This window comes from Gopherus evgoodei, chromosome 16, assembly GCF_007399415.2.
Source record: "Gopherus evgoodei ecotype Sinaloan lineage chromosome 16, rGopEvg1_v1.p, whole genome shotgun sequence".
NCBI classification, from domain to species: Eukaryota; Metazoa; Chordata; order Testudines; family Testudinidae; genus Gopherus; species Gopherus evgoodei.
In genome coordinates this window covers 11212570-11356748 of record NC_044337.1, presented here as the reverse complement: position 1 = coordinate 11356748, position 144179 = coordinate 11212570, and the positions used below count along the sequence as shown (strand labels likewise).

The window sequence follows — 144179 nt, the reverse complement described above, 5'->3', positions numbered from 1 at the left end:
CCACCCTGGCTCTCAGTCATGCAGTCTAAGCAACAGATGATCTTCTCATTGATGCTCACGTAGCTCCAAGTTTTCAGTGTTAGCGAGGCCTTTACTTTTGTGGGTACAGAACTGAGGGTATGAATAATGGCAAGTACAATTTGAAACTTGCCAGGCTTGTGTCTGCAACGTAGTTTACATCTTTGTTCAAAACCCGTCGAATCTAGGATTTAAAAATCTACCAGCAAATCAGGGACTTAAAAATCAAACCCACTTACATTGTTGCAAATAAACGCAAACCCAACATTTTGCCCATGGTTATTTGCAGCTGCAAAAACTTGAGGCTGCTTTTTGAAAATCAGGCCTGTAATATTAGACAGCTCAGCCCCTTACTACTAGTGGGGAATCCTAAATTGCCAAGACACAAGGAGTCTGGAAATCTGACGCTGTTTATTCCAACCCCACTCCTTCTTATGACAATGAAGAGTCAATGTGCAGAAGCCATAAGCATCCCAGAAGCACTGTGCAGCCATACCCACGTTTTGTGTTGCGGTCTCATCAGATCTCAAATAATAAACAAGACTGAATTCATACAGTACTTGAAGGGGAGAGATCAAAGGGGAAAAATAACAAGTTTCACATAGAGCAGTGTTGGGTATGCAGTAGGAGGGGAGTGCTTTCCTTTGAACCAAACCTCAGCATGGTGTCAAGAGGAACTGTGCTGCCAGAGCTGCCTTTTTTGGACAAGATGTGAAACCAAGATCCTGGCCATTTGAAGTCAGTAAAGAGCCCATGGCACTTTTTTTCAAGAGTCGGATTGTCATTCCCCGTCTCCTGGCAACATCCCAACTAATTATATTCCGCCTCCCTCACTGCCCCATACAGCTTCAAATGAGCCCAACATACTCGTTCCCTTCTCTTTCTAAACCACAGCCTAGCGTTGTTGTTCACTGTTAAGCATCTGTTGTGTCCCACCCCAGAGATGATTTCATTTCAGTGGTAGGCGGGATGAACTTTACATATTCCTTCCTGCCAACCAGGGGGTTTTGTGGGGCATAATTAGTCACCGTTTGCAATGCGCTTTGAAATCCTCAGATGGAAGGGCTCTACTGAAATGCCGAACCATATGATGCTTTCGTATAACATGCGGCAACTGAAATCAAGCAGTCACGCCATCCAAACGCTCACGAATTTCCCAGTTATCTGCTTGGCGCGGCTCCATCTGTCTCTTTCTCTTTTGATTCGCCAGCCTGTGAGAGGTCTGCGCTTTTGCAGACAGCCTGGAGGTGGCGGGTGGGGGTGGCGGGGAAGATGAAGAACTTCGTGATATATTGAGTATATAAAACAGTATATTATACACTGAGTGATGTAACAGTAAGAGAGCTAAGTGAATGCCACTGCCTTGTGATTTACTGCTTGTAAATGCCTTCTCCTCTTCTGAAATGCTCTTAATTTAATAGACAAACATCCTAGGATAAAGGCTCACCAGAAACGCGACTGATGGGATAAACACCGAGAGATTAAAGACCTGCGGGGCGAATGTATAATTCCGTTATTAAAATCCTGAAGTGTTCTCTTAAAATTAGACCCTAGCAAGAGACGAGGCATGGAAAACCTATGCTTAAAAGTGGAGCTGCTTTTGTACTGAGCATTTCAGCATCATTTGCTAAACAAAGTGAAACAGAATAACAATGCCAAGCTGGGTCTTCCACTTGATTTTCCTCCCGCTGTCCCTAACTATCAAAGAGGCGTCAAAGAAACCTACCTATTAGCTGCCTGTTCAGAACAATTTCTAAAGGAAGCCGGGAAGCCATCAATGCCAGATTTTCTATGGCCTCCTAATTGCACCTCATACAGCGGAGCTGCTGTTAGGCCCATGCGGCAGTTGCATTTGCGCAGGGCATCCCATGTCATCAGTTCTCAGTGCAAGAAGGAGCCCATCCTGCAGTGCATTGTTTGGTATGATTAATTATTTGTATTACGGTAGCACCTAGATGCTCCAGCCAAGACGTAGGCCCAATTGGGCTGACTCCCATCTGCACATATACCCAATACCTATCCCAAAGATCATACAGTCGAAACAGGTAAGAAAGCCAATAAGTGGAAGAAAGGAGATATCACTACCCCCATTGTGCACTGGGGAAACTGAGGCACAGAGATCCCAATTCAGCAGTTGATCCCAATTCAGCAAAGCACTTAAGCCCAGGTTCAGTTTTAATCAGGTGCTTATGTTCCATTGACCTGTGTTACACAGGAGGTCAGACTAGACGATCCTGGCCTTAAGATCGATGAAAAACTTTGCTGAATTGGGGCCAGAGAGATGAAGTGGCTTACCTAAGGTCACATAAGAACCATGAAGGAGCTGGGAATTAAAACCAGATCCCGAATCCCAGGCCAGTGCCTTAACCACAACCCCATCCATCATCTGACGAGCACCTAAATGACAGACTGTGGTGGGTGATTGCCCTCTGCTGCTACTGCTGAGTCCTCTCTTTTGAATGCTGTCTCTGTGCTGGATGTGGATTTTTAAATGAACATGGCAAAACTGGCCACTCTTTTACTTTTCTTGAACTGGGGAGGGTCTAATTTGGGAGAAAGAGAGAGAGAGAAGGAAAGAAAATTCAAAATACACCTCTACTCCTATATAACTCTGTCGTTGGGAGCCAAAAAATCTTACCGTATTATAGGTGAAACCACATTATATCGAACTTGCTTTGATCCACCGGAGTGTGCAGTCCCACCCACCCCCAGAGCACTGCTTTACCGCTTATATCCGAATTCATGTTATATTGGGTCGCGTTATATTGGGGTAGAGGTGTAATGACTGAGAATTTAAGGAGAAGGAATGAGACAGAAAAGCAGGAGGGACTGGGGCTCCTTAATAAGCAGTCACCTTGGTGGGACAATGGGCTGGCTCTGCAGTCCCCAAGGATGTTCTCAGCCTGGCAGCAGGGCATGCAGATTCTGGATAGCAAAATGAAAGGATAAAGAGACAATACAGCTATTTGCTTGAATGTCAGACATTCTAGCTACTTATATTAATATTACCTACTATGTATCTGAATGATGTGGCTAAATAATTGATGAAGTCTCAGTTGCTAGCTGTTCTGAATCCTATAGTTAAGTAGTTTTAGGATTGCATTAAGGGCTAGTAGCCCTGGGTACTATATTAAGTAGTTTCTAAGTTATTTTGGTAGCTGGCAGTTCTGAAGACTACAGTTAAGCTTTAAGCTTTTCCTTGCATGGGAAACGTTGGCATATTTCTGAAATAGACATTGTGGGCCAGTTTCTGATACCATTTGTTTCTCCTGTTAAAGTTTGTCCATATGGGGATATTGACTGGAACAACTATTCTGGAATAGCTCCCACTTCCGGGCCTTCTTATTTCTAGTGGATTTAGCAGAACCAGAAAAAGGCACTCTGATTCCAGAATAAGAGTGCACACATGGAGGGCTCTCCTGGAATAGTTAATCCACTTTAAATTCACACTCTCCCTTATTCCAGAATAACTTCCCCATGTAGACGTGTCTTGAAAATTGCCTTACTCCAGCACCAATTCCACAGAAGTCAACAAGACTCTCTGTGGGATAAGGTAGGGTAAGTAAGGTATATGACTCTGACCCTGCTTGGATCACCTGATGTAGAACTGCTTCCTTTTGCCTCTAGGAGCACTCTTTCTCCTTCTCCTGTGTGTGCTTAGAGGATACCAGGAGATCCTGAGTAGACACAGCAGTAAACTGTGCCTGAACTCAGTCCAGTGTAGAATCAGGCCCCAGATTTCCATGGCTGCACTTGGATGGATAAATTGAAGAGCACCCCCACCAGAAAACTAATTCCATTTAACAATCCTCAATAGCAAATTAACCAAAACCCAGCTGATTCTGACAGACACAGTTAACAGTCACGTATTAGTCACGTATCACTGACATAGATGTTAGACTTCCATAAATAGGTTTTTAATGATCAAATATTACTTAATGTACTCTGAATATCACATTAAATAGAAATTAAATGCACAGTTTAGTGTATCATCTCTTCGCAGGGCTCAAAAGCATCTTTCTCCAGTGTATAAACATTAGCAATACAGCCATTGTTCAGCAGAATTCTACAGCCACCTGATGTTGGAGCCTTGGGCCGTTGGGTATGTTGTCCTAATCAAAAAGATAGTCATTTGCTGTCAATCTCTCCCATTACACCAGGGTATTTTGGCAGAGAATTCCTGGGCATATTTTGGAGGCAGTGTACCCTAGTAGATAGAACAATGGACTAGGAGTCCATTGGACTTGGGAGCCTCTGACCTTGGGCAAATCATCTCAGATCTGTTTCCTTCACACTCTTTGACCTGTCTAGTTAATTTGCAAGCTATCCAGTACAGGGACTGTCTTACTGTGTGTTTGTGCAGCACCTAGCACTATGGGCCTTGGTCTCAGCTGGGGCCTCTTGATGTTATTAGAATATGAATAATAGTGTGTTTTTTTCTAACTTTATAGGTAAGTAAATGCCACTAATATGACTTTGGACTTATAGACTGCGTTTCATCCATGATTCCAAAGCACTTTATAAATATTAAATTGTTATTAAGGTCAGAAGACAATGGCACTCATCTATTATTAATTACAATAGCAGCTAGAGGTCTCAACCAAGTTCAGGTCCCAAGACATATACATAGTAGGAGTCAACACCTGCTCTGAGCTTAGAGTCTAAACAGACACGACGGAGGACAGAATTAGTATTCTCTCCATCTTCTGGATGGGGATCTGAAGAACAGAGAGATTAAGTGAGGTCACACAAAAAGTCTGCAGCAGAGTTGGGAATTGAACCCCCAAGTCTTGGTCTACATGCACAGATTTTAAGGCCAGAAGGCACCATTATAAGTATCTACTTTGACCTCCTGCACAACCCAGGCCACAGGATTTAACCCAATAATTTCTGTGCCATCCTTTAGACTTCTGGTCTAATGCCTTCATCACCAAAACATCAGGACCTGTCTATTCAGAGTCATAGCTGCTGCTTCCTTGTCTCACAGATATATGGTTTCACTACTTTTACTCATGTTAGCACTTCAGAACAACACAATAATGAGAATCATTAACAAAGCTTGACAAGGAAGAGAACCCAGTTCAGCTGTCTGTTACCACACTGTTTGCACAGGCAGCAGCGAAGAAAAATAATCTTCTTTTAACTTGTAAACTGAACAAATTTGACCTGGAGTCACTGAAAGATAATCTTTAAACCTCACAAGACCATTACAAGAAACACTCTCTCTTCTGTATAATAACATGTTAGTTAATATTTAGCACTTGTAGAGTTCTTTACAGTTGGAAAGCATGGTAATAATATTAGTAAGATCATTTAGTTTTGTAGTATTTCCATTCATGATGTTACATTCTCCTGGGTAACTGTACCCATTTTACATTTAGGTAAACTGAGGAACTACTATAGTTATCCCGAAGTGCTATAATTTTGACAAGGCCTGGGAGCCAAAGTGCCAGTAAGAGTCTGTATTCCCATGAGGTTTCCAGCTCCATTCTTCAAGCCCAAGTGGCTTGGATGACCATTTGCATTGCTGGATGCTCTTGCAGACCCAAATTCTGAGCCATTGAAAGCTCACACAAATGCTTAGTGGTCAGTTTCTAGGAGCTTTCTGTTCTAAAGTCCCATGGTATTTTCCCAGCTGGATTTTCAGGGTCCAAGCTGGTGGAACAACTCAATAGAAATACCCCCCAGGTGCAATTAGCAAGGAATTCTCCTCTGGGGTAATGTTTATAACCAGAAAGCAAGAAAAATCATACACCATGAAACTCCTCCAGCTTGTGTGTCACCTTTAACCCAAAGCACCCTAAGGTATGGCTCATGACAGTACTCAAAGGCATTCTCCCTTCCCTGGCTCTCAGAGAGCCAATTTACTGTCCTTCCTCTGTTCAAGGAAAGGGAGGGGGAGGTTAACCCCTTATTCAGTGGGGACAAAAGAATTCCACTTACCTCCCGTCACTGATAGTCCCCACAACCCATTATCTAGTCCAGGGGTTCTCAGACTTTTGTACTGGTGACCCTTTTCACAGCAAGCCTCTGAATGCGATGCCCCCCTTATACATTAAAAAACACTTTTTAATATATTTAACATAGTTATAAATGCTGGAGGCAAAACGGGATTTGGGATGGAGGCTGACAGCTCATGACTCCCCCATATAATAATCTCCCAACCCCCTGAGGGATCCTGGTCCCCAGTTTGAAAACCCCTGTGTTAGGTACTATAAACACATACAAAACAGAAGCTGGTCCTTGTCTTTAAAAAGACTGCTGCTCTCTCATTGACTTTGAGGGATGTTGGACATGTCATGTTAGGACCTGATTTTCCAGAGGTGTTGAGCAACTGCAGCTCCCATCGACTGCAGTTAGGATTTTGGGAGTCTGGTTTTCAGACTCAAGAGCTTTGTGCCTTGATTTCCTAAAATTTGAACATTGATGGTTGATTTAAAAAAAAAATCGCGACTGCAACGTCACAGCTGTAAGAACTCGGCAATCTCCCTCCAAAAGTGCAATGATTAACTTTGAAAATGGGAGAGACTCTGCCTCTCACATCTTCATTATTCTGTAGTTTGTCCCTTCATGCTGACTCGCACTCCTTCACCAACGGCCATAAATACAGTCTGTCGTTTTTATGATTATTGGTGGTTAGAGCTGATGAATATTGATACACTGCAACTGTGCAGTAGATATTAAATACATTAGCCAGTCCTCCACCCTCTCCCAGCCCCACCCGTTAATGCTTCATCCAATATGAATCAATATTAGTTTAATAATTAACATATTTAAACATTTTTATGTATATTTCATGATGAGACGATCTATGTTTATTTTATGAAGATAAAATATTTAATTCCCAGGGAATTTTACTGTGCTGCCATCACAGCATCAGATGGGCCCTTTGCTCTCTGCCTGACAGAGCAGTTCTCTGTCTCCTCTAGGCAAAGCAGAAGCTCCAGAGCTTTCGGCTGTACATACAAAAGCCCAGTCTACGTGCTTCTGAGATGCAGTTGGCTTGGAATGGAGGGCTGACAGTAGTTTCATCACTTAGGAAGGGGTCCAAGCATTTGTGGTTTGGACGCAAAAGGACTGGGTCTGACCCAGAAAGAATGGTAAAAGGTTCGTTTTCAAAATAAATTCAAAAGTACAAGTTTGAGCGCTGCACCTAATCTTCCCTTCAGATGCAGGTGTGTAACTCCCATTGAAAACAATGGGCCTGATTCTCCATTACTCTGTCCCTATGCTTGGGGCAGAGGTGGAGTGTGTGGGGGTGTAAATTAGAATATGGGTCCTCAGGCTGCATGTTATGAACAGATATGCGGCTGTGATCACCCTGCTCTCCCTGTATTGCTAAATGAGAAAGGGGATACTAGGTAGTTCCCAGCTTGATAAGAGAGGATTCCTGGAGAAGTCCTGGTATGGAAATGCAGGTCTCAATGTGAAAAGGTGGAAAACCACTGAGTTAGAGCAACCTCATGGTCGCTCTGATTTACGCTTTACATTCCCTAGTCCCCTGTGCCCCCTGAGAAGCACAGAATAGCCATAATGTAACGTGCTCTGTACACACCGTGACATGCCCCCAAACATTGGTGGCTGTTAAGGGGGCTGGTGGACAGTCTTTGCAGCAGATGCACACTGCAAAGTATCTTTTATCAGGGGACTGCTTCCATTCACTTTAAGGAACCTTTAGACTGCCAGAATGGCACAGAGGGGCCTTCGTGTAACTGAGAATCGACTCTAAAATACATGCATCCAAGGAAATGATTGGGCCTTAAAGTCAGCTCCAGTAGTTTGGCCCAATTCCAATTTGAACAATTACATCCTGCTTCCCTCATTTCCCCTGCAGTTGGAGACAGCACTCTTCTTCGTGTTCTCTCCAAAACCGATGTGCAGCGTTGTTGTGGACTGTTAAACACAAAGTGTGTTTTGCCCTATGGTGGCATTAAGGGATTCCATTCTTATGTGTACTGGGGCGTGCTATAGGAATATCAGTGAGCAAGTTCAACGGTAGAAACTTTGGGCCGGATCCAACCCCCACTGAAGTAATTGAAAAGATGCTTATTGATTTCAATGGCCTTTAGGTCAGGCTGTTTATGTCTTGACAAGCCCCTAACTGAGGTGCACACAAACTATTATTCCTCAAGCTGGACTAAAGAAGTGAATTATGTCAATACCACAATGGTACAACTAAATGCCTGTGCAGATAACCGTGCTTCCTCGGAGATGTCTTGATGAGATCCTGGATGGATTTCTGTTTCATTTAGGGCCTGAACCAAAAGCCATTAAAGAAAATGGAAAGACTCCCTGTCACTTCAGCACACTTTGAATCAGGCACTTAATGCACGAAGGGTTACATGCAGTCTTGTGCAGAGAGTCATGACTGCATACGGATCTAGTTAAGCCCCCAAATCTGAGACTAAAGTAACACTCTGGGACAAAGAGTGACAGGACGTTCCAGGCTAGCAGCCACCAAGAGAGATTGCTGAGATTAAACGACCAGTGACAGCAGCAGAGACGGGAGAAGGGAGAAAAATGCTCTCTCTGTGTGTATATACATACCCCTGATTTCTAGCAGAGCAGTAGGAGCCTGTATGTTTATATTCCAAACCCGAAGCCCTTATGAGCTCTAAATCTCAACCCTAGGCCAGGAGCGCAAAGTCCGATCAGACATGGAAGTCGCTCTCTCCAAGCGGAGCAAGAAGACAATGAAATTCAGATGGAAGCTCAGTTTGCACCACAGGTGGAATCCCGGTGTGTACGTAGGGGTCTGTATTGCAGTCTGCTCTCTTAATGGCATACTGGGTGGTATGCTTCAGTGAGACCAGCAAAATGACATTGCGAGACTGCGTGTCACAAACCCACGCTGATTGTTGTCTGGCAACCGCAGCTAGTTCTGAAAGCGTGTTGTTCCACGTGCCTTTAATAACGTACCAAGGCTTTGCATGGAGGCTGTGCTCCATTCACTGTAATACAACGCTGTATGCCAATGCAGCAGTCCTGGTGTTATGAAGATGCATCTCAGAGTCTGTGGCAATGAAGTGGCTAATGGGGCTATATGAAGGTGCTTGCTGCGTGGTGCTGGGGATGCATTCGTTGTTGCTCTCTTAAAGCCATCAGTCCAAACTCTAGATTATACCCCACCTGCACACTTCACAAACCCTGCACTCTCTAGCGGACTGTGCCCCAACCACACCCTCTCTTCTCAATGCCACACGCACACAAACCCTTTGCACCCTCCATCCTCCACATGCTTCCAGAGCATTACACCCTTTCACAACTGCTCTACTCATTTTTGCTCCTTGTACTCCTGGTGCTTGGGCTGATGCTAAACTCCAGATGTAGCTTGTAGCCCTACAACTGTGTGCCATCCGGACACTGAAGGAGCTGTGGCATGTGCTCCAATAAGCACAAGGGGTCCCAGCTGAGAAGTTCAACATGCCTAGTTTCTATCGATCATAGTGGCCTGCAATGACTGATATCCTGATCCATCCCTCTATAAATCTCTTCTGAAAACGGCCAGTGCACGTAGGAATGCGAAGGCACCCCTGCTCTCATTGTGTTGACAGTAAACTGTGGTGCATTGGTGCAATGAAAAGGTATTGCACAAAAATGGGCATATTCTTTTACCCCTATGGGAACCCAATTCAGTGTAAACCACTCCACAGTCCCCCTCTCCCAAAGCCAGGGGAAGGCTGAGCAACGTGTCACAACACAGTTTCACTTTTGTTGCATTCTGATCAATCTTTGACTCAGCCATGTTTCTGACAGGTGTACACTCACATTCCTTGACCCTTTATATGTGAGATTATTGTTCATGCCAGCGTTTGGAGAGGAGATTTTATTCACATGCAAAGAAAAATCTTCACCCCAAAAATGCTGATCTGGATACCTATGAGATTATCCTTGTGGGGTTAGCAGTGAGGGGTGGGGAGGAGACAGAGAGTGTTATAGCAAGCTTTGAGATGTTTGATGTCGTCTGTAAAGTGCCAGCTCCTGGAGGCATGTGATTACATGAGAATCTCCTCTTTCAATCAAAAGCTTCTACTGCCTTCCAGATGCAGAGAAAAGATGGAAAACATGAACCCTAAAGGTCTAAATGCTAGAAGGTAAAAAGAACTTCACATATGTTTTATAAACCTCATGATTTCTAAGCCAATCTCATGATTTTTGGAGTTGCTCTTTGAATACTTTGGAATTGGGAATAGTGCAATAGAAAGTCCCCTTGCTTTAGGGACACTTAGCCCCATCCTCTGGGAATAGAGAATGTCTGTCCCTAAAGTCCACTCCCTCAAACCCTCCATGGCTTCTTCAAGCACCCCTCTTTATAGAGAATAGATCACCCAATTAGGGAACAGAAACAATACCATGTGACTTAGGTGACCAGTCAGCTCAAATGCTGACTACTTGCTATCTACAGTTGTGAGAAGCCCAGTGGCACACAGAGACCCTTACACATCCCCTCAAGGAAGGATCAGCCTGGGGTTAGGGCTTTAGCCTAGAACATAGTAGGGTTCAATTCTCTTCACTACAATAAAATGCTTGTGTGATGTTGGGCAGGTCACTTAGCCTCTGTGTTGCTCATCTGTAAAATGGGAATAATTCTTCCATTCCTCACAGGGTGTTCTGAGGCTAAATATGTTTGAGGACTGTAAAGCTCATTGAGGCCTAGTTGCTATATGAGAAATGATTCTTATTGTGCCCTGTGCATGTACACACAAACACCAGCTTCATGCCTAGTCATATATTTATAGCTCCCATCATACACGCATACAAATATATACAAAGCCATACACCTACACATGTACATTCCTCCAAAAACACACTCCTACACACACAGGCCCATGCCTATAGGCATTCAAACATATAGTGAAACAAACAGAGATGCACAGGCGCATCTATACGCATCCACAGAGGCAGTCATGTATTCACTGACCTATACACGCACAAATACACCTGCAGTCATCGACACTGACACAAACACACAAGGGACCAAAGACACAAACAGCTGTGAACATTGTTGCACAATAGAATCCCTACTTAAAACCTCATTCACATACGCACACCCACAATCTCACTCCTGGATTTTTGTGCGCTTTGGGTGGCAAGTTGATCGCATTCCATGGCTTTACCCAGACCCTTTCAGTGAGGTTTTAGGTGCTTCTGTGCAGGCTTCAATCAGTTCAGAAAAAGAAATACTGTGGAAATACCTGGCTGCCTCGGTGAGTCAGACAAGAGGGCAGACTCCTGCAGGGAGAGGAGGAATCAAGGCTTTAGAAAGGGAACGAGATGTAAAACCATACTGGATGCACAGGAAGAGAATAAAGTATCCCAGCTGATCACATGGGAAGGACATGTCGATTTCATATGAAGGCACAAAGAAGCCCCACAGCCTCAAACATATTGCTCCGTAACATATCAGTTCCCATGCACCCAGCCTCAAAAGGTGCTATTGAGCTATTTTGGGCAGAATTAGAATAATCTTCATCCTTCAAAAGGTCGTCTCCAATTTCAACATCTCCTTTTGCACTATTCCAGGATGGAAACTGATCAGGATGCTTTGCTAATCAGCAGAGTAACTTATGCCCCATGATGAAACTGGGGCCTAGAGGGTTAAGATGTGACTCTGTAAGAGGAATGTGGGTGGTCGTCTGGAACCAATAGAAACCACTTGCATCATTTTAAAACAGCATATACCCTGGGACTAGATGGTTCAATGAGGTAAGCCTAGGTAAATCTGTTACCACAGCTGTGCAGTGGCCTACATGAAATAAACCCGGTGGCTTTAGTAAAAGTCCTGGAGGACAGGTGTCCACAACAAGAGCAGGTTGTAATTTTTTTTTTCTGCAGAAATATCAATGTTTTGTCAAAAAGCCAAAAAACACTCCCCCCCACCCCTTTTTCTGTTGCTGAAAACTGAAAAATTTTGGCCAAAACCCAAAAGCATTTCATTTTCCAGGTTTTCAGTTGTCTGATGAAAAGTGAGCATTTGAAAGGAATGCAGACCCTTGTTTTCAAAACTGTTCATGCAGTCAAAAACCTATTTTTTTCACTGAAAAAGATCTAGATGGAAATTTTTCAATCAGCTGTTTCCACAATCACACAACACCCCAGCACCACTAGTGGGCCCACAATCACACAACACCCCAGCACCACTAGTGGGCCCACAATCACACAACACCCCAGCACCGCTAGTGGACCCACAATTGCACAACTGCCCAACTCCACTAGTGGGCCCACAGTCACACAACACCCTAACACCATAGTGGGCCCACAATCACACAACGCCCCAGCACCACTAGTGGGCTCACAATCACACAACTCCCCAACACCACTAGTGGGCTTGCTTGTTGCCATCATCCACTCAGAGGTGAAAAATGGAATGGACCATTGATATCAAACAAACTCCCGACCTCAGATGTGATCCTGCCAAGCCAGGCTGAGAGGCACGTGCAGGGAATGATGTGGTGTGCTTTGTAGCAGCTCTATGCCTACTGGGATGCCAGGCTGGCAGCTTCCAGCAGCACAAAACACATAGTGGGAAAAACATTGAGCAGGAATAAAAGGGTTTATTTGTTGAAGGGGAAGCATGTTTTTGTTGACTCAACCTTCATTAAACGGTTCTCATTACTGCCGCAGTGTGAGCTGCTGGCACGAAACGCAGCTCTCTCACTAAAACCTAGTGCCATCTGGAAACGAAAGAGAGGTGGGGAACCAAGACTGAGGGCATGCGAAAGACACCACTGCCTGGGTTTACCTTTGCACGCACACCTCGTCCCATCGGATCCTGACTCAATCTGAAAAGGAAAAGGAGAAGCTGTGCTGGGAGGTGCCAGGAGACCCTGTGGCTGAGCTATAAATCTCAGTCAGAAGGGAAGATTTATGCTCATGGCTTGGAAATGATGCCTGTAGCATTCACCGGCACAATACAGACATAGGCACAGATACATTCCCGTCCTGTGAAAACACAGGCTAAGCAGGAGCTGTGATACCCAGGAAAGGTGTAGTCCTGGGGAAGAGCCGAATTACTTTCGTGACTTTCCAAAGCCATTAGGAAGACAAACCAGGGGCTTATGTATTAAATTTATCCCCAATTTGCATTTTGATTGGCTAACGGGCCACACACGTTCCATAGTAATGTATTGATCTGTCAAAGACATCTGACAGTTTCCAACAACTGCTGAAATGGCTTTTAAAACAGACCTGTGAGAGCTGGGGAGAAAGCCTGCCTGATGAGTGAGTTCTTTCATCTGCTAAAAGCTCTCCAAGCCCACAAGCCTGGGGGTGACTTTAAATAGAGTCAATGGAGAAATATCTTCAAGAGGGGTATGATGAAACCCTCCAACAGTCTTTCTCTCTCCCCCTCCACATGTTCACTCTTTCTCTCTCTTCCTCCTACAGAGGCCCAATCCTGTTCAGGGCTAAGTGTCTTCCATGCCTGTTAGAATCAATGATAGATGAAGGGCACCCAGCCTCTCAAAGGATGGAGCTTCTGGCTGGTCTTGCACCCAGGATGTTCTCTGTTTTAGGGCTTGTCTACATCAGAAAGTTGCAGCGCTGGTGAGGGAGTTACAGCGCTGCAACTTTGAAGGTGTACACATCTGCAGGGCATCACCAGCACTGCAACTCCCTGTTTGCAGCGCTGGCCGTACTCCCGTTTTGTCTCGGGTGTAGAGGATCCAGCGCTGGTGATCCAGCGCTGGTAATCCAATGTAAACACTTACCAGCGCTTTTCTTGACCTCCGTGGAAGGAGGAAGCCTCTGGTAATCAAGCTGGTCTCCTTTCCCGGTTTGCTCTCGCGTTCCCGGAACCCCGAGCAAGCAGGTCTCCTTCCCTGCGGTTTGCTGGGTGGCTCCGGGAACGCGAGAGCAAACCGCGGCGAAGCGGGTCTCCTTTCCCGGTTTGCTCTCTCGTTCCCGGAACCCCGAGCAAGCAGGTCTCCTTCCCTGCGGTTTGCAGGGGCTCCGGGAACGCGAGAGCAAACCGCGGCGAAGCGGGTCTCCTTTCCCGGTTTGCTCTCGCGTTCCCGGAACCCCGAGCAAGCAGGTCTCCTTCCCTGCGGTTTGCTGGGTGGCTCCGGGAACGCGAGAGCAAACCGCGGCGAAGCTGGTCTCCTTTGCCGGTTTGCTCTCTCGTTCCCGGAACCCCGAGCAAGCAGGTCTCCTTCCCTGCGGTTTGCTGGGTGGCTCCGGGAACGCGAGAGCAAACCGGGAAAGGAGACCAGCTTCGCCGCGGTTTGCTCTCCCGTTCCCCGAGCAAGCAGGTCTCCTTCCCTGCGGTTTGCAGGGGGTTCGGGAACGCGAGAGCAAACCTCGGCGAAGCGGGTCTCCTTTCCCGGTTTGCTCTCTCGTTCCCCGAACCCCGAGCAAGCTGGTCTCCTTCCCTGCGGTTTGCAGAGGGGTTCGGGGAACGCGAGAGCAAACCGCGGCGAAGCTGGTCTCCTTTCCCGGTTTGCTCTCCCGTTCCCCGAACCCCCCCTTGAAGCCGCCCAACAGCGCTGCAGTGTGGCCACATCTAACACCACTTGCAGCGCTGGTTGCTGTAAGTGTGGCCACTCTGCAGCGCTGGCCCTATACAGCTGTACTAATACAGCTGTAACTACCAACGCTGCAAAATTTTAGATGTAGACATGGCCTCAAAGACATTGGCTCTCAGCATTGCTTTTCATCCTGAGCCCTGTGGGCTAAAGGCAGATAATTCAGGGGCTTCCACAAGAAGCCAGGAGGGGGAAATGTTGATTCCTGGAGAGCCAATTCTCAGAGGCTCTTCTTGCAAGCTCAGCCAGAGCATAGCTGGCATCAAGCCGCTCTGAAACACCTGCTGAGGACGTTCAATGAAACAAGTGCTCCTGTCCCTCCAGTGAAACCCATCAGTGTTGCCTCTATAGCCAGAGCAATGCTATCATGGGAGAGCCTGAGGCAGAGGGCCTGCGATGGGGCATTCTGGAATCAGGAACAACTCGCAGGGGACCAGAAAACAGCTCTAAGGAGCTGAACGCAGATCTTCTGCCCTGTGAACATTTTTGAAAGTGCAATTTTTTTTTCTCATCCTGAGTCCAGATGGGAAAAAATCTCAAAAAATCAGATAAAATATTATAAAAGAAATGATTTGGGTCAACTGAAACATTTTGTGTTAATGCTGACCATTTTTTAATTCGAATTCACTGACTTTTCAAAACTTTTCAAAACTTTTCAAAACTGTTGTTTCAAAGTAGAATTTTTTTTGTTTTTTTTTGTTTGTTTTTTATTGTTTGGAAAAGACTGAAATGGAATGTTTCCAAATTTTTGAAGCTTTCTTTCCACAAATTTTTTGAGCCAAGAAATTTGTTGAAACTGACTCTTTCTCGTGAAGTTTTGGTTTTCAGTAACCAGCATTTTTCGATGACAAAACATTTTGGGGGTGAAAAAAATCCCACCCAGATCTATCGGCTCATCCCTGAGGAGAACTCAGCACGATGCTGCAAAAAGGGAATTTTAAGCTACCATTACACTCCTCTGTTCCTAGTGCAGAGATTTAAAGATCTCTTCGCTCGCTCTCACACACAAACGTTTTATTTGTAACATGAGTTAGCCAAGCTTAGGGTAGCTCCTTGTGGATCACCTCCATGACCTCCCCAGAATCCTGGGTCAGCCCTGTGCAAAGTGACATAATAATGATGGATGGGAATCATTTACACTTTGGGGGAGGGGCGAGAGCAAAAGAGGCCTGCCCCAAACTGCACCGACCTGCTCCTTTTTCCAGAGCAGCCTGCACATTCACAACCCGAGAGCATTTTTCTCTCTGCCCTCCAGCTTCGCTCTGACACCAGACTGACTCTCATACGTCTGACCTCACAGATCGTCCACAATGTGCTTACCAACCCACTCCTCGTTCCAGAAAAACACACTGATGCTGTGTCTGCACAGGAGAAGCGAACGATGCCTAAAGCAACCAAGGAGACGGCACCAGATTGACACAAACTGTTCAGTGTGCGCAAAGGCTACACTCACTGTGTTGTGAACCCTGATCTCTTTACCCAGCTTCTACCAGGGCTCTTCTAAGTTTCCTTGTGGGTACCTTTCACTTGGTTCATAGCACAGCTCCTAGAAACAGTGGATTCTGGGAGATTTCAAAATGCCACTGGGACACGGGCTGGGACAGTAGTAGGAGGAGTAAAACACATCGGCCCTAAGCCACTTCAGGCTGGAGCAGTTTGGCCTGACTCAAGATTTAGCTCTGCTAGACACCATTGCATTAGATTTGCTCTCAGCAAACATACTGAAGGGGAGCACTTCTGTGTGTGTTACAAGCTTGCTAAGGGAAGAAAAAGAAACTGGTTGCAGCATGGTAAAAATTCTCTAGTGTAGACCAGGCCCTTAGTGAGTTACCCTATCCACTAGCTTCTCCTCACTTCTTGATTAACCCCCACATGCCTGGCTTTACTGACTGTCTGTCCTTCTATCCACCAGTCAACCCTGCAAGCATCTTCTGCTCACCATGTTGCTCATGGTGGCACTTTTTGACTCACCCCTCCTTGTGTTCTTTACCTGCTTGCTATAAGCGCATTAGTGACTAGATCATATATTTAATCTTTGCATAACTACATCCAATTTTATCTTATGGTGAGGAAAGGGTACAAGATCTTTTGAATGCCACTTTTCCTCCTTCCCCAGGCTTTTCCCAAGGAGGATCTCCCTTTGACCTCAGCTAATCAGGAGGACCAGTGCAATGATTAGGGAAAGATGCCTAGGAGCAAAGTTCAAGCTGTTTTTGCCTTGTCTTCTTGCCTCTGACAGTTCATGCACAGTATTTAACAGCAAACAGTTATTAATTTTCCATCTCTGCTGGTTGGTGGTGTGGGTGGCTCATTGGCCTGAGGGCTGGGAGAAGTTTTCAGCTTTGGTTTAAATCTTTTTAATGGATTGCACAAGCCTAGCGCAAGCAGCATCTCTTGGCAGGTCAAAATGTTGCAGAAGAGAAGAAGAAGGAGAGGAGGAAGAGGATGGAATGAGAGTATGATGTGACTGCCATGCACAGCTCTGCAATTATAACTGGATGGTGCTTTTTCTCCTCAGTAACGGTCATTGGTAGCACTTGGTGTCACGCTGCCCTGGGCTCTGGGAATCCGCAAATCTGTTTGCTGCGGCCCCCAGGATCAAATCCCATCAAGTCCCCAGTTTATAAACGGCATGTCAGATTTGTAACATGAGCACTGATTGCAAATCTGCAGACATTTCCATGTAGCCCAAGGCCAAGATTTTTAATTTAAAAAACCTTCCCGTGCAAAGGCTCTTCAGATATTCCGGCCAACGCAATTTGTTTAAAAATTCAATAAGGCAATTTTCATGGAGCAGGAAAAAGGAGCAGGGCTGGTGTCTGAACATCCCATCAGGAGGAGGAAGCCAGGCTCACATCTTTTACACCCATTTGAATCTAGTTATGTTACTGCTTCTTTCCAGCTCCTACTACCCCTAGCCGAACCCAAACACAGTGAGCCTGGTTCTCACTTACATCAAAACTCCTTTATGCTGTTTTGGCAGTGTAAAGGGAGCCTACTGGGGCAGAAATGACCCCGGGTGAATATTCCCTGCCTCGGGAGCCACCACGGCTAGCGTACAGCTGGTGTATGGACTCCATGACAGACTTACTCCTCAACTCCACCATGGTTGGGTATGTGTCAGGGTAGGCAGAGGGCAAGACAGGGGAAAGTAGGGGGTCTTGCCAGAGTGCTGTGGCTATTCTCCATTTCCTTGGGACCACAAGGAGGCTTATGGGAAGCAGAGGAAAAGTTAGAGCACCCCTAAGGCTGCTCTAACTTACACCATGGGTGAATACAAAGGTGCTTTACATGGTATTGGAGACTGTGACTCTAAGGGCTGAGCATCCCAGACAGAGAGTCTGGGCAGAGCAGGCTGAAGCAGCTCTTATTGTTTTGCACAGCCAGTTGGAATGGGACACAGAATAAAGCATATTTTTTGCAACTACCTCAGGTGATGCGTGATCACTGAACACAACAGTTTAAAGCCACCTCTGTCCCACTCTCTGTTCCTGTTCCAGCTACAGAGTGGGAATCAAAGCCTCTGACTGTTGGCATTAGACACTATCCTGTTGTTAAGCAACACGGCACAACAGACAGGCCATGTCTGGGTAACCCTGGTGCATTAGAATGCCACAAACGGCATTAGGATGGAGCCAACCCCAATGAAAATTCCTAACTCCCGGAAGCCACAGGGAGCTGAGTGAGGAGGAGAATGGAAAGGGGCAGCTTCTCTTTCTGGGCTCTTTGCTTGGAGTTCCCACACTGCAACCTGCTCACAGAAACGAGGCTGGCGCACAGGATCCTCCCTGCACTGTGTATCTGAGGCTCTGGTCTGTTAGCAAGGGAGGCTGAAGGACTCTGATTCTGCCACTAACCAGACTGATAAAACAAGCACCACGAGGATGAGAGCCTTTCTAGTTGGAGAGGTGAGGTGGGGTTTTAAGCAAGGTAATTATACCCAGCTAGACAGGCTGTTTGCAAAGATGTTTAAAGTCTCCAGCAAGGCTCTGTGCAGACAAGGTGCTCCAGCTGCAGCCAGGATCAAATGAACCCCACAATCCATGGGACCCCCCACTCCTAATCTCCCATTGCGGGCCCTGTTTCCCTACCTGCATGGCTCATAGCTGCTTCTGCAGGCTTCACCCTTGTGTCCTTCTTCTTGTAGGGGTTTCACCTCTATGCCCGTGGTTGATGGGCCCTGGGATATGCACCTTGCTGCCGATGGAGTTGAGCCACCTGACCCCCCCCGCCCCTTCTTCTATTTACACCCCTGCAGCTCCCTGTCCCCCTCATATCTTTCTGACAACTCGGCTGAATCTGGGGTGCCTGAATTTCAGAGGGGCTATTCCTCCTGCCTTCCCTCTGCTTGAGGCCTTGAGGCCGGGACTGCAGCCTGGCCAATACCTCTGCCCTGTCTGTAATACCATCTTCATCCTGATGCTGTTCAAATGAGGATGGCTGTTTATGTATCATGTTCCTGTGCTAATCCTTTAATTGCCAGAGCAGTGCCTGAAGCACAGGAGTGGGCAGTGCCTTTATAAACATTATTGTTATTTATCTACTTGACCCCCATACAAAACCTCAAGAAAGGAATATGCCCCCTCCCCCCCAGCTGCCTGCACCTGCCAGAGAAGGGCAGTCCCTATGCCTGCACAGGAGCTCTCATCTTTCAGTGCTAGAAAAGAGAAATTTAATTAGAATTGCATTCAGGAGGTTTTCAATTTTTCCTACCAATTAGTGTTTCATTAAGGCTGGTGAATTGGATTTGCCAGAGAGAGAGAGCGCGCGCCCTTTAGAAGGGTATTATTTTAAGATGTGGGGGTGGGGTGGGAGGGTTGCATGTTGTAAACTGCAGATGACATCCGGTGGTAACTGAGCTTATTAATTAATTACCAATCATTAGGCTGGCCTGTAACTTGGCAGGATCATGAGGGGAAGGGCGCTGAGGAGCATTTGCCCATCTCTTTTGAGCATCTTTGTGGGAGCCCACCAGTAGCTGAACTGGGAAGTGTCAGGAAGGGTGTGAAGTCTCCATTTTAGGCTGGCAGTGCTCTGTCTGAAGGCGTTCCTTGCCCCCCTTTTGCCATACAGCCAGGAGAGGGCAGACAGGCTGCTGACAATCCAAACCGTGTTATGGAGAAGAAAGGCTGAGCTTGTGCTTAAGGTACTGGCCTGGCACGTGCAGGAGACTGGGCTCAGTTCCCAGTTATACCATAGACTTCATATGTGACTTTGGGCTAGTCACTTAGTGGATCCCATGCCTCAGTTTCCCATTTATAGAATCATAGAATGTCAGGGTTGGAAGGGATCTCAGAAGGTCATCTAGTCCCACCCCCTGCTCAAAGCAGGACCAATCCCCAGACAGATTTTTGCCCCAGATCCCTAAATGGCCCCCTTAAGGATTGAACTTACAACCCTGGGTTTAGCAGGCCAATGCTCAAACCACTGAGCTCTCCCTAGTAGCAACAGTGTTGGGCTATGTAGTTTGTAAATGCCCCAGGGCAGGGACTCTCTCTTACTGTGTGTGCCCAGGGTCTGGCACGCTGGGGCCTCCAGGCTCTGCTGTAATAGATGTAATAATACATGCCCACTCCCAGAGGGATTCTGGGTAAAGCATTGAGCACTGTCAGTGTGGATCCCTGTGGAGCACCGTTTACTCCACAGTTCATCCTGTTGGTATAACTATCACCATCATTATGCTGGATGGAGGAGGAGCTGCCTGGGGTTTGGGAACTGGCTGGCAGAAATGACCCTGGTGCATCATATCCTCAGCTCTGGCTTAGGGAAGGGTTAACCTCTGCCTTTCAGCTTGCATTGTCTTTTATTTTATTTTGCTACTGATTCTCCCCTCTGTCCCTCTGCTCCCAGCACCGCTTTGTCTCTGCCTTCATTACTCTCAAGGTCACCATTGATCAGCTTCCGAGTGCTTTACAGCTGCAGCCTTGGACAGGCAGAAAGAGAAATTGATTGCAGTCAATTCAGCAGCAGATTGAACTGTATTGACTTGGCCTCTATTCATGCAGACAAGGAGCTTTGCTACCTTTTAATTACCATGGCTATCTTTCTTGGTATCAATGGGCCCGCTAGGCGAATGCAAGCAAGGATCCACTGGCCCTGTCGCAATGGATTTCGGTCTATGGCGCTCTTCCTGCCACATGGCATTGGAGGAGATGTTTTGTTTTGCTGGGGTGTGAATCCCACAGTGGGGATATCTTCTCCCAACTGCAGATGATTCGCTGGACGGTCTGGCTGTTGCTGCGTTTTCAACCTTCTTGACATGTTCAATGAGCAGTGTTATTTGGCAGAGTAGGCAGGGCCGCCCGGGGCGTGGGGGGGCAAGAGGGGCAATTTGCCCCAGGCCCCGGGTCCTGCAGGGACCCCCACAAGAATATATTATTCTATAGTATTGCAACTTTTTTTTATGGAAGGGGCCCCCGAAACTGCTTTGCTCCAGCCCCCCTGAATCCTCTGGGTGGCCCTGAGAGTAGGTGTGGCCCATCTGCAAGGGAGTGGCTTTGTACTTTGCAGAAGAAATGGAGATCACAGGGGAAGGAGGTCAGCAGCAGCAGCAGCTTTCCTCTGCACCAGAGATGTTGGGAAGGAGAAACAGAGGACCTATAAGCTGGAAGGTACCCTGTCAGCAACATTTCTCTCTCTCTCTCTCTCTCTCTCTCTCTCACACACACACACACACACACACACCCCACCTTTGTGTTTGTGCACATAGAGGAAGGGCACGCTGCTGCAGACTTTCTCAAACAGCTGCATGAGCCAATCTGCTGTCTAGGGCAAATCATGAAATCTCTGCTTAGAGAGGTAGATGTTCTGTGGTTAAGGTTTAGGAATGGAAACCAGGGGAGAATGGGCCAAATTCTGCTTTGTGAGCACACTGTAAATCGGGATTAAGCCAACTGACTTTAGTGGAGCTGGTTTGGGCTTCACACGCTGGACTCTGCTTCTGGCCTTGCCCACAGACCCACTGGCCAAGTCAAAGTGCCTGTTACTACTGTAGGAAAGTTCATTTAGCACTTGTGACACCCTGAAGAACGAAGTCCTCCCTTCATCTACAGACCTGCTATCCGCAGCACCAGGAGCAGAGTCTCCAGGCCCATTCGGACCTTGGCGTCTCTGCTGAGACATCTCATCGTAATGCTAATAAGGGCCAAACATCATGCCGGGTTTGTGTGTTAGATGCTCAGCGACTGGGAAGTTGACTGAAACCAGCCACATAGGCCACTGCCGGATAGTAACAATCTGTGAATCACTTGTGCCCTTGGAGTTGGATTGGTGAGCTACAGGTTGTGTTCCAGGGTCCATTCATTTAATCTGGCATTTCCCTGGGCATGCAGCAAGGTGTGATCTGGGTGTCAGCTGTTTCAGATGGCAATAGGCAAGAGGATGTATATTTTTAGTAACCTACAATGGGCAGAAATCCCTTTGTTTGGGTATAATTTTTGCAGCATGTCCAGACGCTAAGGACATGGATGCAAAAGACATGTAGATATATTTCTACCCCTACTGTCATGGATTCAAACCGGTAACCTAATAGCTAAATCATCCCATGTCTATCATCAAACTCCTCAGCTGTCCTGTTGGCTTAGCATTGTTCTCCTGGATCCCCTTCTGAGGAGGTGGGAGTGTTTCCTGGATTTCTCACCGACCATTGCAAAGCACAAGTAGCTTGAGCACAGGGCACAGAGGTATAACGTGAAGGCCCCTTCTCTTGCCCTTGCAAAGAGACACTTCCTCTTTTCGCAGCATCCCAGAGGGGAGAGATGAATTCCAGCACTTTACTATTCCAGGGGAGACAATGAGCTGCCATAATCTCCCCCCAGTTTCTAGCTGTTAAAATGAATTCTTCCCACATTAGTAAGGCTCCCTGAGGCCTTGCGAGAACAGGTGCTCACTTGACCCAAGTGTCACCTCCATCTAATATATCGCATCAGCCCCAGGGGAAAAAATGCAGCCGCAGCTTCTTCCCAACCCCCACCCTCCACCCCAGAAGAGGCCTGGCTCAGTGCAACTGCAAGAGGAGAGCTGTGTGCTGTCTTTGAGAAGAAGAAGAACAAAAAGCACACCGTCCTGCTCCTGGAGGGAGCGAGGATTTGTCTCTCACACCACTCAGTCATCTTGGCTGGTTTCCTGCCTCCAGTGATGGATACTTCTTCAGAGGGCAGAAAAAACTACCATGATGCACTGAATTGTGCAGTGCAATTTATGGAGGCAAGAGGGTGCATGGAGAAATACTTTTCTGCCCTGGGGGGCAATCAGTTGAAATCCTGCCAGAGCTTGTTCTGTGATTCCTCTGATCTTATCATGCAGAGCTATCAGGGCTGGTTTTGGTTCCAATGCTGGGAAATCCCCAGGTGATAAACCCCTTTCTTGGCACTGGGAGAGGCATTGGAGGGAAGCAGGAATCTTCTTTCTTTTAGGAGACACCTTTGCTCTGAGAAAATCCCCAATTCACTAGGGCTCAACAGACCCTAGTGACTGGGAAGAGAGATCAAGCTGTTACCCCTGCAATGGGTCTGTGTGAGGACAGGTCTGAAGCGAGACAACTCAGCTAAGGAAGACCAGGCCTAACCACAGCAGAATATCTCTAACTAATGTCAGTAGAAAAGCCCTTTAACTGGGTTCTTGTGGGGCAGAACCTGCAGCCTCCTCTCAGGAAAATCATGCTGGTGGTTAGTTTGAGTAAAAACGAAGGGCTTGAGTAAAAAGGAAGGACCCTCTGTGCATGGAGAGGGGTCCCTGCAGGATTACTCCTTCCCTGACAAAGCTCTTCAGGTTGGGGTATCCCCTTGTGCGCAGGGGTTGGGCAGACCGAGAGAGGAGTGGGTGCATTCTCCCCTCATCAGCCCCATAGCATTCAGGGCAGGAGTATAAACAACCAAGACCTGTGTTACATTTCCATAGCGCTCTCTCCTCAGCCATGACAACTGCCAGCAATGGAAGTACTGCAAATGCATCTGCTTCGGCCCTATGCTAGCTCTGAGTGAGCACCAAAGGTCCATAGCTGGCACGGAGGGCCAGAGCCTCTGTATAGATGGCCTTAGACTCCATCAGCTGAGGTCTGGGTGGGGCAAAGGGGGTAGACCCAAAGCAGAGAGAGACATCAGGACAAACCCTGTCACCCATGAAGGAACAATTGAGGAAAACTTCACAAAGAGAACTTGGTGGAGTTTCCCTTCCCTTTAGCCAGAAGGGAATAATAGGACTGGAGGATGAGGCACACCCTACTTGAATAAGGTGACTATATCCTTGCCACAAACCATGTTATAGTGATTGTGCGGAGGTGAGCCCAAGCCATAGAGTTTGGATTCTGATCTGTCAGCTAGTTGGGGCAGGAACTATCTTTTTTTGTTCTGTGTTTGTGCAGCACCTACACAGTGGGGGCCTGGTCCATGACTAGGATTTGTGTGAGCTACAGTAATACAAATAACTGTTGTTGATGATGATAATCATCAATCATCCTCATCATCAATTAATTTGAATACACCATACTTAAGGGGCATATGAGTACAGTGTTCTGGTTCTGGTCCAAAACCCAGTTCTGTGTCCTAACTGCTTGATCTGATTAGCATGGCATTTAATTCATACAGGCGCCTGAACACGGCTGGTGCATCCAAACGATCCACAACATGGGTTGATTCCACATTTCACGGCATGTTTACAACAAAGCCAAAAGGTGTATTTATTTATTATGATGGACAAGAAAGCAACATAGAGAGGTGACTGTATAATGACTAATGCCTGGTGGATAATGCAAACAAATTCCTGTGAACGTTTGTTTGACTTTCTAATTTAATTAGCTCTTTTTGTGTTCACTTTATGACGGTCTGAATTTGAGCAATCAATGGCTTAGGGAAAAAGTCTCACAGTTACGTGAGGTCTCACAGGAACCAGTTTTTGAAGTCACAATTGCAAATATTTGTCCTAGGAGCATTGGAACAGGGATTCAGTAGGGAAGCCGAATTGATATTGAGCCATGTGACTTAACTGACCAATCACAACAAAGCAATGTAGGATAAAACTGTGAATGTTTACAACCAGTGGTTAGAGGGATTAAAAATCTGAAAATATATTTGTTTGATTAACTTGAATAATGAAGAAATCTGAGGAAATTGGAATCTGCTCACAGAATATTCCACCCTGAGAAAAAGAGGTTAAATTTGCTGGAAATTCTTCATTGAGCTCTAAGAATACCAAAGTTAAACAAACATGTAATAAAAATATAAGATGACTGGAGAAAAAGTATAGGTATCTATACAAATAAACAAGAGTCATTCACTTATCTGGAGTAGTTTGGTGACAAATGCAGATAGAGAGCATGTACACTGATGCTTTAGGGAAAGCTGAGGCTCCAATCTCGCTGGGTGATTTTTGGCCATTTGTTGTGCTGTGCCTCAGTTTCCCCATATGGAAACTGCAGATAATAGCTTAGACTCAGTAGTGTAGACACAGCCTGTGTCAGCATAGCTAGGCTGGCGTAGATGCAGCGTACACATAGGGTATGTCTACATTAGAAATGCTACAAAGACACAGCTGGGAGGGCTGCTGCTGCACCACTGTAGCGCTGTAGTGTAGACACTACAGCGACAGAAGGGGCTCTTCCATCGCTCTGGTAAATCCACCTCTCTGAGAGGCTGTAACTGAGCGACATAAGTTTTGCCACCATAAGAGGTAATGTAGACGTGGCCTTAGTCACACAGGGCGTGACATTTTTCACACCTCTGAAGGAAGTAGGTAAGCCGAGCTAACTTTATATTGTAGTGCAGTCAGGACTGAATGACCCTTTCTGCCAGCATAAGAACATCACCTCCCTGAACATTAGCTATGCTGACAGAAGGCCTCTTCTGTTAGCATAGCTGTGTCTATACTGGGGGTTTTGTCGATGTAGCTAAGTTGGTCAAAGATGTGGGGGGGTTTTCATGCACCTGACTGATGTAGCTAGGCTAGTGTATATTTTAAGTGTAGACCAGGCTGTATAGCATTGTAAAGCATATTGAGAGCCAGCAATGTTCTTATGACTCTCATCCCTCTGCTGTTACCAAGGCTGTGTCTATACTAGAGGTAATTCAATGGCCCAGCTACAGCACTGCAGCTGGGATGCTGTAGCACCATAGTGTAGACACTTTCTACATCACCGGAAGGTTTTTTTCTGTTGCTGCAGTTAATTCACCTCTCTGAGAAGGTGCTACTAGATCAACAGAAGACTTCTTCCATCTATCTATTGGTGTCTACACTGAGGATCAGGTCAGCTTAACTACTTTGCTCAAGGGTGTGAATTTTTCAGACCCCGGAGCAACATAGGTAGGTGGACCTACATTTTAATGTGTGGACCTGGCTGAAGGCATTAGCAGCAATTGAACGGGGTACCTCTCTCTAAAAACATGATCCTCTACTGTTCATGCTAAAAGGTGACGCCCCCCTTCTGGCAGCTGTAACAGACTCACTGATCTCTCATTCAGCCAAGCCTCACACAGTGGCAATCTGGGTTACGCTATGGAAGTGCTAAGCATTAGTGTTATTTATTTCCCTTCCTACCATAAGCAATTAAACACAGACTATCATTCTATCCATAAACAGCAACAGCCCGAGGAGAGTGGGAAGGACAGGCACAGAGAAGAGGCACTTTATCTTTGACACATGCTCACAGGCAGAGGGGTGAAGGTCAATGGCTAGACATTGTATTGCACTGATTAAAATGTTGACAACCGTACATTAGATTTTATGAAATTACCAATTGATCTGTGATTGCAGGGTCCAATCAATGCTCTGAAAATATACGGTGCAGAAAACCAGACAGGGCTAGGTTATCCTTTTGCATCTAGCTCTGTGTACGACGGGGCTGAGACAAGATTCATCTCAATCTTCCCCTTCACTCCTAGGGGGGAAGTAATCTGCCACTGGCCCTCTTGCCTATTGTCTGTTAGACTACCCTGTCTTTTTGTGGTCTGTTTAGACTGGAAGTTCTTTGAGGCAAGAAGCATGAATATAAAGCCATGTGCACATCTATGGTGCTATACAAATAGTAGAGCCCCAGTTGAATTAGGGATCAGCTGGTAACTTCATCCACAAAAAAGAACATTTGGCAATATTTTAATCTATCCAAGGTCTCTGGAACCCGCTAATGAAATACAGCCACCTCTGTTGCGGAACTTGGCAGCTGCTCAACGGACCAATAGAACTGTACACATCTGTATTTAAAAAGGGAAGGATAACATCTGTAAATAAGACTTCAGGGGGAATGTAGAGAGGCCAAATGCAAATAACCTGAGATAGAATTTGACTAAGGAACTCTGGCAACCATGCAAAGTGCCAGCCAATCTTTAATGAGTACAAAAGGACAGAAGAGCTCAAGGCAGGTGGAGAGGGGAAGATATCTCACTGACACCACGAGGGGCATTGGTTTAATAGCAATTCAGAGTGTTGCCAACTCTATCTTATCACGGGTCTCATGATAGTTCATATTTTTCTTAATGCCCCAACTCCTGGAATCCTGTTATTACCTGGAAATCTCTTTTTTTTTTTTTAAGCGTGAGTTTCTAGGCTTCGTAACTGTGGAGAAAAACTTGAAACTGTGATTTGAAAGCACACTAAAGGCTCCAAAAACAGAAAGCAACTCCAAAGGAAGCAGCAAACATATTTCTGTTTTCCTTTTAAAAGCCTTTACACTTTAAGAAAACCAAAAGTCAAGCTGCAGAAAATGATTTCAATGAGCACCTTTGTGGACAGAAGGGTCTGTGGGACAATAATGTTTTTATCTCTGTTGGTGAGTCTTTGGGCTGCTCTAAATGTGTGTATTAATAAAAAGCCGTTCGTGGCTTCACAATATGCGCATTCTCACAGGATTACTGTATTCAATGACTGCGTTAAATGGCCAGGGAAGCCGTGATATATCTTCTTTTATTAGCTCTGCCTACACAGTGGGCCACATCTTTAGCTGGCATGAACTGGCCAAGCTGCCCAGACTCAAATGGAGCTTAGCCTGTTTCATGCCTGCTGAGAGGACTCATGGACTTTAAGGCCGGAAGGGACCATCAGGACCATCCAGTTTGACCTCTACTTTGCAGGCCACAGAACCTCACCCACTCACTCCTACAGAAGGTTCATCAACTCTGTTTGAGTTACTGAAGTCCGCAAATCTTGATTTAAATACTTCAAGTTACATAGAATCCACCATTTACTGTAGTTCAAACTAGCAAGTGACCCGTGCCCCATGTTGCAGAGGAAGGGTCTCTTCCAATCTGACCAGGGGGAAAATTACTTCCTGACCCAAAATATGGTGATCAGTTAGACACTCAGCATGTGGGCCAGACCCACCAGACAGAAACCTGGGGAAAAATTCTCCATAGTAACTCAGAGCCCTCCTTGTCTAGTGTCCTATCACCAGCTACTAGCAGTTGCGAATGGGCCATAGACCATTGTAGGAAAGCCCCTCATATAGTCTTAAAACAAGTTAGGCTTTGTGCCCCCGCCGCTCCCCTTGGAGCACTACCTCATACTGATGACATTCCCCAGTCTCACACTGTTCAGGTCTGATTTCAGACTTGCAAACAGAAGGAAATTTAGAGTAAACAAAGAACCTTTGGGACCAGATTTTCAAAATGAAGGGGTCTGTAGAGGAGATTTGCATTTGCAGGCTGGGGCACCCACATTAGTGCACCTGCGATGGGCCTGTGGGCACAAGTGAAGTATTTACAGAACCAGCCAATCAGATTTCCACATATACCATTCGTTTTACATGGGACATATTTTGCAGGCACCAAAAGGATACTTAAGAATCAATAGAACATAAGAACGGCCACACTGGGTCAGACCTATGGTCCATCTAGCCCAGTATCCCGTCTTCCGACCGTGTTCGGTACCAGAAGCTTCAGACGGAATGAACAGAGCAGTGCAATTATTGAGTGATCCATCCCCTGTCTTTCAGACATAGCTTCTGGCAGTCAGTGTTTTAGGGACACCCGGAGCTTGGGGTTGCATCCCTGACCACTTTGGCTAATAGCTATTGATGGACCTATCCTCCATGAACTTATCTAACTCTTTTTTGAACCCATTTATACCTTTGGCCTTCACAACTTCCCCTGGCAATGAGTTCCACAGGTTGACTGTGCATTTGTGAAGAAGTATTTCCTTATGTTTCTCTTAAACCTGTTGGCAAATAATTTCATTCACCCCTGCTAGACCAATCTATTACTCCAGTAACACACAATCTAGGAGAAAGGAAGTGCCTGTGTTTGTCCCAGAGGGATTTTGAAGCTACTCTAAAGGTCAAATTATGAGGTCCTTACTCAGGGCCAGATTCTGCCTGGGTCTCATGCTGGTACTCATGCTGGTACATGCCTGGGTCTCATGCTGCCTGGGTCTCATGCTACAGCACACCTTGCACAGCTGACAAAAGGATCAGGTAGAATTGCACTCTCTGGGCTGAGCAGAGCACAGAGGTAACATTGTCCCTATTGCCCAGGGGACTGATACGGTCCCAAAGGGTGCATAGAAAAGAGGAGCACGTAGGATGGAACCAGCACAGAGGGTAGAAGAAGTGGGCACTCCGTGAAGTGGCGTATCAGTGGGCACGCTCCTTCTATGTGTCTAAAAGCTACTGGAGGAATTCTGCTTTCCAGGGGCAGAGTACCGCCTGGTGGTCCCACTGAGGCGCTGCACCTCCACACTGCCCCTTACCATGGGCTGTGCCTAAAAGATATGACATAATTATTAGTCAGGCAAATTCCCATTGGCCGCCACAATGGAACTATATGAGGCTTGAGTAAAAAACAGAGGTGGCTGGGAATTTTTGGTGAACCATTTTTTCACTGGAAAATGCTGATTGGCCAAAACCTGAACTTTTCATGGGAAATGAGTGGTTTCAACAAATTTTTTGACTCAAAAATTTTCTTTGGAAGAAAAAAAGTTTTGAAAGTGTTTTGACATTTTCCTATTTTCAGGTTCGAACCAACTTTTTCTTTTGAAATGTAAACTAATTATATATATATATTTTAAAATTAAAAGTAGTCAGAAAAAAAATGAAATATTCTGAAATGAAACATTTCAATTGACCTGAACTATTTCTTTGTGGGTGAAAATTTGAGATTTTGACGGATTCAGGACAGAAGAATTTTCACCGGAATGGGAAAAATGGTTCCTGATAAGCTCTAGTGAAAAACAACAAAAGATCTCAAGAGTTTGACTTCTTGGAGAAACCTGCAACTCCATTTCACCCAATAATGAGGTCCTGACTCTGTTTGCAATTGCCTTGACTTGACTCAAGCAAGATTCCCACTGAAGCCATCAAGTCTGAAAACTGAATAAGAACCTAAGAATGTTTCCAAAGTGTTGGGATCTCTATTACGTTACAGTCTCGGGAGAGTCACCTAATCAGAGTGACTATCTTGAGGGATTACACTATTGAACAGTCAAGAATCTGGTTTCATTTATTTTATGATCTATGTTACAGTACCATGTAGAAGCCCCAGTAAGGATAAAAGTCCCATTGTGCAAGGTGTTGTAAACACATTTAAAATAAAGAGCTGAAAATCTTAGTATATGAAGAGAGGAATGAGGTGGATATAACAAATGAATTGCGGGAGGATACAATACCAGTGAAGCAATCATGATTAGTTTAATAAGCAGCAGTCTCATGCCTGCTGTCTAGCCATTGTTAAGTATTCTGTAGGCTTAAGTGAGTTTTTATTTTTATGACAATTGTCTTGACGGAGCATATTGTATACAGTGAATATTATCTGATTGGGGAATCCATGCTTTTGATGGATCATTCTCAGATTCCTTTCTTATTAGAGATATTTCTCAGTTTAGACTATAAGTGGGGGGAAAGTTTATTCTTAATAGTAGGAAACAGATAGATTAGCCTGTGTGGGGAATAAATCTCTTCTCAGTCTAAGGGCTCATTTGCAAAAATTTCAGACCAGGGTGTGTTTGGGGGATTTTCCCCCCGTTTCTTTTAATGTATGAATCATCTGAAAACAGAACTTTATACAAAAATGCTGACCGTAATAGCGGGACTGCCCAGTTTTCCTTAGAGGCTAGGGAAATCTTTGGTACACACATTTTACTGTAGATTCTGTTGGAATTCATGGCATGAAATTGTCAGTTCTGAGGCAAGATAGGGAGAAGCAGGAAAGGAAGGATGGTCTAGTGCAAGGGTAGGCAACCTATGGCACGGGGTGCCAAAGGCAGCACATGAGCTGATTTTCAGTGGCACTCACACTTCCTGGGTCCTGGCCACCGGTCCAGGGGGCTCTGCATTTTAATATAATTTTAAATGCAGCTTCTTAAACATTTTAAAAACCTTATTTACTTTACATACAACAATAGTTTAGTTATATATTATAGACATGGTAAGAGACCTAAAAACATTAAAATATATTACTGGCATGCAAAACCTTAAATTAGAGGGAATAAATGAACAGTCGGCACACCAATTATGAAAGGTTTTCGACCCTTGGTCTAGTGGTTCAGTTCCCTGCTCTGACATATAAGTGACTCAGTTTCCCCTAGTGCAAAACAGTGATAATAGTACTGTCTTACATTGCAGTGATGTTATGAGGATAAAAGTATTAAAAGACTGTGAGGTGCTCAGATACAATGGGGGCACTATATGCACCATAAATAGATCCAGTCCCTCCTACACAGGATCCAAATCTCCTATGTGGTGAATGTAATAGTAAGTGGTTGTTGCCGTTGCATCCTCCCGGTTCTGCCAATTATAGGATTTTGAAATTGACACAAGATACTCCAGCCAGACATCAATTTCATGGTGTTCTCCACAGCTGTGGAATTGGGGAATTATCAGATCTTAGCTATGTGCATTTATGAATGGGAGGAATTTAATCATCTGCTGGGATAAGAGTCAAGCAGGTACCTAAAACAATGATTTAGGCACAAACCCATTTCCCTCATTATATACATTCATTAATACATAAGTAAAAATATATGAATGTAGTAATGCATTATTCATTATTATTCTTGGTGTTTGTAGTGTGTGTATCACTGTAATATTTGTGGTGCTGTAAATAGCTTTTCTCAAAATACAAACATCTAATCTTCCCTTGTAGCTGGAGAATGTTTAGTTTAGTGGTTGCAGCACCAGACTGAGACATCCTGATTTTACTCCTGGCTCTGCCACTGACTGGCTGTGTGACTTTGTATAAATCACTTGACCAGCCTGTGCCTCGGTTTCCCTACCTGTAAAATGAGGCTAGCAACATTATCTCTCAGGAGTGTGGTGAGGCTAAATTAATGTTTCTAAAGTGCCTTCGGCTGCTCAGATATAATGTGCAATAGCATGCAGCAGTACAGTACATACACACACGTCTTAATACATGAGATTACAACCTGCATACTAGCATCCTGGGAAGGACTGAACATATCTGATCTTCAGATCCCTGCCTCATACCCCAGCCAAGTAAGCTGTTATAAAAACACACACTCCTTACCCTATGTTGTTGCTTTATGCAACTGTGTCTAGTTGTTCTTGTGACAGCATTTTAACACAGGATAAAGCAAGAATCTCAAGATGCTGATTTATATCACAAGAGCCATGAGGAGGAAGACCTGATTCACTGTTATCGTACTACACTCTCCACTATTTTCTTGCATGGCTGCAGTGATCCCTTGGTCCTGTATATGGACCTGAGCAAGGCCCACTGAAATCAATAGGAGTCTCTCCTCTGAGTGAGTGGGAACTTAATACAGTCGTGCATATGGAACCTTGGGTCTCTTCAGCTTGAAAGATACTGTATAGAAATGTGAGATTTACTTTTAACTAGTATTATATTTCCTTCATTCACATATCCCATTCTGAGAAAGACAGAGCTCAATGGAAATCCTACAGCATATAGGCATATCCACCCACGGCAGTCCACTGAAATGAATGTCTAGTATAAGAATAAACCCTATCAAAAGACTAAACACACTACAATGAGCCTTCTGTGCAGCAGCACAACTTTCCTGTGCAGCTGAGAAGAGAATAAAACCCACTAGAGGAAAATAGAGACTCATTAAAAAGAGTTATAACAAATCAGTTATCAGGCGTTTAAAGAATAAACCTGTTAGAATAAACCTGTTAAATAAATCTGCAGCAAAGCTAATTAGGTCAGTGTAATACCAGCACAATGGCTTCCCTTTCTTCAGTGAATCCTTAATGATGGCATAAGCCTGTTAAAGGAATACACTGAGTATACAATAAGCCAGGTATTTAGAAGAGCACGTCTGTTAGTTCATTCTCTGAATTTGATCTAGCTTAAAATTGCTACAATTTAGTGAAGAATGTCCTCTTGATGCAAAATATCTATGGAAAAAATCAAACTAATCTGTCATGCCATTTATGAAAAATGAAATCAAGGATGCACCCCCCAGCAATTATTTATGTAGGACCTATAAAGTGTGATTTTTCCCCCCTGCTCCAGAACCAAACTCCAGATTAACCATCCAAATCTATTCTCAGAACTTTAATGACTGATAATTCTTTTCTTTGCTTCTGCACCAATGGTCCAGCAATACTGACACATAGATGAACACGATTTGCTGAGGAAGAGTCAACCTGGATTTTGTAAAGGGAAATTATGCCTCACCAATCCATTAAAATTCTTTGAGGAGGTCAACATACATGTGGACATGGGTGGTCCAGTGGATATAGTGTATTTGGACTTTCAGAAAGCCTGTGACAAGGTCCCTCGCCAAAGGCTCTTAAGCAAAGTAAGCTGAGATAGGATAAGAGGGAAGGTGCTCTCATGGATCAGTAACTGGTTAGGAGTTAGAAAACAAAGGAGTCACTTTTCAGAATTGAGAGGTAAATAGCGATGTTTCCCAGAGGTCTGTACTGGGATCCGTGCTGTTCAACATATTCAGAAATGATCTGGAAAAAAGGGGTAAAACAGTGAGGTGGGAAAATTTGCGGATGATAGAAAATTGCTCAAGATAGTTAAGTCCAAAGCAAACTGTACAGAGTTACAAAGGGATCTTACAAAACTGGGGTAACTGGGTAACAAAATAACAGTTGAAATTCAATGTTGAGAAATGCAAAGTAATGCACATTGGAATACATAATCCCAACTATATATACAACATGATGGAGGTTTAAACTAGCTGTTACCATTCAAGAAAGATCTTGGAATCATTGTGGGTAGTTCTCTGAACACTTCTTCTCAATATACAGTGACAGTCAAAAAAGCTAACAAGGTTAGGAACCATTAGGAAAGTGATAGATAATCAAACAGAAAATATCACAATGTCACTATATAAATCCATGGTATGCCCACATCTTGAACACCGTGTGCAGTTATGGTCTCCCTGTCTCAAAAAGGATATATTATAATTGGAAAAGGTATGGAGAAGGGCAACAAAAATGATTAAGGGTATGGAACATCTTCTATATGAAGAGAGATTAAAAAAAGACTGGGACTTTTCAGCTTGGAAAAGAGACGACTAAGGGGGGATATGACAGAGGTCTATAAAACCGTGACTGGTATGGAGAAAGTATATAAGGCAGTGTTATTTACTCCTTTACATAACACAAAAACAAGGGGTCACCCAATGAAACTAATAGACAACAGGTTTAAAACAAACAAAAGGTAGTACTCCTTCATACAGTGCAAGTCAACCTGTGGAACTCATTGCCAGGGGATGTTGTGAAGGCCAAAGGTATAATGATGTTCAAGAAAGAATTAGATAAGTTCATTGAGGATAGGTCCATCAACGGCTATTAGCCAAGATGATCAGGAGTGCAACCCAATGCTCTGAGTGTCCCTGTCTTCTGACTGCAAGAAGCTGAGTGTGTGTGACAGGAGATGGATCACTCGATGATTGAATGTTCTGTTCATTCCCTTTGAAGCATTTGGCATTGGCCTGTCTCAGAATACAGGACACTGGGCTAGATGGACCATTGGTCTGACCCAGTATGGCCATTCTTATGTTCTTAAGCTAGGAAATAATTATAATAATTGCTTTGCACCAGTATAGTGTCTTTTGTTAGAGCATGTATAAAGAAGGGTGGTTTTGAGATTACGACATTGCACTGAAACTTAGTTCTGTTCCTGGCTCTGACACAGACTTCCTATGAGACCTTGGGCAAGTCATTTAATCTCTCTGTAACTTAGTTCTTCACCTGTAACATGAAGATAATAATACTCCTTTCTGCCTTTGTCTATTTAGATTTCAAGCTAGGACAGGCACTGCTTCTTACCACAATATACGGAGCACCTAGAACAGCAGGATCTTGGTCTCAATTGGGTGTTTAGTTGCTACTGTTATGTAAGTAACAATAATAGCAACAGTATCCCTGAGCAGCAGGTCAGTTTTATTACTTTTATTTTACATATGATGAAAAATGGAAACAGAGTGACCTACCTGGGGTCACATGGCAATCTAGAAGCAGAGCCAAGGTTAGAGTTCAGATCTCCTAGCTCTCTGCCCTGTACTCTAGCTACTAGAGCACGCTGGCACCAGAGCTGTGCTGGCTTATTCTCCTCCAGAAATGCAGCAGAAGTTAAATGCGAGGCACCTGGGGGGAAGGATCTGAAATGGCAGGGAAAAGGAAGACATGTTTCTTTTCCCATTTCCGGAGAAGGTGTTGAAGAAAAGGGTGAAAACAAGAATTGAAAACTACATAAAGAAGCATTTGACAGCAGCAACCTTTTAAAGTTGCCTCCAGTGTATGTGTGCATAGCTGCTGCCAAGCTCTGTCAGTTCCAAAGATTGAACACAAGGTGTGAGTCTGGCACAGAAGCAACAGAATATTGAAAATGACAGTGCTCTGTGAAATAGCTATGGCTTGGCTTGGAAGCCTCTATGGAGAACAGGCCCAAGCTGTCCTGGCAGCAAAGAGATACAAGGATAGAGGAGGGGGGATAGGAAATGAAGACTGACAGAGCCCTGGAAATGAAAGTACTGTCCAGGGTCCCACCCACTTATCACAGAACTGAGCAGCTGAGCAAGGGAAAATGGCAGCCCTGGGTAGCAGGAGAGAAGGAAACAGGTAGGCAATGTTAAATCGCTATTATCATCTGCATTACTACAACACCTAGGTGCGCCTGCTAAGCTCAAGGCCCCATTGCCGTCGGAGCTGTGCAAGCACACTGTGTGAGACAGGTTGTGGCATTCTGGGGGTTCACCTGGACCAGTAAGGGGATCTGTCACTGCCTGCCCAGTAACCCTGGGTGTGTCTCTGCTGTGCAAATTTGGCTGAAAGCCCTGCCACCAGCAGCCAGCTCACAGCACAGTGGCCTAACCCTGGCTTCCACTTGCCTGGTTACTCCTTGCAGGGGGACACTCACAACCCTTTCAGTCCAGAATCTCCCCAAACCCGTTTCCCCTGCAGCATCCAGTCCCCCTTGCTAGGTACTGAGAGAAGTGATTCTGTGTGCTGCTCCACAGAGAGAGCCCCCCAGCCTGCTAGCTGTACCTGAAGACTTCCCCCTTCAGTTTAACACACAGCACTGAGCTGGCTTTGTAATTAATCAAGGATGAGATTATTAACAAAGCACAGAGGTGAAAGTGATAACAAGTGAGAAGGGAAGACACAGGCTTGGTTACAAGTGAAACAAAACAAACCAAGCTTTCCAGTGACTAAAACTTAACTTCAGCAAGTTACAATCTTTGTCTAAGCAGTTTTCTCACCTACAGTCAGTGACAGCTACTCTTGGTTTTAAGGCCAAGAGGATCCACTTTTCATAAACTCAAAGGGCTCTGCTCCCCATTTGTCCCCTTAAGTGCTGAATGCTGAAATGGCTTTCTGCTTCTACTTACATTTCCCAAAGTCTGTTGTCTCTGTTTCAAGACCCAAGAAGCCTTCCTGGGGATGAAGGTTCCGGTCCCCATGGTGATCTTTAAACTGTCTTCCCCCTACTTCTTTAGCTTGATGGCTTTGTTTACCTTATATGCAGATGTACTTTTCATTGTCCTCTGAGGTATCACCTGTCTCATTTACATTGGAGACACAGAAAAAACAGCAGGACAACATTCCTTTATTGAGGACAGACTTGGCTTAGACACTGCTTGCAAAACTCCTTTTCAGACCATATATCCAGCACACATCTGTAATTCTTTATGCCTCACCCGTACATATATCATGCAATAATATTAATGACCAGCAAATTACTGGTTTCCATATGATACCTTACATGACACCTTTTAGACATAGATTATGACAACAGAGGGTTGGGGCACTGAGAATGTCTGGTATTATGTGTTATGGCTAATGTGAATCTCTGGGTCACACAGGTCCTTGACACAATAGGTTTGCAATCAAAACAGATGAGACAGAATTACGACCCCTTTTGGGGGAACTAAGGCATAGAGCGATTAAGTGACTTTCCCAAGGTCACATAGGAATTCTGTGGTGGAGCTAGTTACTGACCCTAGATCTCCCGAGTGCCAGTCCACACCAGGTCACCTCTCCTCTCTAAGCATGAAGGCATTTAAATCATAAGAGATAGTTGTAAAAATATTTGCTGATTATTATTTTTTCTGACTGAAAAAAAGGGACAGTTTTGAATGAAAAGTATCACCATTTTTTCCCTGTTTATCATCAGCTATAGAACTGGCCAGGAAGGTTTTGCAATGAAAAACAGAATAGTTTTATCTGACAAATATTCTTTTTTTTTTTAAATGGCCATCTCTAAATCATATCGAACTTGAAAATAACAATAATTAGCCCTCTTATAATACTTTCAATCCCAGGGTCTCAAAGTGCTTTGAAAACTTAAATCAAGGCTCACAGCACCCTTGGAAGGTAGATAAGTACTATAACCTCAATTTTTAGAGAGGGGCAAACTGAGGCATTGGGTCACCTTCAGCATTCCATCCCTATTGAGCAAAACATTTAAACTTATGAGAGGCAGCATGACCAGTGGCTGGTACAATGGCTGGGGACTCAGTGGTCCTGTGTACTATTCCAAATTTTGCCACTGACTTTGGGAAAGTTGTTTGACCTTCCCATGCCTCTGTTTCCCCGCCTACCCTTTACATTGTAAGATCTTTGGGATATATGTGGTCTACGTAGCTGTACAGCACCTAGCATAATGGGACCCGGGTCTCTAGAAACTACTGAAATAGAAATAATAATACTGTGCTCAGGTCCTACTGACTTCAAGTGCTTTTCAGAATAGGGACCAGGGAGACTAACTGAATGGTCCAAGGTGACATAGTGAATCAGTGGCAGAACCAGAACACAGAAATTCTGACTCTTCTCCTACTTTAGCCACTACTATCTAAAACAATATGTTTGTATACAGCTATTTGTAAATCTCTAGGCAAAGACCTTTCAACACAGTTCCTAAACATTGATGGCATTTATTTTTTTTTAATATTAGATGAAAATCGCCATCGTATGAGTGGAGTCGAGGAGCCCAGGGAATGTGGCTACTGTTCACTAACAATAATCTGACTTCTCAGGGTGCTGGTATATGTTAGATATTGACCTTGTGACTCACAAGATACCTGAGGCAAAGTGAGGTTATCTCAGAGGAACAGGAAGCTCTGAAATGTGTTATTCCTTAGTTGTATCATTTCTCCCCCAGATAAATAGGGGAAGTGTTATTTCCCCCCCCATCTCTTTCTCTTTTCGACCCTTCCCCAGTGTATTGGTTTGTGGGAGGGTAACGGTGTTGGTTGGTTCTTGCCTGAGCTGTCGTCATTCAAAAATTTCACAGACCACAACTCTGGTTTTGTAAAATCTTCAGAGTTAATTGAGTCCTGGTGTGAGACACTGAACTGACTTCCCTGGATACTTGGATCCTCTATCCCCATGAAATGAAATTCACTCCTGTGAAGTGGACCAGCAGAAGATCTAAGGACCACTTCAATGCTTGTGCTGCCTCTATGTACAGAGGTGAAATGCACCATTGAGTACAGCGCAGGCATCAGGACCTCCCCACCACACACAAACACACACACCCCAATCCACCAATGTACCTTGACCTTGTGATTCCATCTTACTGGGACTGGGAATGAAAAACCCAGCAAGGATGTTTGGTTTTGGGACTTTGACACCCAGCCACTAGAATTCCACCAACTGACTGACATAGGTCAAAAAGACAGCCACCGAAAGGCCCACTGCCGACCACAAGTCACCTGTGACCTGGCTCAGAATGAACCTAGAAATGAGATACCATGGGTCAATGATAATCCACGTTCCCTGCAAATGACTTAAGGGCAGATCTAACTCTCACTGGTTTCAGTGAGATATGGATCAGGCTCTTAATTGCTGTGTGCCTCAGTTCCCTTTGTGTAAGGTGGGGGAAATAATACTTCCTTTCTTCTACTATTTGTCTTGTCTAACTACCTGAACACGCTTTGGGTTAGGCACCGTCTCTTACTCTGTGTATGTACAGTGCCTTGCACAATGGGGGCCCAGTTATGGTTATATTCTCTACGTGCAACTGTAATAACGAATAATAAGATTAATCACAATTTAAAGGGGCCTTTTAACATCTCCTCAGCTCACAGAACAAAGGAAACATTGTGGGCCAGATCCTGAACTGATGTAAACCAATGTAATTCTTTGAAGTCAATGCAGCTACACCAATTTATACCCGTTGAGGATCCAGCCCAACATAATTAGATTAGATTGCTGCCACTTTAAATTGTGTGAAGCTGCACTTTAAGTGGAATGAAAGTTCCCTGAAATGTGTCAAAACAACCAGGGTTTTCACTCCACTTTATTGTAACCATCGTGTCACGACAACTGAGTTCATAACTGGGTTTCCCAATATACATACATGGTACAAGATGCACCAGTAACCAGCAAAGCCTTTCTGAGGGCCGTCAGATCAGTTTAAGTTTGAGACAGAAAAAGCAGTTCAGAAAAAAATGTTATGATCCTTCCTTCGATCCACCACCCGAACTCAACCCCTTCCTAGCACTGAACTGGCTCCAATCCCCATTTTTTTTTAAGGCTCTGTGATTTTCAGATGGCTTTATTTCTTTTTCACACACCTTCGAACTTCTGGTTTCCAGCCAGGATCAGCAGTAGAAATGCTAGAAATCTGATAAGAAAGCCTTTTCTCAAAAGGTTTATATCCCAGTTCTGCAAATCTAAGAGGGTCAAGTACCTCAGCTGTAGCAGATAAAATGTGAGCGCTTACTCAAACTGAAGTTGAGTTTTGAATCTCTGGAGCTTCACCCATTGCTAGTGTGACTATGATGGGGCCTGCGCTTATTGGCAGATTTGCTCGCCTTACAGTTTCATCCTGTGGGTCGGGAAACAGTCCAGAGACCTTCTTCTCTGGTAGAAGCCACAGTCCAGGTCAATTCCTCCTGTGTTTGATCAGGAGTTGGGAGGTTTGGGGGGAACCCAGGCCCACCCTCTACTCTGAATTCCAGCCCAGGGCCCTGTGGACTGCAGCTGTCTAGAGTGCCTCCTGGTACAGTTGCTCGACAGCTACAACTCCCTGGGCTACTTCCCCATGGGCTCCTCCCAACACCTTCTTTGTCCTCAGTACTGGACCTTCCTCCTGATATCTGATAACACATGTACTCCTCAGTCCTCTAGCAGTGTGCCTACTCACTCTCAGCTTCTTGCACGCCTCTTGCTCCCAGTTCCTCACACACACTTCCTCTCCTCTGGCTCCCCTTGGCCTGACTGGAGTGAGCCCTTTTAAAGCAACAGAGGAGCCTTAATTAGAGAGAAGTGCTTAACAACCTCACCTGACTCTTAGCAGGTTAATTGGAGTCAGGTGTTCTCATTAGCCTGGAGCAGTCCCTGCTCTGGTCACTCAGGAAACAGAAAACTGCTTATCCAGTGGCCAGTATATCTCCCTTCTACTACTCCGCTGTTCCCAACTGGCCTGGGTCTATCACACTATCTAGAAAGGGAATCCATTCTCAATATCATAAGGATATTAAATTTAGGAATAGTGCAAGGCTGAATGAAACCCAGTGCAAGAGTTCAGCATCACCCATCTGGCTTTGCAAATGGCAATGAACTCAAATGCATTTATAAGCAATGGTTTATGATCAACAAATAAATACGGCTAGTCCTAAAGAGACGGACATCCCTGCAGTGAACACCTCATGCCATCTAACTAAGATCAACACTTAGTGCAGTATTGTTTGCAGAGGAGAAACAGGAAAAAATATTTCACAAGAGACCGAGAGGGCACCAGAATATCAACACAGCATTCACAAAGCACATTTAATCCATTTTTAGCCTGTAATAAACAATGAGAGCTGCAAAACTTTGACAATAATACATTCTGCATCCTCAAAGAGGGAGACACAAGAGGATATATAGAAAAAAATACGATTTCATGATAGCAACTAGTAGAACTCAGGGATAGGTCTGATTTTATTCAATAACCCATGGGACTCTGAAGTGAGCTTTTGCTGTAGAATCTCAAATACAAATAAAGTATCTATAGTTTATTGTGGGCATATGTGGCTCCTTTCAAGTTTTAAAAGGGAACTTATAGTACACAATGGAATCCCATCTGCCAATCTTCCTTCGTCAGCTGTTTTGTGAACAATCTGGAGGCTTTTTCTGCTGCATGGATCATCTCTGTTTCATACTGTGTCCTTATAAACTTCTAATGCAAAGAACATGGTATATTTTGTTCCACTATTTTTCTTTTGCTCACTTCCTGTGAACAAAAAAACTGTTACATTGTGTGCATTGTGCATTCATATGCCCATTGTGCTCCTGTTGATTAACTGGTTTCCATTTTCTCCATGGGGAGAGAGAGATGTGCCTTCAATAGGTTTTCTCTACCACAGAAGCAATAGATCTACTAACTATTCACTTGCCCTCTGCTATGCCCTGTTGTGCATATTTTAATATTATTCCTAAAAGCAGACTAGGAGCACATCCAAATACAACTCTGCAGACACTGACACCAAAAGAGATTAGACAGACAAACATTTCGGGACCTCAGAAATAAGGTCTGCGGTGGAAAATTCTGGGCCTAATGGAGCTAGGCTGCTTTACCCCAGGTGGGAATCTGGCCCTTGTTCATTGCACAGAGAAGGCAAGAAGCTGAAATATCCAAGACTAAAGAGAAGAGACCATTGAAAAGAAGTTGTTACTGGAGTAAAATAATTTTGCTTCTAAAAACCACATTCAGAAACCTTCTCTTCGACATATAAGAACAGACACATAGCTAAATATGCTGTAACCTGCTTAGGTTTCCAACGCAGCAGATTAAAGCAGTGGTCTATGCACGGTGTGTCCATTCAGATGGGCAAAGCTCATTGCTCACAACACAGCTGCAAGAGAACATGTGAATACCCAATGCACCAAGTAATCCTCTTGTGATACAGACACAGTGGAGGCTTTTTTGCGGGGATGGGGTGGCGTTTGGTCAACATTTTGGGGAAGGCTATTTGTGGTGGGGAAAGGCTGGGCAAATCCTACTGCTTCTCTGTGTTTGCCTGTGCTTGGCTCCTAGGTTATCCTTAGGGTATCACAGGTAACTAGCATTTCATGCAGCATTGGCATTCTGAGTTTATTTATTCTGCATCTTTGGAAGAGGGATGGTAACTTGTAGAGAATGCTGGTGTGATGCAGGGCCGCTCAGAGGATTCAGGGTAACTGTAGTTTTTGGCGGCTGGGGGACCTCGCCGCCGAATTGCCGCTGAAGACCCGGCACTTCAGCGGTGGGTCCCAGGGCAGAAGGACACCCTCCTGCCGCTGAATTGCCACCAAAGACCCAGAGGGGAAGAAGCTCTGGGGGCCAGGGCCCCGTGAGAGTTTTTCAGAACCCCCAGAGCGAGTGAAGAACCCCGCTCCAGGGATCCCGAAAAACCCTTGTGGGGGCCCCTGCGGGACCTGGGGCAAATTGCCCCACTTGCCCCCCTCTCTGGGTGGCCCTGGTGTGATGGGTGGAGGTGTAGACTCATCTGGGTTCTGTGAGACCTTTGAATGTTTGGGATTTGGATCCTGGAAGGCCATCCCGGCTCACTTCACTGTTTTCCATCAGCTTTTTCACCCTTTCAGGCCAACAGGGCCAGAGAATACTGAGTAGGAGTTTCCCAGCAGGTGCCTCCTAGGCCAAAGGCCATTACAGTCCATAGATGGGTAATACCCCCTTTCATACTTGCATTGTCTGAAACAGCAACTCCCAAATGATTATTGGTGGTGGGGAGATGCACTTGGTGCCCTCTCTTAATTTACAACAACTGAGTATTAAACAGAAGGAGCCACCTTAGATTGCAAGTAAATGCCAACAGGAGCAATCAAAGAACATAGTAGTAACTTCATCAGGTGCTTTAGTTTATTTTTTAAATAATTGCTTTGTAGACATGCAGCTTGTTTAGGGTCCTGGCCCTGAGGCTCTTAGTCCCTGTGAGTAGTCACTCACCTCTACCAGTTGTCCCACTGACACAAGTAAGGCTAATTTCATGAGTGGTGCCGCTCCCTGTGGCAGAAGCAGGGGATGGCTAGAGAACTTTTGTCTTGCAGTGAAACAATCATTGGGAAAAGTAAAACTCTGGGGCATGGGCTCAGTGTAAATGTGATAAAACTAAGCCTCAAACCTACCAGGCCAGCCTGGAGTTTAACCAAACAGCTTTTAATTCTGCTGAGGGAAGATTTGCAGAAGATTTAGCTTAAGACAATGCATTGTAGCCTTTGGAGGTAGAGGGTGGGGGAGCGAAGGCTTATAGGACAGCCTGTCCTTGCAGGCTGTGGGAGGGCATGGGGTGGATAACAGCACCACTGTTCTAGGGGAGGGATAGCTCAGTGGTTTGGCCTTAGCGCTGCCCCCCCTCCCCAAACCCAGGGTTGTGAGCTCAATCCTTGAGGGGGCCATTTAGGGAACTGGGGTAAAAAGGTATCTGGGATTGGTCCTGCTTTGAGCAGGGGGTTGGACTAGATACCTCCTGAGGTCCCTTCTAACCCTGATATTCTATGATTCCCCATGTCCCTAGCAGAGGCATCTGATTGTTGCTCTTGCTGCCAGGGCAAGATGAGCTGAACCTCACCAGGGACAAGAATTATTAATGGCTATTTGCAACCTTCGCTGCTCAGTCCATGTGTATGCGGTGCCCTCCCTTGGAACCAGATCGCCTTGACCTCACGGCTGACCCCCTCTTTTCTTTGTGGGGTGGGGTGGGGAAGAAGGGGATAAATCGCACAACTGCAGCTGCCTCTTGCTGTCCAGAGACCCAGGAAGGAAGAAGGAAGAGGGAGGAAGGGAGAGTTCCCCACACCCCCAGCTCCAGCCTTTGGACCTTAGCCCATCTTGGGAGGTTGGCCATGAAAGCAGACGCGCCTGAAGACATCAGGTTTGCAGCTCGGGCTGCCGGCTGCCTCCTGATGCTGCTGGGCGCTTCAGACCTTTTCCTAGCACAGCAAAGCTCCATCCTCAGCAGGCTGCTAGTGCCTCCCGCTGCCCGGGGAGGCAGGGCAGAGCTGGAGAAGCATCAGCCGCCGAGGCTGGCTGGGTCACCGAACGCAAGCGGGAGCTTTCCGGCCGGGGGAGCCGGGTTCAGACGGATGCTGGCGGAGCAGGAGGACGACCGGCTGCGGAACGGACCACGGTCCCCAGCGGGGCCGATCGGCGGCCTCTCTCCAGCCGGGCTCTGGACGCCGGAGGGCTGAGCAAGGGGGACGTGCCCCCTGCGGAACTCTCCTGGGTGCTGAACAGGGTCCCCGGGTCTCCGCAGAGATGCAAAGCGCCCCGAGGAGCCGGGGGACGGGCCGAGGCTCCCCGCCTCCAGCGGGGGATATGGGGCTTGCTGGCCACCCGGCCGAGTCACTGCTCCCAGCCCTGCCGATGTGGGATACAGCCCTGCCGCCCACCCTGCCCTCTGCTGCCTTCCCGTCACCCAAAGGAGGAGAACGCAGAGAGCATCGAGCGGCCTGCAATCGCTGCAGGGACTCGAGATACACACACTTTTCTGGGGGCATTGCCCTGCACCCCCCCACACCCCGCAGTGCTCTGGGGGCATTGCCCTGCACCCCCCCCACACCCTGCAGTGTTCTGGGGGCATTGCCCTGCACCCCCCCCCACACACCCTGCAGTGCTCTGAGGGCATTGCCTTGCACCCCCCCCCACACACACATCCCGCAGTGCTCTGGGGGCATTGCCCTGCAACTCCCCCCCCCCACACACACACACCCCGCAGTGCTCTGGGGGCATTGCCCTGCACCCCCCCCACGCCCTGCAGTGTTCTGGGGGCATTGCCCTGCACCCCCCCCCACACACCCTGCAGTGCTCTGAGGGCATTGCCTTGCACCCCCCACACACACAACCCGCAGTGCTCTGGGGGCATTGCCCTGCAACTCCCCCCCCCCCACACACACACAACCCGCAGTGCTCTGGGGGCATTGCCCTGCACCCCCCCCACACCCTGCAGTGTTCTGGGGGCATTGCCCTGCACCCCCCCACACACACCCTGCAGTGCTCTGAGGGCATTGCCTTGCACCCCCCACACACACATCCCGCAGTGCTCTGGGGGCATTGCCCTGCAACTCCCCCCCCCCCCACACACACAACCCGCAGTGCTCTGGGGGCATTGCCCTGCAACTCCCCCCCAACACACATCCCGCAGTGCTCTGGGGGCATTGCCCTGCCCCCCCCATACACACACACCCGGCAGTGCTCTGAGGCATTGCCCTGCACCCCCCACCCCCCATACACACACACACACCCCGCAGTGCTCTGGGGGCATTGCCCTGCAAACACCCCCCCATACACACACACATCCCGCAGTGCTCTGGGGGCATTGCCCTGCACCCCCCCCCATACACACACACATCCCGCAGTGCTCTGGGGGCATTGCCCTGCACCCCCCCCCATACACACACACCCCGCAGTGCTCTGGGGGCATTGCCCTGCACCCCCCCATACATACACACACCCCGCAGTGCTCTGGGGGCATTGCCCTGCACCCCCCCCCCACACACATCCCGCAGTGCTCTGGGGGCATTGCCCTGCAATTCGCCCCCACACACACAACCCGCAGTTCTCTGGGGGCATTGCCCTGCAACTCCCCCCCCCACATCCCGCAGTGCTCTGGGGGCATTGCCCTGCCCCCCCCCACCACACACACCCGGCAGTGCTCTGAGGCATTGCCCTGCACCCCCCACCCCCCATACACACACACACACCCCGCAGTGCTCTGGGGGCATTGCCCTGCAAACACCCCCCCATACACACACACATCCCGCAGTGCTCTGGGGGCATTGCCCTGCACCCCCCCCCATACACACACACCCCGCAGTGCTCTGGGGGCATTGCCCTGCAAACACCCCCCCATACACACACACACACACATCCCGCAGTGTTCTGGGGGCATTGCCCTGCATCCCCCCCCCATACACACACATCCCTCATTGCTCTGGGGGCATTGCCCTGCAAACACCCCCCCCTTACCCCCCCGGCCCATTCAGTCTGTGCTCAGGACCAGGCTGCACTCCCCCTGCCCCAAAGGTGTTTGCAGGAAGGACTTTAAATGTGAATCGCATCAAATCACCCGTGCAGCGAGCGCCCGCGATCCCCAGCTGCTCTGCTCTGCGCGCCAGCTCCTTCCTGAAGCATCAGCTCGCAATAAAATAAAATGCAATGACCAGGGAGGGGAACTTTCGTTAGAAATCCCCCCCTGCTCCCTTCTCTCCCCCGTGCCCCCCCACCCCAAATTCAACGCAAGCCCGGTCCCACCCACGGCTGGCCCTGGCCCGTAGCGATCCCCTGCCCACCCCACAACCGCTGCCCCAGCTCCAGTCTGACCCGCCTTTCACACGTCCCGGGCTCCCTCCGCCCAGCTCCTCCGAGCCAGCCCCTCCCCTCGCGCCCCCCCTCAGCCCCCGCCCCCATTAGGTACAAAACACTTTTTTAGAATAAAATCTCCGGGTTTAGGCTCCGCCCTGTTTCTCCCCCCCCCATTCATTTTATCCAGGCTGCTCCAAGCCCCGCCCCTCCCTGGAAGCCCCGCCTCCCGCTTCTCTCCTACAGCCCTTTGCATGTTCATTTCCAGCCCCCTCTCCATTCTCCCCGCTGCCTCGGCTGCTCCTTCCCCGATGGCTACAGACTGATCGGCAGAGGAGAGGGGAGGGGAGAAAAACGGAGGAAGGAACAGACCAAAAGAAAAGAAAGCAAAGAAAGAGAAGGAGAGAGAAGGATTTGCCTCTGCCCTTAATGCCTGCGATCTGGACCCAGGGAAGGGATTTTCTGTCTGAGCATGAAAAGTCCTGCTAGAGCCCCAGTATTCCCACGCCTGCATGATCAGCACAGCACCCAGTATGCCAGCTGGCCACAGAAGGGAGCCCACCACTTCCCGTCGAGCCCAATAAACCCCACCGGCGATCAGCTCTCGGCCAAAGAGGAACAGTAACCTCAGGTAAGGGGAGGGTTTCGTTTCATCTGCATCGAATCCCCTCAGCCCCTTGCCCTGGTGCGCAGCTTTTGAACTGCGTTTCATGCCTTCGTCGTGATCCCTTCTTACTGTAATGTCATTTTCTAGGGTGTCCTATTGAATCCCTTCCCCCCTCGGAGTCAGTGCCGTTGAAAGCACACACACACACACACACACACTTTGCCTGGCAGTCTCTTTCCCCTTCTCCCTCCCTCTTGGGTTTGCATGAAGTTAATGTGCTGTTTCAATGCAGAAGTCCTGTAATCTAATTAGCTTCTGGTGTGTGTGTGTGTGTGTGTGTGTGTGTGTGTGTGTGTGTGTGTGTGTGTGTGTGTGTGTGTGTGTGTAAGGAACACGTTTGTGGCTGTCCGGACATTTTCACGCATAGGGGGTGGGAGCTGCTTCATGCAATGGGATCACGTAGCTAGGACAAGGTACATTTTTAAAATGCACGGGAGGAAGGGTACAGCCTTCGGCTAGAGCAGGAGGTGGGAGTGAAAATCTAGCGCTCTGTCTGGATTGCAGAATATTGATACATCTCGGGAAAACGTCCCCAAAGAGATGGTGTCATCTCCACTTAATCCACTGCTCCATTTGTGCAAGTGACAAGCAAACCCTGTAGAAGGGAGACGTCTGCAGCTTTAAATCCCACACCGGGCTGATTGCTTCTACCCCGAATGGGAACTGGACGAAACTGAAATACAGCAAGGAAGTAAGGGGAGTTGGGTGGAGGTGGGACATCTTTATGTGCCCGGGGAGAGGACCATAGATCTGGGGGGGGGGGTTGTAACCCCCCCCTTCTCTCCCCAGAGCTGGTGATTTTTTTATGTATTGATGAGCCGCTCAGTTATGAAGGCTGCTTGCAATGCTGCCTGGTAAAGGAGCATAAGTTCGCTTTTCCCAGTCCATAGGAGATTTGGGGAGGTCAGGTGAGAGAGCACTTCCACACCATTGCATCATCATCGCCGACAGGTCCAACACAGATTCCATTTTTTGGAGGAGCCAGGAGAAGTCTGGGGGTGTGGGAGGTGTCCCTCGATAAAATACGGGGTGGGGGGTGGGGGTGGGGAAGAGGTGCAGGAGCCCTGGAGAGGGGAAAACAAACTGCAGACAAAATGCTGCCTAGCTTCATGGATGAATGTAGACTTGGGATTGGCATCTGGAGTCGATGCTCTCGATAGGACAGTAAGATTGCTCGTGTTAGCCTGGCTTTCCCTCTGGGTTTATAATAATAATTCGTTAATGGGAGTTAAGCTGCTTTTGGGAGAGTTGCAGAGAAGTGTATGTTGTGTGTGTGTGTATGTGTGTGTGTGGGGGGGGGCTGGCAGGTGGAGAGAAAATAATCAAGATTTTGGCACAAGAAAGGTGCAGTTATTTTTGGTTTAAATATGAATCCTAGTTTCTAGTGATTCTCTCTCTCTCACCCCCCACCACACCTCACGTAACTTGGTCTATTTCCCTCCCCCCTTCTTGTACACAAGCCACACACCATCTTGGACGCACACAACTCCCCACCCCATGCACATGCACACAATCTTGGTCTCTCTCTCTCTCACACACACACACACAATTTTGGACTAACAATCTCCCACCCCCATTCTTGGTCTCCCGCACCCATCTACACACACACCACTGTCACTGTGTTGCCATTCTCACTGTTAGTGCAAATCAAATCTCCAGGCAGGTTTGGTGTCCCCCCCCCACTGCTCCTCTTTGCACATCTTTAGGTAAGCAACTCACTTGGAAAGCACAGTGTTCTGCTTTGGATTATCTTCCGGGCATTGATTTCGGGGTTGTCTGCTTCCACAGCCCATTGCCACTCAGCCGAAAATGCTTTGCAGGATTTGTTGTGTTTTACTGCTCTTTGCATGGCCCCAGGACTCAGTGATTACTTCACCCCAGCAAAGGCAGACAGGGTTCCCAGGAGAGGGAACCATCCTGCACCCTACAGACTTTGAGCTTGAGACTGTCTGGGGTGGCTCGCAGAAATCAGACCTGCCCTGTTAGTTGTGTATTTCACTGTGTGTGTGTGTGTGTGTGTGTTCCTCCACAGGACACACACAGTTTTCCAAGGTCCCCCTTTACTCTAGTTCTGCCTATCGGGGTCAGAGCAAAACCCTCCTGTCCTTGCAGCACAATCCCTCACCAATAGGCCTTTGCTTTGCTGCCCCCCCTCCCCCCCCCCCCCCGGTTCAAGGATGAACACACTGGTATGGTGCTTGAGGGGAAGATGATGTCACTGGTTTAAGATGCACTAACCACCGCCACCTCTCCTCCCTCCTCTCTCTTCGAAGGGCCTAGTTAGGAGATTGTGTAATCTCCCTAAGGGCTGGAATCTAATGAGGCCAGCTGACTGTCCTGGTAAAACTTCTGATTTGAGGGACACATTGAGAGGGTACTGCTACTTCTAAAAGCTGGTTCCAAGAGGGATTGTGGAAGGTTTATCCATGATCTCCCCTCCTGCCTGGCTCCCCCACCATGTTTAATACCTTGGAAGTGTGTATAGGGCTAAATAGAATAGAGATGGCATTCTGCTTCTGGTGAGTGTTAGGTGGAACTGAGCATGACCATTGAGGGTTACTACTGAGATGGTCTTTATAACACAAATCTTGTTGTCCTCACTCAGTCGAAACTCCCATTGCCTTCCCCAAAAACATGGCTTGAGGAAGCTCTGAAAAAATTTGGTTCAGAGAAAAAACGGTGCATGTTGTTGTGTCTCTCTGCCGTACTGAGACATCAGTTTGAATTTCCAGATGTGACCCAGACATGTACACTCATATAGTCACATATGATTCAAAGGCATGAAAAAAATCAGATTTGGGGTTGCGAAAATCAAAACTTCTAGATTTATGTCAAATATCAGCAAATAAATGTAAAAAGAAACCCTGAAGGGACAGGAGGGTAAATAAATAACTAACCCAACAAGTAAACAAATGCAAGTCCCTAGATAAGAAATTACAGCAGCTGAACAATGTTCCGGTCGGGAGGAGGCATGCAGCAACGTACGTGTGTGATATCTAATGTCCTTTGTGTGTGTTTGTGTGTATGTGAGAAACAAATGCATATACAATTTAAAACCATTCTGGTAACACCGATATTTGCTAGCTCAGAGTCCGTGCACTAATATCTTCATTTACACAGGGAATCAGTGTCACAGGATCGAATTGTGACTCCCAGAAGGGGGCGCTCTGACTCCATTTCAGTTGTGGGAATGCTTTGCAAAGCAGGAGATCAGCTGGCTTCACAGCAGCTAGGTTCCAGGTCAGGTAGACATACAGTGTTTGCCTAGAATAGGTTTGGTGAGATGCATGCAGACCTGCACGCACTGCCCTTCTCGGTGTTGTTTTCAGTCCTCACACAGTTGCAGCCAGTAGCTAATAATAATGGCAGGTAATAATAATAAATAATGACATATACACTATCTTTAGTCTGAAAGGATCCCAGGTGCACTAACAGTCTCTGGACCAAACCCTTTGTTGGTGTAAATCAGCAGCCCTCAGCTGAAATCAATGAGGTTATGATGACGATCCAGCCCTGTGCATAAAGGAATCCCTTACCCAGTGCTGAAATGCAGCCACTTCTGGGATGGAGGCCAACAGCTAATCTGGGCCAGAAACACTACAGCTTTTAAGAGGGAGAGTGAAAAAAAATAGCTTCTCACATTGAAAGGGCAGAGATGAAGTTAGGGATATGGAATATAATCACCCATAGTTGGGAATGGCCAGGCTTGCTTAACAGCTCTTCTCTTGCAAAATAGGGGTGGGATCTTAATTAGATTAAGCAGTAAGGACCTTGTGTCAGATCATCCCAGACCATGCAGAGGCTCCTGGGCATTCAGAAGTTGAGCTGGTTTTCTCTTTGGAGGGGGGAAGATCATGGTATGAAGGTCCTGTCTGGGAGTGGTTCATGGGGCATAATCTGGTCCATTGGTTTTATTTATCATCTGAAAGATGGCTTCTCCCATGAGCACCATATCTATGCACTGATTGGTTCAGAGTTGACTCAGAGAAAAGAGCCCTTCCTACTGAGTTACACTTGCCACTTCCTGCAGTGCCCTGAGTTTTCTGTGGAGGTTTCCGATATGGCTATTTATGGGCCCAGCATTGCTTTGTTTATGAGATCTGAGAAGAACGCAGCTCTGTCTGGCATGGTTGCAGGTTGTAACTTTGGTGGTGGGGACCCTTGAGTTCCCCTGTTGAGACTGAATCTAGGTTATGTTTTGCCCTTGTGTGCGGAGTTAGAGTGAGTTAATCTGATTACTTCAGTTTGGCATATGAGAGAGAGAAATAGTCGTTGACATCATCTTTAGACATGACAATCTGGGCTCTTCCTTTTAATCCAGGAAGAGAGTCAATGTAATTAGAAAAAAGAATGAACGAAGGGCCTGATTCAGTGCCCACTGAAGTCAGGGGAAGGACTCCCATTGACTTCAGTGTGCAGTGGATCAGAGTCTAAGAGAGGACGGGATCATCTGTGACATGTTTCTGTGAGCGGCGGCTGGAGCTACAGACTGGGGTCTCCTTGCTACTTGTGTGGAGGGGTTTTAATACAACCTATCTACCCTTTGCACCTTCCCTTTGCCATAAACAGCTTTTTGTGTGGTCATGAAGCAAGCGATGGAGCAGAAATCTCCTGAAGCACAACCAAAGGAGGGAAGGGTCCTTCTTTATTTGTTCAAATGGAGCACCTGCTGTAGGCAGAACTTAGTGTTGTCTATCAAGTGTAGCGGGCAGGCGATGGGGCTTAGACGTGGAACAGTGTTATTGAGGGGTCTGAACAAAGTTGAGTGAGGATGCCAGGTCAATGTCCACAGCACAACTGTGTTGATTGGGCGATGTTGACTAGAGCATTGCTCCAGTCTGATAGCATGCAAAATGGAGCCCTGGCAGGTGTTGATTCTAAGGCCCCTGTTGACAGGGTTGGCTCCATTGGCTTCAAAGAAACAACTCAGTTAAGAGCTGTTGGATGTGACCCTGTGACAGTAATGGGAGCAGCAGTTGATGCTGCCTTCAGGGTCCCGTCCAGAGCAGCTCTGACTGCTGGTCTCCAGACAGTGACTGGTTAGATGGGGTTCATGCTGTGTGCTCTTGTTCAGACGTGTGTCATTGTTGCACACTGTTTATACTGGTGAGATAAATACTTTACAGAGTACAGAAGCCCAGACATTAAGAGGACTTCCGACTGCTAGACAAACGCTGGGAGCTGTTGTCTGGACAGGCTCCAGTGTTGGGCACTGGTTACTGAGGCACTAACGCTAATAGTGACCCTCATGTATCGATGCAGTACCTTTCATCTCAGAGGGTCGCAGAATGCTCGACAAATCACGTCACCCATCCCTGGATTATTGTGAAGCCAACCTGGGGTGAAACATAGCAACTGTTTAGAAGCTACCCAACAGCCCAAGGGCAGAAATAAAAGAGGGTTCTGTGCCTAAATGAAACTCTAGAAATACACGAGAGCAATTTCATCCAGCTCTTTTTGTTTAAAAGGGAAACATAATATCGGAGCGGAGAAAGAATTCATGACATTGTTCATACTCATATGCTGACCTGCACTCTCCTGCTGCGATGCTTAGTCTCTAGCAATCATGCTTTGCAGAGAGCCTGGGGCATGTCACGCAGCTTGCATAAAAACAGCAGATCTTATCAGCACTCTGCCAACTCCACTTTGAAATCAGGCGGGGTGAGAGCAGCACTGGCCATTCGGTAACAACATCTGATGCTGTCACTGAGAGTTTGTGATGTGTTTGGTGTGGCTCCGAGGACAGAGTGTCACCTTTTGCATGCTGTTTCACCTGAACTAGTACAAGCGGAAGCCTTGTAGGTCTGACAAGTATTAGTACTGGTTGCACTTTTATAACTCGGCCCAGTACCGCGAAGAGTTGTAGCACAGAGAATATACCGTAAGGGGCTAGAATCTCAGCTGGTGCCAATAGAGCCACTGGCCAGGGCCAGCCTTAGGAGCAGGCCGTTACGATGGCCACTCAGGAAATCCCTGGTTTTGGTTGGAGTGAGGGTTATGCCTGACAGGTCAGTTCTATTTATTTATTGCATCTTTTGGTTGGGTGGGGGTGGGGTACTGAAAACTCTTTCTGCTCCCTGGATGATAAAAACTCTAGTGTTGGCCCAGCCAGGGGAGCGCTGCCAACTTGCATCAGCTGACGATCTGTCCCTTAAGGTTCTCTTTGGACCGAGTATCACTCTGCCCCCTCATTCTGGAGTCTACAATTCTGTAGGACCTTAATGATTCTGGCTGCAGCTATGTGTAAGCCCAAGTGATGTCATTGAGATGTCTATGGACCCCCACTGGGACCGCAGGTGAGGTTGATAGACATACCACTGACAGCAGGTACTGACATCCGCAGCCATTTGTCCCTGCACACGGTGGGTGCTAATCATGGTGGGGAGGCTGGGTTTTAAAAACCTTGCCCTTAAATGTGCTGGCATTACAAGTGCAGCCCGTGTGCTTCAATCACACTTGCGGAGGGACAGAAGAACAAACCAAGGTAGCTCGTAGAGTAGTTCAGAGTCAGGGCTAGAAAGGGGTAAGGAACGGAAACTAGTCAAAGAAGTAGGCAAACAGATGAATTGTGATGCAGGTTGAGTCTTGAGACTGCAGGGCAGGTATGGACACTGGGAGAAGCAGGTGTGAAGGATGCCACCATCGGACAGTTGCGATTTGCAGTGGGAAGGCTGTGAATGCAGGAATTGCAACATCATTATCAACACATGACTTCTCTTTAGAGCATGTAACCACGGTGGGAAAGTAAGGGAAACATCAGAAGCAAGCGAGATTCTTATGTGGAATGTAGAAAGAGGTGCTGAAGTTGTGTAGAAATTCCATTGATTCTTTGCATCAGTCTGTACTGTGAGAGACTTGTAAATATTGAGGGGGGGCACTTTTTTGCTGGCAATTGTGGGGTAACACCAGCAGAAGCTGAAGTTTACATGAAGAACCCTGAGGCAATGAAGGGCAGTAGCTTGCAACAATTGCATAGTGATCATGGTAAAATTGCAAAAAGAAATAAAATATGAAATCACGGCAATGCTGCCGAGTGTGTATAATGTATCCTTCAGAGCACAGCTTTCCTGGAGCTGCTGGCATGGATTCATATCCTGCCTCAGATTTGCTTAAACAAATATATATATATATATATCCTGTTGGCTTCACTGTTTCTCAGCACAGAAACCGTGATAATATGTGGCCCTGGGTGTGCATCTTGCTAAAGACAGCCTAGGAAATTACAGAGTGATGAGTTACACCCAAGTTCCAGGCAAACCGACTGAGGATATTTTTAAAGGAGAAAATAACCCAGCACTTGGATAAGTCATAAGGGTTTGGGTCTAACTAGCACCTCTTGTTAAAGGGTAAATGAGGCCTCTCAACCCAATTAGAAAATTGTGACAATGTTCATAAAATAGTGGATAAAAAGGGACCTGGTGATTATAATTTATCTGATTTCCTCTCAGTCTCACATGTCTTTTGAAAAGGTCCCTCTTTAGAGAAGTTAATCCCTCCTGTGAATTAAAAGGTAGCCAAGTACTATGAATTAAGAAGTCACCGTGAAGAGCTGCTGCTCAGAGGGATGGAAGTTAATAATGGGGAAACCCATTGGTCGATATTGGATCAGCATTGCTTACTACTTTTGTTTGTGATTTGGAGGAGGATGTGAGTAGCAAGTGGGTGATGATGGAAAAGGCTAGTTAAAAGCAAGGACATTACCGGGCAATTTAAGAAGAATCTGATCAAACCAAAGGATTAATATGACATTTTACTTGGAGGAATATAAAATTAATGGACTTTAGGGAAAATAACCTTAACTTGCAGAATCCTCTGAGGAAAAAATATTTATGTCCTAGCTTAAAGAGAGCCCCTTAAATTAAGGCACTGAAACTCCATAGACCCTGATTCGGCAAAGTACTTATGCATCTGCTTGAATCTGTCCCCATGCATCAAAGCTCACCTTTAGGGATGTACTAAAGTCCCACTGACTTGAGTAGGTGCTTCAGTGCTTTCCTGAACGGGGACCCCAGGGCTCACTAAAGGTGCAGTCCTGCAGACAGATCCATCAAGGCAGACTCCTCACACCTATGCACAGCCCAATAGACTTCACAAGAAGCTGACTGCAGGGTCAAGGCCCAAAGACAGTCCCCATGCCCTAGCATGTTCTAGGTTCAGTGTGAACCCTGTGTAATAATAATAAATAATATATGGAGATATACTGATCTCATAGAATTGGAAGGGACCCCAAAAGGTCACGGAGTCCAGCCCCCTGCCTTCACTAGCAGGACCAAGTACTGATTTTGCCTCAGATCTCTAAGTGGCCCCCTCAAGGCTTGAACTCACAAGCCCTGGGTTTAGCAGGCTAATGCTCAAACCACTGAAGTTTAGTATCTTTGGTTGTTCCAAAATCCAGGTCAGGAAGGGTGACAGGAAATTCCCAATGGCATTATAAAGACCTACATATGCTCACTGATAGAATCAATGGAGATGGATGGCAGCTGATAGAAGGATACTTGAGGCATTAAAAGGAAGGGTAGAAAATAACAGAAAATACATTATAACTGAATGATACTAATGCATTTTCAAACTGCTTTACAAATATTAACCAATTTAAAAGGAGAGGGGCTGAAAAGAATGGGTTATTTAGTCTGGAAGAAGAATGGCATTGAGGTACATGATATACAGTTATTTGAAGGACACAGGAGAAAGCAATCAGAAATATTTGTACTCTGTGATGCGACAAGAATTAGGGGATATATATCCAAGAGCACAACATTTAAAACAAATGAAAAGGAAATATATTTTTTCGCTGAATAGTCAAGCTAAATATTGCTCTGCTGCAGGGGGTCATTGTGTGTGGCTGGATTTGAAATGTAAAGATTGGGTTGTGGCAATTTGCAACTCTGCTATCGAAGAGAATGAGGATCAAATCTCATGTTTCAGAGCATGAACTGATCATCTTCTGGGGTTAGGAAGGAATTTCTCTCTCTACATAGAGCCTTCCACAGCTGGTAAGGGACTTGATACTGCTCCCACTGAAGTCAAAGGGAGATTAGGAATTGACATCTCTGAGTAAAGGGTCATCTCTGAGCATTATAGGATGGTTTCAGTCACTGAAACAGGCAGGATACCAGGCCACATGGACCAGCAGTCTGATCTGATGTGACCACTCCCATGTTACTATGTGAGACTCGCTCATTGACTTCAATAGGGATTGGAGCAGGTCCTAAAATGGGAGCTCCTAAGTAACTGTAGTGAGCCTGAGCTGCAAATCTCAAATCCACGGTATCATTATTATTATTATTTTTATCATGATAAGGGCCACAAGTGCGGGCACAGTACATACACATGCTGCTGGACACGGTACATACACATAGAAACATACAGCCCCTGCCATGATGAGGTTACAACCTAAACAGACAAGACAGGCAAAGAATAGGGGAAAGGGTCTGCCACCACCCTTCTTTTACAAACGAGGGACGGAAGTGAGAGAGAGCTCAAGGGCTCAATCAAACTCCCTTTAAAGTTCACTAAAAATCTTTCCACTGACTTGAATGGGTGTTGGATCTGGCTGCATGGGACAGGTTTTCTAAAGAGTGTTCAGCACATTGGGGTGTCAATGTGGGAATGACACGGTTCTTGAAAATCTGTCCCTGAGATCTCTAAAAGAGTGAGCTCTATGTGACTTGCCCAAGGTCACAGAGGCTGTCAGTGGCAGAGCCAGATCTCCAGACTCTCAGGGTAGAGTCTTAAAAAGACTCTCCTTCCTTTCCTCAGAGCCGAAATTCAGGGGATTCTTTGGATCTGGGATTTCGGATTGGGCCCACCACTACTTACAGATGCCTCTATATATAGCGATTCTGCCTTTGTCATTGCAACTCTTTTAAGGCAAGTGCGGATGATTACACTGCAAAGGTGGCACCACACATCGGGTGTATAAAAAAGATACATAGACATGCAATCAGCTGTAGAGACAGTGACAGCAGTAAGGGAGCCAGAGAAGAAGGCAGGGTAACTTTTCAGAGCAGGTGGAAAGGATGAAAGGGAAGCAGCTGCAAAGAACGCATGAACTCTAGATGGAATAATCAGCCGACAGGAGATATGCGATCTGGGGGATCTGACAGGTAGAACATGGAGTTCATTGGCAAGGCAGGTGTAAATGCTGAGATAAGCTGCCGTTTAGGGGTGAGTGACTACTCAGCTTATAGGATAGGAAATAAGGGGGAGATGCGATGGGCAGGTGCAAAACCCACGATAAGGTATTATGTAGGTTTGAATGATTGCTGTGTTTATAGAGGTTTGCATGGAAAGGGGAGGGTGGAGGGGAGGTGCGAACAGGGAAAGCTTTCCTCATGCAAAATTAATAGGAGAGATTCAGGCAAGAAAGTAATCATTGGATAGATTGGCCTCTACCTACATTCCAGGAAGCTTGTTTGCAGATGATGGAGGCTGAGGGTGGAAGGGAGTGAGGATTTACAGACTGGGACTGCAAGAATGGGAATCTGTGCAATTCTGCGTTGTTGTTTTCCTTGAAGGATTTGTACAAATGTAGTAACTGCAGACTGAGGGGCCAGATCCAGATTTCAATCACATGGATGGTAAAGCGGGAATAACTCCATAGGCTTCAGTGACATTATTGGGGACTCACCCCCATACAAATGAAATCAGAAGTTTGCCCTTTGTCTTGGTGACTGGGAGGTTTAAAGGCTGATGGCGCCTTAGAGGAAAGCATAACTTCTTTGTTGGATACCACTCTAGTAAGCCTAACTGAAGTATAGGAAGGGTGCAAGGGAGGGATTCATTCCTCACCCTAACTGCTGATCAGCTAATGCCCTGAAGCATGAGGCTTGATGGCCCTTAAACATGTAGGTGAGGGATCCTTACTGTGAAATGACTCTTACCTTGGTCATGACTAGAGACCAAACCCTGGCACTCCAGAGCTAAGAGCTCCTGCTGCTGCTAAAGGATTAAGGCTCAGGTCCTTAAATATATTTAGGTGCCTAACTCTCCTCGCTGGGAACCATAGCAGGCTCATGTTCTTTGTGGATCAGGCACAGCGGAGGAGGCCGAGCCCACTGAATGGTGGGTAACATTTGTAAATGCTATTTTTACCCATATGCTAGACTTATCCATAGGTGTCCAGCCCTTCGTTTGGAATACTGTTTAACCCAGCCATGTCTGATTGCTGAAAGCAGGGAGGCACTGACCCTCTTTGCTTCATATCAAACCCATTCAGCCATCCCAGGTTCCGGTTTTTTACTTGAATCCCAATATTCTTGGCCTCTTGTGCTATTGAGAAGAGGGCAGGACAAAAGAGGGGAAGAAAGAGACAGACTCCAGTGGAAACATTGAGGGGGAAAAGGAAACAGAGACTGGAGCAGAACAAGAAAGGAATTTGGAAGGAAAAAGAAGGAGCAGAGATAGGAAACAAGGGACAAATTCTAATGACAAACGCCTTCGAATTTGAATTCCAGCTCACTTTTATCGTGGTTTTCCTATCCCTCAGAGAAGGCACTGGCACAGGTAGATTTTTTTTTTTCAAATTGACTCACTCTTGTATAATAAATGTAGGTTTAAATTATAGGGGAGAATAGGTTCAGGAACTCAACAGCCCAACAGATTCACAGAGCTTCAGTCTCCCTGCAATTCCCCATGCCTGGCAATGAGTTTTTACAGGCTGTTATTATTATTATTATTATTATCTGTTTTATCATAGTGCCTAGCAACCCCACCTAAGATGGGGGCACCAGAATGCTAGGCCTTGTACAAACAGACAGTGAGAGACAGTCCCTGCCCAGAGTTGCTTATACCCTAAATAGACAAGACAGACAACAGGTGGGAGAGGGAACAGAAACATAGCAGAGAGGAAGTGATTTGACCAAGGTCACACAGCAGGTCAGTGGCAGAGTCAGGTAAAGAGTACTTGTTTTTTCTGACTCCCAGGCTAGTGCCCTCTCCACTGAATCACAGGTTAATTATATGCACTTTCTATCATCCTTCACTCCTCTCTTTCCTGCACTTTTTCTCCATTCATCCGTATCACTGTCTGTCCCCCTCCTCGCTCCTTTTCATCCTGTTTTCCACTCCCGCTTTCCTCTCGTCACTCTCTCCTCCTTTAGATGCTCATTAGTGGTCTAGCATGTGTTAATAATGAGCCTTAGCCAGCACCATCTAAGATGCGTCAAGGAACGGGCCATGGTGGGTAGAGTGGGAGAGAGGGAGGGGATGGAAGAGGAGAAGGAAACTGATTTGTGGGTGGCTCTGAACTTATTTCAGTGTCTGGCCCTGGATTCCAGCTGAGGCTCTGTGGTAAGATACAGGACCCCATCATATACGCAGAAGCTGCTACAGCACAGCACCCTGCATCACAATGGAAGCATCTGAATCCAAATGGAATAAGAAAGGAACAGATTTTGGACTTTGGCTGTGGCTGGAAAGCTGGAGGGATTTATCTCCTGGGGGCAGCCAGCCCACAAAGGGGAAGCAAAGGTTCAAATGAAGCATGAGGGTATGCAGGACATTTTTTTTTATGAGGTGGGAGAGGGGAAAGCAGAGCCTATATTATCTATGCAGTGAAAAGATCTAGAACTTGGCTACAATGTGTGTCTGGGATTTTAGTTATCTGTGTGGGTTTCTGCATGGGGACTTCTTCCAATCCTAGAATAAAATCAGACGTGAGTGTGAATATTCAATCAGACACAGGGGTTACAGTGCTCTCTGCTCACTGGGTTTTGCATGCTGGCAGAGATTAGACTACCATCTGGGCAGCACAATGGACATCAAAGGATAAGTACCTGAATCCAAGACACTGCTCTAATTCCTCCTGACTTTCTGAAGTTCTGCAAAATTACTTTTTTGTTATTATTTGGCTAATAGATTGATGTGGACAAAAGGACAAGAATGTTGCGATGAGGCACATCTGTGGGACAGACAGGCAAAAGAGCTGGCGGATTAAGATATTTTTGTTGCTGTTAGCGACCTGTAGAAGTGAGCTGTAAAAATATCCGATATGATGTAGGAAGGCTGGAGGCAAGCACCTGCTTTAGTGCTAAGAGTGCTGGGAAAAAGATGTTGCCTAGACTGTCAATTCAGTTTCCCAAACAAGGGAGGAGGAAGCTGGTAGGTGTATGTCAGGAGGAGGCTGCACACCTACATGATGAGCTGCCTGTGACAGAGCAGATACAACTTTTAGTTAATGTTTTCACCTCTTAGCTCATAGCGCTGCTTTTGGAATACTCTGTAAATGGCCTTGTAATGTGATAGACAACTTTTGGCCTTGTCCGTGGATATAACTGCTCCAAAGCACCCCTCTTTTCTTCGGGTAGCCTCACAAGACACCTTTATGTACACATGAGAGAAGGTGATGGCAGAATACGGGTTCTGAATTTGATTCACCCCATCGTGAGAGAATTTTCTTTTAATGTTATGCCAGAGCTGTGACCGGAGAGGAAGAAAGTTTTCTCCTCTCCTGCAGTCCCCATCATGTCTCTGCCAGCATGGCTGTCCTGGCTGGTAGACAGTCTAGCCAAAGTGGAAATCTCGCCCTCTGTGGAGGAATTTTCTAGCTACTTTGACCACACTTGGACTTTGCCCACTGACTTCAGAGGAGCAGATTTTGGCTGGGGTCAGGCAGCTGAAGAAGCAAATGTGATGTCTTCTCTGGGTCGGTTTCAAGCTGACTCATTCAGTGAGACACCAGAAAAATCAGGGACATGCCAAAGTATGATTTCCACCTCTACCCATTGGTGCTGGTAACATCTAGCAGAGGTCTATTTCGTGCATTATTGGTGAAGGATGCCAGCAGGACAAAGCACCCGTTTAACCCACTGGTCAATGTATTATGTGTTCTCTTTGGTGCCCAATCCACAGAGGATACAAGTCTGTCAGAACCCCCACTACAGCCCCTTGTTAGTTGTAGGGCTTATATGCTATTGAGATTCCCTGTTCAATGCCCTGGTGTGTCAACCAAAAGGTTGTCCCTCACACCAGCATTTCGCAAGCCAATGCTCCAGGACCCATTTTTAGATTCTGATAGTTTAGCAAATTACTCTCAAACGTTCTGCGGAGGCAGTAGCCTTTGCATTATCAAGAGTCCTAGGCCTTCCCTGACCTCCTTTTCGATCAGGGCATGGTACAGAGAATCCGCCAGCCTTCTTGGTCAATGATAAAAGAGTCAGCATGGATACTTGACCTTTCCCCATCGCCAGGAGGAAATCATTGGTAGTCTTTTTATATTCTCTGTGGATCGGGCACAGAAGGGAATCCATGAAACACTGGACTGGAAGGCAGCTTTTCATTCCTCTGTCAATGCATGAGATCAGCATCTCAGTAAATAATAAATGGTATCAGCTGAGGTCTATTTTCCCCAACAACTTGTTTTCATTCTTGAATAACTAAAATATATATATATATATATTCAAACTTGCCAGGATTATCCCCCCTTAGGCCTGAGACTAAGCATGCAAAACTCCAGCCGAAAAGGAGAATTTTTCAGAAAGTTACAAACCTGGGGAAACGTTGGCCTACAATGGAAGTCTCAATGTAACCTTAACAGTGGTAGGGTTTAGTATCAGCAAAAATACCAGGCCATCTGGAGCAGTGGAAGACCAAATGGAGAGGGATGGGGGAGAGAATCTGCATGCCAAGGTGGAGTTTAAGCATATGTGTGGGGTAATTTATTTTGGAAATAGACATGATTGGCCAGAAGGCTCTGCCTCTCTCAATACACAGAGGCTGCAACCCAAAAGTACCAAAATGTTAAAGGGTGTATGTCATCCATTGTAAAGGGTAAGCAAGTGCCTCGGGTTTTCCCTGGCTTTCCCAGCCAATCCATCCTTCCTGGGTAGCAAAGTAGAGGTACAGATGTCTGTTCTGGGTGCCATGGAAACCTAGGGTTGCCAGGTGTCCGAGTGAGTGAAGGTGGGGAGAGCGAGAGATGCGGGGGGAAAGGGGGAGAAGTGAGCACAGGTGGGGCCTCGGAGGGGGGCGGGGTAAGGGTGTTTGGTTTTGAGCAAGTAGAAAGTTGGCAACCCTATGTAAATACCTCCTTGCCAAAGACTAGGATGCTAAGAGCCTCAAGGTAAGAGGCAGCCCTTACAACCTCTTTGGCCCTCCTGGTACTGTATGATGTGCAGTGGGGAGGAGGAGTGCGGCCATGGAAACCTCCTTTGCTCTGCATAGCCAAGCCCCTCCACGTCTCAATACCAATGCCTCGCTTGCCTTTCCCACCCCAGAGATCTCTGTGCCCGATCACGGCTGTCTCCTGTGTGCTGTGGGAAGAAGGGATGCTCTGTGTCCTCTCTCCCCTCTAGTGCATCCACGCAGTGCCATGCACAATTTAGCCCTTCATGTCGCATTCGTGCCCTTTCTTTGTATACATTGTGCTATACACTTTCATTTAAAATGGAGTCCCTGTTCACACACAATTCAAGCCCTGCACACAGATGCTGGCAGCCCGATAGCACATAAATATCAGTCCCGAGACCCCGGTGCCCTCAATCTATTATCGAATCACAGTGAACACACAGAAACTCTTGGAGATATTTTCCTCCATGAAGGCAAAGAATCAATACAGTTTTCTTGTTACCGCCTCTGTTCTGAGCTGTTGCTCTCTTTCACTTATGCCTCTCTACTGCACTTGTTTTCAGCCCCATACTTCCCTCCACCCTACACAGACAGGACGGTCTAAATTCACATGTATCTGCACTGCAGGCAAACAATCATGACACAGAGATTAAACAAAGCCATCATTTGTGATAAAGACACCGGGTAAAAGTTTTAAAAGAAACTAAGTCCTATTGAAAGTCGATGGGATTTAAGATCCTAAATCACGTAGGCTTCTGACAATGTTACCCACACATTTTCACACGGCCTGTGAAAATGAATATGAATACTGAATGGTCAAGCATACTTTACCCTAGACAAAGGCTACTGAGGATATGATACACGCCCAAGGAGCTTACGATTAGGATGGATTCGAAAATGGAATTTCCTTTCCGCAGGAAATTCTGCCATTTAGCCAAAAATTCATTCCAAGTTAGGACAATAGTTTTACATTTCCCACAGAACAAAAATTCTGAAAATGAAAATTCTTGACTCGGGACTACAGAAATGTTTCATTTAGATAATGTCAAAACACTATAATAGTATCAAATCATGTATAAATATAATGTAATATTAATATTTTAATATGATACGAAAGTCCAAATGAAATGTTTTGACATTATCAAAACAACAGAAAGACTAAATATTTTGTTTTGATATTTTTTCCTCAGAGAAAATTTCGCTGAAATTGACACATTTCAATTTTGAGGACAATGCATTTTCAAACAGAAAACCTCTCACTATTTCTTTTTTACCAGCTTTGCTTACAGTCTATCTAAACAGACAAGCAACACAGCACAGACAATAAAATCCCAGAGCAGAGCAGTTTCAAGGCCTGGTCCTTGTGCTGTGTCAGGGTTGGGTGCAGCCTCAGCATTGAGTCCATATTCCAGGAGTCAGCTGCACAGTGATCTCCCGCCTCTGGGCAGCCAGTGGCCGGTGCCCCTCACTACCATACTGGAGCCTCCACATTTATTTGACAAATAAAATGTGCAGAATTTTAAACTATTGTGCATAGATTTTTTTGGGGGGCGGGAGTTGCAGAATTTTTACTTTTTTTGGCGCAGAATGCCCTCAGGAGTAGAAAAGTAACAGATACATATTTTTCTAGTAATGAAGTAATCCTCTGCTGGTCTTGGGTTAATTCAAACTTTTGATTTAATTTAGAATGAAGTTTAATACAATATTTCACTGTATTCTTGCACTTAGATCTAAACCAAGCCCACTGATTTTAATAACCTTAATGCCAGACTCTACAGCACTAGAAGCAGTAATTTAGGCAGTGCAGACCAGTGGCTAGAGCAGAAACCTGGCAATCAAGATTCCTGGGCTTCTTTTCCATAATCTGCCACTGGATTTGTGTTACTTTGGGCAAGTGGTTAAGGACAATTTTTTCAAACCTGGGTGCCTAAGGCAAGGCCCTTCTGTCAGTATGTAGGCACTAAATAAGTGGCCTGAATTTCAGAGGTTCTGAAAATTTGGAGCTCCCAGGGAAGCCAATATTGTGGACTTGATTCACCCTCATCAGCCTTTACTCCCTCCAGTGGGATTATTCCCGTGAGTAAGGGTTCACCAATGAAAAAGGGCTCCACATTGCATCCCACTGTGTTTCTGTTTCTTCATCTGTAAAATGGGAATAACTGATATATATACACACACATATTATACTTGTTTGGCTTCTATCGCTGTGCTATCTAGCACCTCACAATCTTTAATGCATTTATCCTCCCAGCACCCTGGGAAGTAGAGCAGACTATTATCCCCATTTGACATAAAGGGGACTGAGGCACAGAGAGGCTATGTGACTTAGGCAAGATCACATTGGAAATCTGTGGCAGAGCACGGAACTGAATCCAACTCTCTGGGGGCCTAGTATGGTTCCCTATTTACTAGATCACCTATCCTACACACCTCCTTACCCACCTGTTGTGATGCTTGATGTACAAGACATCATGACTCTTGCAAGCATCATATTCAACACTGATCAGTTGCCAAGGGAAACATTAAACACGTGCCAATGAACCTCACTAGCCTAGTCTCCATGATCTGAAATACTTCTGTGTTCTTTCTGCAAAGGGCTCAATCGAAGACCGGCTAAAGCTCCTCAGCTTGTTTCCAGTACCCTGACAGGAATGTTGCACGCAGGGAAAAGGCAGTGGCTGGCAGAGCCCATGAGTCTAAATTCATATGAAGACTTTATAGCCAGTGCAAATTATTCAGTCATTCCATGTAATAGCACAGGCAGATCAGCCCTGGGCCAGAATTCACATCAGCCAACAGTCCAGACTCCTTTGCCCCACCCCTCCACATCTATCTCTGGGTTCATTTGCATTTTCCAGTGTGTATAGTGACAGAACCTGATGTCCTTAGGAAGTGCTGAGTTAAACGAGGCTTTTCATCCCAGCAGCCCGGCCTGTCATTATCCAAGCAGCAGGAGCTCTACCTGGAGAAGTGATGGGCTGTGGATTTCAACCCTTTGTGCTCCTTGACCCACAGCTGAGAAGAGAGGAAAGATCCTGGTGATTGCTTAGCTAGGTAGCCCACCTGGAAGGTGGAGCTGAGTGCTGGGAGATCAGGAAGCTCTTGTATTTAAAGGGATCATCGATTTATTCCAAACCCTTGGGATGCTAATATTAGTGTTGTCATGGTAAAGTCCCTAACCGCTCTGGAGCAGGGACCATGTCTGTGTGTCTGTGCAGTAATGAACACTAGGACAATAGAAATGTCACTATGAATATCAGGCTAAAGACAATGTTTTCAGTTTTCATATTGTTCATTTTGGAGCAGAGAGTCAATTCTCACTGTTGGGTGCAATAACAGGTCTGTTTTCCCTCTTCCCACACCACTCCCCATTGGCCTGAGTGGTTGCGATAGAATGGTGTGCAAAAAGACAGAGTATTTTTCTTCTGAGAATATCTGGATCAAGCATGACAGTGGGAGCCAAAACCTCTTGAGCTCTAATCTGGGGTGTAACATAGTTTCTGTGTGACCTTGGGCAGATCACTTAAACACACTCTCTGCCTCAGTTTCCCCAGTTGAAAGTGAAATAATGATATAGAGTTTTAGCTAGCTCATGGTATATGGCTAATAGAGTTGGGCAGGAACTAGATTTTCCATGTGGTGGAAAATTCCAGAATTTTTTTTTTCATTTGAAAATGGAACTAAAGAAAAAAAACCCTAAAAAACAAAACAAACAAACAAAAAAACCCGCTGAAATTTCCACCGAAAGAAAATTCTGAAAAAACAAACAAACATTTTGTATTGCTCATAACATTTTGCTTCAGTAAAACTGAAATGTTTCATTCTGATTTTGACTTTTTAAGATGTTTATATTATGTAATATAAAATTTAAAACTTTGAAACCAAAAGTCATTTTGAAACAGCAAATTGAAACTATTGGGTCTGGCATACAATACCCTAGGAGCGGAGATACTTGGGTTTATTAATGCAGATCTTGATTTGAACCAAAAGCATGGCCTTGCATTCACATTTGCTATAAAAGCGATGAATGCCAGATGTACAGAAAAAGATACTGGCCAATTACCTTCCCTTGGGGCGTAGGCACATCACAATGGATTTCTCCAATGAGGCTCCAGCTATGCTTTACACTCTAGCATATTTATACCTTTTTCACATTAGAGCAACCATCCAATCAATTATTAAGCATTGTGTCTTGCATAACTTCAGTTTACATAACTTTTGCTGTCCAAGCTATTTTCATGTTACCTCACTCCGCACCAAGACCTTCCTTGCTTTCAGTATGGTGACTTTTTGTCAGCACCTTTTGTGTATTTATTGTACCGATTAACTTTCTCTTATCTGTGCCATTTAACACAGCACAAAACATCACCTTCCTCCCACATAACAGATTAATTTAGCAAGCAATGCTCATGCTAAGCAAATAATAGGCTGAAAGCAGTTAGGTTAGCATAAATATTACCCTGGTATGTCCAGACTCATTCACTATACATGACCCACACTTCCGGTATTTCCAACAAAACATTCCTTTCTTTCTTTCTTTCTTTCTTCCTTCCTTTCTACTGGAATTTTGTCAAAATTCACGTTTCTGTGAAACATTTTTGCATTTGACAAATTGGCATTTTGTCAGGAAAAAAAAAGTTTAATCAGAAAATGTCCACACAGCAGCAGTAAGGAGGCTAAGTTAATTTTGGAAGAGCAGCATGAAGGAAAGATAATGTAATGGACAGAGCACTGGACTGGAACTCAGGTGACCTAGTTCAATTTCTGGCTCAGTCACTGGATCCCTGTGTGACCTTGGACAAGTCACTATGGGGATGTCTGCACTAGAAATGCTGCGGCAACTGCACCACTGTACAGTTGTAGTGTAGAAGCTACAGTGATGGAAGGGGTTCTTCTGTCACTGCAGTAAATTCATCCCTTTGAGAGGCAGTAGCTAAATTGACTGAAAAATTCTTCCATCAACCTAGTGGTATCTATACCGGGGCTTAGATGTGTGTCTCTTCCGGTGTGAATTTGTGCCACCTCTGAGTGACATAGGTTGATCTAAGGGATCTACACTACCCACCGGATCGATGGGCAGCAATCGATCCAGCGAGGACCGATTTATCACATCTAGTCTAGACGAGATAAATCGACCCCCAAGCGCTTTCCCCGTCGACTCCTGTACTCCACTGCCACGAGAGGCACAAGCAGAGTCGATGGGGGAGTGGCAGCAGTTGACTCACCGAGGTGAAGACACCACAGTAAATCGATCTAAGTAAGTCGACTTCAGCTACATTATTCATATAGCTGAAATTGTGTAACTTAGATTGATCCCCTCCCCCGCTGTGTAGACCAGGGCTAAGTTTTATGTATAGACCAAGCCTTGCTCTCTCTGTGTCTCAGTTCCCCATCTGTAAAATGGGTAGAGAACTACTTCTTTACCTCATAGGGATGTTGTGAGGATAAAATCCATTAATGTTTGTGAGACAGATACTCTGGTGATGTGCGGGCACATAAGTGCCTAGATGGATGCTAAAAAATCCTATGTAAATACTAGCTCTTATTATTTTGGTGTAACCTAACTTATCATGAAACTATGGAGGGCAGGACTAGATAATATTTGGGTAATATTTTAGATAATAATTTTACATTATTAATAATAATTTCAGGTTCAGGACAATGTTTTACTGAAAACCATCTAGGCCATACTTTTGTGAGGCTCAGAAAAGTTTGGTTAACTTAGTCTTATTATTATCTATTTTCATTTTGTCCCTGCCACTTCACTCCCGGCTCTCTCTGGCACCAGAAACAGAAGAGCCAAAATACTGGATGCAAGGTTGTTGTCAGAGTGTTTCCAACCCAGATGGAAGCAGGATGTACCGCTGGTCTTGCAGGAGGTCTATTCCCATGTGGTTGCCAGCGTTGCAGAGCTAACTGGCTAAGTAGTGCAACTGCTGGGACTTATCTGAATGGAACTTCTGAGACCTTTGAGGTTCACCTCTTGCTACCTGGAACAGATGTGTGTGCTTGGTGTTAATCTCCCTTTCCAGAATATAAGTAATTAGTGTCTCCTGGGCTATCACATTTGTAACTATTGTGCACATTCAGAAATTCATGGCAACAGCTGGGCTGCACCTTCCATCCTTTTACAGAAGAACCTAAGAGTTATGAACACCTGGGGAATGAAGGTTATTCGCAACTCTGAACAAAATGTTATGGTTGTTCTTTCCAAAGTTTACAACTGAACATGGACTTCATGGAGCTTCGAAACTTACTATGCAGAAGAAAAATGCTGCTTTCCCTGTTTTACTAGTTTACATTTAACACATTGCTGTACTGTATTTGCTTTTTTTTTTTTGGTGTCTCTGTTGCTGCCTGCTGTGTACTTCTGGTTCCAAACGAGGTGTGTGGTTAACTCATCAGTTCATAACTCTGGAGTTCATAACTCGGAGGTTCTACTGTACTCCAAATACACTGATCCCCTATCATTTGAGATATAGGGACATCGGATACTTACCTAGGGTGTAGGATAAAGAGTTGAGCAACTCCAGTTGCATCCAGTTGAGGGCAGTGGCATGCATATATACCAATCATTATACTGAGGGTGTGATCCTGCAAGGGGTGGCTTAAAGTTAAGTGTGGGCTTAACCTGTTTGCTGAATTGGGGCCAGAGTGTTTAACCCCATTCAGGATGTAGTCCTAATGTCTCCTATGACCATCTCCTTTGTTAATTTATCAGCATCCTGTGGCAAGTTGTGATTGCTGCAGCACAGAAGTATTTCAGACACAAATAGCATTTGTTATTCCCTTCCCTCTGGTAAAGTGCAGCAGGCAAAACACCTCGCTCAGCCTGTCAAGAACCACATGTGGGACACAAGGAAAAATAATTGGTGCATGAAGCTAAAAGAGATACAGGACTCATTTCTTTACTGCAAACAATGTATGCTGTAATTTCTCTTTCTTGAGGCTGCATTTCTGATGGCAATAGTCTACAACAAGGAGCAGGAGGGAACACTGGGTATGTGTGAAGGATCTCTCCAATTTATCAAATATAAGGGATAAATTGGAGGTGAAGAAGTTAGAACAAGGGCCTTGGTGGTATTCCAAAGAAGGTGTTTGAGCTGGTAATTGGGAGTCAGGATCTCTGGATTCTTGTTTCTCCTCTTCAACTGTCATCTTTGGCAAGTCAATGTCCCTCTGCAAAATAGGGATAATAATAGTTTTGTTATCTGTAAAATCTATCACCCGTATCTATCTCACATGGTATCTGAATACCTTACAACCATTATCTTCAGAGCGGTCAAGCACACACCTGTTTTTTCACAATTTTATTTCAGAAACAAACGCGGATCACGGTGGTTAGGTACCTCACTTGAGACATTGAGAGCTTCCATTTATGTTTACAATGCAATTCCAACTCCTTGGATCAAAGCTTCTGTCTTATGGCAGCAGAAGTACAGAATATAATGAGCAAACATGCAGCTATCGGTCATGATGAAATTAAATGTGAATTCAAACATTAAATGGTAACTTCCATTTAACACAATGAATTGGCCTCTTTTTGCTACAAAACCTCAGAGTTCTCAAAGAAAGAGAATTACAAGGCAGGGGACAAATTTTAAACATTCAGGCCTGAATTCTCATCTACACGAAGACCACTTTACATCACTCTGGCAGTGCAAAGGGACCGTAATTTGGATGTAAATTTACACCAACTTAAAGGAAAGTTTACATTAGCAAAATGGTGTGATGGAACTTTACTGTAACTGAGAAGTGGGCCCTCAACATGCTGTCCATACCGTGTTGACTGTTCATCTTAACTCTGATCAGTATCTCACTCACCTTCCATTCAGATTCTTTAAGGACCATTATTCTGGCGCACTGTGCATGTTCACATTGGCTATATGAATTTATAAGGGTCTGGTACCAGGCCGCTGTGCCAGGATGTTCTCAACTGAATACGTCTGCCATATGATAAACAGGGATCATCGGTTCTTTGTGTTAAGTATTATTGTGCTAGTTATTATTAAGTATTTCTATTACAGCAGTGCCTAGAGAGCCCAACTGACTGCAGGGCTGTATTTTGCTAAGTGAAGTAGAAACATACAGCAAGAGACAGTCCCTGCCCCAAAGAGATTACAGTCTAAAAAGGCCAGGCAGATAAACCACAAGGCCATTGCCATCCTTCATTCTAAGGCATTAGTGTTGCGCCAGGTGTTATTTTTGGATAGATTCGGACCCAAGGATTATAAATCTGGGGACGTCCCTCCCCTCTTCTGACCCCCACCCAATCTCTGCAAAGTCTCTGAGATGGTTCCAGGATTGGGGCAGCTCCAGAATGCCATATTACACATTAATTTGAGACTTGAGGTTGTTAGCAGTTAGATTTAATAGACCTCGCAATATTGTCTTAAACACAAAATAATCCCACTTAGTAGGTTTTTATGGCTTCCGCGGGGACCAGCCCTGTAGTGCGTATTAATGTTTAATGCCAAGCAACATCTTTTCAGCAGCTATGGGGAGAAAAGACACTAATAAAAAATTTAACTTGATTGTGATATAATTGTCTAGACTGGTGGTGAAAGTCATGTTATTTCTTCTTCCTTTACCCAACTTCTGCTCTTTGCTCAGAACACTTTTTCTTCCAGTGTACTTCCAGAACCCAGGTTTGCCCACATCTTCCTACTGTCTGGGAGGGATCTGGTCCCCATGTTGATTAAGGTCTGGCAAGTGATGACTGTTTGGATGAAGATCTGTATGCAGGGTTAGGAATCACTCAAGCTCTTTTCATCATTACCCCAAGCCCAACTTCAACAAACATGGTGGAGGGCAGATAATCATTCTCTGTGTGTTCCTATCTTTGGTCTTGGGTGAACAGAGACAACCAAAATACTGTGCAATGCCACATCGGAGAGAGTAGATGGCTGATGTGACTGAGGAGTATTACAGCCATTCCACCTAGCATTCCACAATGGACATGAACTGGACACGGGATTGGAGGTCAAGTATCACTTCACACTTTAATACAAAAAGCCCATCCTCCCAGCCTGGTAGGAATTCAGTAGAAAGAAGAGGGCTTAAAGAACTGATCCAAGGAGGTTGACAAATGAGGTAGTTACTGGAGGATTCAATAACCAAACAACAGGCATAGATAGGTCTGTGTGTGCACTACAGCTGATCATTAGTGGAGACTAATTCTGATGCTTATCTAATGGAGGAGGGTGAACTTATAACTTTTCATTTTGTGGTGGAAGCGTATCATTTGTGCTCAGAATCTGAGAAACAGAGGTGTGGCCTGAACAGATGACTAGAAGCTAAGCACTCTATCCTGAGTTCTAATCCTGACTCTGAACCCAGGATCAGAAGATATCTAAGAACATATGAGTTCTCCTCATCCAGCCTCAGACATTAACTCCCGCTATGGCACCAGGCAAATCATTCCTGTCTTTAGTCTTACTATTAATTACTATTGTGTGCAGAGCCCAAAGCAGCCCTCAGGGTCAGGGCGCGTTATGCCTGGTGCTGTTGAAACATCTCAGAAGCCATAATCCCTGCCTCAGAGCACTTACAAATAATTAAGCAAAAGAAGGAGGCGATTATGTTTGAAAACAAAACAAAACAAAACAATATTTTGCCATTTTTATTGAAATTTTGAAAAAAAATAATTTGAAATGGAAAAATATGAATTTGAAATTTTCAGCCAGCTCTGTTTACATTCTGGGAAGAGACGAGAGAAAGAAGGAAGACAGGAGAGAGGAAGAAAGGGGAACCTAGGTTACAAGGATAACCTCCTGAGCTATGGTACAAAGTGGTACAGAGTACGTCCTGTTGGGGCTGTTTTATTATTTCCATCTTTATTTTAATCACTTCCTACATTCTGTTTATTAATTTGTCTCATTTTTGTCTATTTATTTTAACCTCTGCCTATTTCTGTTGTTTTTTTCCTGTTAAACATCAGCCTGTAGTGTTTCCGTGATATTTTATTTAAACTCCTTTTTTCATTTTGATATACATTGGTGTAGCTGCCTACCCAACGACTGTACCCAACTGCTCTCGGTTCTTCTCCCTACTCCTACCTTTGTTTCTCTATCTGCCTTGATTTCCTCATGCTCCCCTACCTGACAGGAGCATCCTGAGCTGCCTGGAAAGGATTTGGAAGATTGCACATGTTGAGAACAGCTATGATATTCAGAGAATCATAGACTATCCGGGCTGGAAGGTACCTCAGGAGGTATCTAGTCCAACCCCCTGCTCAAAGCAGGACCAACCCCAACTAAATCATCCCATGATATTGAGCAGCAGCGTGGTCTAGTGGCCATGAGACTTTGGTTCTGGCCCTAGTGGTGCCATTGACCGTCTGTGTGACCACTAGTCACTTCACCTCTCCCTCTATGCCTGTGTCTTCTCTTCCACCCTTTGATTGGCTCCTCAATGTAGTTTGCCAGCTCTGGCACATGGACTGTCTGTTGCTATTGGTTTGTGCAAAGCCTCACACTATCTACCTCGGGATGGCTATGGAGCACATCTCTGTAGTTCTGGAGCAAAGCACACTCAACATCTTTGTGAGGCAGGGAAGATTTAGCCGCATTCGGCAGACAAGGAATTGGGGGCACAAAGTGATTAAAGTGACTTGTCTAAAGTCACACAATGAGACAGGAGAGGCAGAGGCAGGAACTGATTGCAGTTCTCCAGCTTAGAGATGTAATCTTCCTCCTTACGAGGCCCGCTCGGCACTACCACAAGACAATAGTAATATTCCACCACAGTAACTGGAGGGAGGTTCAAACCCGTCCAGTGGAGGAAGCTAACAGAGACCGTTCTAGGGTGACACTCATTGCCTCTCTTATGTTTAATGCTTTCATTTTTCATGTGGTGTAACTTTAGCTGGTGGGGAATTGTTCAACAGAACATTTTAAACAGGCTACACGGAGTATTTAGCTTTCTACAGTGCCGCGGAGCTCGCTTGCAGCAGCACAAACATATGCTGTGCACACGTGCAGACTCCCACATGCTCCTGTCACACACTCACCGCCACCAACGCCCAGTCACATGCTGGATTTTGCTGCACCCGAGCAAACACATACACATTCACAATCACATGCTGTAGCCTCATGCCAGTCTCATACATGCCTTCCCGATAACATAAATCCATATTCACACAAACACCAGCACTTTAGATCTCTCTTTCTCTCTCTTTCTCTCTCTCTCTTTCTCTCTCTCTCTCTCTCTCTCACACACACACACACACACACACACACACACACACACACACACACACACACTTTGGATCTCTCTCTCCCTCTCTCACATACACACACGCACACAGGTACTTTGTATCTCTCTCTCTCTCTCTCTTTCACACATACACACACACACACACACACACAGGCACTTTGGATCTCTCTCTCCCTCTCTCTCACACACACACACACACACACACACACACACACACACACACACACACACACACACACACACACACACACACAGGTACTTTGTTTCTCTCTCTCACACACACACACAAACACCAGCAGTTTGGATCTCTCTCTCTCTCCCTCTCTCTCACACACACACACACACACACACACTCTGGGAGTTGTACCTGTGCACAGCACACATGTCACACTCATATACAGCCCCGCTCACACATATCCCTCTTCCAACAAAACCTTATACAGCTGGAATTTAGAAAAGAAGACTTTGTCAGTGATGAATAGATAATTGATACAATCTGGGACCCTGTTGTGCCCTACTGCCTTGTATCTTTGTCACGAAACAGAAGGATAAGGACCATTCCTGCTGTGTTCCTAATAACTCCATTCACCATCCACTAACGTAATGCCAAGCATCACCCAGTAGGGGGCATAGTGCCAATGGTGTGAGTGGGAAGGCAGCAAGAGCTAATGGTGAGAGCACTGGGATGGGAGTTGCAAGTTCCGCCGCTGACCTGCTGTGTCTTGCCTAGACTTCAAGCTCTTCAGGGCAGAGCTGTCCCTTATGACATGCACGTGCACTGCCTAACGCAATGGGGCCTTCACCTTAGTTGAAGCCTCTGTGCGCTACGTTAATAGAAATAACAAAATAATGGTTCATTTGCCCCCACTCCTCAAAGGCCTAGTCTGTCAAGCCAGCTGCCTGGTGTGATCTTTATCTTTCAAAGTTCTGCAGGATTGTTTTTTGTTGTTGTCTCTGAAAACAGGATACTGATTTTATTTTATTTCTCTTTTTTTGGCATGACTTTAAAGTAAGAGCTCAGGTTGCATGGAGTATGGATTACAGATCATCGGAGATAGATGAAAGCAGAAGACACATTTATCTGGCACTGCATTAAAGGGATGTTAAACATATAATTGAAGCCCAAGGTGCAGCCACCTTGTGTATCCCGTCTCCTCTCCCCACTGCCGCATTGCAGAGAACTTCCCTGAGAGAAGTAACTGGGGGAACAGGGTGAGGTGCATTTGGGTCCTGACCTAGCTGTTTCACAGGGCAATGCATGCTCTGAGAGAAGGGATAAACGCCCCACAGAAGTACATATCAAACAATGAAATACAGTTAGATACCCAGAACCTCAATACCAGTAGACCAAAGGCATTTAAAACCTGGTTTAAAGTTTGTTTTCATGTTGTGCCATGTATTTGAAATAATTAACAGCAACAAAAAACATTTCTATGATTACATGTGTAACCATTTTTCTTTCTTCTCTCTCTTTTTTCTTCTGTTTCTTTCTCTCCTCTCTCTCTTTCCTCTTCCCCTCCCTTCCTGTCTTCCTCCACAGGACTCCATAGAATGGAGCAAGAATGAGAGGAAAAAGGCAGACAGAAAAGCATGAACTGGAGGTTTGTTGAGTTCCTCTACTTCCTGTTTATATGGGACCATATAATAGTACAGCCCTCCCACCAGGAACCAGCTGTTACCAACCAACATGTCTCCAAGGAATTTGATTGGCTTATATCAGACAGGGGGCCTTTCCACCACTCGCGGAGCTACTTATCCTTTGTGGAAAGACATCGTCAAGGATTTACAACCAGATATAAAATATACAGGTATGTTGGTTTCTTACAGAGCTCATAGCTTTGCAGGCAGTGGGAACTCTGAGGGGTCGCTCTTTCAGTCACAGTAGATGCTGGTCATTGGTTGAGACCCGCCAATGCCCTCATTCAGTCTGGGAGTGCTTCTGGACTGTCTGCTGCCTTTCGTTAATAATGACATCTGCTTCAAAGACTCAGATCCAGTAGATGTAAAGCTCTGATGTAAGCAATGGAGGTGTGTGGGTACCCAGGTGATTACCACAACATAAAAACAATATAGAGAGACGGACAGGAGCTCAGGGGAGAACCTGTTCGATGTGCATGTGAATGTGTCATATATGGGCAAAGATTAAATACATGGATGCAGAAATGAGCACATCAGAATGCATCTAGCACTGTGCACACGAACTTGAATGCAATTCTGTATGCACACCCAGCCATCTGCTTACTATGCATGCATTCACAAGCTGACATATCAATCTAGACAATCACAGAAATGTCGGGGCAGGAGGGACCACGCAAGGTCATCTAGTCCACCTCCCCATGTTAGGTTTAAGTATACCTCTTACAGACACATACCAACATTCCAGTTTTCACATAACTAATATTTACCTCTAGAAGTACTACCCACCCCAAGAACTCCACAACACAAGTGAGCCCCGCCCCCAAAATCATGAGATTGGCTTAAAAATCAGGAGACTTTTTTTTAACAAAAATAATAAGTGTTGGGTTCTTTGCATTTGCCTTCTGATTTCTAAGCCTTTAGGCTTCATTCACTTCGTGTTTTCAGCCTTGTCTTTGCAAAAAACTTATTTGCATTAATGGAAGCTGAGCTTCTTATGCAATCTCTTGTTTATAGAGGCTGAGGAAACCACCCCCCTAAATATTATGATAATTGTGTGGGAGGTGGTAGGGCTCCTATACACACATGCATATCTACACATGTGGATGGGCCCTGGAATACAATTGCATAAGGCGCCAATGAACACGCCAACATGAACAAATAGGTAGGAATGTAACACGGATGTAAAGATAGCGCATTGCACTCATACTCAGTAAAAACAAAGAAGATAGAGTGCGCACACACACAATGTTCCCTAGGAGGCACTATTCCAGAAGCATCTGCTGATGTAGAATAACCCCACAATATACTGGCTGAGACGCTGCACTGCGCCTCCAGCAGGTATGGCCCAGACAAGCATAGCCCACAGACACTGTTCTGCCTTCCCCATTCAGAACTTCTCGGGGGAAAGAAGCATCCTCCTGCTGCTCCAGTTTTTGCTGTCCCATTTCCCCCACGGGGTCCACGTCTCCTTGCGACAGAGAACACGTCTGTTGTAGGGACTCCATTTCTGCTCTTGGGACACCTTCAGCATCCCCAAGTATATTAGGGGCTTCAAGGAGAGTGGTGCAGGGCTGCTTATGACTCTTTCTATGCAGTGTCTGCTCCAAGAGAACTCTCCCTGGCCAGCTAAGGGGCTTTTATTGCCCCGGAGGCCATCCCACTGGTATAAAGGGGCCATGGAGGGAAGGAAAATGCCTCCCACTGTATGCCTGATACGTGCTCAAACACACCCAAGTCTGTCTATATATATGCACGAGTATAAATCAGTGAACGCTAACAGTAAAATACAGATAGACAGGTACAGGTGAAATGCGCCATGCATTCCAAGGTTATTTTGTGGAGTTTAATAATGGCGTTAAATGGGGGTGTGGGGTTAACAGCGGAATGAGGGAAGTATTAAGAGGAACCCAAGGAAGTTTGTGTTTTCAAATTAGATAGGAAATGAGACGGAAATTCATTGAGGGGTCACGAGAGACAAGCCCTTTGCAGATGGCAGAGACTGCAGAGGAGAAGGCTCTCGTACCTAGCTCAGTGAGATAGTGCGACTGGGTTGATGAGAAGTGGCAGGGTTGAGAGTAGCCAGAGAATCTCTGTGATAGACCCCAACAAACCCATAAAGGATTAAGGAAGCTGAGAGCAGTTTCAAACCAGACCCTAAAAGGCATAGGGGAAACAGTGATGGACCTGTTTGTCTGTGATGTTTCTAAGGCATCTGCCACCGTAGTATCCCAAAGGATGGGAGGTGAGCAGTACATTCTGCAGCTGCTGGAATCGAGAGAGCTGGGATGATGTCATGATTCACAAGACATAGAAAACGTGAGGTGGGTCAGAGAGCTCACAGCTAGGGGATAATGTCACGGTTATGGCAATGGAGGTAGTTGGACGGTGTGAGGCAAGAAAGGACGTGGCAGAGTTGGAGTCGTGGCTATGTCTTCTCCCCTTGCCCAATTATCAGACACAAATCACCCCAAGGACAAGTTCTTCTGAACGAGCAATAATAGTAAATCACTATAGAGCATGCAGGACGCTGAGCTGGTTTAGGTTAGGCGCCTATAAAGAAGCTGAGCTCTTTTGAAAATCCAGGCATCTGTGTCAAAACTGGAGTTGCTGGGAGCGGCTCCCTTTTGAAAATCTGCTTCCCTTGGCCTTGATCCTGCTTCTGCTCAAGTCACTGGGGAAAAAAACCCAAAATCAAAACCAATCTGCCATTGATTTGAATGGAGCAGAATCAAGCCTTTATTTAGATGTTCAACTGGGTACTAAGGACTTTTTAAAAATCTGGTTCCAATTGTGGGTGCCGAGCACTAGAAAATCGGGCCCATATTTCTAAGTCCTCAGCAGGTGTAAATCAGTGTGGTCCTTTTAAATTCAATGGAGCTCTACCAGTTTATAGCAGCTGAAGATCTGGCTCATAGCCCTCAAACCATCCAGAACATAGTGTGTTGTTAGCATTGGGGTGGGCAAATCTCATTTTGCGGGCTCCACAATCTACTGCCCGGGTCTGCAAAGCAAGCTGGAGTTCACCAAGTATCGGATTCTGCTTTAAAGACAAGTTTCCTCCTCAAGGGTGATTCTCAATCACTCTTTTTATTCACCTAGCTAAAGGGAAGCCAGTGCTCTGCATTAAGGATAGCGAAGCCACCCTGAGAATCTGGGGTGGAACATGGGAGTGTCCTGTATGTGGAGTGTTTTCATTGGAGTCTTCCCCCTCTGTGCTTTGTTTCACAGACTCCTTGTGTTTGTTGCTCAGACTCTCTGCACCTTTTATACCCTGGGTCTTGCCATGTTCTTTGCCCTCTCTGCCCCTTTTCCCACTGCAGCTCCAAAGCCCGGTGTCGCTAGAATTTGAATCAGCCATTCCAACCTGCGAATTTCGAGTGGGTTCGAAATTAGGCAAAAAAGAGCTCACCCTTCCCTAATTGGAACACTGTCACTTGTTTAGTGGTGATTTCCCCAGAGTGTCTTGCTGTGAGGAAACATGGACACAGCACATTAGAACCGTGTCATTTACATTGAAAATCCTCAGAGACAAAGCCACTGCCAATGTTACGCAGCAACGTCAAGCAAAACACAGGATTTTCTAGCGTCTGCAGCCAGCCTCACAAAAACCGCCCCTCGTTCGTCCCTGTCCTGCCACAGCTGAAGCTCAGACATTTACTAGTAGGCCAGTTGGCAAAGGCATCCAATGCAAAATGACCTTTTCCCTTCTGCAGAGTTCCTATGGAACTGAACAGCCACTGATATTCTTTCCATTGAATGTTTAAACCAGCCTCTAGAATTCTACCGTGGCGACATAATTCTCTGTTACATTCTGTAGGTGGATAGAGTGGATGTCTCTCTTTATTATACTCTACAGGATTTTAGGGTAATTTCCTTAGAACCCTGAAATGATTGTACCCCTTAGTTTAGATCTGTATCTCACATTTGCTCTTGAGAGGTAGAGAGAAGATATGGAGAGCTGTTTTGCATTAAGTGTTGGGTCATGGGCGGTATAGATAGAGCCAAGAGATGAAGAATGAGCATTATTCAGAATCAACCCCACGATAATGAGGTGGGTTCACGGTGCGGTTGAGAATGGAAAATGTTGTACTGATGACTGTCCTATAAGCTGTGATAATGTGTATGGGATGGTGGTGCTGGTTTGTGGGCTGTCTGCATAGTCATATAGGTGGAAGGGCACACAGTACTGGAAGCATAGTTTAATAGCTAAAGCTCAGAAGTAAGAAAAAGTTTGAGTTCTGTTTGTGGTTCTGCCACAGATTCACTTTGTGACCTTGGGCAAGTCAGTTCACCGCTCTATGCCTCAGTTTCCACACCTGTAGAATGGAAATAACAATACTTGCCTACTTCCCAGAGACATTCCAAGGCTTAATTCATTAATGTCTGTAAAATGTTCTGAGATCTTTGGATGTCCAGTGCTATAGAAAAACAAAGAATAATTCTTTTACTGAGTGGCTAATAAAGGATTGGCTTGATAGGGAGGGGGGAGCGGGGCATAATTGGGAGAGGAAAAGTGGAAATTCCAAATGCATTTATTTATTTCAGTTCCTAAAGAAAAAAGAAAAAAAAAACCATCCATTCCAACCTCTAGACACTTTATCGTCTCTTAAAATCACACATATCACTGTACAATAAACACTGGCAAATTAAATGGATGACAATACAAAGCTATTTTGTTACATAAGCTAGTTACAAAGAGGGCATCAAGTATATAGAAGAAGAAATGCAGGATTAGTTGTAGGTTACAGTGAACAGATTAATTAGAGATGGTCAGGAGGATGAAAGCCAAAAACAAAACAAATTAAAAAATAAATTTGAAAAAAGAATTCCTATTTTTTGTTGAAATTTCCAAATTCTTTTAAAAAAATGTAAATATTTCAGCTGCCCTTTATATTCAAGATGTGATTTGGAAATAGTTTATAAAGAGTTGAGAAAAGATTCATAGATGCCACATGCATGTTGCAGACACTAATGCGTGTGATAGCGATGGTTATAAGCACATCAACAGACGGTGTTATATATGGCTATAAAGCAGAGTTATAAGCAATCTGTAGACTCTATAACAACCAACTAACCATTAAAATATCTTTGAATAATACATTAACCCTTTATAGACTATTTATAAATAGTGTGAAATATGATCAACATTTCAACCAGCTCTTTGTTATAATATTAATAAGACATATCAATGATATGTAGATAGTCAGCTTATGCAAGATCTTCCATAGCTCATCAAATAGATTCGTTATTAACCTGAGATGGGCCAGAAAATCATTCCAGTTCTCATAGGATGAGATCTGCATGTCCATTCTGGCCCTTTTGTTCTGGGTAAAAGGCCCGGAGTGGCATAAATGTGCCCTAAAAATCTCTGGGAGCATTGTGGGTGCTCAACAACTCTGAAATCCAATAGAAATTGATATATCTAATGTTAGGCACTCAACATGGTTCCATTTTGGCCAATACATGCCCATGGCTAGAGGAAAAGGAGTCAGCAAACCAGAGTTTTGCTCAGTTTTGCCATTGTCATCTTCCTGGCCCATTCATTTGTTCACGTCACTCCTCTTTTTGAATCCCTTCGCTGTGTATTGCATCACATTTGAACTATTGGTCGCCTCCCTCAAGACTCTGTATAAATGTTATCCTCCTTTGGGTTGAGTTACATGTTGGTCTCCTTGCCACCTGCCCTGCTCATATTCGGAATCCCTATTGTAGCGTCTGCCACTCTCTCCATCAATCCCCTCCCTCCCTTTATCCATACAGCCCTGTGTGCATGGCCCGACATCCCTGGAGTCATCCGCAAAGCCATATTCCCTTTATTTCACGTCCTTCTTAAAACCCACTTCTGCTGTGCTGTCTATAGAGCATCTCACGAATTTGTATAGAAAATCCCTTCTATTGTTCCACATCCCTGACCTCTGTCTACTTGTCTGTGTAGCCGTCTTCAGATAGTCAGTTCCTTGGGCTGTCTGCCTCTTCTTCTATGTCAGAAAAGTCTTTAGCTCATGATGAGTGCTGCCACAAACAAACAGAACACTCATCAACTTCCTGGGTCTCTTTGGATGAGTCACCTCACCTCCCTCTGACTCAGTTTCCCCATCTGTATGTAATCCCAGTGTAACTCTGGCCCTCTCTAGTTGTGGCTGTCCACAGAGAGAGAGCTTGGTGAGCCTGCTTTAGCCTTGCCTAACAAAACAGGGTCTTTTAAAATGAGAGCTCCCACATTCAGGCCCCGCAGCTGTTGACCCTCTACATGGTAAAAGGTTAACAAAACCCAACTCTGTAATGCAATGTGAGCTCCGTGGGTGACAGGTGCCATATGAGTGAGGTAGCATTAATTCTATCCTTCATTTTCAGCCTGCAGTGTGGGTTTATGTGCCTGGGCAGCAGTGACAGGGGTGTGATAACTGGTCTATGTCCATTCATAGGGATAAGCACCATTTTCTAGCCGAACACTGAGAACCTGATGCAGATTTACGTTGACATCCCTTTAGGCCACTCTTGATATGTAAAGGGACTTTAAAGTGAGCATCAATGTAACCGAGTCCCACTTTTAGTCCCTTTCTGATGTCAGAGAGGCATAAAGAGGCCAGAGTATAAATGGAGAGAGGATGAAAGCCAAAGCTGAAATCTTCTCCAGTCAGAGTGTGCCCATTCCCAGTGACGCTTCGCCAGGCTATTGTTAGGTTTCATTTTCACTCTCATTCACAACCCATCTGGATTTGCAGAAATCATTAAATAAAGACTGCAGAACAGAGCGTCTGCATGCCAGAGAGGAGATTCACACCCCAGGTCAGTCTGCAAAATAACCCTTGTCAAGTCAGACACCTTCCCCTCCTACCCCCAGCTTTTTTTTCCGCAAGTTCCCTATCATGTGAGCAATGGTGGCATTTCTTCCCACTAAGAAAGCTACAGAGAAGAAAGAGCTGTTGTTCTACATTGGGAGCATTTATCAGCATTAGCAGAGAGATGCCTGCAATGGGCTACTTGCCCCAGCCCAGCCCAGGTCTAACTATCTACTTCACACTGTGTCCTGTATGACTTACCCAACCTCAGAGATTCCTTGCCCAGTACAGTACCGCACAATGTGCAAGACTCTGGTGGGAATTCTCAGACGTTGAAAAGAAATTGACTTTATACTGACCTTTTAGAGCCCCAAACAAAATATGGCCACTCCCCAACTGGATAGTTTAGAAAATAACCCACGACCTACCAATGAGCTGCCTTCCCAAATTACAGTTAGGAGTTTGGTGTAGTCTCTTCATTGCCTCTGTGATGCAACCTGGAACTCATATCCCTAACTATGCCTTATCTTAAAGGCTCTCTATCTCTCACTTATACCCCATGGCAAGCTTTCTGGCCAACTATAGCACCTTGGATGCCAATAACATCTGAAGGAATATTACCAAGACTCCTCTTCACTGCATTCAGGAAACTCTTTCCTCTTGTATACATAGACAGGCTCCCTGATATTTCTCATTCTCTGCTTTGGTTTGGTTTTTTAGTCACACTGCGATATGGCGACAGCAAGTATGTTTTCACATGAGGGTTTTAATCTCTCAGTGTAAAGGAGACATCATCTTTTATGTTTCTAAGCTGGAAATGAGGTTTTTTTCAGCAGTACTGTAGCAGGTGAAGGACTGAAGGAGAAGAGATGAAAGGAAGTTCTTGTTGACTGTGTGGAATAAGCAATGGGATGCTACAGAGCACTGCATGTAAAAAAAAATAATGAAATTTACATAGTTTATATTATGCATGTAAACTAGCGATGTACATTGGTTTGTAATCAGTAAACACCTTGTAAATAAATGTGTGTAAACCAGGAATTTAAATCAATTTACATAATGTGTGTAAACAATGAAACCTTCCAGTGTTCTCCTCAGTGTAAACCTTCAGCTGAAAATGACACTAACACGAGTTTAGGCAACTTTATGAGAGAGATGCAATTTACATTCCCATCTCATTGCTCTCACACTGCAGCTTGGCAAAGATGACACATTCAGGAGACTGGCGTATACCAGCCAATTACATCACGTAGTTACTCGTTTACCCACAACCTTCATTTTTCATGCAGTTCAGGGACCAGTGTTGTTACATTCCCTGCATAATGAATCCCCATGCATATGGATAACCGTTCATATATTTGCATAAAGGAGAACAAAGGCAGGGATGAAGGATGATGGGGCTTGCTGGGACCTGTATAATACTGTGCAAAATCCTGATGGTTGCTGGGTCATACAGCCAAGGAGTTTGGCCTTCATCTGGGTTTGATGAACAGCTGTTCTGGCTGCATTTGGATTCAGATGGTCAGGGTTTTAGAATATCAGTGGCAGCTGTGATATCAGACATCCCTCCTCATCTTTAATAATCTTGAGGGGCTCTGACTGATGAAAGCATAAATTGCACCAAAAATTAATAAGCTTAGAAATCATTCCAGGCTAACGTCTTAGAGCCAACCATCTCTCCAAACTCTGGGGAAGGTCAGCTTCTCCTTTGAATTTAGCAGTTCAAACCCATGTCTTCAGGAGGGTGGCACAAGGAGCATAGGACAGGAGATAGCACATGCTCTTGGGCCTAGAAGGGAATTCTCTCCTCTCTCATTTCTCACCTGCATGAGTTCCTTTCTTATGGAGTGATGAGGGATCCACTATCCTCTACGTACACCAAGTTTTGGGATTATTCACAGTGCTCCACCCACCGGTCCCCTCCGCACTGCTCCAGAGTGGATCTCTCTCGTACCTAGCTGGGCTTTCCATGTTCATTGCAGATGTCTGAAGGCAGGCAGACTGAGGTCTCGGGGCTTAAGAGTCCTTTCAAGGTTAACAAGCCAAGGAGAAGCCGTCACTCAACCTTGTGGGTAGGCTTTTAATTCCACTTGTAAAACAGGCAGATGCTTATTTCTGCAGAAGCAGTTATGTAAAAAAAGGAGTCATCAGATGTTTGATGCAAGGAATAATTTTGTTCTGGCACCAGTAGCGCATAGGGGGATGCCATGACTGTACCTTTTGTAGCTTTTTCTATTTCTGGATCCCCCTATAATTTTTTCCCCTGTGTTCCAAGTCTTACTTCTTTTATTCTGTCTGACTACCACCCACTGACCTCTGTAAGTGCAGCAAGATAAGCCCCACTGCAACAGCAATTGGAGACATCCACGCTGATTTCTCATGCTTATCTCACAGACCCATTGTTGGACAATGCAAGTTCAGTCAGAAACCAAGGGCCAGTCTCCTGAAAAAGCAGGATTGCAAGAAGGTATAAGGAAATCGGCAGCCCCTAGAGACAGAGCAGGAGGGAGAAGGATTTTGGTGAGCCTCGGGTGACAGGGATTCTTCTGCAGACAATGAGAGATCCATTACATCTTCCTTCAGGGCAGGTTGTGCAATGTGCAGTGGCTTATGTGCGCACACAGGAGATGGCATGCAGCCGCCTGCACCTCTCTTAAGGATTTGATTATACAGATATATCAGGGCTTCTGCAGCAAGCAGTAGCAGAGGTGTCATCTCTGGATGGCGGTGCAGGTGATGCCAAGTATCTGATGCCAGGATCACGCTTCAGAGCCGTTGTTAGTTGGTGACCATGCTCTGTAACTGATCGCACATTGGCATCTCTCTCTCTCCACCCCTCGGAGACAATTTTCCATACACCTTGCTTCACAGACCTCTACCCGGACACAAGTCATTTACAATAAAATATTTACAGGAAGCTGCAATGAGGCTGACTTCACAGGGGAGTCATTTGTACTGGTTAAATAACTTCTTCCATCAGATGAGACCTGTGGATGGGGGACGAAAAGTCAGAGCTGACAGATCTTAGCGCATTTGCATTCCATGAGCCTGCCTGGTGTGGAATCAAACTGCAGTGCAGTGCAGACTGCAGGGGCGATACTGGGTCCTTGCAGCTGAGGCTTCAACCACACTGTTAAATGGAGAAGGGAAGACCCCATCTTCATCTGGCCTGGGAAATCCACCTCTTCCTTGACCTGCTCCAGGCTTGCTCTTGGTAGGCATTCCTCGTGGTCTGGAATAAATGAAGGCAGCTGTGAATTGGACCAGATTAAGGGGATGGGATCGTCAAAAGTGCCCAATGGATTTAGAAGCACACGTCCTGCTGAAAATATGCCTCAGTGCGTGCAGGCCGATGGTCCCTGCTCCTCGAGTTCCAAGATGACATCAGAATCTCAGCTTCCATTAAATGAACAAACTCAAGCCCTGGTGCTTGTAGTAGCAAAGGAAAACTTGTAAACATGACCCAGGCAGTGAAGTCTGCCTGAGTCTGCAGACAGGCCCCAGCAGAGGGAGGAGCAGCAAGCTCTAGAACCAGCAGGAAAGCTTCTGGCCCCAAACCCGCCACCAGAGAAGACCAACCTCTAATTGTCCCGGATGCTCCCCCTTCTGCTGCTTGTGGTTGGAAATGAGGGCCCTGTGACCACTCCTGCTGTTGCTGGCATGGGCAGAACCCCCACCACTGGTCCACATTCTGCTGGACCTCCCATGCCTGACTGTGACTCCTCCAACTGGTGTGTAAGAAAAAAACCCAGCCTCCCTTTCTAAAAGAGCCATAGGGTTAGACGGGACATCTAGTCTAACCCCCTGCCAAGATGCAGGATTTGTTGTGCCTAAACCATCCAAGATAGGTGGCTATCCAGCCTCTTTTTGAAACCATTGCCTCTTGTCTTGCCCTCTGTGGCAAGAGAAAACAATTTTTCTCCATCTTTTTTATGGCAGCCTTTCAGGTATTTGAAGACCGCTATCATGTCCCCCCTTAATCTCCTCTTTTCTAGACTAATCACACCTGTAACAGGGAGCCTTTTGGGTCCCTCTCCTCATTTAAAAGCAGTCTGGAGAATATACTTTACAGAACAATCCTGCCTTGGCCAGGAGTCGGGAGGGGAATGTACTTCATGTCCAATAGGCCTTTTCCATCTTTCACATGGATTCACACACACACCTGATTCCTTATCTTCAAACTGATCCGCTCTGTCTGGAGGAGTGTGGTGTGACAGCTGCCAATCAGCTCTCCTTGAGCAACTCACCCAGTGAGGGCACAGTCAGCTCCCCAGCCTCGAAGCACAACCCTACCCCACCTGTCACTGGTTCTCAGCCTGCTGTGCTTGGCCAAAGGGCCTTTGCTAATACAGCTTCTGCTAATGTTTTGCCCTTCTTTAGAGATTCCAGTCTCTGCCTGGATCCTAATCGATTCTTAAGGGCTAAATGGTGCCTGTTAGGCACAGCCCATTGTAAGGGGCAAAGTGGAGGTCCACGGCTCTATTCTGCCTCCTGGAACTCCCTAGCTACATCGCAAAGGGACTGCTATGCCCCTGGAAAGACTACAGCATATTTTCCTCACTGCCTGCTGATCAGGGGTCAGAGAAGTGATGGAGAGGTGGCCCCCCCCCCCAACTCTCAGCCATCTCATTCAGGAAGGGTCAGGGAGGGTCCTAGCTATTCTTCCCAAGACAGACCATCTAGGAACCAGCTCCTGGATTCTCTCAAACTCAAGGGATGCTATTCTGGGCAGGACTTTTGGGGGAGGGAAAAGGTTCCTTTATGTCGCAGCTACCATCTTGGCCATCAAAGCGGGGATCTTCTGAGCTGAAAGCAGGAGCTGCTGCAGCTTGAGCTAAAGAGCCAGACTCTGTAGCTGGCAGCTGTGACTGACTCGCAGAGGAAGACACACAACACACATGGACCAATAGGTTACACTTACTCCTCCCCTGTCCCCCACCTCTGCATGGAGGTGTAAGTAAAGACCAACCACAATTCAACCCTACATAGGGGTGAGAAGGTAAATTTGGATAGTTGTTTTTCAGTCATGCATCCAGCACAGCCTATTCCCATTTTTTTTCTATCTTACTGTTTCCTTCCTGCTCAGCAAATGAGAGCCCCTCTGCTGAGTATTCTGCATTAAATATTTCAGTATTGGCTTGCAGCTCTTGAACAACACCAGAAAGAACATTACTTTTTACTTTCCTCCAAATGTCTGGGTTCTCCTTGGGGAGTCTGCACTCCGAGTCTGATCAGCGCTAATAAGAAAGCAGTGGTGAGAGAGGGAAATATAAGTTGCAGGGTTGATGGGGAGAGGAAGGGAAAGAGAAAGAGGTTTGTTCGGTTAATTCCTCGTTCAAGCTGAAAGAATAATCCCTAAACAAATATAATGTACTCCTTGCGTTTTGCATCTTGTTTTTCATTAGCAGAATGTGAAATTCTGAGATGTATTCACGAGGCAAAATGACACGCCAATTTCTTTGCAGTTATGTTTCCCTCTTGATGAAAGGCAAGCATTTGAGATTTGGTATAATGAACCAACACAGCACAGATTTCAGTGTTGCCAAGAGTCTCATTGTGCCTGGTGTTTTTTTTCTGGAAGCCCCAGCACCTGGAGTCCTGTGATTATGTGAGAATCTCAGAACATTTATTTTTGAAGTCGGTTTCTAGCCCTCATGGTTGCAGAGAAAAACTTGAAAATGTGGCCCCAAAATATTCAGAAAGCAGGAGGCAAGTAAACCTCCCAAATATATTATCTTTTACAAATGTCATGAAGTTTACATGAATCCCAGGATTTTTTAACTCTCGATGCTGGTGATAGTGCTATAATGCTTATGATGCCATTTTTGTTACCTAATAAGATGTCATACAGAAACTAACAAAGCCAGCAAAGAGTCCAAATTTTGAATATCGCACGCAGACATACAATTCAATTGCAAGTGTAAACGTCTCAAAGCAGCACTGACTCACTTTGTGTTGGCACAGCACCTCATCCAGTTGGGCCTTCATCTTTATCAAGGATGCAACTGCAACATAAATATGACATAAAATTATATCCATACAAATAATATAAGTAACAAGATCAATAATATTGATCATAATAGTATTGGTAATAGTTTGAGTTTAAAAGTAGCCTATTTGTAAGCATTTGTACTAATAAAGCTCAATTGCTTAAATGTGCATGAAAAAGCAAACTGCAGAACAACATCTACATACAATTAAACATTCATTTATTCTAGCAACGTCCAACCTACCATCATATTTTGCACCAAACAGTTACATTATCATGGAAACACATAAAAATACTCTAGCGCCATCTAGCTAACTCCCAGAGCAAGTCACAACCATTCAATTTCAGATGAATCTTAGGCTGGTACATGATCTTGGGTGAACACCAGATTAGGCTAAGCTTTGTAAAGAGACGATGTAAACAGCTGCACGAAGGAAGCCATGTGCAGTCACAACTAGTTTTACGGGTCCTGCAAAATCCAGGGACTATGCTATATGTTTCTGAGCACCATCTACTGGCATCTTATCTCTTGTCTAATTATTTACATATATACAGACACAAGAACACTCCAGTAACAAGCTTCATTTTGAGTTTTTGGATTTGTTCCTATGCCAAACTCAAAGCGACCATTAGAGCTGCGAATACAAGGGAAGGAAGGCAGTGTCATCACTGTGAAATTCTGGTTGGACCTGGTGAGGGAACATGATGTTCTAGGTGGCTGCAGAGTCCTTACACTATTGTCACAATTTCAGCTGGATGGAACATTTTCAGCTAAATCACATTTTGTCAAACCATGCTGTTTCGTGAGAACCAAAATATTTTGCGGAGATGTACCGGTTCCAATGAAGTTGTCACTGGAAATGGTTTTGAAGACTTTCTGGTCACTTCTGACCAGAGGCAGAGAGGGAGTGAGCACCGAAAACAGCTGTTTCAATGTCTCCAAAAATGTTTTTGTTCCAATGTAGAATGAAAACAAATGACAAAACCTTGAAAGTTGCTGCGAACCAAAACTCTCATCCTTTGGACAGCACCGGTCACAATGAATGCTTGCCAGACTCTCAAGCTTTGTCTAGCTATGGTAATAGGCCATGAACCATCCAGTGTGCCTGTGTATGCTGCCCTCTACTGGGTGGAATTGGGACTGCCTAGCCCCATTAGGTCCTAAGCTGTTAACAGTATAAACTCCATGGCTAGAAGACCTAAACAGATGGTGTTCTCTGCTCCCTCTGTTGGGGAGAAGGGGAAAAAACCAGCTCTGGCCAGCTTCATTAACCTAAATTATACTATTGTTTACCCATAATTCCACCTTTTGTTGCTTTGATTGCAATGTGTTTCTGTTTTGATGTGTAGGCATGAAAATAGATTATTATCATTACTATACTTGGGAAATGAACTCAAGTAGTAGGGGCCCATGCTTTGGCCACCAGAGGATCTGCATCTGTCCTTGATGTCACCCTGGAATACAGCACCGCCAACACATCCCTCCTCCGACACAGGTGCTAGCACATGGACAAAGAGGAATAGTCTATGCAGGGACCACTAGGGCCTGTCCAGCACCCAGTATAGGCTAAGGCTACCCTAATTTGCACCTAGTTGCAATGACCCCCACGGGCCATTAGGGGAACATAGAATCATACAATCCCCTAGTGGCCTCAAGCCACCTCACTTGGCCCATCTCTCTGCATCCAGAACTATTCTGGAGACAGCTCTCTGCTGTGGTATTCTCCAGGCTGGGACTCATACGTGCACTACAGTCCACTTCCGACAGCCAGCCTAGCAGGTGCAAAGAGGCCATGGTGCAGTGGTGGACATGCTCCGTGGTATGCAGCATCGGTATGAAGTCATAGGTAAGCCACAGATTTGTTATCCTAAAGTGTAGTGGGATATGTGCATGAAGGGGCAGAAGTGTAAAGGATCAGCCGGCATGTGTAGAAATTTTTAATGGCTCTATGATGCCTCCTCTTCTGTCTGTGCTAGTGAAACTCCTTCTCTTAGCATGATATATTTTATTCAATTGTTAAGAGTTCTTCATTTTTCATTTGGGAAGGAAAGTTGGAGCTGCTTCCAATCTGCAATCAATCAGCCGCCATAGCAGAAGAGATACAAAGAAGCGCTCTTGCTTTGTGGGTCCTTTATCTTCCTTGTGAGCTTACAGAAGTTAATATATTTCTGAATGGGGGAGAGAGAGACACACAGAATATGCAGCCAGCACACCACCTGCCTACACCCTGCAAACTGCCTTGTTGTTAGTGCTAACCCTTCAAAAAGTCTTCAGAACAACAACACACACTATGGGCTTATAGAGAAAGGAAGCAAATCACACGTAAATGTACATACGGCCAGATTTTTAATGGTATTTAAGAGCCTAAAGATGCAGAGGGATATTTTTCATTGTCTCATTGTTTCCATGTATTCCTCAGTCTGTTTGAATCTATCTGTTGTCTCTTGTTTTATATTTAGTCTGTCAGCTCTTTGGGGTAGGGACCGTGTGTGTGTTCCATGCTTGGTCAGGACCAAGCACATCGGGGTCCCGGTCCAGAATTAGGACTCCTAGATGCGATGATAATACAAATAATTAATAATAATAGTAATTTTCAGAAGTGGCCATGTGCCTACATCGTATATCTTTCAATGGGAGTTCAGTGCTTAGCAGCACTTGACAATCTTACTACACATCTATCTGCATCTTTAGGTGCCTGAATATCTTTAAAATCTGGCCCTTAGGAAATTGATCTTCTGCTTGTGTTTTCAAAAATGACAGCCATCACTTCATCAACATATGCAGGATGTGTTGCTGTCCTAGAAAAACACCCAAATAAGAGAAATATTAAGGGCTGGACTCCACTTCTGCAGAACTATAAACCCCTCAGGCCATGAAGATGTCTCCTTTGTGTGTCTGTACAGCACTCATGACAATGAGACTCCACTCCCAAATAGAACCTTTGGGCACTACCATAATATACATATTTACTCCTAATATTATCAATAAATCATCAGTGACATCCTGATCCAGAAAGGAATAATAACAATCATTTCTATAACTAGGCTTGGAAGGATTAAATTTTTGTCAGCAAATGTTGGTAAATGTCAATTTCACCATGCAGGCAGGAATTGACAAAATATCTATATTTCCATTGATAATCATCAAAATTTGCAGAGAGAGGCCAAGTAAGAAAACACGCTCCTTGAGAATTTATTGCGTTCTGGTTTAAGGATCTTTACTTTGTATATTTTGACATGTGATGTTGACCATTGTTGTTTTAACCATTATAACGCTGTAACTTTTTGAATCTCAATGTCTATTGACATTGGATAATTATTGCCTGACCCTCTTCTCCCACATAAATGCCCACAATTGTGATAATTTAAATAAATACAAATTGGAAAAAAGATGCTTAAAATCCACAACTGAAAACTTAAATAAAAAACCCAAAGCTTTAAAATAAACTTTGATATTATCCACTGAAATTATTTAAAAAAAATAAAATTCAGACAAGCCTATCTATAGGAGCTTTCATCTGAGGATCTCAAAGCACTTAACAAGTGTTAATTAAGCCTCCTAATGATAACTGAGGGAAGGATTTTTAAATGAATAATTTACTAGTAAAATATAATGAAATTCATCATATTTATTATTCATGGATCTATTCGTCAAAACACAGCAGCTTGGTTGTATTGCTAGGTAAATCATTTATAATGTGCATATATTCCTCAAACAATTTATACAGAACTATTTTGAAATGTGTAGAATAAGCTATTCACTGATGATTATTAACCAGCTTAACTCACAACTCCCCTGTGAAGCAGGGAAGTATTAGGTTATAATCTCTTTGAGGCCGGCACTGTCTTTTTATTCTGTTTGAATAGTGCCTAGCACAATGAGGTTCTTTTCCATGAGCGGGTCCCCCTTTATGTGCTACAACAATACAAATTAACAACAACAACAACAATAATTTATTTTACACAAGATTTAACTTAGATGGAGAGAGGTCCGATGACTTGCCCATAGTCACACAGAAATTAAGTGGCAGAGCCAAAAGAGGACACAGGAATTGTTATTTCCATTTTCCTGCTCTAACTACTAGACCACACTCTCCATGCGGAGCCAAGAAAAGAACCAAGGTGTCCTGGCTCCTCATCACCTATTCAATCACACTCATCTCCCAGGGCCAGAGAGAGAACCTGGGAATCCTGATTCCCAGTCCCCTGGTCTAATTGCTAGATTACACTCTCTTTTCAGTGTTAGGAAGAGAACCCAGGAGTCCTGAAACCCAATCCCTTTCAAGATCCCTTTCCTTCCATCTCCTGTGACAGCAAACTCCTGTAAGCTGGTGTCATTTGAAAGCTACATCAGCAGAGAGAAAGCACAAGGCTCACACTCCTTCTGACTTCCACTGACATTTGTGCCCAGCAATCCCAGAAGGCCTTTCATGCCTTTACTGGTGTCAAAATATCACAGCTTCTCCCTCGGGTTTTATTAGGAAAGCTGATGCCGAATTACCCAGCCTCCTCCCACACAATAAAAAGTGTTTATAACCCTGTAAATTCCAACATATCAGCAGCTTGTTACAAAGAGAAAAGGTCATTTGGAGAAAAAAATGTGTCATTCCCTCGGAAATTCTGGCTTAATATATACGAGGGAGTCAGCACTGGAAAAATATTGCTTGATATGATAAAGTCTCATAATAGAAAATGTTGCTGCAATACAGGGCTCATTTCTTCAGATAAATATTTAATATAGATCACTAAAGATTAATTGAGTACAGAAAAGAGTCTGTCCTATGGTTGGTGTAAAGAAAACATCTTCTCGTTAATTTATTATGGAGCCTGAAATGAGAAAAAACTCATGGAGAGAAACACAGGGTGCAGTTTCCATAGAGAAACAGAGCATCGCATTAGAATTTATTTAGTGTGTAGGCAGAAGCCTTCCCATGACCAGATGCACCATGGAGTTTGCCTCATGGAAAATCCCAGTAGGAAGAAGTATGCCTGTAGAAAAACAAGTCCACAGACTCAGAATCTTACTGGGAATAGTTTGACCGTTTCCTGATAATTCCTGGTTTTCCAGAACTGGGAAAGGACCAGGTGGAAATCTCTTCAACATGGTCTGGTCCAGTTCTCATTTAATGGACTTTCTAGTACATCTAAGTCCTCACAGAACTTTATACTATAAGGATGACTCTCAGCTCAGGTCCAGAAGGTTGGTGTATGGGAGATATCGTCAGCATGTCTCTCTATTGGTACTTTCACATTAATAAAAGCAATAGCTTCTAGGCTAGGAATGGCCAAAGTGGTGGACCATAGACAAAAGGCAATCATGGAACTCTACAATACGTCTTGCCCGCTGGGTCCCAGCATTCATGCTCCATTTTGATCCAAGTGGCTCCACCACACCACATGCTGAGATATGTGCTTTATATGGGCCATGGCTCTGTATTAAAAATAAGAATATCTGCAATGTCTTCCATTTGATGGAAATTAGGGGCCACCATTGGTTTTCTGGCAAGGTGCTAGCAAAATTCTCAATTTGGCACAGTTCGAGCACGTTGGTCTGTCTCCAAGGAAAGGGGGATTCATTCATGTTAGAGTAATGTAGCAGCAAAAGCCAGGTGCCCTGAAAGGGGGTCTTGGCTGGTTCTTAAAGGCTTGTTCTGCTTTTTGACTGAAGTGTATAAAGGCTTTTCACTGGCCATGTGTGGGGATCATTTAATTGGTGGCTGCACTCTCTGGAGTTCTCTTGGACTACCTAGATAGTGAAGGAAGACTCTAGGGGCCTAGGAATGAGGGACAAGCCTTCTGTGTAACATGGAGTGCGGCTGAGTTTGGTTGGATTGACAGATACCATGCAATACTACTTTATTTCCTATAGTATCGTTCGTACAAACCGCATCTGCAGCACTAACTGGGACACTTTCAGAGATAAATCATAAATAATAGCAGAGGGAACACCAGAAAGGGGGAAAAAAGATATGGTTCCAGCTGAGATTAAAATGAGATGAGGCATCAATGAGACGCAGAGACATGTGAAGGGTGATTCCAAATGGCCGAATCTGCTGAGGTGAAGCATCTTGCTCTAACAATACGTGAAGTGGAAGGAAGGTGGTACTTAGATGAGGACAGGGCTGGCGCTTCCATTTAGGCAACCTAGCTGGTCGCCTAAGGTGCCAGGATTTGCGAGGGTGGCATTTTGCGGCCCTCGGCAGCAATTTGGCTGCGGGGGGGCCTTCCGCGCTCCGGGTCTTCGGCGGCAATTCTGCGGCAGGTCTTTCACTCGCTCTGGGACCCGCCACTGAAGTGCCCCGAAGACCGGGAGCGCAGAAGGACCCCCCCACTGCCGAATTGCCGCTGACTGGGAGCGCGGAAGGACCCCCGCCTAGGGTGCCAAAAACCCTGGCGCTGCTCCTGGGTGAGGAGCAGAGATCTGAGCATGATTAGTAAGAGAGAAAGAAGAGGGGCATGACACTGGAGAACCCTTTTGGAATGCACATGGCCTGGACATGAGAAGTAGCTTTGCTGTGGAGAGACTTCGACCTAGTGCCATCATGCCTGTTCGTCGGTCCGTGTCTGGTAGCTTACTAGGTGTTGCTTTCTCTGCCCTCTTGATTTGGCTTTTCCACTAGACAGAATGTTCTGGAAATGTGTGTGTCAAACATTCCACAGAAAACTATGCTGCACACACAGTTCTCCAGGAGGGAGGAGGAGGAGGAGGAGGAGAGATTGAACCAGATGGTAAGGATGTTAGTCATGTTGCCCAACACGCTGCTGGAAGGGGATCAGATACTAGGGTGATGAGGGTGGCATGAAAAGAGAAGAGAAAAGAATAGCTTGTATTGATATATACAATGTAACCAACACAAGAGGATCCCCCCACCCCAAAATCCCTACTATTCCTAGCTGTTCTCACAAGACAACTGAAGCCTTGCCTGTTCTCTGTAGTTTCCCTCCCTTCTGGTTTCAGAAGGACCAGATTATGCACAGTATTTGCTGACTCCACCTCTCACAGCTCATCACGTGAGCCTTAACTACCCACATCGGCTTTTCCTATAATCACCTCAGTGTCTTTTACCCTACTGTCCATCATGAATGACACTCTCTCCTTTTTCAGCCTCACCAGGTTACTGCCAGGGCTGGTTGGAATCTTTTCACATTTTTTTGGGGGGGGAAAGGAATGAAAAAGAAATCTGTGAATTCTCTCCCAGCTCCCCCCTTTTAAAGACCAACTCTAATCACTACCCTTTCCTCCAAATCTCTCCTCAGGACCTAGTTCTGCCATGATGCCCAGAAGAAACTGGTCAGGGTGCGGTGAAGGGATAGCAGGCACATGGAGGTGTATTGATTGTAATAGATACGGCACATTTGGGCAATATCCCTCTCCTCTGCCATGTGGGCTGCTAGGCTGATTGTTTTCTTAAGTCCTTAAACTGCAGATGACAAGAATTCAGGGGGACTGCATGGAGGCCCGTTGGCTTCAGCATGGCCCCATGTGAGAGTTGCAGTCCACCCACGTGATCTCACTTGCCTAATTGGGGATTTAGATCATAAGCTCTTGGAGGCAGGGAACGTGTCTTTCTCTGTGCAGACAGGACCCAGCCCATTATGGCTGCTACTAGAATACAAATAATGAATAAACAGATGATAACGATACACTCTAGCTCAACCCCAAGGAGTTATGCTCAATGTAGGCATCACTGGGTGAAATTCTGTGGCTGAGGTTGTGCAGATCAGAGTAGGTCATCACAATGGTCCCCTCTGTCATTAAAATCTGTTAATCTAATAGTAAGAGGGGCGAGGAGGAGAAATTGATTACTGGCATGCGGAAAGCCACCCCTGGGATTATATGGAGCTGATAAAGTGGTACCTGCTCACCCCACACAGTATCTGCTCAGCTCGCCCCTGTTAGAGATGGTATCATACCGCTTCGAAAAGTACCTTAGCACCTTGCATGCCCTATGCTGTGGTCTTGCCCTCCCTCTGGCGCTCCCACTGAAGCGAGTCACAGCTATAATCCATGAACATGAAAATGATTTTATAATAAGATTTAAATGCAGCCCAAATACTATGCCAAACAAAATCGGAAAACAATCAGTCAGAGAAACTCAGCTCCACCGATGAGTGTGCGACTCAGAGTGGTTCAGTGCTCAGGAAGATTGAGGCTCTAAATAGAGCCACCACCTGCCCTTTAAAGTACTGGCATCCCCAGGAAAGCAGACAGACAGATGGAAAGATGAGAAAGACAGAGCACCTGATACTGCTCCTACTGAAAGTCAATAGGCGTTTTGGCATTTTGGATTGGAGCCAGAAACACACTTTCAATACTGGATACTGGGGTGGGGTGACCAGACAGCAAGTGTGAAAAATCAGGATGGGAGTGGGGGGTAATAGGAGTTTGTAGAAGAAAAAGACCCCAAAATCAGGACTGACCCTATAAAATCAGGACATCTGGTCACCCTAGTCTGGGGTGATTGCACCACAGAAGCAACTAAAGATGGATAAATACCCCAGCAGCTGGATTTGGTTAAGAGGAGGGAGGCAGAGATGTCTATTTATTGTTGTGAATCCTGTGAGAGTTGGTGTTGGTTTGTTTTTGTTTTTAAGCCCCAGATCCTGGAGTCACATGTTTGTTTCTCAGCTTTCATTAAAATAATAATCTGTCTCTCATAGCTCCAGAGAAAAACTTTAAAAGAGGACCCCTAAAAGGCTCAAAACCCAGAAGGGAAATAAAAAGAACCCAAAATATATTATTTTTTTTGTAAGATCTCATGATCTTTTGGGGCCTGACTCATGGGTTTTGAACACATGGGGTTGGGAATACTGCTGGGCATACAGACAGCTCAGCAGCATATTTCTCTCTGGGTAGCCTGCCCAGCATGTGGGTGGGCATATGGGTAGGGGGAAGCAGAACCGTAACTCTCTCTCTTCTGGCCTCTTTGGGTCACTAGTCACCCCTCATGAGTAGTTAGTTATCAGTGGCTGTACTCTCCTTAGCACAGATGAGCAATGCTTTGGCCTTAGCCCTTAGGCAGTGTCTAGCTCACAGCCCCATGCAAGCAAAGAAGAATGCTGTACAAGCACTGGTGGGTGGGTGGGGGACAACATTATCCTGCCTCTTTAAACCCCAAACTCAGCACTGCAGGGCTTTCTTCAGCTAAGCAACAGCATGAGCCCAGCCCAGCCCAACTCAAGCCAAGCCAAGCCAAAGGTCTGAAATACAGGACATTTAGCAGAGGAAAAAGTGCCCCACACCCACCCTTTCTCAAGACCATTTCCTGCTAACAACAAACACAACCCCCAGCACCACCTTACTGCACATCCCTTTTATAGTGTGCTGGGTGAGGCTGGGTGTATAATTGATTAATTAATTTCTCCCAATTGCCACAACCCTGCTCACACATGCAAAGCCCAGCAATCAGAGTAGGTAACTGTGCTCATTCCTCTAGCAGAAGCAGATAGTTCACTCTGCCATCTGCACAGGGCCTGTACTGCCTATCGCTATGAGATAGCTTCACGCACTGCCTGTGATTCTGCTTGCATTTTCAGAGTCTCTGTATTTGCACGCCAGTAGTGAAATCCTGGCTCCATTGTGGCCAATGGGAATTTTGCCATTGAGTTCAAAGGGGACTGGATTTCACTCCTGGATGTCAGTGCCTATGTGATTTTTTTTTTCTTTACAGCTGAGATGACTGAAGTAATTCATGTAAAGAGGTGCTTGTGGGGCTTTGTGTGCGCAGTCTGTTAGCTTGCATTTTGCATGCATTGCAATCCCAGCGCAAGGAGCACTGAAAACCTTGCCTTTATCTGCCTTGTACCTCAGTTTATCCACCTGCAAAATGGGTACTATAATATCTCTCTGCCATTACAAGGATACCATAAGACTCAGCTGGTTAATAAAGTAATTTGTGATCCTCAGATGAAGGGCACTTGTGATGGCTAAAATATCATGAGGATAATAATCTGTTCATAAAAATACACATATAAAGATTAAGAGAAACAAATACAGGGGACTATAAATTCATATAGATTCAGCTGTAAGCAACTCTGCCCCACACTCTGACCTCACAAAATTCCCCCTTCACTCCCTGAACACAAGAACAGAATGGGGTCAATATAGTTTTCCCAAAGGAAGTGGTTTGCGTTTCATTAGACTGATTTCTCAGCTTCTGGGGATTTTTTCGTTGGGGATTTTTTTGTGGCAACTAAATGCTGGTGTGAATTTGCATCACCTCTTCCTCGTGTGGATACAAAAACAAATCCAGCACCTTTCCATTGGCAGAACTCGAGCAGATTCTGCTTCATGCTGCTCTGGAGCTTGCGCACTACTGCCTAATCGTCCCATGAGAACTGGGATTCTTGAGTTACAGCTGAATGCTGGTCTTAAAGGGACCTCATTACAGTTGTCATCTGCCTCTGTCTAACCTTAACTGCACTGGGTCGTATCATCATTTTCACTCAGATCAGTAGGAAAAGCATAGGAAGCAGTGTGGCCTGATGAATAGTGCAATGAGCTGGCTATGAGGAGATATAGGTAGGTTCTATTCCTGTCTCCACCATGTCTGTGTTACCTAGGGCAAATGGTTTCATCTCTCTGTACCTCAATTTCCCCCCATCAAATAGACTTAATGAGCCTTTTCCCATTGATTTGAAGTGGCTTGATTTTTCAGAAAGTTCTGAGCACCTACACTTGGAAATCAAGCTCCTTTCAGGTATGTCACGCTACTAACCCAAAAATGGAGACAGCCACAAACATGCAACCTTTTGAAATGTCAGGGATCTGCAAGAAAAACTGATCTTTGCTGAGGTGTAGTTTTGGACTGATAAATTGGGGGAATGTCAAGTTTTCTTTGCTAAAGAGAGGAGGACTATGTTGGGAGTGAAATTGGGCCAGCGCCGAATGGAGGAGGAGAATTCCATTTCCTGGTAATTTTTGCAAGGTTTCAAAATTTGGGTTTTGTTTCATATTGGAACAATCCCGGAAACCTTTCAAACATTTCCCCCTCCCAATGGAATTGTATCAAAATGCCCATTTTTGGATCAAAACTTGAGCTTTTCGATTTCCATAGGTGTGTGCTGCCTGGTGGCCAGGGGGCTGACCTGGGATGTGGGAACCTCTGGCTCATGTCAAACTTTTTTCCATTCCAGATCACTCCAGAATGATGCTGCAAACAGCTGAATGGCTGTTGGCAGTAATGGGAACTATTTGCAAAAATTACCCAGTATGGACAAGGTTAAGGTGAAGGTCCGAGTTAGAAAGGGTAAATTCAGTGCTGCTGGGGTTGAAAGGTGCACCAAGAATATCACATAAAAACACAAGGGGACAAGTTGACAAGTTTAAATAGCTCACAAAGTGATCTTGCTATGATCATGTCCCTGTGGTCAGAGAGAATGGATTCCAGCAAAATTTGCCAGATCCAGGTGGTGTAATTCAGTGTATCTTTGCTGACGTCAGAGGAGCTTTGACAGGTTTGCACCACCTGAGGATCTGGCATCCCCAAAAGCTAAATGAAATTGTGTTCCAGCAGATTGATCCATTTTCTGCCATGCAACCGAGCACCTCCTGCTTTTCCTGTTTCCTTGCTCAAATAAAAATGAGGATTCAGCCAAGTGGCAACACATTTTAACTAACTTTTAAAGCTGTGTGGCTGAATTTCCAAAAGCAGCTTCTAATTCTCACTGTCTCACAATGTTGGGGTGCCCAGTTTAGGACACTGCATGGCCTCTGGTTTTCAGAGGTGCTGAGCACCCCCCATTGACATCAGTTGGAGCTATGATACTCAGCACTTTTTGTGGTCAGGCCTATTGAAGGTAGCTCAAATTGGGAACCCCCCAAAATGGAGACACACAAAATCAGTGGCTGCTTTGAAAACATGTGGCCCTCTGTCCTGGGAGTTTTGCCATTGTCTTCAGTTGGAGGAAGATTCAGCATCCTTGAAGAAGACTTGAGCATCTGGAACCCACATATCTTATTATGTAGACAGTCCTTGTTTTTGAGAGCCTCGCAGTCATCAGTGGATTTTACCCCTGTGAAGTAGGGGAAAATGATCCCCATTTTACTGACAAGCAACTGAACCACAGAGTAGATTACATGACTTAGTCAAGGTCACTCTAGAAATCTGAGCTGGGAACCAAACCCTTGTCTTCTGCCTCTTATCCTAACGCCCTATCCACTAAATATTTTCCTACCCTCCCTAGGCTTTGGCTCAATAATAAAAAATATATTCCACTTTCTTCTCTCTTTTTTTTTTAATTGATCTTTCCAGCACCCAATAATTAGGTCTCACTCATAAACACAGCAAGGCTCACTCACTGTCCAAACACACAGAACTAGACTTGGAGTCAAGCTTGTTTGATTGTGTTGTAATTTAGTGCTGGAACAATCCACTTACTGAGTTACTCTCAAGGTCACACAAAATCCACGCAACTTTGAAGTCATTTATTTCTCATCACTGTTTGCAAAATCCATGTTGTTCTTGGCATCCCCTCCCCCTCCCATCAAAACAAATGCTGTTTTTTGGCAAAATATCAGGGAGAGAGAAACAAAACAACAACAAAAATGCTTCCTAACAGTGACATCCAAGAGACAGTGGAAGAATTGCCCAGGGAAATAGGAGGACTTGCTGCTTGAAACGCTTAAGACTAGACTAGACATAGGGCTAGAGAACACACCACTGACGAGGGGCAATCCTCTCTTGGCCAGGGTTAATGGGAAGTAGACTAGATAATTTAGTGTGTGAGGAGGAGGAAGGAAGAGGGGTTAATTCAAAGGCTTAAAATTCTGTGGCAGCAGCCAGCCCTCACATGTAGCTTTGCCCTGCAGAACACCCCAGCTGTAACGGCCTGCTGTTTACTGCCCTGATCAGTAGCTCTAACATCGGTCTAGCCAGTTTGCTGTCATGTATCTGTCTGTCTCTCTAGCTAGCAAGTGAACTCCCTCTATCATGTCAGATCACTTTTGGCTTGCACTATTTTTCTCTTTAAATGTTGCTCTGGAATTAGATTTGTTTCTTGGTGTGCTAATCTGAGCTGTATTGTGTACCTAATACAGAGGCTATGGGCTGAATGTTCAAAGAAGACAAGGGATATCTCTGCACTGCAGTTATAGACCCATGGCCAGCCCATGCCAGCTGACTCGGGATCGCAGCACTTGGGCTGTGGGGCTGTTTCACAGCTGTGTAGACATCTGAGCTCTGGCTGGAGGCTGGGCTGTCAGACCCGGCGAGGTTCTAGAGTAACTCCTCTGGGAACTTAATTCCCTCATGCCCCTTTGAAAATCTCAGTCTTGAATGGCCTAATGCTGTCATGGACAGAGGAGAGGCAATGCTGCAGAGAAAATCCCTAGACAAACTGCTCAGCCTGGATTTGTCCTGGGCATTTCAGGAAGGGGCAAGCTGGAAAAGCACCTCTACCATCCTTTGAAAGGGGGCAGGGAGACCTCTCACTCTGTGTTAGGTCAGCTCAGTGGGTGGGTGCCATGGTCCTGCTGTGATCCTGCCCCTCACCAGGGCCTTTTGGGGGTATCTGGTGCCTGCAGCAATCTCAAGGAGTCTTGCACTCAGGAGCCAGGAGGACTATGTGTGTACCCAGCCCCGGATCAGGGGTGGGAAGCTGAGGAGAGAAAGCGTGGTCTTGTGTAAAGACACTGGACTGGGACACAGGAGACCTCGGAGTGTATTCCTGGCTGTGCCACAGACTCTGTGAGTGACCTCGGGCAACTCAATGAGACTCTCTGTGCCTCAGTTCCCCATCTGTCCTATGGGGCTGATAATACTTACTATACCTCAGGGCTGCCATGAGGATGCATGCAGGAATGCTTGGAGGTGCTTGGACGCTGTGGAGACGGGGGGCAGATAAGCACCTCCATAGCGGTCTCTCGCCTACGCATGCAGAACTATACAATCTAGCTCTTAGAAAGTAAGACCTTTGGAATTTTTGGAATATTTGGCTCATTCCCTTGATCGCACTAATGTCACCCAGTAAATAAGAACAGCAACACTGAGGTGCTGGGGGGCACAGGAGGCTGGCTGGTAATTGGAAGTCCTGGAGTTTGGGGTTGTGTGGGAGGGGCACGGGCTGACAGCTCATCGGCTGTGGGCAGCATGCAGCAGCTGGTGGCTTTTAAGCCGTTTTAAAAGGAGAGGGGGAGTGAGCAAGCTGGAAGGGAGGTGGGAAGTTCAACCTGGCTATGGTAACAGCTCCAAAAGGAGTGACTCTGCCCTTAGCCCACGTGGCTGGGCCTCATTGCTGGAGCATATGTTGTGTATGGGATCCCCTTGCTGTCCTGCAGGGCCCATAGGCAGCCATACCCCCGGGAGGAGGAGAGTGAGGTGGGGAAGTGACTTAGTTAGCATGGTACTTCTGGGCTTCATTCAGAATCTTTCTGCTCTGTTTCTTTAACATATTCAGTCCTGCTCCTTGGTTGCTGCATTTCTCTTTGGTTTCAAACCATGGCCCCCAAGGTCTGCACTGAACTTGTTTCTCCACTTATGTCCTTTGGTCGCCTTGGCAGTTTGAAGATGGAGACTTTAATTTGCTCCGACGGCTTCTCCTTTTCAGACCCCTCCCCCCAGATAGAGATGGTGCCCTTGGATTCTCCTATCTGTAGAGACTCAGTGGGAGCTCTGGGTGATGTCCCCGGTCTGTGCTTTCAACTCTGCCTCCCTCCTCAGCATTTTTCCCTTTTGTTTTTCCCCTAGAGGGAATATACCACTAACAAGTGTCAAGACTGTCCCCTGCGATTCCCTCCATCTCTCAGACACAGTGCAGACTGCTTACTCAGTGCTAGCTCAGAAGGGGTGAATCGATCAATCTAATCTATCTATCTAATCGTTACTGGGACAGGGATGGATAGACAGAGTGAGAGTCCTTTCACTGAAAATATTCTGCCACCAGTCTTGGTCCCTCCTTACTGGCTCTCCACTCCCTTTCCCCCATCAGGTATTAGCATCTCTTTAACATGGACTCACAACACTGTTCCATGGCCTTGCTAGTTCTGTCTGCCCCGCTGAGTTATACTTAGGCTACCCTTGAAAAGAACTCAGCTAGTGCAGTCTCATGTCGTGAGTGACATTAGCTGCACGAGACATCTTGCATTTCCATCGCAGGCTCCAGGGGCCTGATCCACTGCTCACTGGTGTCAGTGGGGTCAGACCAGGCGCCACATTCACAGCACATCACACCAACATGCCACTGTGAGCGTCATGAACACCTGAGGCCTGTACTCTATGCAGCATGAGCATGTGACAGCCAGACTTTGTGCTCCATGCAATGAACACCGGTGCATTTCTGGGGGCCATTCACAGTACTCATTATTTGGAAATAGTTTTAGAACCAAGAATCTGACTCCCAATGTGTCCCATCATAGGCATAACTGATCCATTGGGTTGGTCTCGTTACTGGTTGCTGGGAGGAAACATTCCAAGACTGGTGGCAGAATATTTTCAGTGAAAAGACCGTGTTTCTGGGATCTGCTCTCTCCATAGCCTGAGTGTAGTGAGTTTTAGGGTACACTGTCAATGGAATTTTTGGTTAGGTTTTTGAAAGTCTGAGGATTAACAAGTGGGAATTAGCTCTATAGTTTGCATTTTAAGTTAAAAGGATGGTATGTTGCTGATGTTATTGCTGTAAGTCACCCTGATGAGTGATGATGGGACCCAGTCAAAATAAACACATGTGTAATTACATTCATTAAAATAATCTAAAAGGCAGCAAGGCCCTGTGGCTAGAGAACCAGACTGGGAGCCAAGAGTCCCAGGTTCTTCTCATGGCTTTGCTGCTGAGTGCATGAAATCATCTCCCGGCACGTCAGTTTCTCCACCTGTAAGGGGCCTGCCAATATTTAGTGAGATGGAAAGTCCCACCTATTGTTATTCCTATTATTTAAACTAATGTTTTATCTGATTTACTGGAATAAATGAATGAAAAGGAACAGCAGCCTGTGACTCAATTGGACATGGCAACATATTGCTTAAGATAGTGCTGTGGTATTGCAGGAGTGTTGTAAATACTGGTTTTCTTCTTAGGCCTTCTCCAAGATTTTGCAAAAGAGGCTAATAATGTCAGATGCCTCGGTTTTTGGCTGCCCAACCTGACATACCTTAAAGGGGCCTGATTTTCAGAGGGCAGGTGCTGAGCAGGTTCTGTCCATGTTGTTGTTCAAGGATCACATTCCCCTGCACTCCAGGGGCTGGAAAATCAGGACATCATGAGCAAGCTTGTGCTCTCCAACTTTTTAGCCGGGCTTTGCACAGTCAGAGAGTTTAAATAGGATGGAAACACGTGGACATGGGAATTGCCAGATTGGATCAGAACCAAGAGCTGTCTGCTCCAGTATCCTGTCTCTAAGAGTGGCCCAAGCCAGCTGCTTTAGCGAAAGGTGTAGGAGCCCTGTGGTAGGCAGAGGTGGGATACTCTGCCCCCTACATAGGGGCAGCCATACTTCTGGAAGCTCATCTGAAATTTACCTCTGAACTTGTTGAGGTTCCCCCAGCACCAGCTCAGACCCTGCTCCTTAAGGCGTGTTGGCATTGTACAGTAACTTCTTGCTTCTCCTCTTCTTCCTCCCCCTCCTAGGTCTAGCCTCAGAGCCTCACCTGTGTATCGATGTGGGGCTGTCCTGCAGTATTTTCCCCTTTGCCCTCATCTGCCCCCTTCCCTGGTGGTTCTCCCCTCCTGTCCAGACTCAGAGCCTCACCTGTGTTGTGTTCCTCTGTTGTCGCATAGGGAGTTTGCCCGTTGGAAGGTGAGGAACACAGCCATCGAACGGAGGGACCTGGTCCGCAATCCAGTGCCCCTGATGCCTGAATTCCAGAGGAGCATCCGCTTGCTGGGCAGGAGACCCACCACGCAACAGTTCATTGATACCATCATCAAAAAGTACGGCACCCACATCCTCATCTCTGCCACCCTGGGAGGTAGGTGGCAACTGGGGTATTTTCTTATCCAGTCACTGTGACGGTGGGGAGAGGGGATGAAGCATGCTCGTCCAGCTCTGTGTCACTTTGAATGTAGGAGAGACAAGTTGGGTGAAGTAAATAACTTCTATTGGACCAACTTCTGTTGGTGGAAGTTGCAAGTGTTTGAGCTACACAGAGCGCTTCTTCAGGCCCGAGAAAGGATGTAGGTCGGTTGGTATGGTGATGAGTCAGGGTTGTCACATTTCCGCTCCCTGAAGCCCCATACTCTCCTCCAGATATGCTCAAAAGCCCAGGCTAACTCTGAATGGCCTCCTTGGTTTATGAAGCAAAGTGTGTGGGGGTGGGTATCGGTAACTATGATATGTGCACCTGGTGTGACAATGGAATGTGTATTGTTGTGCGTGACATGAGCGCAGGTGTGCTTTGTTTGACAATAGCAAGCGTGGAGTGTTTCTGTGATCTGCGTTTACACACACTCGATATGAGAATGGTGAGTGTTTACATGATGTGTGTGCACATCTGTGCCGGGTTTTGAGTGCACACAGTATGTGTGTAGGGTGGGCAGTCATTCCTAGTAGTCAGAGCAGAGGGGCTCAGGCCAGGAGTAGTGCCCAAGCTCAGAGCTGGAGACAGGGACCAAGATTCAGAGCCCAGGGTCAGGAACCAAGCAGGGAAGCAGGGCTGCAGTGGACTGGGCAGGAGAGGAGCAACGCTGGGAACAAGAAGGATCAGGGCTGGAGCAGAGCTAGGAGCAGGGCAGTGATTACATTAGCGGGTGTGTGAGTTGAGCAGCCAGAGATCCACTGTGGCTGTTGGACCTAGGAGCTTGTTGACTTCCTCAGCCAATGGGTGGGGTGTCAATCATGCAGCTCTGTTGTGCTCATAGGCTGCCCAGAGACTGGGCAGGCACAACTGCAAGTCCTCATCCCTGACAATATACACGTGTCCACGCTCCTGCTGAGGGCTCAGATGGAAGGCCTTGGAAAAATTTTGCAGCCTTAGTGATGCCTGAAGTTAAACTGAGTAGCGCAAGTGCTCTCGGCTGAGGCAAACCCACTGTCATAGCTCCCGCTCATGCCAGGACAAGGCATTGCAAGGGGTTATTTCACTCCAGCATCTCCTTATCCATCATTCTAGTTCTGCAACTGTCTGCAGCTTCTGTGGCCCGGCCCTCCAGCCTGGTCACGTTTCAGCTCAGCCCCCTTCCAGGAGTAACAGAAAAGTCCAAACAGAAGATTGAGAGTCTAATGGCCTTTATGCAAGGCCTTTGGCCCCCATCTGGATGAATGGACTATAAAGTGGATAGAAAGCTCGCTAGATTATCAGGCTCAATGGGTAGTGATCAACCGCTCCATGTCTAGTTAGCAACCAGTATCAAGCGGAGTGCCCCAGGGGTCTGTCCTGGTAACAGTTTTGTTCAACATCTTCATTAATGATCTGGATGATGGGATGGATTGCACCCTCAGCAAGTTCACGGATGACACTAAGCTTGGTGTGGGGGAGATGGATGCACTGGAAGGTAGGGAGAAGGTCCAGAGCGACCTGGACAAATTAGAGGATTTGGCCAAAACAAATCTGATGAGGTTCAACAAGGACAAGTGCAGAGTCCTGCACTTAGGAAGGAAGAATCTCATGTACTGCTACAGACTGGGGACCAAATGGCTAAGCAGCAGTTCTGCAGAAAAGGACCTGGGGATTACTTTGGACAAGAAGCTGGATATGAGTCTACAGTGTGCCCTTGTTGCCAAGAAGGCTAACGGCATATTGGGCTGCATTAGTAGGAGCATTGGTAGCAGATCGAGGGAAGTTATTGTTCCCCTCCATTCGGCATTGGTGAGGCCACATCTGGAGTATTATGTCCAGTTTTGCCCTCCCTCCCCCAAAAGGATATGGACAAATTGGAGAGAATCCAGCGGAGGGCAATGGAAATGACTAGGGGGCTGGGGCACATGACTTACAAGGAGAAACTGAGGGAACTGGGCTTATTTAGTCTGCAGAAGAGAAGAGTCAGGGGGCGGGATTTGATAGCAGCCTTCAACTACCTGAAGGGGGGGTTCCAAAGAGGATGGTGCTCAGTTGTTCTCTATGGTGGCAGATGACAGAACAAGGAGCAATGGGGATATTAGGAAACACTTTTTCACTAAGAGGGTGGTGAAGCACTGGAATGAGTTCCCTAGGGAGGTGGTGGAATCTCCTTCCTTAGAGGTTTTTAAGGTCAGGTGTGACAAAGCGCTGGCTGGGATGATTTAGTTGGGGTTGGTGCTGCTTTGAGCAGGGGGTTGGACTATATGACCTCCTGAGATCTCTTCCAACCCCGATCTTCTATGATTCTATGATCTGGGACTTACTTGCCTTTGTTCTTTCAGTCCTGAAACCTATAGGAGGACTGACCTCTCCTCTTGGTTTTCCAGCCCAGGGACACCATGTTAGGCAGCTAAGGATTGATCCTTCTAATCCCTCACTGCTTCCTTGAGATGCTCCTATTTTGTCCTTAGCTCTTTCAGGGCTAAGGTCTCCACTACTCTCACTCCATCTCCTCCTGCAGCTTCCTCCCAGCCTGTGGCTGAGGAGTGACTTCCAGGCCACTGCCAGTCTCTCTGGCAGCAGATGGATTGTAATTCAGAAAGTCCCCTCAATCTCTCTTTAAGGCTGGATTCCCCCAGCTCTCCTCCCTGGAGCTAGGGTGGTAACTTAGGCTGGTTGTGGAGCTTTAGCAAGCTTCTCCTTCAGCTGGCCGCTTCCTCCAATTAGTTCTCAGGCTCAGCAGCCCAGCCTTCTCCTGCTGCTGTCTGCCATGCTATGAAGGAGAAGGCAGCATATATGCTGATCCCCTTCCTAAAGCTCATCCCAGTTGTCTGGGAGCAAGGGGAGCCTGGCTCCACCCACCCTGCAAAGCTTCTGATCACAAGCCCTTAAAGAAACAATAACAGGATTTCCTCCGAAAATACTACTTACTTCCTTTCTACCAGTATCTCCTATTTCCTAAGCCCTCTCATATATCAGATCTTAAAAGGCAATGCCACATGATGGGGGTGAACTGAGCCGTATGTCCTACTACTTTTAATAGAACAGAGTACTCCGTGTGGCCTTAGGTACTGCTATGCGCGAGAGAATCACAGTATGGCCCTGAGTATGCAAATACCAATATCTGAGTATGTGAGTTTTAAGACGATGTGGATATGCTGCAGTTTTGAGAGGGTGTATATGGGCCTGCGTGCGTGATGCCTGTGTGATGATAATCGTTCCAGATTAAATATGTTAATGCCAAACTCCAAATAAGTGCAGAGGCAGCATTTGAAAGAACCATGTGAACTGGATATTCTGCCTGGGTGATTTTCTCTCTTGGAATAGACAGAATAGCAGTCTGGCTGGTATAGTGCCTATAACAGCATTCCCGCCTAACCTTCACGCCCTGCCTTGTTTCTTGAAACCAGATGCTCTCTCTCTGAAACAAACTGAATACAGAAGGAAAACAATCTTCTCCCACGGGCGAAACTCACTGGACTTGGAAAAACTTAGAGTGCTCTATGAAGTAGCACACCAAGGCATTAGGCAGGGATGGAGACACTGATGGGGGACAGAGAGAGACCTGAACTGGCTACAATAGTTAAAGGAAAAAATATGGGCCACATTTAAAAAAAAAAAGAATAATAATTAAATTCAATGCAAAATATATATCCAGGGGTTGCAGACCGGTCCCGGTATGGGCAGCATACGCCAGTAGATCAATAAGATGGAGAATTGCGGATGCAGTCACCAATTCGCATGCCCAGTTACTGGAGCTGGGTAGAAAATTTCAAATATTTTGAAAATGAAAAATGGAAGTAAATTTCTCATGGATATTTTTTTGCTTCTGTTTTTCTTTTTACTGCCTGTAGCTATTATGCGTTTTATAGGGTTAAATAGCAGGTATGGCATGTAGCAGTAGCTGCACTGAGAATACTGCAGTGACAAAGAAGGCATCTTATCTTAAAATTTTGTGCTTCTGCGCATCATATTATCTGAGCGCTGTCCACATAAAATAGATTGGCAATAGTGAAATCCTTAGTGAAATTCCTCGGATTTCTGGCTCTTGTTCCTCTGGGGGCTATGAAAAGCTCTTTAAACATACTGTAAATGATCAGCTATGTAGACAAGATTAGATTGATTTGCATCCCTGCCTGCATGACTTAGGTGCCAGATCCTCAGATGGGGTAAACTGGTGTAGGTCCATTGAAGTCATGTGGTCCTAGCCATTATTGACTGCAGCCCTAGAAGAATCCTTAGTCCAAAACTGCTGGTTCAATGCATCCAATCAAATTCCACCACCCCAACCACATGAAATGTTCCAATACAGCAAAGCACGTGCTTAAGTGATTTGCTGGATAGAGATGATGTGTTGAATCAGGCCCTATAAGAACTCTGTACAGAGAGAACTCATTTCGGTTGAGGAAATGTCTCCTTGGAATCATATTTTACACAGCGCAAGGCAGTGAAGGAAGAAACCATGGAGGCGAATGGAGTTTTATTTGTAGTTTTATATTTCTTCCCATTGGCAGCCTTTTTCTCTTCCACGTCCCTGGAAATTCCAAATAACAGAGACCTTCAAGGGTGAAATATATTTTTAATTTCACTGGGTGAGGTTGTGAATTATTCACAGTGGCTTGTTCGATCTCCTGTTTTTACAACACAACATTTTTAAATATGCAGAGGCTTGTAATGAGAGCTGGTGTTGGACAGAAGTGCGAAGTGTTCAATCAGCCCAGAGCAGCGGGGTGGGGGCAGGCAGGGCAAGAGGAATGAAGACTTCATCTTGGCAACGACTGTGATGAAGACGAAGCAGCTTTACACTGACCACACAGTGTGCATTGTGCACGGAGGGGGACATGTTCCGCTCAGAGTTTGCAGGCTAAACCAGATCCCTCTGACATCAAGTCGATCGTCGCTTAGGAGCCGCTTTAAGACCTTGGACCACATGAGAAAAACAGCTACCCAGAGACTTGTGCTTTTTATTCATTCAAATCTCAGCCTGACATTTAACCAGCTAAAGAACGAGAGACAAATGTGCAAGACTCCTTGTTTGCATAGCAACTGTTGGGAGGGGCTCAAGAAGATCTGAGAGATGCCATCCTGCATCCAGCATGGTTGCTGCCTAGACACCTTCCACAAGAAGAGGATTTCTGATGCCTTTCTGTTGCCGAGCAGCTTGTTTCTCCCAGAGCCTGATAGAGAGCCAGCTCTGCTCCAGTTTAGTTCTGACAAAGGGATTGGTGCAGGGTCATTTCTAGGGCACCCACACACAGAGCTGAGAGCTAATTTGCAGGGAAAGCCCTGAAGCGAAGACAACTTTGAACATAGCATCCGCTTAATAAACGAGAAATTAAGACTTAATAATGCAGCAAAAGTCTATTAACCCCTCTTGATCTATGGGCTGCTTTCGCTGGCTCTCTTTCCATGGGGATGTTGGGCTTTTCCCAGTCTTAGGCACATGCACACAGCATGGGTTTCAAGCAGCGGGCTCTCCCTGCTCTCTCCTGCCATTGTATCTCGCATCTCAGGAATGGGACTTGTCTCCCAGGATGTGCACTGAATGAAGCACAGAGAGTTTTCTCATTTTCCCCCCTCATCTTCTCTGTGGTGAGACTGAAACACTTTGGAGGGGCAAATGACGGCTTCTTTGGGAATAGAACACAGATCTCCAGGTGCCATAAAAGCTTTGGGTTCTCCAACTACTGTCTAGGTCAGAGGTAGGCAACCTGTGGCACAAGTGCCGAAAGCGGCACGTGAGCTGATTTTCACTGGCACTCACACTGCCCGGGTCCTGGCCAGTGGTCCAGGGGGCTCTGCATTTTAATTTAGTTTTAAATGAAGCTTTTTAAACATTTTAAAAACCTTATTTACTTTACATACAATAATAGTTTAGTTATATGTTGTAGACTTATAGAAAGAGACCTTCTAAAAATGTTAAAATGTATGACTGGCACGCGAAACCTTAAATTAGAGTCAATAAATGAAGACTCAGCACACCATTTCCGAAAGGTTGCCGACCCCTGGTCTAAGTGCTAGCTTCATATAGCCTACTTACATGCTGGTCTGCGACCCTTGCTCCTACCCCTCAGCTCTGTCAATGTAGAGTCCATTTTTGAATCAGTATTTAACATCTTAGCATGCTAGCAGTTTCGGTTACTGCCCAGTAGCTTTACCAGGTGGGGATTTAACCAGGACATTTTGCTTTCTGCCAGGTCTCCATGGCTGTGTCTACATGATGAGGTAGAGGTGTGAGTCCCCAACTTTTGTGCACATATTTGAGTTATCTCCTGAGAGTTAGCATGAATACAAATAGCAGGGTAGCCGTGGTAGTATCGAAAGCGGCAGCAGAGGCATGGCTGAGCTGTGTCGAGTACAAAACTGCCTGAAATCAGTGGCTATATACTCAGCATGGCTTGGTCGTTCCTCCACTGCCACTCCCCAAGCTTCTGGAGCTACGCTGGATGTCAGAGTATCAGAGGGGTCACTGTGTTAGTCTGGATCTGTAAAAAGTGACAAAGAGTCCTGTGGCACCTTATAGACTAACAGACGTATTGGAGCATAAACTTTCATGGGTGAATACTCACTTTATCAGACACATGTGACGAGAAAGCTTCTCCCGACCGCATAGTTAATCCACCTCCATGAGAGGCGGTAGCTGTGTCGCAGGGAGAAGCCCTCCCATCAACATAGCCCTGTCTGCACTGGGGTTAGCCGAAAAAACTACATCGCTCGGGGTAGGGGTGGGGGATTTTTCACACTCCTGATCAGTATATTTATACCAGTGCAAGTTCGTAGTGTACACGAGCACACCCAGTTCAAAGCGCTGCCCCAGCTAAGCGTTCCACCAGTGATTGTTGAGTCAGGGACTGACAAAGGCCTTGATCTTTCTACATGGGAAGCAAAACCAAGGTGTGGGCTTTGCTAAGGAACACAAGAGAGTTCCCACATCCCACTAGAACTCCACAGGAGCTGCGTGTGTAACGGCCATCTGGGAGATACCCGTCCAGGGCCCCCAAGTGCCACGTTCTGCTATGTATAGTACTCTAGTCTGAAACGGACACAGACAACCACATTGATCTCTGGTGCAGCTCCACTGAGTTCAGTAGAGTTTTATCAAGGATACGTTTGGCCCACGCTACAGCCTTTATTGCCTATTAATCACATTTTCCCACATGCACTTTTGCATTTTCTCCCAAGCTTTCCCCCTCAGACAGAGGAACTCCCTGTACAAATCCACAAAGTCACTACTTTATCTTCCTTCAAAGCTCTCCTGGAAACTCACATGCGTTGTGACGCCAGCTAAAAACTTGACAGCAGCTAAGCAGCTGGTGTGCTGTGACCGCTGCTTATCATGTTAATCACATTCGTCTCATTACCTGGTGCTTCCACCGTCTGTTTGTTGTATCCACCTGTTGTCTCCCATCATATGCTTAGATTGTAAACCCTTTAGGGCAGGAAACATCATCTCTGTTATGTGTGTGCACAAGGCATAACATGGTAACGCCTTGATCACCACCTTGGGCCTCTAGGCATCACTGTCAACAGATTAATTCTTGATTATTATTAATTATTATTGTTGTTATTATTTAGAGCTGGGGGGATGGGGATTCCCATGGAAAATTTTGAAGAAAACAATGTTTTTGATTGGAATTTTCCATAGAAAATTTTGGCATCCTGGCAAAAAAATCAAAATATTTTGATTTGAAAATGCCACAGGTTGGCTCAGAGGAGTTGTAGTTGGGTGGTGGAAGCTCCCATTCTCTGTGGCTTAGATTGGGTTCCTTGGTCAGATGTTTGCCATGATGCACCACAGTCTTCCGACAGGGGTGTGTCATGGGAGACCTTGGCCATGGTGCATCATGGGATATGTGGGTCAGCTAGGGAGTCTGGCCCATATTGGAGAATAAGGCCGTGAGGAAACTGAACTGCAATTCCCATTAGCCACAGTAGTATTGCCAAATTAAAATATTCTGGGGTTTGGTTTTTAAATAAAAAAATTGGAGACACATTTCATATACATTTTTGATTTTTTTCAAATTAAAGTTTGTCACAGAAAGTGTCTGCTTTCCACAGAAAAAATCAGTTTTCTCCTCTAAAAAATCAAATGTCCCTAAAGTAAAATATTTATCCATGAAAACAGTAGTGAGGCAACTTTTTTCATGCAATCCTAGTATTATAATGATCATCATCAGCATAAATCTCAGTTCATCTGTTGGATCCACAGGTTGGATTACAGCAGGTGCTGCTTACTTCCACCCCAATTAAACTTTGATTCTTCTCTTAAAGCTAACTAGATAAAAATGGCACCTTCTGCTCTGTGTGTACATTCAAAATCAGACTTCGTGACCTTAGTGAGGAAAATATGTTGGTTTTGTCTGTCACTCCTTTCAATCTTGCAGAGCTAACAGAGCTTAGAGAAAGTCAGCTGGATTGTATTCTGGCTCAGACGTCATGAATAGATGTTTTTAACAATAAACTGTGGTTATAAACTTTGTTCCGTCTTCTTTTCATTTTTCTTTTCTTTTCATTCAGAATGTTGCTATTGTTCATTAACGTTTGTTGCCTCTCGGGATTCTAATGTCTGTACTTAATAATAAAATGATAAAATAAAATATTAATAATAATAATACTTCCTGATTCTCTGTCATTTCCAGGGCAGCAATGCTCTTGTTAATACTGGGCCTGATTTCCCTGCACTACTTTGTCCTGTTCAACACTTTATCCCTTGCTCTTGTACCACACAACACGCAACACCTGTGCTCTCTAGGCCTGTAGGAAGAGCAAGTAGTTGTTTATGCTACTTCTCTTTGCTTTTTTTCTGCTTGTGATCTCATCCCTCCTACTCCCCATTCTTCTCAACCATTCATCTTGCATAGCCACTTGATGCCAGATGACACTAATTTATCCTTTAAACACAGATCCATTCACTTGTGAGCTAAATGTAACTTAAACCATCATTTATGCCACTGAATTAAGATAAGAGACTTCCATGAGAGTTGCATCTTCTTCCACCAAGTCTAAATATTGGCCCCATCACTCCAAATGTACCCCCAAAATGACAGGCCTTGTTGCTATTGTTCCATATAATGGACTAGTTTCCCAGTTGATGTAAATCAGCATTGCTTTTAGTGAAGTTATTCAGATTTACAGAAGCTGGGGATCTGCACCATTGGCCGCAATGGAGCTATGCTTTTGAATCTTTTGAATCTGGTCCATTGTCCAGAAGAATGGGACTGGATTTGTTGCACAAGGCATCTCCAGGGGTGCAGAGTTTGGATTGCACAGGTTCAGTGTGATACTGTCGGTACCTGTGCACACAGCCCTGGGGGGTTAGCAGCAAACCTTCCAATGTAGCAATCTGTTTCCTTTCACTGCAGGGGAGGAGGCCTTGACCATGTACATGGACAAAAGCCGGCTTGACAGGAAGTCCGGAAACGCTACCCAAAGCGTTGAGGCACTGCACCAGCTTGCTTCCTCCTACTTCGTAGACCGCGATGGCACCATGAGGAGACTCCATGAGATCCAGATCTCTACCGGAGCAATCAAGGTATTGCATCTGCTGCTGTGGAGATTCCAGGGAGAGAAACAGACTAGGGAATGACAGCCATTCCGATGCATAGTGATGCCAGTCAGGGCTTGGCTTTTAATATGGTATTGCTGCTGGGTAGGCACCAGCCATTCCAACGTGGCATTCCCCCCAGGAAAAGGCAAGTTATTGCCCTGTGCTACTGGTGTTAGATGGGAAAAGTTATTCTCTTGTGTCCCTCATTTTGGGTAGGCACAGATCATTTCAGCGTGAAAGTGATTTTGGGAAGGGGACACCCAGTGTGGCATTGATATTAAAGAGATCATCGTCCTTGCCATGTAACAGTGATATTGGGGAGGGCCTGGCCGTGTCAGGTCAGCAGTGACAATGGAAATGGGCTAGCAGTTCTGCAGTGGCAGCCACCCTTGTGTGTCTTCCTGCAGCAGGTATTAGTAGAGTTTCTGCTGAACAGCTCTCAGGTGAATTGATTACAAGAGAATGAGAAAAGCCCACAATGAGGCTTTACAAAGGCTTACAGAATGAAACGGATAGAAATAGAGCGCTGGAGGGGGAGCGGGGGAAGCTACTGGGAGGAGGATACAAAGGAAAGGAAAATGGATCCACAAACAGCGGCCTCCTCCTTTGAAAGCACTCAGTCTCCATTGGGGAGGGATTCCATTGTCAGGGAACATGCTGCAGGGAAGACAGTCGGGATGGAGACATCACTCTTAGCCATCACACTGAAAGGCTCCGGCTTGTGTTATTGTCCTGTGGTGTCTCCTGGTGCAGCCTATTCCCTCAAGAATGGGAAACTGGATTGAGATACTGAAGCCCTGGCAGCAGATAACCACTCTTTGTGAACTCAGGAAGGGCAGGTCTCCTCCGCAGCTAGATACCAACAATAACAACAACTATGCTGCAAGCAGTGGGAGGATTTTCTGTGTCTCCATCTATCCCGTAGTATGGGCTTGTGTGGTGGGGGAGAATCCATAGTATGGAGAATCACCATATCTGATTCTCAATCCATGTGCTCTAGATTGCCATGGAGAGAAAACGGGATTCCTCTCCTGGCTTCTGGTCTAAGCCAACAGAGATCCCGAGTGGATCAGCCTGCAGGCCTCCCCTCACCAGGCCCAGATTCATAACATAAAACAATAACATAAAACAAAGGACAGTTTGCAGCTGGACAGAGTCTGGGAGGTGGCTCTTCTTTCACGTTTTCATTTCTAACCTGGCCATTGGGGATATTTGGCTCTTACCCACGTCATGTAGGTTTTATTTTCATGAGGGTGGGGTGGGTGTGGATGTCCGTCAGCCAGTGGAGATGTCAGAGGCTGGACTGTCTTGGAAATGCCACAAACAAATGGCATGTTTCCTTTTTTTTGCACTCTTCTCTAGGTAACAGAAACTCGGACTGGCCCCCTGGGCTGTAACAGCTACGACAATCTGGACTCTGTGAGTTCTGTCCTTCTGCAAAGCACTGAGAGCAAACTCCACCTGCAAGGTAGGAATCAGAAGAAAGGAATGAGTGAATGTCGGGGAGGTGGAGGGGAGGGAGGAATGACAAGAGGAAATTAAAGCTCATACCCTCCTCCTCCTTCTTCCTCTTCTAAGTGTTTGTTACACACACTTGCCTTGTCTTCAGTTACATTATAAGCTCCTTCGAGCAGGGACAGTGTGTTCTTATGTATATGTACAGCACCTAGCACAATGGGACCAGAACTGCAAAGGCATTCCAGTGCCTAAAGATGTAATTAGGAACAGAATGGAATTTCCAAAAGTGCCTACATAATGTGGGTGCCTGAATCCCATTGACTTTCAATGGGAGTTAGGCACCTAACCTGCTCAGGTAGCTAGGTACGAGGGTACCTAGATGCAGCTTTACGTGCCTAAAGGCCTTTGCCATTTTGGCCCTTAGTCCTCTGCATGCTACTGCAGTTCAAATAGTAGTAAACAGTAACAATGGTTGAAACAGGGAGAAGGAGAAAAACTGAAGGACTGAGAGAGAGAGAGATTTATGGCAGGGCTATGGACCTGACCCAAGCCCGCTGAGGTCAATGGGAGTTTTTCCACCGATTTCTCTGGCCTTCGGATTGGTCCCTATATCATTACGCCAGTGTTCTATGATTTGTATTGGCTGCCTATTGGTTTCAGACAGAGTTTAAGGTTTTAACCTATATAAACTTGACCTTGCCAGTCTCTCTGCTTGTCTGAAGTAGTCTGAGTCTGTTGGCATTCAGGACAAGCCATGAGGTTCAACTACTTTTTTTTGGTGGGGGGGAAGAGGGGCTTTGGAAATGAGAGAGAACTGAATGAGGGTGGAATATTATGCCTTTTGAGATTCATTTTTTGGTGAGTATCTTGACTACAAGGGTGAATTTATGCTGCTGGGTTTGTTATTCATATGGACTGTGTTCTAAAGCAAAGCCAAAGGCACCAGAGACTAAACGGGCATGATGCTGTATATACACCAATGTAAAGAAATACCAACATATCCAATGATATTTAAGTAACATACTGGCCAAATGTCCCTCTCTGTTGGCCGAGTCAGCCACAGCTACTACCTGGTGTACTTAATCCTTTAGTTCAAGTCATAGACACCTGTGTTTTCATAGAATCATAGATCATTAGGGTTGGATGGGACCTCAAAAGATCATCTATTCCAACCTGCTGCTCAAAGCAGGACCAATCCCCCAGTGGCCCCCTTAAGGATTGAACTTACAACCCTGGGTTTAGGAGGCTAATGCTCAAGCCACTGAGCTATCCCTCCTCCCTAGAGGTTATGGGCCAAGTACATTAATTAACGTCATGACCAGTCCTGGTTCCACTGAAGTCAACAGGAGTCTTTCCATTGACTTCAATGGAGCAGGAAATTTATTGTGCATGAGCTTTGTTGTGATTATACTCAATGTTCAACAAAATAGGAAATATGAATTTTAACAGTTCACTTTGTCCAATGTTTATATAGATTTAAATTTTAAATTTTGCAGAAGAACAGGCTATATTATGGTTTTCGGTTTTCAGTGTAAATTGGCAAGTGTTGTTTTAATTTTAGTGAAACGTAGGATGTTTCACAGAAATTGGGTTTCATTTATTAAGTCATATTGTGGATTTAAAAAAAATTGTTTTCTTTAAAAATAATAGTCTTGTTGCTTTAAATGTATTGGTGATCACTGAAATGTACCTTCCCATAATTTATATATAGTAATATGGTATAGTAAGTATAGTATAGTAAGATAGTAATATATAATGTAGTAGGGCTTCTTATATATACTGTAAGGCTGATCACTAATCAAAACCCTTTAGATAGATAGATAGATAGACCGACCGACCGACCTAAGGACCTGTTCCAAAGACTGAATGAATGGAAAGGCTCCCATTGACTTCAAAGGACTTGAGATCAGGTCTCAATGAACAATAATGCTTATAGTCATCCATGGTTATTAATAATTAAGAATGGGATTTTCAAAGATATTGGCTGAAAACCAGTGGGTGCATATTGTCCTCTGGCCCTTTTGAAAATACCAGGGAAGGGGTTATCCTAGATTTTTGTAAGTAATATCCTCTAGATTTACAGTAAGGTCTTAGGTTTGGCCTGTTACTCAGATTTCACAATAATGTGGCCAATCTTCAGATATGTATAGCTGCAGCAGATACCTCTGCTGTATAATAAGTTATGGTTGATTAGGATATGTTTGCCCAACCAAGGGAAGGGAAAGAAGGAAGCCTTGCATTGCTATTAGAGCTGGCCAAGAATTTATCATCAAAAGATTCTGTTGTTGTTGTTGGGTTTTTTTGTTTGTTAGTTTGTTTTTTATGGAAACTGAGGTTTCCACAACATCTTGTTGACATTTTTTGATTTTCCTAAAGGAAAATACAAATGAAATATCTCATTTTGACATTTCCAATTCATAGTTTTTGGGAACTTTATATTCGATTAAAAAATATTTCAAATGTTTGTCCTTATGTGGGCCAAAAGAAAAGGAATATCATAATTTCCTGTACGGCAGAAATTCTGATTTTTGCCTTTCACTTGTTCAGAGTTAGGGTTAGCTATGATGGGAGCAGAGTTTCCAAGTGGGCGTTGAAGGGACAATGTAACCAGGGGAAATAAAGGCAGATACAGAATGTCAGTGAAAGAGCATTTGGAAATAGGAACTTCATTATGGCTTTCATGGAGCTGACTCAATGGAAGTGGGGAGAGAGTGAACGAAAAAAGAATAAGAGAGAGAGAGAAAATAAAGAGCAAAGGGAAAGAGAGAAGGAGGACACAGTGTGTGAGAGGGAAGGGGGAAGGGATAGATAGAAAGTTTCCCCTTGCCACTCCTTCAGCCAGTCCCCATGATTATCAGGATCTGAATCAGTCTCTGGAGGAAAAGAATGGGGATGATGGGACTTTATCTGGCTGAGAAATTCAGAAGACTGCACCCTTTCTGACTTTCCCAGTAGTTACTGCTATTCAGAAAGCCAAGGTTGAGCAGCACCATGGAGCTGAAAAGAGGAAGCCAAAGAGCAAGAGAAACAATGGAAGTGGGGGGCATCTGGAAAGATGCGAGTTATGTCGTATCTTGTTGCCCTGAACAGTCTCTGTGCAATTTCAGTACAAAGGCATTTAAATATATATATATATATTTTATTAGGAACAAAATGAATCCTAACAATGCTGTTGGTCCATTACTAGATGTAGATGGTAGAATTATCAGTAATAATGCAGAAAAATCAAAAGTGTTCAATAAATATTTCTATTCTGTATTTGGGGAAAACATCTGATGTAGTTTCGTTGTATGGGGATGACAACATGCTTTCCATTCCATTAGTAGCTCTGGAGGATGTTAAGCAGAAGCTACTAAAGTTAGACATTTTTAATCAGCAGGTCCAGAGAACTTGGATCCAAGAGTTTTAAAAGAGCTGGCTGAGGAACTCACTGGACTGATAATGTTGATTTTTAATACATCTTGGAGCACTGGGGAAGTTCCAGAAGACTGGAAGAAAGCTATGTTGTACCAATTTTTAAAAGGGTAAACAGGATGACCCAGGTAATTATAGGCCTGTCAGCCTGACATTGATCTCTGGCAAGATAATGGAGTGGCTGATATGGGACTCAATTAGTAAAGAACGAAAAGGAGGGCAACGTAATTAAATGCAAATCAAAATGGGCTAATGGAAAATAGAACCTCTCAAATTAACTTGATATATTTGTTTGATGAGTTTACACATTTGGTTGATAAAGGTAATAGTGTTGATGTAATATACTTAGGCTTTTATAAGGCATTTGACTTGGTACTGCATGACATGTTGGTTAAAGAATTAGATAAAGACAAAATGAATGTGGCACACATTAAACAGATCAAAAACTGGCTAACTGATAGGTCTCAAAATGTAACTGTAAACAAGCAATCATAACTGAGTGGGTCTGCTTCCAGTGAGATTCCACGGGGATTGGTTCTTGGCCCGACGCTATTTAACATGTTTTACCAATGACCTGGAAGAGACCATAAAATCTTCACTCATAAAGCTTTCAGAGGACACAAAAATTGGGGGAATGGTAAATAATGAAGAGGACAAGTCGCTGACACAGAGAGATCTGGATCACTTGGTAAACTGGATGCAAGCAATGTGCATTTTTATATGGCTAAGTGTAAATGTATACATCTAGGAATGAAGAATATAGGCCATGCTTACAGAATGGGGGACTTTATCTTGGGAAGCAGTGACTCTGAAAAAAAGATTTGGGGGTCGAGGTGGATAATCAGCTGAACATGAGCTCTCAGTGTGATGCTGTGGCCAACAGAGCTAATGCAATCCTGGGGTGCATGAACAGGGGAATCTTGCATAGGAGTAGAGAAGTTATTTTACCTCTGCATTCTGCATTCGTGTGACCACTGCTGGAATACTGTGTCCAGATCTGGTGCCACAATTCGAGAAGGGTGTTGATAAATTGGAGAGGGTTGAAAAGCCAGAAGAATTATTAAAGGATTAGAAAATGGGCCTTATAATGATAGACTCAAGGATCTCAACCTATTTAGCTTAACAAAGAGAATGTTAAGGCATGACTTGATTACAATCTATAACTACCTACATGGGAAAAATATTTAGTAATGAGCTCTTCAATCTAGCAGAGAAAGGTACAGCGTGATCCAATGGCTGGAAGTGGAAGCTAGACAAATTCAGACTGGGAATAAAACATACATTTTTATGGTGAAAGTAATTAACCATTGAAACAATTTACCAAGGGCTATGGTGGAATCTTCATCACTTAGAATTTTTAAATCCAGATTGGATGTTTTTTCTAACAGATCTGCCTAGAAATTATTTGAAGGAAGTTCTCTGGCCTGTGTTATGCAGGAAGTCACACTAGACCAGCGGTTCTCAAACTAGGGCCTCCGCTTGTTCAGGGAAAGCTCCTGGCGGGCTGGGCCAGTTGTTTACCTGCCGTGTCCGCAGGTTTGGCTGATCGTGGCTCCCACTGGCCGTGTTTCTCCATTCCAGGCCATTGGGAGCTGCGGGAAGCGGTGCGGGCCAAGGGACATGCTGGTTGCCCTTCCTGCAGCCCCCATTGGCCTGGAGTGGCAAACCGCGGCCAGTGGAGCTGCGATCGGCAAAACCTATGGACATGGCAGGTAAGCAAACCAGCCCAGACCGCCAGGGGCTTTCCCTGAACAAGCAGTAGCACTAGTTTGAGAACCACTGCACTAGACAATCATGGTGATGCTTTCTGGCCTTAGAATCTATGAATAATGAACACAGTCTCACTCAGAAACTCCCATAATCTCTAGAGAGAGAGATGGTGGAGGAGAGGAAAAGGGGGAGATGGTTGGGGGAGATTGTGATGGTCTGAACGGAAAGGGAGGAAGAGAGGGACGAGGAACAAAAGATAGAAGGGGGTAGTGGTTGGGACAGAGAGGACAGGAGAAGGCTGACAAAAAGAGAAGAGGAAAGGGAAAGAGGAAGGTGCTGGTTGTGATGGGACTTCAGACAAGTGCTCGCTGCTGGGATGCATCTCAGCTATGTGAACTGATTCAGTGAATACTCATGGTGAGAGCCTGTGGAATAACAGGATAACCAGCACACACAGTTTATATGCTACAACACAAGGCAGACCCAACACTGGTCAGCCCAGAGCTAAGGGAAAGGCACAGGGTCAGGGAGGAATGGTCTCCTTTTAATAACGCAAAGTGACCTTTAAAGCTACACCTTAATGTTATCCACCCAATCTGGAGGGTGGTTCGCCAAATAATTATTTAGGCTCCTTTCTCTCCTCTCCAGTTGCTTTGTGAGAGCTCATTAAGAATTAGTCACAGGGCTGCAGGTAATGAATCGTGACTTAGTCTACTTTGATCTGATTAGCAGCCAAGCATGAGCTGCTGACAGAAATCCGTGTTCCTGCCTTCATGTCGCTCTGCTCGGAGGCCAGTTCAATAAAAGAACAGCGTCTTCATGACAGGGAAGATTTCTGATTCCCAAACAGCCGGCCAGAGCCAGACCTTGACTGAAGCCTACGTGTGAGAGCATCTCATTCTCAAGGACATGCCCAAGCCCCTGGCAGTCATAGGCCCAAGATGTAATGTTCAGCTCCAGAGCCAAAATGCCTCAAAGGTCATATGAAGGCTTTGGTTAGGCCCTTTACAAGATGTGAGGGTCTGCTGCAAGATTTAGAACTGGGTCTAAATGTCCTAAAACATCAGAGTACTTGGACTGAGTAGAAACATTCACTGTTTGCGTGGCTGGGCATAAGCATGTGTACGTTCATGTGTGTCCGTGTTCTTCTTATCTCATTGGCCTGCTCAGGGCCTGCTTGCCCACCCTCGTTGCAGGCTGTAAGGAGTTGAGCATTGGCTGATTCTGTTGCTGATTGGAAAGGAATTGGCTGTTGGAGGTGTTTGGCTCTGTGCTGGAGATTGCAAGCAGCAAGCAGGGCTGGCCAGAAAATGGAATTTCCATTCCGTGGGAAATTCTGACATTTCAAAATAGGTTTTCATTCCGAAACGGAACCAGAATTTCTAAATCTCCAGCAAAACAAAAAGTTTCCCAAACCATTCCATTCGGAAATGTCAAAATGCTTTTCTTTGACAGCATCAAATCTTTTCGCTCCAATATGGGAACCATGTTTCCTTTTGATAACGTCAGCACAGTAACCTGAAACAGTTATATTGTATTTCTATATTATATCTATTCAAATAGTTAATATGATGGAAAAGTCAAAACGAAAGGAATTGAAATGAGAAAGTTGAAATGGAACATTTCACCTTAATGAAATGAGAAAGCCAAAACAATTCATTTACATTTTCTCCTCATCCACACATTTCCCAAAAACATTTGGATTGCAACAAAACTGCATTTTTCAAGGGAAAACTGTTCTGTCAACATTTTGGTCACTCGGCTCTAATTGCGGGGCTGTGGGAAGGCGTGCAATATGCTTTTTAGATATCTCCAGGCCAAGGCCAAAACACCTCTCCAGGAACCCTTCCTAAGTGAATTCATGTCCCTTCCCACACCAGCTCCCATATCCTCTCTCTGCTCCTACCTCAGTTTGACCAAACCTCTGCTCCCTCCAGACTTTAAAGAGGGCCTTTGCACTTCCTTATGTCAGACATTCGTCCTATGATTGATCCTGACCAGTGGCTTACCATTTAAGGTGTGCAGTCTTCCAGAAGCAGGGTGAGTGAGAAAGCACAGGTGTGCATGCCTGTCTTTGGTCTGAGTGTGTATGTTTACCTCTGCGTGTTTATATGTGAATGGGAATAGGAGTGTAGGTGTGTGTGATTATGTTCCTACAGCCTTAACATTCAACCTCCCCTCTCGGGGATCTCCTAGCCTGGAGGGTAATCTTTGTGCATAGCAGGGAGTCGCTGTAGAAAATAATACATCTTCTGCAGGGTGGCTGGATTTTTAAGCTGCAGAGCTGTATTTCTTGCATCCAAGTCCATGTTTTGGAAATGCACAAGTATGAGTGTATGAGTCCCTGAGCCAGCCAAGCATTTAAACATGTGCTCATCTTTAAGCCACATTAGTAGCTGCATTGAAATCAATAGGAAATCAATCGTGTTTAAACGCAAATACATACTTAAGTGCCTTGATAGATGGAGTCTTAGTCTAACTGATAATCAGGCCCACACTTACTCACTAAGCTCCCTTTACACCACACTGACATTGTGAAGGGACCTGTAGAAGGGTAAATTGACTGCTGGTGAACCCCTCATGGCAGGATGTGCAGCTTTCCTCATCCAGCACACACTCACATCTGGGTGTGGGCCCCCCTCATCTAGAACTCCCTGCCGATGGTTGCTCTGGCCCTGCAGTGGTTTCTCTTCTTGTCACTCAGCCCTCTAGCCAGGGTCTGCCACAGAAGCTTGCCTCAGGCCTGTGTTCTCCAGAGACCTTCCCTCTCCCACTCAGATTTCCTTCTCGCCATGCATGGCCTCCCTGTTTCCTCAGGTCTCTCCACTACCACAAAAGTGACTGCAGAATTCTTCACACTCTGCTTTCTGCTCCACACTGCTTCTCTTTGTTCCGCTACCCAGCTCCTCTCCAGCTTGGCTTCATCTTTAATTAAGTCTGGCCTAACCTCTAGGAACCCACATGAACCCTTTCACCACCTGCATGGATAGGCACCCCAACACCTGGCCTTAAACTGAGTAAAGCAGTCTTAGTGTAAATGAGTGTTAGGACCTGCTTGAGCGCATCTGTGAGGGTTCTATAGGTGTATGTCACTATAGGAGTGTGCATGTATTGTATATGAGGGGGTGTTTGTTTGAAAAGCATTTCTGCAGCTTTGGCCATGCACTATACATACAGTATACGTAGTGTACATGCATGGGAGTGTGTAGGAGTGTGCATTTGTGGTCTGTGTGTGAGGGGGAGATGAGTGTCAATCAGAAGTGCGCACCGTGTGTCTAGCTATGTATGAAAATGTACAGGGTGGTTCACCACAGGTTAGCTGGGCTGTTATGCATCAGAAAGCAATCCCCATTAGCTGGGACGGGGAAGCAAGTGGGTGCTGCTGTCCAACTAAGGTTAAAAAAGAAAGTTTGTTGAACTGAAAAGCATAACAATATTTTAGGCTTTGCATACAATCTCAGAGGCCAGGACAGGCCATTCCTGTAGAGTGTAGACAAAGGACTGAGTCAAGTCCATGGAACCTAGACCGTTCCTTTAGGGTTCATGGAAGGTGGTGAGTCTAACTCATGGCTGGCTGTTGCCCCAGACCCTCTGAATCTAGGAGTCCTCAGGGTCTCAAAGATCTTTCTCTTGGTGCTTTGAAAGTCTCAAAATCCTTAGCCGCTGTGTGCCTTAGTTTCCCATCTGCAAAATGGGCATAATAACACAGCTCCGTACTCACTTTCCATTGCCAAGGCAAGTGGAGTAAAGTCTTGGAGCCTGGCAACTGGAGTTCTTCACCTATCTCCAGTATTGAGGTTTGCCAAGGAAACTCCCTTCTACAGATGGATAAGATGATAGTGCATGGCAAAATCCAGCAAGGTGCTACACACCTGCAAGCCCTTTTGGAGTCAAAAGGAGGAGTTCTGAGGTTCTACTTGAGACCCATCCCAGGAGAGATCAGTAGGACATGCAGGAGCTTACCCTCTTTTTGTGTTTTCCCCATTGTCTGATGGCGCTCCCCCTGCCACCACACCACACACACCCCAACCCTGATTCTCACAGAGTATGCATGACGGACATGGTTTTCATCCATGTGGAGAACCCATAACTTCCAGGGTAGTCGATGGTGGTTACAAATGCTCAGTGCCTCTGAAAACCAGGCCCCCAACCTTTTCCTCATGCATGGGTCCCAAAGATTACCTCTGGCTGAAGACAGCACTATATTTATTCTGCCTGGCAGCTGCCACTGCTCTGCGCTTGATTGGGAATTAGGTCAGACAATTGGACAGCTCACGGCCAGTGGACATGGCATTCTGCATAAACTATGTCTTGTGCACAAGGGGGTAAGAAAAGGAGGTCTGGGATGTCCCCTTTGCCTTGGTTATTCTCCAGTACCTGAGCTACTGCGTCCTGCTCCAGAGAAGGGAAGGGTGTCCATTAAAACCAGCACTGAGGTGGGTTCTCAGGCGCTTACCTTTCTATCGCCTAGAGTGCAAATGACTCATCACGAAGATGGGGGCTGAACTCCTGAATGAGATCACAGCCCTCCTGCCCTTTCTCCACAGTTTCACCCTGTGAATTATTGTCTTATTTTCATTCCACTCCAATGAGCTGTCAGCGACGGATACTGTAATTCAGAGCAATAGAAACACAAACAGATGGGTAATTGACCTGCGTGCCTTCATTACACTGGAGTTCAGCACTGCTGTTCAAGCCATAAACTCCTTTATCTGCCAGTCTGAAATCCCTGGGCCTGTTATGAGGAAAGGCGATCAGGCCAGGCTTCTTCGCTCAGTTATTGTTCTCCCCTGCCTCATGCACTTCAGAAACTGACAGAGTCTGACAAGCAGAACTTATCAGGTACAAGGAAACAGCTGTGAATCCTATAAGGCCCCCGGGCCGTCTGTAGGGAGCCCACAGACTTGGGCTTTAACAGGAGAGCACAGAAAAATAGCTGTAGTGTGTATGTGTGTGTGGGCAGGGAGTGGGGGGAGAGGGGATATGTATGTAGGACTAGATTCTCTGCATGTGTAAAGTATCAAAGCTACATTGAGGTCAGTGGAACCACGCGTCTCCACTAGTAAGAATGTAGCACATACTTTTTGGGGGGAGATTTTCAAATGAGATGAAGGGAGTGAGACACCCAGCTCTCACTGAAATTCTGTGGGATGTGGGCTCCAAAATCTCTAATCATCAGTACAAATTTCCCCCTATATTCTTTTTCTTTCTTGCCTGTGGTATTTCTTTCTGTCTACCAGTGTCTAGCCTTTCCTTCTTTCTGTCTTTCTTTCTGCCTTTCTTGCGTAGGTCGGACGTTTCCACACCATGAGAGATATTTAGTCTCCAACAAAATAGGTCAGAATGGCATAATGTTCATTACAGCTGAACTAGCGCTCGGTGGATGAGGCTGAAAAAGTCCATCCGAGGAAAAGGTATAAAGGCCAGCCCTGTGTACCAGGGTGGAACACACTGTTGTGGAGTCTGGGGCTGAGTTGAATAGAGACAATCTCCTCCCAGTGTGGGATAGAGGGGACTCTGGGGTTGGGGTAAAGAGGCAGCCCCTTGCACACAGCTCTGTGGGGCTACAGGTTTTTAGCAGGCTTTTTCTAGCATCTAATAGTGTAACAATGTCAATTTCACCTAAAGGACCCCCTCCTTATATCTCTTCTTGCAGAACATACTGTGACGTATTTTCCAAGGCTTGTGAGCTGATTCCCCACGCCATGACCTCCTTAAGTCCAGCAGATGCAATCTGATCTCAGCTGAACGGTTGCAATGCACTTGAGACATAAATCTTGTACCCCAAATTCTTTGCTCACGACAACTAGGGAAGAAATCTTATAGCAACTTCTAATTCCTCTGTGTCACCTTCCCAGCTGTTAATGAAACAGGTTTAAAAAAAGGAACAGCAATCCGCAATATTTATTTTCACGTCCCCTGCTCTTGTCTCCGCGCCAGGTCTCCAGATCATCTTCCCTCAGTATTTACAAGAGAAATTTGTCCAGTCTGCGTTGAGTTACATCATGTGCAATGGAGAGGGGGAGTATGTGTGTCGGAACAGCCAGTGCAGCTGCCAGTGTGCTGAAGAATTTCCACAATGCAACTGTCCCATCACTGACATTCAGATCATGGAGTACACGCTGGCAAACATGGGCAAGTCCTGGACGGAAGCTTATAAAGATCTGGAGAATTCAGGTAACTGGGCAAAAGGGCTGTTTTCCAGCTTCTGTGGTTTTGATGTTGTTGTTTTAATAATGATAAGAGCAAGTGTTGTTAGGAAAATGAGTTTCTCTTCCACAAAAACATTTTGACTTTTCATTAAACACTCCCCTCCCACACTGAAAAAAACTAAATATTTTTGGTCTACTATCTAGACACTTTTGTGTTTCAGATGTTCATTTTTTGGGATAAAAATTTGAAAATTTTCATGTGAAGCAGACACTTTTCATGATGAATGTTGTTTCGTAGAAAACCCAATGTTATATCCAAAACCAGTTTTTGATGGAAAATTCCCTATCAGCCCTGCTAGCATTCCAAAAATCTATTTCATCATTAAACAGGAGCGATATTTAGCTTTGTTATAGATCAGCAGAATGTAAATGGTGCAGAACGTACCTTTAGCTCTCCCAGAATTACACACTCCTTAGCGGTGTACTGGCAGCTCATGTGAAAATATCACAGGGCAGATTAAGCCCCTTTGTGATAGAGATGTGCTGTGGGGAGATGCGGGGTGTGGGAAGCTCTATCTGAGTGCTGGTGTCTGGTGACCTGAAGTTCCTGATTTTCATGTGGTTTAGTCTGCTGGCTTTATTGGGGTTTTGTCTGCGTGATGCTAGCGTAACATAGATCTGAATCGGGCCCATTAATAAGCTTTCATAAAGCATAATGCTTTCAGGGGCTCTAGGTGAGATGCAGGAGCATTGGCCCTTGTTACACCTGTGGGGAAGGTACAATAAATGCTCCACCCAGCAGTCACCTGAGCCCTAGAGGGGTGGAGTTATGGCTCCTGCCTGGACACACCCCTTCTGAAGTGGGAATTAATCCATGAAGTGCTGGCTAATCCCCTCCTCCCCACACTACAGCAGCCAAATTATACCTGCCTCCGGAGTGGGAATGCAAGTTGTCAGGAAGGGGCTGACCTCCCAGGGGCTTTCCTTTTGGAGTCGTGTGATACGACATGCATCCAAAGCAAATTCAGAGCCCATTTGGCTTTTGGCCAGCCGTGCGGTGGGTTTGAAATTAATAGTGTTTCGTGCCATTTGGTGTTTAAATCGTAACTACTCTATTCAGGCTTTGAATTGACAAATGTTCCTTTGTCCAATGAGGAAATGGCGCGAGGCCTTGGATAAAATGCTTTTAATGAAAACCTCCCTGGGGGAGCCTTCACAGCATCACAGCCACGCTTCTCAGCCAGTCCTTTGTTACTCCTTGTTTTGTAGGCTCCTGACCCCTTGATGGTCTAACTTGGGTGCTCTACAGAGGACCTCAAATGATCTGCCAAAGGCTTGTCATATTTCAGTGCCTGGAAAGTGCATTCACTGTTGCTCCAAGTGGTTCTGTTCCCACACCGATTTTACACCCCAGGAACCATTGAGCCAGATCCTCAGCTAGTGCAAATCAGCATGGTCAATGGAGCGATGCCAATTTACGTTTCCTGAGGTGCTGACCTAGTGACTTAAATGGAGCTGCTCCTGATTTAAATTGTTAAGAGGAGAATCAGAATCCCACATCCTAAACATTGTTGCCATTAAAGACCCCAGGCTTATTTTGCAAGTGTAGAGGTGTTAAAACTGGCCAGCGTCATCAGAGTTAACTATATTCTGCCTCTCTAAATTCCTCTTGCGGTCTCATTTGACTAGAGGGTTTCTCACTTCATGTTGTGTTGCAGTGCATACTTACACTGCTGCCATGTTCCTTCCCAGAGGTGGATGCTTTTCAATGATGGCTGAAGTGACACCTATTTGTACTTTGTACATCAAATTGATACATTTCAGTCATCAGTTTGTTACATTCCATATAAAGTATTCCTTGAAATGAAAAGTGCCATTAAATCTAAGGTTTAATTAGCATTTTACTTCACTGCGTTAATAAAACTTCCTTATTTAGTTACTCTTCATCCATGGAAAACCATTTAGATGAAAATCTCCAATATTATCTCTTAGGCCTTCTTAACCAAAATGGGAACAGGGGTGTAACTGTGAATTTAAGATGCACATCAGCTAATGGCAGTGGAGTGCAACTCAGAAAATCTAACATCAGTTCTTCCTTCTTCCACAGACACTCTTTGTGATCTCACAAAGTCATATGAGGGCAGATCCTCAGCTGGTGAAAACTAGTGTGGTTTCTTTAAAGCCAATGAAACCATGCTGATTTATACCAGTTGAGAGTATGCCCCATAATTACTGTGTGCCTTAGTTTCCTATCTGCAAAATGGGCATAATAACACAGCCTATTTCTGTCTTATCTAATTAGTAGAGCTGGACAATTTCCCTTCAAATCTGTTTTGGAAGAAAAATTGAGTTTTCAGTAAATGTGGGGAGGGAGCGGTGGCATTTAACGGTGTCTGCTTTCCCTGGAAAATTCCAACTTTTCATTGAAAGACTGAACACCTGAAAACCTCAAAAATTTTGGCTGAAATCGAAATAAAATTATTTGGAAATATTACCATGGTGCCTCATGGGAGCTGTAGTTCAGGTACCTTATGTCTCCATTCTCCTTTGTAGGCTGGGCTCCCCAGCCAGATATCATCTCCCAGGATGAACCAGAGTTGCGGAACTCCCATGATACACTGGGTGACTCAAAAGGGAAGACTGTGGTATATTGTGGAAAATTTTCTGCGGGGGGAAGGAGGAAAAAATTTCAACCAGCTCTACTACTTTGAATGCAAACTGTTTGGAGCAGGGTCTTCCTATCATGTGTGTTCAGTGCCTGGCACAATGGGGGTACTGGCCCTAGCTGGAGTTTCTAGGTGCCATTTTAATATATACAAATATTTACTAAGAAACTGGTTTTCTTAAAGTCAACCTTAGCTTTTTGAACCAATACCCTGCAGCTTTTATTTTGCTGGCTTTGTTTTTCTCCAGACTTGTTCTGCTGGTATCAAAATACACACAATGAACTCAAATTTCAACCCCTAGTCTCTACAAAATCACGGCACGTCCATCATCAGAGAGAAAAGAGCTCGGCCTTTCACACAAACAGGCTTTGGAGGAAATTGCTTTGTAAGGGGTGGGAAGCAAATGCAGAGCTTTTATTGCTAAAAGGTACTAGGTATAATCAGTGTGGTCCACAGAAGCAATTATACATGATGATAGTTTCAGAGGACAGGGGAATGGGAGGGAGTCATTTTAGGGGGAGGAGGAGAAAGGGACTGAATGCCACATTATAAATCGAGTGGATTCAGATGACTAAAAAAAGAAAATGTCCCAGCTGCCTTTGGGAAAGAATGTAGGAAACCAGATGTCCTATGGTCTTTATAGTGTGTTGATAGTAATTATTTTTTTTATTAGGTGCTCAGATTGTATGGTGATGAATATCTGTCTACCTCCCTAACTACCTATTTGGCTAATACATAGACTTTCTCTATTAGGCTGCTAGATTTGAGTTAGAGGTTGAACAATAGGAAATGTGTAGTTAAAAAAAAATTGATCATTTATAAGGAATTTTCATACCACTGGTCCAAAAGGGAACAATTTTTCAGTTATTTGAAAAATTTCAGGAAAATCTCTATAGAAACATTTTGGTTTAGAAAATGTTTGCTTCTTGGATTTTTCACTTTCTGCTTTTTTTCTCCCTCTCCTCCCCTTTTTTTAAAATTTATTTTGCCATCGAAAGAGAGAAAGGAAAGGGGGAGGACATGAAAACAATAAACTGAAAGCCAGAAAAAAATTGATGATGTTTTTAATTTTCTGGTGTGGTGAGGCAAAAAATGGAAAATTTCAAACAAATCAAATTTGTTCATGAAAATTTCCGAATTTGAAAGAAAGGCCATTTTAAAATGGAACATTTTTCACTGGAATACATTTTTAAACAACTCTAATATCTACATTTTTCCTAGTGGAATCCCCGATCCCATATAACTAGGGCCTTGCTGGAACACCCTTCCCATCTACCAACCCCCTGATGCCTTTGGTGACCTGCCCAGGTTAAGATGCCAGGCCCTGGAGTATTAATTCTCCATCTATGTCCTGCTGCTGCAAGTATAAATGGGAAATATCTCACCCATTACATGCATTGGCTATAAATCCGCCCTTACAATAGCAATGACAGCCACAGAATTAGGGTGCTTCCTGAAGAATAATGACCAACCTGGGGATTAATGCTCATCAGCTTCTTTCAGCTGGTCATTAATGCCCTACTGCTCCTTGACTGTTATTGCTTCAATAGCTAGTATTAGGCCTTGTGCCCTCAGTAATGCACGAATCATTCAAAGCCTGTCACTTTTGTTGTGTGTTCCCAGATGAGTTTAAATCCTTCATGAAAAGGCTACCTAACAACCACTTCCTGACCATCGGGAGCATCCACCAGCACTGGGGCAATGACTGGGATCTTCAGACCCGATACAAACTTCTGCAGAGCTCCATGGAAGCCCAGCGGCAGAAGATCCAGCGCACTGCCCGCAAACTCTTTGGTCTCAGTGTCCGGTGCCAGCACAACCCTAACCACCAGCTGCCTAAAGAAAGGTACTTACACGCCCACCTCCTGCATCCATGGCAGGTCCATGCTGATGGTCTCAGTGAGAAGCATGAGGCGGGGGAGTTGTTTTGCTTTATTTTTTTAAAAAACTTGGTGCCTCTTTCTTCTTTTATGAAGCTCAGAGCAATGCAGAGAAAACTGTGGACCTGGAGTGCTTCAGGCCCTGGTGACATAGCTACAACTGAGAGCGTGAAAGAAGGAGAGACATGCTCAGAGTTACTGAGGAAATGGGTGTCCTGTCACAGCTATAGCAGCTGTAGATATTATATAGTAATTGCTGACTCCTCACAGCCTTTCCGGGTGGCAGGATTCACAGCTGTCTCCCACCATTTTTGGAGTTCTATCTCCATGGTTTTAATGAACATTTCTTACCCTATCTTAGCTCTTGTCTGGAACTGAGGAGTGTCGTTTGAAACCCTGGAAATAATGAGCTCTGGTATCTCCTCTTCCAAGCCTCTCTGGGAGCGGATGGGCCAAGTTAGCATTTGTAGATGAACTGCTTTTTTTCATCAGCTTGATCAGCTGTCTGTTCTATTTCGAGAGATAATTAATTGGCTAACTAGAGGCTCTTGTATCCATTTTATCCATAGGGCAATGAGCATTCTGAGCTTTCACTTAGCCATATACAGTCAATATCATGCTTCCAGGTTCTTAAGGCCTCTTTAATCACAGAGGACTTTTGTGCAGGTGGACAATATCCCAATGAGGAGTCCAGGGATAGTTCAAGGTTAAAGGATTTTTTTTTTCTTCTGGAGACCATTTTCAAACTGATCCATCTAGATGGTTGGCTAAGTCATTACAAACGAACCTTGCATATGCAGAAGTAACATAGACATTCGTATATTATCTTTGAATCATGCATCATCACCACCACCAAAAGCAGAAAACAGCACCTAGCCAATATGCAGCCAACCGCGCTGGTACAAAGCTTTATATAAATATGTCGTTAGCATTTCGCTTCTATTTGAAAAAGCCAGCCAGGCAGAAAGGGAGCCTCCAACAAGCACTATAAAAGCTGGGTAAGGGAGGATGAAATAGATGCTGGCAGCTGAGTTTTTAACTGACTGATGTGTTTGATTTGTTTAAGTCAACACCACCAGGCATATTATCATTTCCAGTCTTATGTGTCATTCCGCATTTGTAGTAAGTTGGGGGACTGGCTCGGCAGACAGATATGGAGATAGTGGTATGTATTTCAGTGTTCTTTTTAGCAGGGCTAGGAAACAGTCTCATCTTCTAATTGCATATATTATATAGAGACAGATGCTTATCATTCATGCCACTGGCTTTGAAAGGATGGAGGGGTTATATTAATAGCACGTCTCTCTCTCTTTCTCTCTCTCGTGCACAAAAGCATAATAGAAAAGTACATTATGTATTCAATAGCAACCTAAAGGAAAGAGAAATAGAATTGCCATTCACTGCCCTCCAGGAAAAAGAAGAGGAAGTGTTTCCATGAAAAAGAGAGGGTATAGATTTTTGTAATTGGAATGATACTACTATGACCTTTGTCAGTAGTGGAGAAAGAAAGAAAGAAAGAAAGAAAGAAAGAAAGAAAGAAAGAAAGAAAGAAAGAAAGAAAGAAAGAAAGATTTGCATTGATTTGCTTTTTCTTAAAAGCACATTGTCCATATCAAGTTCATAGGTTTTAAAAAAGAAATGACTCCTTAATTCTTGTAGCCTATATTAAAGCATGTAGTCATTTATTTGAATTTGAAAACTTAATGGGCACACATATTTATTTTAAAACTTTAGAGTTAATAAAGAATACGCACAGAAGACCATCTCGCCCGGCCTCTAGCCTTATTGTCATTAGCTATGAATACGTTTCACAATCTTTAAGAAAGAAAATAGTAGCACACACTTTCACTTCACTACAGCATCAAGCTATCATGACTTGATGAGAAATAGGGGGCTGATTCACAAAAATATTAAAATCCCCCGTCCCCTTTATTTTTCAATGAACTGTTGACACAAATGTGTAATTAAATGTTTCAATTCACATTTTAACTAGCACACATAGCTACCATCCTGATGAACATCTCATTTCCCTTCACATTTCCCCCAAGCCTGCCCTTCAGCCTTGCCCAACGAAATGAACTTTGGAGTGAGTTCAGAAGATCAACAAATCTGAACTCTTTTAAACCAGAGGGAAGGGAGAGAATCATTCCAAAGTCAAAGATCCCTCAAAGAGACCACTCTGCCTGCAGCTCCTTTTATCTCTGGTGATGGGTCATCCACTGGTCTCAGCTGCAGCCTGGTGACACAAATAGAGAGAACTGACCGAAATGTAAAGAGCTAATGGAGCCTTCACCATGCATGTTGTGTGTGGCTTGCATTTTACAGGGCTTGAAGAGCAAACGCTAGACTGGACAGTTTATTGTCCATCTCATTTTCGGGTTCTAATGTGCCAGCACAATGTGCTTAGTGTTCACAGTGTTACAGAGCGATTGTTTGAATCTGACAACAAAAAGCTGTTGACACAAATGTGTAATTAAATGTTTCATTTCACATTTTAACTAGCACACATAGCTACCATCCAGATGAACATCTCATTTTCCTTCACATTTCCCCTAAGCCTGTCCTTCAGCCTTGCCCAACGAAATGAACTTTGGAGTGAGTTTAACCCCTACTTATAACCTTTTTGGGGGGAGGAGGGAGCAAGAGACACCCATCCAAAACATACTGGTTTACCATACCATTTGCTTTCAGATGGTGTCGGTCTTTCTTGATTGTTTCTACATCTATCCAATCTCTTTCTCATTGCACCTCTTTCTTTCATGCTTATAGCTTGTCCCTAGGCATGCTCTGGGTTTTGCTTCTTATTTTATTTATTTGTCTATTTAGTGCAGCCATCAGCAGATGGTATTTTTTCCCCTGTCCTGCTTGCATCTCAGTAGCACTGAGACACAGAAAACACTGTACCATCCTCTGCTACCTTCCCATCACCACTTCACAATGCTGATTTGGGGAAGAGGAAAATTGCTAGTTTCCAGATCTTGGCTGAGCCACCTTTCCTGTTCTTCACGGCCTCCTCTTGAACGGGATGTTCAGCAAACGAGTGGGTGGGAAGAAGGGCAGTCTGCATTTGTACAATCCAACCAGCATCGAGGCTGGACTAGGACATAATGATCTGATTCTGTAATTGCCATTGTGTGGAGAACAGGCCTGTTATATTTCTTTAATTCCCATCAGGTCAACTCTTACTATTCTGGCTTATTTCTGTTTATCTGGTGTGTGGGAGGGGGGTGAGCTATAAATTTGTCTCTTCATTGCACTGAGCCATTTGTAGCCCAGACGAATATCCGTGTAGATCATCTTCTGAAATGTGCCTGGTCACACACAACCAACCTCCTGCCCCTCTTAGTCGCTTGCACTCACTAGAGTGGTTTGATAGTAATCTAATTCCATTGACTTCAGTGGGGGGAAGGATAGCTCAGTGGCCTGAACATAGGCCTGCTAAACCCATGGTTGTGAGTTCAATCCTTGAGGGGGCCACTTAGGGATCTAGGGCAAAAATCAGTACTTGGTCCTGCTAGTGAAGACAGGGGGCTGGACTCCGTGACCTTTCAGATAAGTCTAGCTCCATATATTATATTAACATCTGGAGTTTCTCCTGATTTACACCAGCATAAGTGAGCACAAAATTAGATACAAAGGGCCTGATCCACAGTCTGTTCCACCAGCTTTACATCAGTGTAACGTTCATTAAGTCAGTGGAGTCACCTCCATATAAACCCAGTGTAAAGGAGCAGAGAATCAGGCCATATATTTATGTGCACAGGAAATCTCTGAGTGCATGATGCACATGAAAGGCCAAATTCAGCCTTGGCATAAGGAAATCAATAGAGTTGTGCTTACAGCAGAGCTAAAACTGGCCCGTGATGTTAAGGTATAGGCATATGTAGCTGTTAAATCATGTGTAGTATATGTATTTTTCTCTATTATTCATATGAGAGAGTGTATGGTGGTTATTTAAGTCTATGTACAGTGTTTGTATTTATGTATATAGAAAACCCACAGATATAGTATGAAATGTATGCTGGCACATACACGTGCGCACACACACTCACTCTACAAACACCCATAACTACCCAATCAACTTGCAATGAACCCTACCTATATACATACACCCACTACATAAACGATATTCTCACCTGTCGCCCTGGCATTGTTCCTATGTCAGTGCAGCCCTTTGGCCTCTCATGTGTTCATAGCTCGTGCTGCATGGTGGGTATGACAGGAGCTGGGGAGTCATTGATACTTAGCTTCAGCAGAAGCCCCTTGCCTCTATCTCCATGTTAATGCTCTTCTCTTCATTGCCAGCTCAGATTCACTCAGCCAGTTACTCTTTACCAACCTGCCAAGAGGCTGGTTTCAGCTTCTTCTCCAGGGGGCAAATTTCTTCCTGCTCTGAGGGGCTGAGCGGCTGGCACTGGCAGTGCCATTTCACTGCAGGATGTGTCCCCAGCTCCTACCACACCAATGAGTCTCCATAGCAAGATATATGCTGAGGCCAGTGCAAGGTCAGAGGGGAGGTGGCTTACAGAATTGCTGGGCAGAAGAATACTTTAGCTGTACCCTATCCTGCAATGCTCCCTACACCAGGCAGCACAGAGCTGGTGAAGTCAGCTGTACACTGGGGTCAGTGTAAAACCTGGACAGGATTTGCTTTTCTTTGCTTATTCCCAAAGGGGTCACTCCCTGGGGCCTTGCTGCAGCTCTAGCACCAAGCAGGGACACAGTTCAGTGCTAGGACCAAATCACATCTGCTTTCCATCTATATGGCCCCGGTCCCTTGCAAAGAGTAATAAATGTGTTCTCCCAAAGCCTAGGGGGAGGAATATCCCCATTGTACAGACAGGGAACTGAGATGCAGAGAGATGATATGACAGAGCCAAAACGTGAACCCCTGTCTTTCAAGCCCCAGCCCTGTAACTCATTCCTGAGTTCATCTTGCTGCCAGAGGGCTCTTCTGCTGTAACTGTTGTGGTGGAAATTGCAAGGTAGGTGGGAGCTTGGAATGTATCTTTAAGACACAATAGCTGCTGTGAGCCTGGCAACCTGTGGTTTCCCATTGTTGCCATTGAGCAGGGCGCTCCATTACAGGAGCCTCGTGCTTCATCAATGAGCCTTTCTTCCATGCCGACAAAAAAAAAAAAATTGGCAGATGGGCGGGTTGTTTTATTTCCCATGCACCTGCTCTAATGCTGCAGTTTTATATTTAGATTGCCATGTACAGCAGAAGCAATGAATTGTGCTTCCCTTGAGGGGAAGGTGATCTGTCCACATTACAGTCAGGGGGTCTAGTGGTTAGAGCACTTCAGGACAAGCGGGACATGGATGCTGACTCCTTCCCTGACTCAAGCATAGTGTCTTACTTTCCAGTCCGGACAAGAAAGTGACATTTATAGACGTCAGTGTCTTGTTTCCAAGTTCCCTAGCCTCTCTCTGTCTTTTCCCACTCGCAGGACAGTTCTGGTGAGCTGTTATGGGGGAGAGAGACCTTGGCAGCTTCATGCCAAGTGAGGCACATGCTAATGGTCGCTTCACACTTCTCAGTCTTCAGCATTTTCCTGTTAATTCATTTCGCTCCCCTGTCCCTCTCAGTTTGAGCCTTTCACTCCATTTCTTTCTATTTTCCCTCCCTTTGCACAGTTCTCCTTTCTTACCCCCACTGCTTCTTTTTCTCCTTTTGTCAGTTTCTCTCTTTCCATTTGCTTTTTACTCTCTTCTGTTTTATTTCACACTTCCCCTTAACCTCTCCCTCTTTCCATCTCTGCTTCCAATTCTTTTCCACATCTCTTCCCTCTTCCTCATTTATTTCTTCCCTTCCATGTCTCTGTCTCCTCCACCCTTCTCTCTCACTCCCCCCCTTCTCTTCCTTGAGTCCTCCTGCTGTTCTTTGCTACTGTATCATTTAATGCTTTCTTTGATACAGCTCACAGCTTAATGATTCTTCGCCAGTCAGGCTATGCAGGTGCCATGAATTTCACTAATCCTGCTCTGAGAGCCTCTGTCCATAATCACTCCTCCTGTTCTGCAGAGACTGAATCCTAATTTGTCATTAGGCAGTCCACTCACTACAGCGCTACCCAGAACTTTTTTGCCCAGAGGAGACACTGAAGTATTCATTAGCAAGGGGGGAGGGGCAGCTGCGCAGGGCGTTCTGGGGAGGGCTGGTTAGAAAGGAAATATTGCATGGAGGTAAGTGGTGGCCAGTCAGAAAGGCAACATTAAGGGGTGTTGGAGAAGCCATATATGGGGTTACTACAATATAGAGTAATAGGGTCAGGCACTGAGATAGTGGGGTGCTTTAAGGATGAGGGTATTACAGCAGAACTATCACCCCCCCCCAAGCCTCTGGCTTCTTTTCTGTCTTCACTGACCTGTGCACCATCAGCTGATCAAGGTTCCAAAGGGGTTTGGCTCATTACATCCTGAGCTTTTTTTTTTTTTTTTTTTTTTTTAAGAAGAGAGGGCTAGCAAGGGCTGAGTAGGAGGATGCCCTGAGTCACTGCCCAGTCTCAGCCTAGAAAAGCTGGTATAATCTGCAACAGTTGGTAATGCTCCCCAAGGAACCAGCTGGGGATAGTCAAAGAGGCCTTTCCCTGCAACCCCTTGCTATGTTTGTCAGTTCCGCTCCCACTAGTGACTCATCAGCACTGATGAATCCCCAGGAAGAAATTGATGCCAGCTGGTTTTAATTTTGCATGGTCCGTGCAGTGCAAAGGGAGTGATGCAGGATAGGGAATCTGCCCCAGAGCTATTTCTTACAGGGCATTTATCCTCCAGTGGAGGAGAAGAACCTGGAAGGAGATTGGGACAGGATGTATCAAATGCCAGACCCCAGAACATGCAGCTTCTGAAACCCTGCCTCACATACACACCTTACCCTTAATAGGGGCCCAGCTTCAATCGTAAGAGCCCATCTGTACCCTTGAGGCTAAAGTTCTTGTTTTCCTGTTTGCAGGACAATACAACAGTGGCTTACCCGGGTTCAGTCCCTGCTTTACTGCAACGAGAATGGGTTCTGGGGGACCTTTCTGGAGAGCCAAAGGAGCTGCGTGTGCCACGGCAGCACCAGCCTGTGCCAGCGCCCCATCCCGTGCATTATTGGGGGCAACAACAGCTGCGCCATGTGTAGTATGGCCAACATCTCCCTCTGCGGCTCGTGCAACAAGGGCTACAAGCTGTACCGGGGCCGCTGCGAGCCGCAGAACGTGGACTCGGAGCGCAGCGAGCAGTTCATCAGCTTTGAGACAGACTTGGATTTCCAGGATCTGGAGCTGAAATATTTGCTGCAGAAAATGGACTCGCGCCTCTACGTGCACACCACCTTCATCAGCAACGAGATCCGCCTGGACACCTTCTTCGACCCCAGGTGGCGCAAGCGCATGTCCCTCACCCTGAAGAGCAACAAGAACCGGATGGACTTTATCCACATGGTGATCGGCATCTCCATGCGCATATGCCAGATGCGCAATAGCAGCCTGGACCCTATGTTCTTTGTCTACGTCAACCCCTTCAGCGGGAGCCACTCTGAGGGCTGGAACATGCCCTTTGGGGAGTTCGGCTACCCCCGCTGGGAGAAAATCCGCCTCCAGAACAGCCAGTGCTACAACTGGACCTTGCTGCTGGGCAACCGTTGGAAAACCTTTTTTGAGACTGTCCACATCTACCTACGCAGCCGGACTCGGCTGCCCTCCCTGTTGCGCAATGAGACTGGCCAAGGGCCCGTGGACCTTTCTGACCCCAGCAAGCGTCAGTTCTACATCAAGATCTCTGACGTGCAGGTGTACGGCTACAGCCTGCGTTTTAACGCCGACTTGCTGCGCAGTGCTGTGCAGCAGGTCAACCAGTCATATACCCAAGGTGGGCAGTTCTATTCCTCGTCCTCCGTCATGCTCTTGATGCTGGACATTCGGGACCGAATCAACAGACTGGCCCCCCCTGTGGCACCGGGTAAGCCGCAGCTGGATCTGTTCTCTTGTATGCTCAAGCACCGCCTGAAACTGACCAACAGCGAGATCATCCGTGTGAACCATGCACTAGATCTGTACAACACCGAGATCCTCAAACAGTCGGACCAGATGACAGCCAAACTCTGCTAACCCAGACTCCTCTGTGGACACATCAGTAACTGATCCTTTCGCTGTATAAAAAAAAATGAAAAGAAAAAGGAAACAAGGAAAGGGGAAAGAAAAGAAAAGAAAATTTGTAAAATGTAATTAATATACAAAAAAAAAGGTTGGGGGGAGAGGAAATTCTTCATTTGTTGGAAACTAAACCCGTTCTAGCAGCTGTATAAAACTGTCAGGCATGTTTGTTATTTCTATAATCCATCATAAATGGGTCACATCTTACTCTCTCTCGACCTTGAGGGTGTTGCTTGTTAGGACTCAGGTGCTGCAAAAATAAATCAGAGGGAGGATCAGAGCTGGGGGGAGGGACATTTCGGTAATGAATTGTAAAGATTTCTGCTATGCAGGTGCCAAGACAAACAAACAAACCAACAAAGAATTATATATCAATGTAAAAGAACTGCCATTATTCCTAGTGGGAGTAAATGGTCAAAAGATAAAAGATATTTCTTCTGTTGAGATTTATACCAGCCTGATGTTTAATTATTCACCCCTCCTGTGATGAACTTTGTCTCTGGAAGGGAGGTGATGGCAGTCCTTTGAGAGTAATATCCATGGCTTGCACACACAAGGAGAAGTGAAGGATTACATTTTCCAAAGAGACTAGGAACTTAGGGTGTCTCCATCTTTCAGTGCCCAACTGGAAACATCTTCCCAGTGAGCCGACGGTCAGCACTTTCTGAAAATCAGCCCCTTTGAAGGACCAGGACCTCTACTGGGGCAGATCCCCAGCTGGTCCAAATGGTCATAGCTCCATTGGAGCCAATGGAACTATGAAAATTTACCCCAGCTTCACAACTGCAGCTACACAAACGTAAGGTGTCTCAAGTCAAGCACCAAAGAACAGAGGCACTCCAAATCATTAGTCACTTTGGAAAATATACAAGTTGAGGTTTTTTTCACATATACTATACAGACACATGTACACACACTCAAACATACATACACAATCCTGTTTTTGTTCCCCTTTCTTTCTACAGACAAAATCCAGGTTTCATCTGCAGACACTAAACTCTTTGCCCCATAAGAAAGAGACAGATTGTTGCAAAAGTTCATCAGAATGACCACATTTGCAAAAAAAAACCAAAAACCAGAACACACCAATCTCCCAAAATCACAACAGCAAAACAGAAGTAAAACAAGTTGAATTATCAAAATGTAACTAAGCTGAGTAAAGTTTTGAACTGGGAATATATATTTCTATTATTTTTCTAAAATCCCATAGAGCATATAATTGAAGATTTAAGGTGCAATCCACAACCTTCTGAAGACAGGGTGAGGGGGACTCTTTTGATTGATTTCAACAGGTTTTGGTGAGGAATCACTGAAAAATAAGGAGGTGTAATAGGAGAAATACAGCTACTTGACCTGTCAATTTAGGCAATAAAGCAGTATCTTCGTACAAGCTGGAACTGAGACCTTGAGAAAGACCTGAACGTAAACCATGGGTCCTGATCTGGTCTGTGGTTTAATATTTCAGCTCAAAAAAGTTCAGATTTGGACCCCAAACCCAGAAATTCATACGTGTTTGGATCTACGGTTTTGGACAGGCCCATAGCAAAGATATGGGGTTACATTTTGTAACGTAGGTGTTTTTGAAAATGTTGTCCATGGACCAGGTATCAAGTTGGACAATTAAATCTGGGTTCAGACTCAGAGTTCAGTTTGCAAAGTTTTGGTTGAGGCTCATCTCTACTGTGCACCAAAGTGGAGGGAAGAGGCTTAGCTAACCTTCAAAGAACCATACACGCATTTAGAGAAACCTACAAACAAACTAGCTAGCGAGAGGCTATACCCAAAATACTCTGAGCTGCTACCAAGAGAAGAAAGAGTAGAATCCTGCAGTCAGCCCAAGCTGTGTGTATGATGGGGAATCAGTTACATTTGTGACACCTCTTGTGTTTGCTTTCTAATGTGAGCATGTTCACTGGCAGGAATATGCGTGGAAACAGTCACTTTTAAGCAAATACTGGAGAGTATTCATGAGAAGCAAATTTCACATTTGTAATTATGAGTATTTGCAGTAGAAACTGTGTTTCTAGGAATTACATCTATCCAGTCAAGGACCAGGGACATACCATGTAATCTACCCGACCGACCAAAGTAGTTGAAAGTTAAGGAATAATAATACATTTAAAATACCAAATGTTATTCTTGAACAACCTACAGGCCAAGAAGGATTCACTGGTACAATTTGGTGAATAATCTGGAAGAGTGAAATTTGCTAGCAGAAAAAGAAATGAAGTTCATCAGAAAGTTATTCCTTACTAATTATTCACCCAGGTCTAGTCACCAATAGCAAGAGGAGTTGCCACTCAACCAGAAATCCATAGGGTCATCAGCAGACTCATTTTCCAGAGCCTGTCCTGTGTTTGCAGAACAGTTAGGGCATGCATACATCTCCTAGTGACTTCATGAGCTGCTCGATCCCTATAGTTTTATTTCCATTAGGCTGAAACTGGTGGTACCAAAGTGGGAACTTTAGCTTCGACATGGCACTGATAGCCACCAGAGTTTTCAATCACTGTGGTCTAGACCTGCTCTGAGCAAGTTTAGAGAACACGGGTTAAAATGTCAGTCACCGATGACCCCAGCACATCAGGAATTGCTACCACTGTTGAAGCTGGACCCTGGGTAGCAAAAAAGGGAAGTTTTATTTGGAAAAAGTCTAATATAGACGCCCCCTTGGTGTCCAAAACTTTTTTAATGAGTCATGATGTTATTACATGGCATCATTATGCAATGCCAGATCAGTACCATGTAGAATCTTTGGCATCAACACAGAATGATGTCACAACATGGCAGGGTGTCATTGCATCGTGAAATGAAGCCAAACATTGTGGATCAATTATTTTGTCCTTCAGGATACAAAAAATTACAACTCTGGCAGCTCAGCCAGCATACTGGGCTTAAACCGAGTCTCAGACTCACAAGAAAAAGAAATAAACAAGGTTGGGTTCATTAGACAAGCCTTGATAGAGGTGGCAGTTGCACTGTGTTTTGCTCTCCTAGGGCAGCTGGGAAAGAAACAACCAGGTTCAGTTTATGCAGCGAGGAAGATTTCATGCTCTGGTTTACTAATGGTAAATGCGCCTGGTTTTGCACAGTGTTTTGTGCTCTCTGATTCCTCTACTCAGCTCCATATGCTCCGTGAAGAAGCACATAGGACAATCTCATCCAACATCCAGGGAAAGCTGGTTGTATTGGCTTGTGTCTCCATCCTTTCTCTGCATGCTGTGAAAGGTGTAGGGACATGTCACATCTTCTATGTGGTGGCAGAGGGAGAAAGTGCCCTGTATCCCTCTAGAGGGGCCTGCATTGGTACTTGCCTTTGGAGAGAACCATGTCCAACCCCCAGTCCTAGGCCAGATGTAGGCTCACCATGACACAAGGTCTAGGAGGAAAGGGTCACTAATGGGGAAGAAATAGGAGTACTCCAGAAGGTCCCTTCACCCAGACAACTAGACACACCCAACATGTCTGACTGCACAAGTGTGACATTGTTATAGCCGTATCCTCAGCTACCTCCCCCTTCACTATAGGGAATTAGGGGACAAGTTTTAAGTCTACATCTAGTCTAACTTGCCAGTGACTGCAGTGCAGGATTGCCCCTTACAACATAGTCCCTAGTGCTTAATCTTCCCTTGTATTTACATTAAGGATCCAAAGTAAAAACAAAAGCAAAACCTCCTCTTGTCAGAGGCAAAGCACGGAAGGGACCGAGCTTGATGGGTCTTCGTTACTCTCCTTCCAGCAAGGGATGGGGGTCGGGGGTAGGAAGTGGAGAGAGCACTGCTGAGACCCGTTGCTCACAGACAGAGGGGAGAAGCAGCCATGAGCTTGCTGGGAAACTTTGTAAACTCAATTTCAGCCTTGCCAGCCTGATGTGGCGGCAAGCGGATAACGTCAGCAAGTCTTATTAATATGCTGATGCTAAGGCACTGGGAGAGCACAGAGTGCCCGTTTGGATCAGGGCTCGGAGAAAAGCATGGGGTTGCCATGGAAGCGAGGGGAGGTCATTAATTAGCTATCCAATGAAATCACTCGGAAGAGTCTGGACCTTCACATCTCTGCCCTCATGAGCGGCAAAGGACATGACCCTGCTCGCCCTGCCAGCCAGTTGCCCTTCAGTAAGTTCAATGGCAACCGGAGCAAGGCATAAGACCCGGCACAAAACAGCTTTGTGCAGAGGTGGGTAAGAACGGGTGGATGAGGGAGAATGAGAGCAGGGAACACAGGGTGGAAACCTTCCATGCCAGGGTCCAATTTTATTCCTGTAAACAGGGGTGGCTCCAGGCCCCAGCACGCCAAGCACGCCAAGCTGGTCCTGCAGCTTCGGTGGACCTCCCACAGGTGCCCAAGTCACGGGACCAGCGGACCCTCCGCATGCACGCTGCCGAAGGCAGTCTGCCTGCCATGCTTGGGGCAGCAAAATCCCTACAGCCACCCCTACCTGTAAAATAGGTACAAAGGACCTGCTGCTTTTTCAGTCAATAGGCCTTTTGCCAGTGACTTCAGTGGTGTCAGGATCAGACAAAGCACAAGAGTGGGGCTCTTAGTAGCTGGGTGCATAATGCTCAGGGCCAGCCCTAGCCATTTCGCCGCCCTAAGCACGGCGGCACACCACGGGGGGCACTCTGCCGCTCGCCGGTCCCGCAGCTCCAGTGGACCTCCCGCAGGCATGCCTGCAGATGCTCCACCGGAGCTGCGGGACCAGCGGACCCTCCGCAGGGATGCCTGCAGGAGGTCC

The 144179-nt window shown here is 45.3% G+C and overlaps 1 protein-coding gene across 1 annotated transcript; it reads left to right on the top strand.

The window, feature by feature from the left end:
- Positions 1–46448: 46448 nt before the first annotated feature.
- Positions 46449–140685, top strand: BRINP1 (BMP/retinoic acid inducible neural specific 1). Its single transcript, XM_030536024.1, has 8 exons — positions 46449–46820; positions 74680–74947; positions 104262–104452; positions 113842–114011; positions 115389–115494; positions 126549–126785; positions 131050–131272; positions 138259–140685. The coding sequence occupies exons 2-8, from the start codon at positions 74730–74732 to the stop codon at positions 139397–139399; spliced, it is 2286 nt and encodes a 761-aa protein (XP_030391884.1). The 5' UTR covers positions 46449–46820; positions 74680–74729; the 3' UTR covers positions 139400–140685.
- The last annotated feature ends 3494 nt before the right edge of the window (positions 140686–144179 follow it).

Coding starts and splice junctions, on each gene's coding strand:
- BRINP1 (XM_030536024.1), top strand. CDS start 74,730: ATGAACTGGAGGTTTGTTGAGTTCCTCTACTTCCTGTTTATATGGGAC. Junction 74,948..104,261: donor ACCAGATATAAAATATACAG/GTATGTTGGTTT, acceptor GTTGTCGCATAG/GGAGTTTGCCCGTTGGAAGG. Junction 131,273..138,258: donor CACCAGCTGCCTAAAGAAAG/GTACTTACACGC, acceptor TCCTGTTTGCAG/GACAATACAACAGTGGCTTA.